This window comes from Mus musculus, chromosome 10 (assembly GCF_000001635.26).
Source record: "Mus musculus strain C57BL/6J chromosome 10, GRCm38.p6 C57BL/6J".
Taxonomy (NCBI): domain Eukaryota; kingdom Metazoa; phylum Chordata; class Mammalia; order Rodentia; family Muridae; genus Mus; species Mus musculus.
This window is the reverse complement of record NC_000076.6, coordinates 21,283,809-21,427,987: the sequence shown is the minus strand read 5'-3', so window position 1 is coordinate 21,427,987 and position 144,179 is coordinate 21,283,809. Positions and strand designations below refer to the sequence as shown.

General features: G+C 43.3%; 2 protein-coding genes, 2 long non-coding RNA genes and 2 pseudogenes across 12 annotated transcripts; 3 read left to right on the top strand and 3 right to left on the bottom strand.

Annotated features, from left to right (window-relative positions):
* Window positions 17,298-18,836, top strand: Fkbp1a-ps2 (FK506 binding protein 1a, pseudogene 2; annotated as a pseudogene).
* Window positions 31,410-50,688, bottom strand: Aldh8a1 (aldehyde dehydrogenase 8 family, member A1). Its single transcript, NM_178713.4, has 7 exons — window positions 50,510-50,688; window positions 47,011-47,158; window positions 45,541-45,696; window positions 43,203-43,352; window positions 38,664-38,920; window positions 36,260-36,421; window positions 31,410-32,600 (listed from the first exon to the last, which is right to left on the bottom strand). The coding sequence occupies exons 1-7, from the start codon at window positions 50,645-50,647 to the stop codon at window positions 32,148-32,150; spliced, it is 1,464 nt and encodes a 487-aa protein (NP_848828.1). The 5' UTR covers window positions 50,648-50,688; the 3' UTR covers window positions 31,410-32,147.
* A 2,541-nt stretch (window positions 50,689-53,229) lies between these two features.
* On the top strand, window positions 53,230-60,042 carry Gm33803. Its single transcript, XR_380156.3, has 3 exons — window positions 53,230-53,425; window positions 54,062-54,160; window positions 59,866-60,042. It is a non-coding gene; the product is annotated as a predicted gene, 33803 (long non-coding RNA).
* Hbs1l (Hbs1-like (S. cerevisiae)) lies at window positions 59,099-132,009 on the bottom strand. 9 transcript variants are annotated; one of them, NM_019702.2, is made up of 18 exons: window positions 131,812-132,009; window positions 128,745-128,810; window positions 123,345-123,458; window positions 120,209-120,403; window positions 90,913-91,021; window positions 86,009-86,274; window positions 85,424-85,589; window positions 82,794-82,911; window positions 80,580-80,726; window positions 78,602-78,676; window positions 75,944-76,061; window positions 75,378-75,446; window positions 73,245-73,349; window positions 69,585-69,675; window positions 69,148-69,256; window positions 63,213-63,313; window positions 60,202-60,346; window positions 59,099-59,699 (listed from the first exon to the last, which is right to left on the bottom strand). In NM_019702.2, exons 1-18 carry the CDS (start codon window positions 131,852-131,854, stop codon window positions 59,688-59,690), a joined length of 2,049 nt encoding a protein of 682 aa, NP_062676.2. In that variant the 5' UTR covers window positions 131,855-132,009; the 3' UTR covers window positions 59,099-59,687. The 9 variants fall into 9 exon arrangements, 8 of the variants coding, with proteins under 8 accessions (NP_062676.2, NP_001036058.1, XP_006512866.1 ...); NM_001042593.1 differs by having other exon boundaries at window positions 90,913-91,012; XM_006512803.4 differs by having other exon boundaries at window positions 60,157-60,346; window positions 131,812-132,004.
* 4930455C13Rik (RIKEN cDNA 4930455C13 gene) lies at window positions 85,933-108,900 on the top strand. The gene is made up of 4 exons (NR_045352.1): window positions 85,933-86,512; window positions 103,401-103,564; window positions 104,166-104,250; window positions 108,714-108,900. It is a non-coding gene; the product is annotated as an RIKEN cDNA 4930455C13 gene (long non-coding RNA).
* Window positions 137,555-138,787, bottom strand: Gm2467 (predicted gene 2467; annotated as a pseudogene).

Here is a 144,179-nt window from a genome sequence, read left to right as displayed (position 1 = left end):
TTAGGTAAATTGTAACTTTTGAGCTGTTGAAAACAAAATAATTGACTGGGGTGTGTGTGTGTGTGTGTGTTAGGTTAGGTTATATGGTTAGGTCATATGATCATGTGTGTACGTATGCGTGTGGGCATCTATGGGGAGGTCAGAGGTCAATGTTACATATTTTCTTCAATTGCTCTCTACCTTGTCTTTTTGAGACAGGATCTCTTTCTGAACCTAGAGCTTATGAATTCAATTGGGCTGGAGGGATCCAACTACCTCTACCTCACTAACACTGGGACTGCAGATGTGCACGACCCTGCACAGCACTGGGATTGTAGCTGTGCACCACCCTGCACAGCACTTAGGTTACAGATGTGCACCACCCTGCACAGCACTGAGGTTACAGATGTGCACCACCCTGCACAGCACTGAGGTTACAGATGTGCACCACCCTGCACAGCACTGAGGTTACAGATGTGCACCACCCTGCACAGCACTGAGGTTACAGATGTGTACCACCCTGCACAGCACTGAGGTTACAGATGTGCACCACCCTGCACAGCACTGAGGTTACAGATGTGCACCACCCTGCACAGCACTGAGGTTACAGATGTGCACGACCCTGCACAGCACTGAGGTTACAGATGTGCACCACCCTGCACAGCACTGAGGTTACAGATGTGCACCACCCTGCACAGCACTGAGGTTACAGATGTGCACCACCCTGCACAGCACTGAGGTTACAGATGTGCACCACCCTGAACAGCTTTTACTTGGATGCTGAGGATCCAATCTCAGGGCTCATGCTGGTCCACCCAGCTTCACCAACTAAATCGTCCTTCCAGCCCCAACTAACTTAAAAAAATCCATAACATATTTTCTTAATTTGATGTTTAAAAGTGATTGTCTATTGAGTAAATCTTGGAAATTATAAGAGATTGGAAAGCAGAAGAGAAAATTTAAATAACAACTATAGAAAATTCATCAATGCCCATGAGAGAGAGCAATAAGAAAGTATGCTAGTGTGTAGAGTTGGCCTCGAACAAGGGCCTCCTGAGAATGCTGACCTTGAACACGGGCCTCCTGAGAATTGCCCTCTTTAAAGCGGAGAGAAAGAGCTCAGCAGGCTTCTAGAATTTACTAGAACCTTCACTTTGGACTTTCTGGCCTCAAGAACCAGGAACAATAACTTCTGTCATGTATAAATTGTCTCAGCTAAGATCTTTTGTTAGAACAGCCCAAATAGACTAAGACACACAGCAATGGAATGGTGGGCATTTCCTCTCTAGGGCTCCTCTCTCTCCGGGGTGACCTGAGTGTTCTGAAATGGGTTGGATGGCCTGGAGGTCATTCAGAACTTTAGCAAAACAGTTTGTGTTTCACAAGCAGAGCTATGTGGAGAACGCATTCACTCTGTACACAGGATGTAGCCAGCAGCTGAACTGTTTTTTTTTCCTTTATTAGATATTTTCTTTATTTACATTTCAAATGTTATCCCCTTTCCTAGTTTCCCCTCCAAAAATTCCCTGTCCCCTCCCCCCTCCCCCTGCTCCCCAACTCACCCACTCCCATTCCTGGTCCTGGCATTCCCCTGTACTGGGGCATTCACAGGGCCAAGGGCCTCTCCTCCCATGGATGACCGACTAGGCCATCCTCTGCTACATATGCAGCTAGAGCCACAAGTTCCACCGTGTGTTTTCTTTAATTGGTGGTTTAGTTCCAAGGAGCTCGGGGGTACTGGTCAGTTCATATTGATGTTCCTGCTATGGGGCTGCAAATCCCTTCAGCTCCCTGGGTGTTCCTCTGGCTCCTTCCCTGGGGACCCTGTGCTCCATCCAATGGATGACTGTGAGCATCCAGCTGAACTGTTGCTCTCTTTATTTCTTCTTGAGGAATAGTTTTGGGTTTTTGTTTTGTTTTGTTTTGTTTTTTCAGGGAAGGACTTTGTCTTAAACAGGAAAGGAAACTCAAAATCATGAGAATATTCCAAAACTTAGTTCAAGTATAAATACTCACTATTACTTCAAGTTCCTTCTTAATCTTTCATTTGTTGTCAAAAGACAGGAACTATACAAAAGGGGCGGGGCCATAGGGTATTTTATTGCAGTTTCTTTCCCCAGGAAGACTTTCAAGGGCCATCACGTCACTCTGACCTGTTTTATACAGTGGAGACCAGGGTGTTATAGACTAACTGAAAACCATTTGCCATTCCTGCCATTAGCCCAGTGCAAGAGACAAAGCCACTGGGAGAGACAGAGAATTCAGTTTCCCTGCTGCTTGTATTTACTGGTTTTCATTTTTTATTAAAGCACAATGCTCGTGGACTGATGGGAAGTCCACAGCTCTGAGATGCTCTGTTCAGGAAAAGTTGAGGTCCGTCAGATGGAATGTTTCAACTGTACTTCCAGGCATCATCAAATGTCTATTCATCCCCAGGAATGGCTGGGACTGGAGTGAACGCCACAGAGCCTGTTGTTCAAAACTTGTCTGCACAAAAATGTAGATGGCAAAGCAAAAGAGGTGAGGCTTGGTCTTCAGCTCCAGAGAGCCGTGAGTGACTGACAGGGGCACCACTTGGCCTGTTTGTGTTTGCAACCCACAGGGAGATGGATGTTCAGGGACGAAGATGGTGGAGAGAGGCTCCTTGGAGTGTCTCCATGCTAGCATCCATCCTGTGTGTGTTCGGTTGTCCAAAAGCTCTGGACCTGTTCAGTTTTTCAAAAAAAAAGTTAAAAGAGCCTGAAGGGCAAGACTTGAATACATTTTAATAATAGAATTTTGACTATATTATGGAGTGCTTGTGTATTACATTCTTGATTAGTAGCAGTGAGGTCTCTCAAGATTTACCTGTCTCTAGGCTCAAAGTCATTAGTCTACCAGACTTGGTGCCATACCTGTCACCTACACACTGACATCTTTGTATATGTGTATATATAGCACACATATACAAAATGCACTTCTATTTAACTCTGGTTTCCTTCCGGGACACTTTTAATAAACCAAACTAGTTTCCATAGTGACTCTGGGGGTTATCATGGTTCATTCTTGTGCCTTGCTATCGGCAGTGAGCCACCAAAGTTCAACCTCTTTAAGAACTTTGACATTCACCCTTTCCTCTCTGTACCCATTGCTGTTCCCAAACTCTCTTTCTTTCCTAAAGGGACAGCTCTAGCCTCGCATGGTCTTCGGGCCGTGGCTCACACAGTGTTTGGTACCTAGTGGAACCCCTATGCTGTGTATTTTAGCACAAATTCTTGTTTAATTTAGAAGAACTTATGGCTGCCCGGGCATAACGTGAATAGCAGTGGAATGCAAAAGTGATTGAGCCATGCATCCCTCCTAGCAGGATTACCTGCCAGGAATCACCGCTGCAGAATAAGTTCAACTGAGCTAAGATATTCCATCTCCAGGTGACCTGTGATAAACAGTAATATAGTATCCGCGGTAAGAACTCTCACTCCTGTTCATATCAACGTGCTTTGCCAACTCTTGAGATTGGGAGAATATAGAACAGAGCTGAGTCCCACAGGTGACCAGATCCACGGAGATGTGTCACATAAGGCTCTTGCCGTGAGAAGGCCAAGGGAGAAAGCACAGCGACAAATGCAGCTCAGGCTGTGCCTCTAACACCAGACACACCATGAGAAACAAAAAACGATCATTCACATGTGAGTGAGAAATAAGAGAGTCTTTGCCTCCTCTCTGGGCTCTGCTTCCTCACGCTGCTTACCTTATGAGCAGTGGCTCTTATTCTAGGTGATAATCTAATAAATCTCTGGTTAGATTTCCTGAACTTTTTAAACTGTGGATATGAATGCATTCCCAAAACCTTCCATGTTCCTCTTGAAAGGACATTTTCCATGACGTTGGGAGAGGGGATGAAGGCCACTGTCAGGCATCTGAGGGTGGCTGCCACACTTGACCAGGAGGCAAGGAAGACTTATTCTCCCTGAGATAAAGGAGCTGCTGAACTCATCCTGTGATTTATCACCTGCACCAAAGCAGGATAAAACAGGAGCTAATAAAACAGTCCGCTTGGCCAGGGACCTCTCTGCTTCTGATTTCAGAGATTGCTCAAAACCTAGCGAGCCATCTCAGCTTCCGGAAAAGGCCACTGGTTATTAAGCATTGCTACAAATAAGGGTCTTTCTCCCCACCACACCCCCTCTCTCCTTCTCTCTGTCCCGCATTCTTTTCTCTTTCTTTCTCATCTTTTGTATCTCCGTTCTGCCTCCCTTCCTTCACTTCCGTTCCTCTTTATTTCCTTTCTTCTCACCTAAGCTAATCTTGGAGATTAGCCAAGCCTGGAGAACATGAAGTGGTGTCCGCGGGTTCCTGCACGAGAGGCTTGCTTCTGTGCCACTAGCTGTTTTGCGGGTCGTAGATCCTTTAACTGAGGTCTGGTTCCATGATGTAAATTACTAGGTTGAAGACTGGGAAGTTCAAACCTTTCCCTTAGCTCTTTTCAGTCCCTAGGCCGCAAGCATACTGTATTTCCCTCTGCTGCACATCCCTGCCATCCTGGACTGAACCATATCCAGCATGTTTCACACACACACACACATACACACACACAGAGGTGTGGGGGGAGAGAGAGAGGGAGAGGGAGAGAGAGAGAGAGAGAGAGAGAGAGAGAGAGAGAGAGAGGACTGAAATTTCTGAAACCCTGAGCCAAGCATTTGTCTCCTTTAAATGTTTCTGTCAATAAGCTGTCACAGCCAAGAAAAGAGTGATATAGAAAGCTGGTGTTGGCCGGGCGGTGGTGTCACACACCTTTAATCCCAGCACTTGGGAGGGAGAGGCAGGCAGATTTCTGAGTTCGAGGCCAGCCTGGTCTACAAAGTGAGTTCCAGGACAGCCAGGGCTATACAGAGAAACCCTGTGTCAAAAAAAAAAAAAAAAAAAAAAAAAAAAAAGCAAGCAAGCTGGTGTTGGAGAAGTGGTGTCACCACTGTCATTGGCCTTGGGGACCTCTCTGAATTTGGAAGACTTCAGAGCTAGCAGTACCCTCGAATGATGTGAGTCCCCACTTCATGGGCAGTTCTGATTAGAGTTATGAGACCAGCAAGTTAAGAGAAATGTAAACAGTCAAGATTGCACTCCTGAGGCTTCAGGTGGGGACTGAGCTGGAGGTCATTCAGCTTATATCCTGGCAAAGACTTTGCCTAGGTTTTTCCCATGTCTTAAAAGTCTAAGTGAAGATGCTTCAATATGAATGCCCTAATCCGTTTGACGGTATTCCGGTGGCAGGGTTACTGCTCGCCGTTTGCAGTCAGATTTATAGTGAGCCCAGAAGGCAAATGGCAAAGCCTAAGAACATGAAAAACTCCTGGTCTGGCAAGAAGATGAGTGTGAACTCAGAGTGGCACGTGAGGCAGTTGTGTTAATAAAGGCGTTGCCACGAAAGAGTCTGCACTTCACAGTGGGACAATGGGAGGAGTCCCTTGGGAGTCAGACTCTACTCAGCAAAAGCTGTAGGTTATAAAAATACTTATTCTCTCGGGCTCCCCAGGCCTGCTCTTCGGCTCACAGATGGTTTTCTTTCTCTGCATTCACTTCCAGTGTGCCCTGGCATCTGTGTAGGTTCATCTCCTTATGGGGTACCTCAGTAAGGTTGCATTAAGGTCATTCTAAAAGCTTCATTTTTAGCTTCATCATCGTGCTGAGATCCATCACATTTTGAGACAATATAAATTGTAATTAACGTATTGGGAAGAGGTGAAGACACAGCTCAGTCTGTAAAGCGCCTCCTGCTTCCTGTCCTTCATCTCTTCCTTTCTTTCATTCCAGGTTTTACTTTCTCAATAAATACTTACTGAGGACTTAGCAGGGGCCAGATACTACAAAGAAAAATGAGACAAAATCCTCTACAAAATCCTTTTTGTATAGACTTACACACTCATACACACTCTCATACACATACACACACTCACATACACCACAGACACACTCATACTCACACATACATTCACACACCACACACATACACAGTCACACAACACACACTCACACATACAACATACATCTCATACATATAACACACAAACAACACACACACAACACATACAACATACATCTTATACATATAACACACAAGCAACACACACACACACACACACACACACGCACACAACACATACTCATACACACCACACAAACATACCACACAAATTTTTATGCACACACTCACACATACAACACATACTCACACAACACACACTCATACACACACACACCATACACATTCACATACCACACCACATACCATACACGCACATTCATGTTTACACTTACACATACACACACTCATGCACACATACATTACACCACACATACACCATACACACACACTTATACACACTCACATACACACACCTACAAAAGTCTGTTCTGTGACTCCTCTGGCATCTTCTAACATTGAGACTGAGACTGGTTCTTGTCACATCGCAATTAGTGGCAGAGACCTTACTAACTGGCAGGGTCAACGCCAAGACAGTATGGGATAATGGCCGCACCGATTATACTCGCCAGGAGGTAGATTTGTGATAATAAATGAAAACCAGTGCCCAGCATGAGAGATGTTAAACTCAAAGTGGAAAACAAATCGCAATCTGGTTATTTAAAATGCTTGCCCATGGAGTGGGGGAAGAAAGCAAGAGAGGGAGTAAAGGGAAGGGAGAAGAGATGACACAAGAAGAGAGGCAGGGGAGGAAAGGGGAGGGGAAGAGAGAGGAGGGGCGAGAACAAAATGTTACAGAGAACCAGCGCCACCTGTTGGGGAGAAGTGGTGCTACATCTGGTAAGTAAAAAAAAATGTGTGCCACTCTTGTCTGCTATCTCGTGTTCTCCCTGAGCTAGCCTCAATGATGTGTACCACGAGAGCTCACTTAGTCAGACTGCACACAGCCAGGCTTACAGGTTCCATGCCATTTAACTCAGATCCTATTAATCAACCTGCCCCTGACCTGACCAAGTCTCCTTTGAGAGCGAGAGACTTCAACCCTTGGGGGAAGGCTTCTGGCATTTCTGAGTTTTGTTAAACTCAAGGTACTGTATAGACAGGTTTGCGCACGCGCTGTGCCACGCCCTCCTTTTCTCGAAACTCAGACACTTGGGACGAAAAACAGACCAATCAAGTAGCAATTTTAAAAAGTGCCAGTCAACAAACAAAATGTGACCCCCAAATGGTGTGGACAGGACTAGAGAACGTTGTGTGGAAGTACATATGGCAAAATGATGACGTTTGGATGGCGTTCAGTGCTGAGAGAAATCTCAGCAAACACACAACACTCGTGGTAAGGAAAAAAAAAATGTGCTCTTGCTTTTGGTAAGGAAGAAATGGCCCGTGCTTGAAGGGCCACCCGGAAGAGCGATTTAACCTGAGTAGGGCTTTTTCAGAGAATAGCTTGAGATAAGGGAGGAAAGGGAAGTTGAAACGCAGGCCGACCATTGAATAAAGGCAAAGATAAGGTTACTCGGTTTAAAGGCGTTGAAGATTCTGGGAAAGAAAACAAAGCACCATAAACCGTATCCTAGGCTAACTTAGCTGCCAGTTATAAGCAGAAGAAAGTGGCTGTAAGGTAGGAAAATATACCCCAAAGCAAAAGAGAGGTTTAAGACCACAGGTATGTAATTGAAATCAGAAAAGAAATCTGGCTCTTTGATACATTTTCGTGTTGATGAGTATACTAATAAGACATTTCTAAATATTAAGCCAAGGGAGCGCCTTCAATGAGGAATTGAAGAGGATGAAGAGAAAACGCCAGAAAAGGATTCAGACGCAAAGCCCAGGAAAAACAAAGCAGGGGGTTAAAGATGGCAGTGAACAAGGCTTCAGAAATGACTTGGTTAAATTTCATAATATCTTACAAATAATTCATAATAAATAAATAAACTAATGGATTATTTAACTTTCTGGCATAGCAAAGGGTGGGCAGCTCCCCCTCTCAGGACACTAAGAATATGTGTGGCGACCTTATAAAAAGCCTGCTTGCTTCAGGGCCTTATCCAGTGCGCAAGACTGGTCAGGGGTTTGCAAGCGCTCTGATGTACATCTCAGAGCTCACTCATTGTCCCCAACACATTTTTTATTCTAAGGTTAAATCACTACGCTCATTTTACACCAATGTTTTTCTGTAAGTGAGGGTGCAAACTCTAAATTGCTAAAACTGCCCCAGGAATCAAAGCTCCAAACCGGATGATAATCCCTCCCTCCGAGTGCTTGGTTCATGGAGCACACAAAGCCTGGAGAAGTGCAGTCTTGTTCTGTGCTGGACTTGAGTAAAGCAAGGATTTGTTTGTTTGTTTGTTTGTTTTTATTGGAAGCTCAAGTAAACAAGGTCTCCTTGGTCCTGTATTTGTTCGCTTTGATTGTACTGATACCAAATGGGGCCTATATTTTATCTTATTTCCTATAACTACAGTTCTCAGTGTTCTGATAAAATGCCTGACAGAAATGTCTCAAGGAACGACAAAGTTATTTTGACTCACAGTTTGAAGATGCAATCCACCCTGGCAGGGAACACACAGGTCAGGAGCGTGAAGCGGAAGTTCACAGTGTGCCTGCGGCGTGAAGCGGAAGTTCACAGTGTGCCTGCAGCGTGAAGCGGAAGTTCACAGTGTGCCTGCAGCAAAGGTCGAGAGCCGTGAATGCGGGTGCTGATTGTTTTGTGCTTTACTCAGCTCAGGATGGCAGCCTCTGATGTGGTTCAACCTCCACTCGGGGTGGGACTTCCGTCCTCCGTTAACCTCTCTGGAAACAGCCTGACTGATACAGTCAGTGGGCTCTTTCTGGGTATTTCTCAATCCAGCCAATACAATGACAGAGATTACAGATCACACCTGCGTTTAGAATCTCCTCTTCTTGTTCTTATTCCACACTGGTTCTGATACCTGATGTTCATCAGGAAGTATTTGGTAGGTAAATAATGAGTTTCCAATGTTCAATTATGTCAACGGGTATATTAAACCTGACCAGTGCACCATATCAGTTAGGGATGCTTCAGCCAGTGAGTAACAGAAGACTTCTCACACAAAAGTCTGAACATGGAAGCAGAAGGCCCTGGGCTCGCCTTGCTGCTCAATGACATCCCGGGAGACCATAGCTCACACCATCTTTTCATACCCATAATACTTAGCAGACGCTTTCATCCTGGTTCTTTGCTCTTGGTCACAGTGTGCCTGTTTCGCCTGCAATATCAGGGTATGCTCCAGGGGGGAGCAAGGGATGCCAGCAAGGCTTGTCTCTCCTCTATAAGGAAAGAAAGAACTTTTCCAGAAGCATCCCTAAGCATTCTCTGTGTTGTCTCATTGGCTAAAACTGGACCCCACAACCATTCCTAAACCAGTTGCCAACTTTTGAACATCATATAACTCACCCTAGTTGAAATTGGTAAATTAGTTTAGGATAATCATTTGTCAATCACAGAATCCAAGGGTATATTCTACACCCCTGAAACCAAAGAAGCCAAGCAAATGGGATTCCATTGGCTTGGAAACAAGGATAGATGTAGGCTAATAACAGAAAATGCCTTTTATTATGTATTTTTGGGTGAGCAAGTATTTGTATATCTCTAGTCAAGGTCACTAAGCCATATGTAGACTTTACTAGTAGACCCTAAACATGACCTGTTTTCCTGTCCAACAGCATTGCTTAATTTCCACCATGAACCTAGAAAGGGAATTTAGAGCTGGAGATATAGCTCAGTGAAATAACATTAATAACATTAAAATTTCAGCATCACACACACACACACACACACACACACTTACATACATACACTCAAACACATACTCACACACATATACATACACACACTCAGACACACATACACACACTCATACACATATATACATTCACATGCACACATACACACTTGCACACACATTAATATGCACATGTACACTCACTTTTACACTCACACATGCACACAAAGTCCGGAGGGGTGGAGATGGCATAGATGCCTGGCTGATTTGATTAATTCACTGGTATCTGGCAGTTTCGTGTCTTCCCCTTATGTTCTGTGCTTGGCTTTCCACAGAAATGTGAATGTTTAGGGCTTTGCTCATGCCTTATCCACACCCACATCAAAAAACCTAGCACAGCAATTGGTATGAACTCAATAAATATGTTTTTAAATAAGTTCAAGCTATGGATGGATTAAACAGAATGTTACAAATGTAATTACTCTGGCTCAGAGAGAAAAACTTCCTGGAGACTTTTATGGTTATGACTGACACTGAGAAGTTTGGTTGTTTATTATCTGAAGAACTATAGAGTGTCGATACATATTTTTTAAGTATTCAACATCCTCAGCTATCAAGGAAGTACAAATGAAAACTCTCGTGATTCCATTTTACCCTAGTCAGACTGGCTATTATCATCAAGAATTACAAACGCTGGTGAGGGTCTGGGGGAAGGGGAATCCGTATTCACTGTTGCTAGGAGGGTAACCGGATGCAGTCGCTGTGGAAATCAGTGTGGACGCTTCTCTAAAGACAAAAGTTAGAACCACCATATGACCGAGCTCTATCACTCTGAGACATATAGGACTATATACCTGTCTTAATCAAGACTGCATTGCTGCAACAAAATGACCATGAGCAAAAAGCAGGTTGGGGAGGGAAGGGTTAATTCAGTTTATAAGTCCACATTGCTGTTTATCACTGAAGGAATTCAGGTCAAGAACTCAAGCAGGGTGGGAACTTGGAGGCAGGAGCTGATGCAGAGGCCATGGAGGGGTGCTGCTTGCTGGCTTGCTCCTCCTGGCTTGCTCAGCCTGCTTTGTTATAGACCCCAGGACCACCAGCCCAGGGATGGCACCACCCACAATGTCCTGGACCCTCCCTCACTGATCACTAATTGGGAAAATGCCTTACAGCTGGATCTCATGGAAGCGTTTCCTCAACTGAGGCTCCTTCCTCTCTGATGACTCCAGCATGTGTTAAGTTCACACTAAACCAGCCAGTACAATACCCTATCGTACTGCAGGGATGTCTACATGTGCATGCTTATTACTGCTGTATCCATAACAGCAAGGGAGTGAAATCAGCCTATCTGGTCATCAGCAGATGAAGGGGTAAAGAAAATGTGATACATATACACAGTGGAATTTGTTCCTCAATAAAAAATTAAATTAAAAAAAATGGCAGAAAATTTGATAGAACTGTAAAATACTATATTATATAAAGTAACTCAAGGCTCAGTAAAACAAACACCACATTGTGTCTCTCACATACAGACCTTAGCTTCTCATTTGTATTTGTGTGTGTTTTTGTGGGAGTGAGCATGTATACAGGCCAGGAGACTCAAAAGTCACCTGCTAACTTGTTGGTCGGGAAAGCCTGAGGCTCCCAGAACAACACAGGACACTGCCACTGCACTTGGCTGCTCAGCAGATAAGATCATAAGACCCTACTGCCAAAGACACTGTCGCCTTTGGTTGCAGGACATTCTAAGTCAAGCTGGGACTGAGCTGGAAACTTCTTTCCCTGCTGGATGGCTTCATAGTGCCAAAGGTGCCAAGAGGACTCTGGGAAAGGACTGTCCTCCCCAGATCTTCTCAGCTGTGGGCCTTGCATGATACACTCCACACTTGCCAGGCCAGATGGTCTCACCAGTGCACTGGTGGCGTAACTGCGATGGGCGTGGACAGCAGCTTTCTAGTTGAAGTTCAAGCCCATGGAGTAGGAGATAATCCGGGCCTGGTACAGCCTGGTCAAAAGCCCATGGCTGGCAAAATTACAAGCCATGGTGTAGAAACTATGCTAAATTGAACTTTTATATCCACCAGCCTGCCTTCTAAATATTTCTTCTTAGGCCCACAGATAAGTGGTGTTTCTAGCTGGTTTTGAAGGTTTGTTTGTTTGTTTGTTTGTTGAGGAGAGGGCTTTGCAGGTGGTGAGTTTTTTATTTCTGTTTACTCGCTTTTTTTTGCATCACTACAGAGACCATGACTGGTCAAAGTGCGTCTTAAAAGTGAATAGTGGATGCTCAGTCCTAAATGAGACATCTCTTCCCTGTCCCCTCGATGGCTTAGGGGACATTGTGAAAGAGGGAGCAAGCATTAAGAACACAAGAGCAGGAAACAGGAAGAGAAGTTTATGTGGAATTGCGGAGCCTTGTGCTTTGGACAGGACATGAACAATTGAGCTGACAGCAGTTATAATTGCCAGACAAGAGCTGCACAAGATCCAGTTTGTCAACATTCCCTCGTGGATGAAGGGCAGGCTCAAGAGGCTTCACCCCTTCCTGATAATTTGGGCAGTTGGGGATCACTAGCGGAGAGAGGCTCCACAGCTCCCTGAAAACTATTGGCAGTTAATGGCCACAGGGGGGAGGAGAAACATTTTCTTCAGTGCCATAGCCCCTGGTACGTTGCCTGTGTTACAGTAAATAACCCCTTAGGCTTAAGCATGCATAAACCTTAGTTAAATTCCATTCGTCACCACAAAAAGATGGAAGGGAAACACAGAAGTAGAAAGGGGTTCCTTAGGAAGCAGTGGTGGGGAGACAAGATGGGAAAATGGGGAGATGAACAGTATCACAGCGTATTACATACATGTATGCAAACATAATGAAGTTCACGGTTACATATAGTTAATATATGCCCATAAAAATGTAAAGAAATGGGTAGATTATATAGTGTGCAAAGTGTCCATGAATAATAGTTGTCTTCGTTTTATGTTGTTGTGACTGGTTCCTGAAAAATCCACTTCGAGAATAAGCTGTGTTGGCTCATGGCTTTAGAAGCCACAGCTCATGGTCAGCTGTTTTCATTATTTCTGGGCCTGTAGTGAGTCAGAACATCGTGGGATAAGGTGTTGAAGGGCACAGGCATTTGTCATGTGGAACCTGGGAAATGGAAAGGGATAAAAGAAAGGACCAAAGACAAAGTGTCACTTCCTTGACCCCAAGGACCCACCTCCTCCAACCAGACCAGGTTCCTAATTCCACTGCCTCACTTTATGCTGTCACACTTTATGCTGTCACACTTTATGCTGTCACACTATAAACCCAGGAGCAGGGCAAGGGTAAGTTTCCATTTAGGAAGTTTTCCCCATACTGTGTAGCACCAATCTGCATGAAGTTCCAAGAAGACCTGAGACTCTAGCTTTTAAAAAGTCTATCACCTGCCAAGTGTGCCCTTTTAAGTCACCCTCTTCTGCTGGCTAGTCTTAGGTCAACTTTACACAAGCTAGAGTTATCTGAAAGGAGGGAGCCTCAATTAAGGAAATGCCTCTATAAGATCCTGCTGTAGTGAATTTTCTTAATTAGTGATATATGGGAAGGGCCCAGTCCATTGTGGGTGGTGCCATCCCTGGGCTGGCAGTCTTGGGTACTATAAAAAAGCAGGCTGAGCAAGCCAGAGAGCAGCACTCCTCCATGGTCTGTGCACTAACTCCTCCTGAGAACCATTCCCTGCTTGAGTTCCTGTCCTGACTTCCTTCAGTGTTGAACTTGAGGTGGAAGTGTGAGTCAACTAAATACTTTCCTCCCCAGCTTGTTTGTTGGTCATTTCATCACCTCTCATCATAGCAACCTAAGTCACCTATGTTCTACCTAGATTGAAAATTTTTTTTATCATTCAAGTTTCAACAAAACTCATTTCCATATGTCCCACATAAAATCTTCTCCCTTTGTATCTTTCCCTCTCCCATGGATCTTCATGGAAGCACATCAAAAAAAAAAAAAATCTGTGGACCATTTTGGTTAGATAATGTACCCTCAAAGGAACGGAAAAACATTTTGGAGGGTAGGAAACTAGGGATGGAACCCAGGGCCTCTTGCAACAGTGCCCAACTGCTTGCCTCCTCCACTGTGGAATCTCATAAAGACCCTCGATGGGTGTCCTAGTATCAGAGCACCCAAGGACAGCACACATGGAGGTATTCAGGCTGCCTAAGGGAGGAGAGGAACAAAAGCCAGCAGCAAGATGGGTGAAAGGCCACTTTACACACTACACTGCTGTGAGTTCAGAGTCCCAAGAGACTGGCAATAAACAAAGGCGACACTGAAGTACCATACTTTGAAAGATCAATACTTACAGATGGGTAAGCCTTGTGTTGCCAAGTATAAACAGATAAGGACATGTGTGCACAATATAAGATTGTGGATCTAAATATCTCTCTCCACAACACTTGGCTATAGCTATCAAAAACTTTTAGAATTGACTCTTCAGCTAATAATTCTACGTTTAATGTTACTTTATGTTTTCAAGATGTATTTGCTTTATTTTATGTGTTATTAGTGTTTCCCCATCTAATGTCAACATGTGTCACAACAGAGGATGGGAGGCCCAACCATCGGAAGTAGTGGCCACTAGAGGAGGCCTGTATATATATATAGATGCATGAACTTAAGCAAATGCAAAAGGAAGGAATAGCCCCTCAAAGCCTTCCAGAATGTGCCCAGCTGTGAGACAGCACTGAGCTCAGGTGGGCCGCAGACATGTTGAAAAGAAATACATATGTCTGGGACTCAGGGGCTAGCCTCGGAACCCCAAGCTACTCCTGCTGAGCAGGTCATAGAACTAGGCTCCTTCCTGAAGACAAGCTGAAACAACCCAAAGACAACCACTGAGAACAGAGCAGCAAACTCTCCCCAAGAAGTCCCAACACTGCCAACAGTCCTTCTAAAAGTGCCAAGCAGATCATACCATAAACTAACGATGGACCCTGTAGCGTGAGATAATAAAAAGGCAAATCACGCTATCACTGGCAAGGTACCAGCGGGCCATGTTCTCATCTCTGGAGGACTCTCTAACCCAGAGCTCTGAAATTTTGCCACCCAACAGGCTAAGTTCCCACTGGCAGGTCACTACCACACCAGCCCCACTCTTCCAAATTCCCACAGCCTCTTGGGGTGCACTTCTTGCAAACCCATGCGTTGCAGCCGTACTTTTCTCTCTGGAACCCGGTTGAGCTGCCGCTTGAAGGAAAACACCACACAAACGTAGTTCAGACTCAACAGGTAACTCAATTGCTGGGCTCAACAACTAGCATCCTAAGCATGTAAGCCATATTAAATATAAATCCTCCGGTGGCAAATCCTGGTGGATTCACCATCTAAACTGGGTGCCACTTGTAGCTACATCTTGTCCTCCCCATTGTTCCCGTCCAAAAGCCCGTATCTCTCTCCTGCCTCTTCTCTTCCTTTCTCCCACCTGGAAGTCCTGCCTACTCGCCCAGTGATTGTTTCTTTATTCGTTAGAAGGATCATATGAAGTCCTGAGTATGTGATTCACTCCTCATCACAGGCAGCCCCTCTTGGGGAATCTGAATTAGCATCAAAATACAAACAGCACAAGGGCTACCCATAACACTCCCCCTTTCTGTCCAATTAAAAGACTCTTTTACCTCAGCCATAAATTGAGCACAACTATCACCATTCTGTAATGTATAAAGTACAAAATACACCGAACACCCAGTCCATCAATTTTGTCAATTAAATAGAACACTGTTGTCTATCCTAACTTAAAATAGGCTTATAAAGCCATGTTATAATCTGGTTTAGCCTGTATACTACCTGAAAACCATCTTCTCAAATATATTTTCTCAATGTTAATTGCCTAGGTTGGCTATGAGAATATAACTAGTCTTTCAACCCTGTCAGAAATCTGAGAGTGGCCCACATTATCTGAAAATATAGGAAGCCTAACACTGCTTCCAGAACTGAGACAAGTTGTAGAGGCAGCTGCCTACGTATACAGCCCCAGTAAGACAGGAAGTTGGAGAATCAGGACCCCTCTGAAGGGTTTAATCTAAGCAGCAGACAGAACCACAGGGTCTTGCAATGAGATCTGTTTTAACCTGTTGTTTGCACCTCAAGTTAGTATATTACCACTTAGGGTAGGAGCAGAAGGTTGTCTTCTCAAGCTTAAACTTTGCCATTATTTTTCTTGATCAAATTTTATACCCGACAAAGGCTATTTGTGTCCAGTGACACTGAGCTGGAAGTGCCAGCTGCTACACCAGAGTCATGGGTGTGTCTAAGCCCCACCCCACCTCAGCTACAAAACCTTAATGGTGTAACTAGTGGCAGATTAGAGCGGTCCGGGCCCATTTCCATTCTGTAGGCGGCATGAATGGCTATTCCCTGTCTCCTTCTGGTGTTTACCCTTTAGCCACGTGGCCTGCAGCCTGAACAATGTGGTAGTCTCCACCTAGCAAGTCAGCCACCCAAAACTGAGTGGTCCAAGTTTGTCATCCTTCCAGCAGTGATTCCTTTCATGGCTATAACACTCTCTGGTTTTACCACAAGCCTTCTCAGGATAACTTGGTCCCTGTGAAGTGAGTCACAGGGTTAGAATGACTCTCCTCCAAACAGGAAGGGGTTTGGGGGAGGCTGGGGACTCGTCCAACAGTGCACAGAAGAACTGGAGAATAACAGTTTCCAGGTCACTGTACTGGGTGCCCACCTGGCCTTTTCTTCTCATGACCATAAAGACCCATGCTTCCTATATTGATAATGGTTGACTCTGGCCACTCTGGATTTTAAACTTTTACTGAAGTAAAATATATTTGATACAAAACTTACCATCTTAAGTACACAGTTCTGTAACATTCATGTTGTATGACTATTGCAGCATTTTCCCAAAACACTGTCCTCATGCCCACTAAGACGCTGTTTCTCATAACACTATCTCCTCTCCTCTTCCTCCTTCCCTGCCTCATATTCTCCCTTCTCCTCTTCTTCTACCCACTCTAGGGATCCCCACTTCTATCTCCATGAACTGAGTGCTCTGCAAATTTCAGATACAACCCTGTGTTTTTGCACCTAGACCTTGGCGTTCTTTCAAGGCTTGCTGTGCTGTAGTGTGTGTCTGGACTCCAGTCCTGTTTACCAGGCTTAATAGGAAGTGCCCCCATTGTATCCGTAAAACTATTCTGCTCAGACATTTGCACTACACTCCTAACTCCCTCCGGGAGTCACCGCTTATACTGTCGTTTAAGGAACTGGCTCTCCTCTTTTCATAAAGTCTGGCAGCTTCTCTTCGCTGGAGTGAAAAACAATATGACAACAGAATAAAAATGAGACAGGATTTTTCAAACGCACACATGTGCACACATGGCTTGCCTGGGTCAAGTTGAGCAATAGTTTTGGCTACACTGGGATATTCTGTGTCTGATTCTTTCCCAAACCTGGTTTCCTAGCTTTCTCATGACCATGAGACTTTGGTGGTGTGACCATGAGACAATATTAGAATTGGAAACCCAAGAGTTCTATCATCCATCAAAGCTAAAGAGATGCCCTCTTTTATGACATCCATTTTTTTTTATGGATATGATGTTTTTCCTTTATAGAATGTGTGCTATGACAAGAGAGGGATGAAGCCGAACCTTTGAACCACCGCCAGGTCTGCTTCGGCTCCACCCATTGCATGCTGCCACCCGCATCCTTCTCCTCCTCTATTCTGCTCAGACATTTGTGCCGTGGGAGTGCAGGTGGAGACCATCTCTCCTGGAGACCTGCGCATCTTTCTGAAGCATAGCCAGAGGTGCACTACATGGGGATACTTGAAGATGGAAAGAACTTTGACTCCTCTCGGGACAGAAGCAACCTTTTAAGTTTACACTAGGTAAGCAGGAGGTGATCTGAAGTGGAAGAAGGGGTAGCCAGATGAGTGTGGGTCAGAAAGCCAAACGGATAGTGTCCTCAGACTATGACAATGAAGCCACCGGGCCCCCAGGCATCATCCTACCACATGCCATTCTTGGTTTTGATGTGGAGCTTCTAAAACTGGAATGACCGAAGTAGCCTCCTCCCTTAGCTCTGCATGCGGATCTGCCATGGAGGAATCTGGTACCTCCAGATGGGTGCACATGAATCTGTTGGGAGCTTTGCCTGACGTCACCACCCTTTATAGACACCTACCCGACTGAATGTGTTCTGTCACTTAAGCTTTGCTTAAGATACCTCCATGTCCTCTTCCCCCTTCTGTATGTGTGTTGTCCTAACCTATATGCCATAAACCTCAAGTTACTTTATTTGGGAGTGAAGACTCAGTTTCTGTCTTTCAGATCTAAGTTTCCAATGAAGTATATTGTCGTGTTAACAGCACAAGTGATGGGTTAATTTTAGAATATGAATTGGTGTTCTGGGGGGGGGTTTGCAAGAATTTTTATTTTATTTTAATTTTTTGGATGAAAATGTTATCTATTATATATTAAGACATTCTGTTACTGCGCTGCAAAGCCATAGCAGATTCAAGATGCTGTTGAGGGCTGGATTTTTCTCCCGTGAGGGAGGTCCTGTTAAACTGAAAGCCCTACCCAAACTGAGGTGGGAAGGGAGGGAGGGAGAGAGCCTTTGCTTCTGACAGTCCTCCCATCTTCTGAGACTAGCTGCCTTTTAAAGCAGGTCCCTTCACTGCTGTGTTGGACACTACAATATCTGTCCCTGGGACAGCAGGGACCTCTGAAGCCTTCTTTGTGACCTGGGTTACTTTGTTTTTCTTCCAATGGTTTTTCTAATAGATTTTCTGGACTTTTGTAATCATGTATCTATCCACGCTCCACTCCCTAAATTTAAGAATTTTGGTGGACAGTTTGAATTGAACGTGCTGTTTGTAGACTTACCACCCAACAGATGCCCAGCCACCATGACAAATCCTTGAGTGTTCTCTAAGAAAATGATGCTGGTCATCACAGCTTCAGCATCTCCTGGGTTTTGATGCTTGGGTCTTTGTTGATCTTGGCTTCCTGGCTTTTCCTCCTTCAGTTCCTTCTCATCCTCTGCTGTCCTTGTGTAGTGATTTGGTGAGAGAAAGCTTTTGTCCCCTGCCCTCTGTACTACATATGCGGTTCAAGTAATACTACATATTACAATAAAAGTGCTTTACGCTGGCTTTTCTCAATAAGAAAAGAAGGAGGAGGAGAAGAAGAAGAAGAAGAAGAAGAAGAAGAAGAAGAAGAAGAAGAAGAAGAAGAAGAAGAAGAAGAAGAAGAAGAAGAAGAGGAGGAGGAGGAGGAAGAGGAGGAGGAGGAGGGAGAGGAGGAGGAGGAAGGTGTGCTGTGCCTGGCTATGATTATAATAATAATTATTATTATTATTAATATTATTTATTTAAATCAATTTGAGGGAGGGATGCAGAGTATAGGGGATCGAAAATGGGTAATTAGGATGGAAGTATTTGCCATGTATTTGTTCTATCGGTGAACCAGGATTTCTTTTGAGAATGTGTGTGTATTCACTTTATTTTCTATTAAATCTGAGCCATGGTATAAAGATTTTCTAGTCAGTATTACTAGGTAGTATAACTGTCAATTCTGGTCTCCCAAAATTCATTGAGAAAGTTGAAATATGTTTCCAGAATAGGCTACATTTCCTAAGTGCTCTCTAGTTCTAAATACCAAGTCTCTCTCCTGTTTTCTTCTGTAGAAAAGTAAAGTTCCATATTCCTCATTTATTAAACAATTACTGAACACCTAAAATATATAATGCATTAGACAGAGATCCAGGGGCCCATCAACAGATAGGACGCTCAAGTTGTCCACCCTCACAAGAAGCACTTGCCGGTATGGAAGACCAACTGGACTTAACAAGCAAGCAAGCACATGAGGTTTAGCCCGAGCCCTGGAAGCTCTGAAGGTGGATGCCCCCAGTCCAGGATGCAGAAAGAGCTTCCTTGAGCACAGATGAGTTAAAGCTAACAGTAGGCTAACTAGGACTTTCCTGGGTAGACCAGAGGGGAGGTGGAGTCGGGCAATCCAGAGCAGACACCCTAACAATAGTTCCATGATTGAAGATGGCCAACATCTCTGGCTCCCGAAAATTCAATATTTCTGTTCTAGTTTCACTTCATGCTTTTCCCATGGATTTCTCTTCTTGAAATTTTTTGGTATACCATATGTGATGTTGTTACAGCCTATGATTCTCTGAAGAATGATATCCCAGACTTACATCGTATGCAAAAGCAAAGAGGGTTTATTCAGCTGAATTTCCTGCATGCAGGTGTCTCCCCATTTGTGAATGTGACCCCTTGTTTTATTGTTAATTGGGGGAACTCTAGAGAGGGGTATGTGATTTTTTAACCTTGACTGATTAACTCTGTCTCTGATGTCTGACTGATTCTACAATTGGTTAGGCTCTGGAAACTTCCCAGGGGGTGGCTTACTCATTCTAGCTACCTATTCTTACTTCAGGCCAGATGACAAGGTGTCCTCAGACTGGCTGCCTGTGACTGTGGTTGGCTGACCACAGTGTCGTGGATCTGGGTTTTCATTTCTGGGAAACAGAAATGTAGGCCTAGTCTCCCAAACTGCCAGTTTGCAGCCTGTCATGGAGTCAGCCTGGCTCTGACTAAGTCAGTCCTCTCAATGTTGAATTCCCAACAGCTCTTTAAAGTAAGAGCTATGGGGCTTGAAAGAGGGCCCTCGTCTACAGTTCATGGCTGTGCTGGATAATCTGTGTCAACTTGACACAAGTTACAATCATCTCAAAGGAGGGAACCCCAATTAAGAAAATACCTTCGTCAAATCCAGCTGTAGGCAAGTCTGTAGAGCATTTTCTTAATTAGTTGTTGATGTGGGAGGACCTACCCTTTGTATGTGGTGCAATCCCTGGTCTGGTGATCCTGGGTTCTATAAGAAAGCAGGCTGAACAAGCCATGGGGAGCAAGCCAATAGGCAGCATCCCTCCATGGCTTATGCATCCATCAGCTCCTGCCTCCAGATTGCGGTCCTGTTTGAGTTCCTTTCCTGAGTTGCTTCAGAGTGGACGTAAGCCCTTTCCTCCCCAAGTTGCTTTTGGTCATGGTATATCATTGCAGCTATAGTGACACTAAGACAATGTCACCCCCACCTCCTTCCCTTCTATACACACACCGCACACTTAGCATTGCTGTATAATTCTCCTGATAAGGAAAGGGGGTGCTGCAGAATGGCCTTCCCGATGCCGTCTGTCATCAGGGCTGCACTCTGTCTGGCACTGGTTTCTTCATATCTCCCTGCAGGGATTCAGAGCCCCATCCTGGATTCTAGCAGGGCCCAGCTGTCTTCACCAGACTTCTAGAGCCCATGTTGCTTACCAGAATTTAAGACTCTCTTGTGCTCATTTCCATTTTATCATTTTACACCTGGTAGATAGTTCAGGAAGTGCCCCTAAGCCCCTGGCTACCCTGGTAGCAGCCTCCAGTGGATCTGGCGAGCCCATCATCAAGGTGGCACTTCCTGTTTCTTTTCTGTTGGGTGGCTATCCCTTAAGGAGCCACCTGCCTTAGTCCTTTCAGAGTCTCCACTGCAGAGTTCTGGCTGTTACCAGTTCGCCACAGGTAAGCAGGCCCAGTCATTCATGACTCTAGGCAGTAGAACCACCCACTCTAGCCCCCAGCCCAGGGCTCAGAAAACTCTCTCCAGGCCTTGCAACTAGTAAATAACACAGCACTAATAACTGGGATTTGTAGACATCGTTTAGATGAAAATATGTAATTCATGATGATTTTACTTTCATTATTTGAGAAGCTTTGTCGTCCACAGAGTGACATATCCCTGCCTGGTCAAGACACTTGTGTAATAAGGACGTTTGACCGTGGTGAAACTCACCCCGTCTTCAGACTGCCAGAGCTGTAAGCCAAGTGACTGAAAGTCACAGTGATTAGATCAGCATCTACAAGTGAATCTGACCAGATCTCACCTGCTTCCCTCCCCTCAGAGGGAACAGGCTGTACATGGCTGCAGGCTTTCCATGTCCTACACTCTCAGCAGCCTGGGCCTGACTGCTCAGCGTGCTGCAGGCACTAGGACAGTGGAAAGCACTGACAGTTCCTTCTAAAGCCGAGAAACTCCGAGGAGGGAGACATTAGAACCCAGGCATCCCATGCCCTCACAGGTCAGGGCACCAGCCAGCCACACTGGACTTGTCTTTCTCTCTGTTTCTGATCTCTGGTCCAATTTACAATGGTGGGGGTGGGTCCCCTAACCTATCCCCACTCCCTGCCACCTAACTAGAACAAAACCACTCGACCATTTCCTTAAGAAGCAAGGTTGCAGAAAGGCCACCCTAGGAAGAGATGCCAGGGAACATTAGCTGTCACGCTTTCTCACATGGTGTCACAGAAAGGTAACCTGATATGAATTCATAATCTTAACGCCCCATCTTACTTAGTCTTACTCAGTGACACAGGAGCATGAACACAGCGCTGAGCACAGGCTGTTCCTACCATATCTGAGAAATACCTAAGGGCAGGGGAGGGAGGAGGGGGAGGGAGGAGGGAGGAGGATGATCAGTGATGCAAATATTTTAAAACTCCACGGATCTGCACCCTAATAAAACTGCTACATAAAACACACTGGGAAATGTGAAAGAGGGCCAAATGCACGAGGAAAAGGAGAAGAAAGAAGAGGGAAAGAAAAGCAATCGTTTCCTAATGTTGTGATACACAGCACAAGGGAAAGACACCTAGGAGGAAAGGGGCTTACTTGGCTCACAGGCCCAATCACATCTGAAGGGAGCAGAGGCAGACCCCGTGATGGAAGTCTCTCACTGGCTCCCTCAGCAAGCTTTCATAGACAGCCCGAGCTCACCCTACTCAGAGATGATAGGGGATGATAATGCCCATGGTGGGCTGGCCCTCCTTCATTAGTTACAAACCACGGGGTCTGGAGACATGGCTCAGCAGTTAAGAGTACTGCTTGCTCTTCCAGAGGACTCAGGTTTGATTCCCAGCACCCACATGGCAACTCACAACCATCTGCCACTCCAGTTCCAGGAGATCCAGTACCCTCTTCTGTTTTCTGTGAGCACAGATACACATAGTACACAGACATGCAGACAAAATTACATCCACCACATAAAATTAGAAACAATTTTAAAAGAAGAAAATGTTCCACAGGCCTACAGGCAGTCTGACCTAGACAATTGCTCAGTTGAGGTTTGTTCTTCCCAAGAGACTCTGATTTGTATAAAACTCACAAAAAGGAAGGACCACACAAGGCCTCCTGTATCCCTCCATCCTGTGTGCCCAACAGCTAAGGCACCTCATGGAAAACACTCATCACCAGGGGCCTCCCACTACGGTCTACAGAGAGAGCTATGTACGCAACTATTTCCTCAATCTTGTGGGTAGGTACGAGCAGCCAGAGTAACAAAAATTTATCTCAGGTCAACACAAAAAAGCTCTGAATGCAAATGAAAGTGGGAGCTGAGTCCACCCGCCCCACAATTCCTGAACAGTGTTAAATGGAGTTTGTTGGGCTCATTCTGGAAGAGAAGAACTTGAGCTGGTACCAGTGGATTCTCATGTTGTTTGTATATTTGTCTGTTTGCTTGTTTTCTCCTATCTTTGAGGTGAAGTCTCTCGTAGTTCCTGCAGGCTCTGAATTCATAAGCAGCTAAGAATGACCCTGAACTTTTGATGTGCTTGCTACCTCCAGTTTTCAGGTGCTGGGGTGACGTGTGTGCATTATCACATCTAATTGACGATGTGCTAAGATGGAATCTGGGGATTCGTGCGTGCGTACTAGGCAAGCACGTTTCCCAACTGACATACATCTTCAGCCCAGGGTTCTGTCTTCTCGTTGGCTTTTATTAGTTTCCTGCCTCAGGTTTTAGCACTGTTCAAACCTTTGTAAAGAAATTGCAGGATGGCCAACGCTGCCAGACAGCCCTCAGCATTAACATTTTCTGTGCAGCAGACCCGCAGAGAGAGCACTAAAGACAAAGTAGGTCTGAGTGTTGAGCAGCCATGAGTGTTTGAGCTACGGATGTGTATGGCTGCACAGCCATCTCTTCAGCTGTGGCCATCGTTTCCACGCTGAGTAAACAGTCATGGTGCAGAATGTGCACTTTAAGCCTCGTCCCGCCATATTTAAGGTAGCCCCGATCCACAAACAAAGCAATTTATAAACACAGCCTGCAAAAGACCTTAAGAAGCCGGGCGTGGTGTCGCATGCCTTTAATCCCAGCACTCGGGAGGCAGAGGCAGGCGGATTTCTGAGTTCGAGTCCAGCCTGGTCTACAAAGTGAGTTCCAGGACAGCCAGGGCTATACAGAGAAACTCTGTCTCAAAAAAAACAAGAAAACAAAAAACAACAACAACAACAAAAAAGACCTTAAGGAGAAGTAAAAGGAGTGTTGTTCAGAACAACACACGTGCCCTTGGATATGTGATTACTCAACCCAGGAAAGCCAGGCTTAGCTAAAAAATCAGAGAATTAAAATAGGTGGAGCAGTGCATCAATTCCAAGCTAAAAGAATGAATATCCAGCAGGCCATGGCCAGGTTAATAGGAGATCAAAATCCCAGAAGGAAAGGAATGAGAAGGTAGTGCTCATTGTAAACCAGATAGCTCCATCGAATGTGTAGGTCTCCAAATTAATCATAGGATGAGCTGGGGGGGGAGGGGTTCTATGGCTCACAGGTCCCAATCATAGTCCCTCGCTGAGGGCAAGCCATGGCGGGAACCCAAGTAGCAGCGGAGGCAGGAGCCATGCACAGCAGTCTACATGCTTGCATTCCTGAAAGATGTGCCTGGCTAGGGATTAAGGGTCTACCCTGCATCAGAGGACTTGGCCTTTTTCTAAGGATGCATATAGGAGACACAATAAAAAATAACTGTTATTTTTAAAGACATCTTTTGTCAGGTGGTAATTCCTGAAGCGTAGACTCGGCCTTCAGAAAAGACTTGAAAACATTCTCGAACACATCTGTCTTCCCAGTGTTCCTGAGTGCTTCCTTCCAGTAGTCAACTAAGCCTCGGGAGGGTTTCAGACCTCTCGAATATTTCTTCAGAAGGCAAATGCCAGTTTACAGTAACTAGCAGCCTGTTTTATATTTTATCTTTCAGTGGTCTTTCATTCTCCCTCATATAAAAAGTTCTGTGAAGTGAGCGGTCATCGAATCTACATCCCTTCCGGTCTCCATTGATGAATCCTCTAAGTATGCAACGGGCACCCAGAACAGTCCAGTGGAATCTTGACACCACAATGCAGTAAAAAAAAATTAAAACCTGGATAAAATCTCTGCCCTGAGACATTACTGAAAAGATTTCTCCCAGATATAATTGTGACTAGAAGCACCTGGTTCTACAGAGGAGAGAATACGTCCACTTCCACGGTACGCCACACAGAACTTCCCTGCCACTGTCTCGATATGTGGACACAGCTTAGTGTGTTAGCTCACCCTATCCAGGGGCACTCTTTGTTCGTTTCAGTTCTAGGCTAAGCTTGGAATCAGGAATGGGAGGTTCAGACTACGATTGTGCTTCATTGTGTTCATGAGGTGTCCTCGACTGTAGAAGCTGAGAAGGCCTTCTTGCTTACCCAGAGCACCCACGTCACTGGCTCCCTAACCAGGCCTGTTTGGTCCTCAGAATATATTACCTTAGTACTCCAAATGTTTCTTCATAGACTTTGTTGTCTGTGTGCTTTATTCTTTATGAAGAGATATACTCAGAATATGCTTCTCTAAAATGTATTACTTTGGCGTAAGAATTACTTCGAGTGCAAGCCAGCAGAAGAGGGCCCCTCTGCCTTCCCCTGTGGACTTCAAAGAAAGACCTTAGCTATCTTGTGAAGAGTCACCTCGCCTCCCATACCAGGAAGAGGAGGGTAGCTATCAACAGACAGGGAAGTCCAGTGTGTCTGCATAAACAGACCTCATGGAATAAATTGCTACCACTCATTCCTCATAAATACCTCCCATATTTACTGCCAACCATCTCTCCTTCCCTTGGCCATTTCTCCACAATTTATCACCAGTTGTTAAAATGGTTAGCTCAGAAGTTTAAATACTCCTTTAGTCCTTCCTTCCTTCCTTCCTTCCTTCCTTCCTTCCTTCCTTCCTTCCTTCCTTCCTTCCTTTCTTCCTCCCTCCCTCCCTCCCTCCCTCCCTCCCTCCCTCCTTCTTTCCCTCCTCCCCCACCTATTCCCTTCTCTCTATCTTTTTGTAGAATCCCCATGCATATAAAATTAAATTTCAAAATGCCTTTTGTTCTTAATCTATCCTCACTAGGTTTCATTTGCCAGGCTCAGCTGAAGATATTAAGAAGACACAACGAAAGCTTTCCCTCCCTGCCCCCAAACAAATACAGTGAAAACCAAGTTTACATTCCTGTAGATCATGCACAACAAGTCACCACTGCATCCTTTTGGGACTAGAGAATAACAAACTTGCTGGCCCAGGCTCTTATCTCCTTTCTCTGTGACCAGATCATCTTACTAGAAGACTTCATTTTATGGAAGGAATTCATTGTTTTAATGAATTTAATCCCAAGACACGCAAGTCCCTTTTTGGTTTTGAAATTCCTCCAAAATGCTAATCTGGCTTTAATAGTCTCTATAGCCTTTCCCTTACTGCACTGACTTACAGTACCTACTCCCTCTCTTCTGTCTGAAACTATAGAGTGTTTGCTTCTTCTCTTACTCCCATCACGTGACCATTACACACTTACAAGGACTTATATTGCAGTAGTGATGGAGATCATAGCCTCTGAGCCACGCCTTGAAGAAGGGCCCCCCCCGAGGGGGTACAGTAGAGGGTCACACTTAATTAACTCCTGTATACAGTGCACTTATGCAGAGGGTGAGGCCAGGCCACACCTCCCTGAGAACTTCCATCCCCCAGGATTCAGACCTCTGTCTTCTGCCAAGCAGCTGGCCTCTGGCATCCATTGTGCAGTCTGATGAGCCGGGACCCTGGCTGAATTATTCTCTCTAGCTGGATGTCTGGGATGTCCTTGGAAATCAGTGAGAAGCTTGCTCTCAGCTTTATAGTCAAGTGTGTGCTTTCTCCAGGACAATGAATGACACTTCATACAGTGAATCTGATTTTTTTATGCAATTCAGTACAGCAAATATATATATATGTCAAAGACAATGAGCTCAGACCTATAGCTATAAAAGCAATCTTGACAAAGATCCAATATGAACCCCCCCTTTTCAGGGAAGGTGCACTCTGTGGAGAACAGAGTGGTGGAACCCATTTTTAGGACACCATTTCAGAAGCTCAAAAATTATGCTTTAGCATATTTCAAATTATATAAACCGAAGAAAGAAAAGAAAAGAGATAAAAGGCAGGAGACACTGTAAAAACTTTTGAAATATGGCAAAGAAATGTTGCTTTCTCTATGGCTGGGTCTCAAGCAGTCAGCACAGGATATAAAAAGCTTTGCATTACTGCCAGTATTAAACCAGTCTCCAAACTGTATGTGCAGAGACAAAAAGATGCATTTTCTGCAGCAAATGGGGGTAAAGGAATGTACAGTCCCTTCATTGCTGCATGCACTTGGGAGTCTGAAGCTCAGGCCTTGGCTTCTTACAGAAATTCTTAGTGAACAGTATATACAAAGGCAGAAAGAGCCACACTTGCCTTATCACGCCATGGGGGATGTCATAGTCTGTCTTGAAACAATACAGGCCAAAGGTTCAGAGGGAGTGGGGAGTCTGACCCCAAGCAGTTTCCTCTCCTTGTCATTTCAACAGTCACATGAACTCCAGAGAAGGGGTTTTCTTGTCTAATTATTTCTAACTTTAACATTCAGGGAGTTGGTCTTGCTGGAGATTAGGATGCACTAAATATATCCAGAGGACCCTTGCTCCAAACTAAGTCCAGGAGACGCAGACTTTCTCCTTTATATGGGACAGCAGAGGACGATGCCAGGTCGGGCAGCAGAGGGAAGGAAGGTCAGTCGTCTCAGAGTAAAATCCCAGCAAGCATTTTAGTGTCACTTCCACGGAGGCAGCAGCCTCAGAGACCTTATCATATCGTCACTGATGACAGAACTTGGCCTGAACACAAACCATTCACTGAGCCCAAGTCAGAGCCAGTGGCCCCAGAAACCCAGAGCTATAAATAACCCCCCAGCACTGATATTTAGTGCTTATCACTAATAAGCAGGAGACCGCATCCCCCCAATGCAAAGAGGACTTCCAAAGGATGTAGCTTACTGAGCTTTTAGGATTAGAAAAAAAGTCCAAAAATATCCCTCCAAAGAAGTAACTGCGTTGATCAACATTCTGGCCTATCTCTGTGATTCTTGCACACTTTGATTTCTTAAGGATGATACATGAAAAGCAAATACTCCCTGCTTGGAAATTCATGAGCTCCTGCTCTTGCTTCCAGAGGCAGTCAATGTGACCCCACATGTAAACTCATAACGGGATGATGAATCTAGAGAGCCGTGTGTCCCTCCCAGGACCTGCTCCCCCACACACGCAGCAGGCGCCTGGACCTGCCGAGCCCACAGCTCACCGGCTACCCTAACAATTACAGACTGTCTGCTTTCCACCCAGAGGCCCAACTGCCCCAACACAGAGACCACCAGCCGAGGAGTCCTCCACAAACAGGTTTCTGCTCTCTCCTGTCATTCACTTCTCTGAACTGCAAGCATTAGAGAGAAGTTGTTCTTGTTTTAGACGTAAATTCAATTCCAGAAGCTATGATTAAGAATAAATTTTGCCTTCATAACTCATCTTCCGTGGGGACAGAGGCCAGCTGCTTAGGATATGGGCTGAGAACTCAAATACTTCTCAGAATTCGAGATGACTTTTTTGTTGTCCTCAGAAAGCCTTTAACACCTCTATGTGTGTGTATTTCTGGGCGTCCTGTGCATTCTATACCAAGCACTACCTACAAACCCCTTTTGCTGTTAAGATTCTTAGCAAGCAGGTAACTTCGTTGGCATCTCATTGTTCATCTAAGGGAGGGGAAAGGGGCCTCAAGATCTCTGGCAATCTGATTTGTTATGATTCATTCTCTTTATTTAGCCAGTCCTTAATATTCCAGTGAGTAATTTCCAAAGCTCTGGGGGAGATTGTTGAGTCACGCTGGAATGAAATGCAATTATGAGATTGGAGAATAATGGCTTCTTCATGGATAAGAGTGGACTGAGCCGTGTGGAGGAGGGATGGGAGGAGGTGTGGGATGAGAAACCCGTCATCACATTCATAGAGATGGCTCATCTTCCGACAACAGGCAAGGTTAGGCAAATCATTGTCACATGACGCATGGCCAGCTGCAATCAGAAATATGCTTCTTCTTTCTTTCTTCTTCTTCTTCTTCTTCTTCTTCTTCTTCTTCTTCTTCTTCTTCTTCTTCTTCTTCTTCTTCTTCTTCTCCTTCTCCTTCTCCTTCTCCTTCTCCTTCTCCTTCTCCTTCTCCTTCTCCTTCTCCTTCTCCTTCTCCTTCTCCTTCTCCTCCTTCTCCTCCTCCTCCTTCTCCTTCTCTTCTCCTTCTCCTTTCCTTCTCCTCCTCCCCCTCCTCTTCCTCCTCCTCCACCTCCTCCTCCTTATTATTATTATTATTATTATTATTAGATATTTTCTTTATTTACATTTCAAATGTTATCTACTTTTCTAGTTTCCCCTCCGAAAAGCCTTCCCCCCTCTCCCTGCTCCCCAACCCACCCACTCTGGCTTCCTGGCCCTGGCATTCCCCTATACTGGGGCATAGAACCTTCACAGACCTAGGACCTCTCCTCCCATTGATGACCGACTAGGCCATTCTCTGTTACATATGCAGCTAGGGCCATGAGTCCCACCATGTGTTTTTTTTTTTTTGGTGGTTTAGTCCCAGGAGCTCTGGGGTTACTGGTTAGTTCATATTGTTGTTCCTCCTATGGGGCTGCAAACCCCTTCAGCTCCTTGGGTATTGTACTGGCTAGTTTTGTGTCAATTTGACACAGCTGGAGTTATCACAGAGAAAGGAGCTTTGTTGAGGAAATGCCTCCATGAGATCCAACTGTAAGGCATTTTCTCAATTAGTGATCAAGGGGGAAAGGCCCCTTGTGGGTGGGACCATCTCTGGGCTGGTAATCTTGGTTCTATAAGAGAGCAGGCTGAGCAAGCCAGGGGAGCAAGCCAGTAAGGAACATCCCTCCATGGCCTCTGCATCAGCTCCTGCTTCCTGCCCTGCTTGAGTTCCAGTCCTGACTTCCTTGGTGATGAACAGCACTATGGAAGTGTAAGCTGAATAAACCCTTTCCTCCCCAACTTGCTTCTTGGTCATGATGTTTGTGCAGGAATAGAAACCCTGACTAAAACAGGTACTTTCTCTAGCTCCTTCATTGGGGACCCTGTGCTCAGTCCAAAGGATGGATGTGAGCATCCACTTCTGTATTTGTCAGGCACTGGCAGAGCCTGTCAGGAGACAGCTTTATCAGGCTCCTGTCAGCAAGCTCTTGTTGGCATCCGCAATAGTGTCTGGGTTTGGTGGTTGTTTATGGGATAGATCCCCAGGTGGAGCAGCCTCTGGATGGTCATGCCTTCAGTCTCTGCTCCGAACTTTGTCTCTGTAACTCCTTCCATGGGTGTTGATTGATCACTTACAGGTGTACGTCTGACTGTATGAACTTCAAGTAAGGGTCTGTACCCTAGCATACTTTCCCGAGCCTGCTACGTCTATGTTTTACCTCCATTTTTTTCTAGGTTACATTACTATATTAAGGGTTTTGCTAGTTAAAGGTATAACTTTTTTAAATGTGCATTAAATGTTCCTTTCTTGACTCCTCTGTGGTTGTCATTAGCGACCCATTTCTTGTCAGTAAGACAAGGAAGAATCCAGAGCTATGAACCTCTGGTCTCTCCCCAGTCCAACTAGCCAGCTGATCAATATCTACCACACAGATAGCAATTGCCAAAGACTAGGGCTACTGAAGTCTTTTCTGCTAATACTCAAGAATTGGTCTTGGACTGAGCTAACACAGGTTGTGGGTGGCAGACAGACAAGAAATTAACAAGGGAGGAGAAAGGAGAGGATGTAAAAGCTAGGAACCAATAGAGCCCAAAGCCATCGCTAGCTCTTCAAAAGGGCAGTTGGAATTTCTCAGCATTTGTACATGAGAAAATTTACCAAAGAAAACTCAAGAAGTTCAATCTTGATATCCCCGCAAAGCCTGCCTCACACTATGCAACCAAAGCGTTGCATTCTCTTCTGCAAGCTCATTCTGGGCCCCTTCGGTGGTGCCAGGCATCGTGGAATATATTCAGAGTTCAGGAGGGACTAATTGATCTTGGGGCCTTCAGGAACCAGCCAACCAGGAATCAGACGGCAAATCAATAGTTTGAATCTGTGGGAAGCGGCGAGAGCTGGAGGGGGCTCCTAGCTGCACAGCCGTTGTACATCTCCCTCACTCAAGTGCGATGGGACCAATGAGAGAGGAAAGGCAAGGTGGGAGACCAGAAAGGGAAAAGAGACCCGGAACAATGTGTGCTGGGATCACAGTGCCTCTCCCCTTCTGGAGCGGAGCCCATGGCAGCAGTGAGGCTGTCAGAAATCCTGAGCTGTGGAATCTGAGGTTCTAATCCCACCTGTGCCCCATACCTTCTGTGTAGCCCTGAAGCTGCCATGGGACTTCTGTAAACTTCAACATTTTCCACACTGTATTCAGAGGATATGGGCAATGGGGCATTAGATGTACTTTTATTAGTAAAAAGTGTACTTTTAAGAGAATGAGGGTAAGGCGAGTAATGGACTGCTCAAGGCATATGCCATACTGCTGAACAATTTATTGCTTCTTTGAAGAATCAGAGTTGACTAGACTTGACAATGAAAATGGACCAGACTATGTTTTGTGTTCTGAGTTAACCTCTAAAAAATAATAACTACCTTGTTTTCCCTTACTTGTATCAGACATATTTAGTAAGATCTATCGTGTGTGACGCTCACAAGCTCTTCGGACAACCATCACTTCCCGATATGAAGGGCTCAGGCAATTAGCAGTCAAAGTTGGGTAGTGGCTATGGGGCTGAGAGGCTCATCTTCAAAGCTTTGTCAAGGGAGAAATTGATGGTGCGTTGTTTCTCTTCAGGCTTGTTGTTGTTGTTGTTGTTGTTGTTGTTGTTGTCGCTGCTGGTGGTGGTGGTGGTGGTGTGTGTGTGTGTGTTGTGTTATATACCACCAGGTCAGTCTTTTGCACTGATGCTGGGATCTGAGCTCAGGGTCTTGTGCTCATACAGCAAGCACGCTACCCACTGAGTCATCTCCCAGGCCTTTGTTTTGTTTTTGCTGTGTATTTGCAAATAAAAACACCTGATTTGGGCAGATTTTCAAAAATTCATAAAAACTGCCTTTTTTTTTTCCTTCACAAGCTGGTAAAAATACCATCAGTGGTCATTGAGAGCCAGTCTCCTGGCAAGCAGCGGCATGACTGAACATGTCCTAGGATCTCTGTTGACTGCACTGACAAGCGATTCTCTGCTGGCAGGCGTCAACCACAGCAGCTGTAGGATGATCAGTATTTAATGGTAATGGTTTTTATTTCAGTAAAGAAGTCATATGAGTCCTTGGCTCCTTCTCTTCCTATTCCAGAGCTCTTCATCCCTCCAAAGGGCAGGTTCAGCTCCCTGATGAGCCAGCAGTTGGTCCAGACCAGCCCCGACTGAAGCTTCTTAGCTACCCTGTGGATGCGCCCCACATCCTTGGACCACACTGTGGCTGCCAGCCCGTATCTAACACTGTTAGCTCTCGTAATCACTTCCTCTTCACTATCAAACGGAACAACACACGTCACTGGACCAAAGATCTCTTCCGTCATGCAGCGGGACTCATCCTTAATGTCTGTTATCACCGTGGGAAGCATGAAGTAGCCTGCCTGGTTCCTGAGTGGAAGGCTCAGCTGGTCCACACCCTCACCACAGAGAATCCGGGCACCCTCAGTCTGAGCTTTCAAGACATAACTTCTGACCTGGGGGAGTGAAAACCATAATTATAAACCTCTTACCGTTGGGTGTTTCACACACATCAGCAGGAAAATCAATATTTTCCAATGATCAAAAGGCAATGTAAGGTCAATGCTAAGGGATTTGGGGTTATCTTACCACGAGAGCAAAGCTTGAGGCAGACCAGTTTCCACCAGAGTTTGCATATTCAGCCCTCCTGGGAAAGGTTGCAGATTATTTCATGCCTCAGTACCAGGCACTAATGTAAGTGATTTTATGTATGTCACTTGTAACTCTACGGGTTTTTTTCATCCCCAAGTTGTTCACCTTATCAATGTGCCTCCAAAAGTATAATAGGATCCATGCAACTAGTAAACAACAAAGCTTAATTCACATTCAGGCATATCCTGTAGTTAGGTGCAAAACTCTGTGCATGTGTGTGTGTGCGTGCACCCGTGTGTGAGTTGTGCATGTGTATATCTGTGTGTGTGTGTGTGTGTGTGTGCGCAAGCGTTTTGCAAGGGACAGAAGTGTTTTCATTGTAAGAAGTTGGAATATGCCCTATAATAGGGTGGCAATGCCCTTATTAGACACCCCAGGCTAACAAGTAAAACATCCAGTGCCAGGAATGGATTACACCTATTAGAGCTATTAGCCAGCGAGTTCTCATATTACAGACTATTGCCTTTGCTCTTGCTTACCCTCTAGAACATGATGTTACTGAAAACATCACATACTTGAATCACAGAACATGGAGGAATGAAGCTGTCATTGATGTGCAAATATCATCCCTACTGACTAGCTTTCATAGTCATGGAAGGTACTATGCACATTTCAAGAGGAAAAAGATAGTTATCACAATTATCTGGATGTGAACCCTGCAAGCTACAATAATGGTGTACACAGACAGATATGTCCATTGGTGCAGTATTAGCATAAATATCATGGGATCCATAAATTGGATGGATTTAAGGTCTTCTGGTTGGATTTAAGGTCTGCTCCACAAAAAAAAAAAAAAAAAAAAAAAAAAAAGGAATCCTTATCTGGTACCATTATCAGGCGTCAAGAATCTGTGACTCAACAGGCCATGGGCCCTAGAGGACAATCTACAACTATTATTTTGTTAAGGAGACATAACACAATATTAAACTGACTCTTAATGATTTATTGTTATACCATAGATTAGTAGATTTCTCAACCCTCATCAGAAAAGCTTTTTACCCCCTAAGATGATGATAATTAACACATAGATCCACAACTCGTCAAGGTGCAGAGAATAAGAAACTGAAGAGTGAGTACAAGGCTGTCATCTGCTACATATGCAGCTGGAGCCATGGGTCCTTCCATGTGTACTCTTTGGTTGGACATCAATGGGAGGAGAGACCCTTGGTCCTGAGAAGGCTCAATGCCCCAGTGTAGGGGAATGCCAGGACAGGGAAGGGGGAGTGGGTGGGATGGTGAGAGGGGAAGGGGGGATGGGATAGGGGTTGTCAGAAGGGAAACCAGGAAAGGGAATAACATTTGAAATATGGATAAAGAAAATATCTAATAAAAAGAGAAGAAAAGAAACTGAAGAGTACTAAGCCATAAATGGGACATCTCTATCACACCATCTCCTTGGGGATCTTTGCAAAAGAAGGGAGCAGAAAGACTATGAAAGGCAGAACCAGTGGATGGCCACACAGAAATAGTGTTTTCTGGATGGCATAAGGCAACTGCACATATGAACTCACAGCAACTGTGACAGCATACAAAAGACCTGCACAAGCTCAAGACAGATAAAATGTCAGCATTGAGAGAGAAGTAGGCATGAGGTCCCTCCCTTAGCGGAGTAGCTGTAGGTAGCTGATAGCTGCTTGGAGAGATTGGCCACATTCCAGTGGACATCCATACACCCAAGAATACACAGGCGATACACAGGACTTGATGTGGTAAAACCTGAAACAAATTTGGGTGGGTATGGAATGGGGATGGAACTTGGAGGAATTGGGGGCATGGTGAATCTGATCAAAATACATTATGTGAATTCCTCAAAGACTTAATAAGGGAAGAAGAAGAGGAGGAGGAAGAAGGAGGAGGAGGAGGGGAGAAGGAGGAGTAGGAAGAGGAAGAAGAAGAGGAAGAAGAAGGAGGAGGAGGAGAAGGAGAAAGGAAGGGGAGAAGGAAGGAGGAGAAAGAGAGGGAGAAGGAGAAGGAAGAGGAGAAGGAGGAGGAGGAGGAGAAGAAAAGAAGAAGAAGAAATAGAAATCTCTAATTTTCAGTCTTATTACTGATTATACTCTAAAAACAAATGTAGGTAATGTAGTGTAGCTGATTATAATGTAAAATAAATTATGCCATAAGCTAACCCAGTGACTCAGAGTCAATGACGCAAGTACTTTTCTGAACAGAGACTGGGTAATGGAGTTTGTTTTCCATTTGGAGTCTATGCTGATTCATGCCAGCAAGGGAGATGTCCAGAACCTATATGTTTAGACCCAGTTCCAAGTACTTTCAGCCAAGCACCAAAGAGAATTTTTTTAAAGAAACTAGGTACCTTGAGTTTAATGTTCTGAACACAGTTCTGAAACCCAGAATATAGTGTCACCATGATTCTTCCAATGAATACTGACAACTGCTGTATTTATGGTGATTTTCTAAAGTCTCAGGATACAACAGTACATAAACCTGACTACTTTCTGCTCAGGGGGAGATGGTCAGTAAGAGAAGAAGTGCACACTATGCATTAGGCAGTGTTAAGAATCATGGAGTGAGCTAGAGAGACGGCTCGGTGGTCAGGAGCATGTGACCCTGGCCAAGGATCTGGACAAGGACCTGGAGTCAGTTCCCAGCACCCACGTAATGGCTCACTACCATGTCTACTATCCAGTGCCTTCTTCTGACCTCCTTGGGCTACATGCATATCCACAGCATACAGGCCCACCTGCAGGCAAAACTCTCACACATTCAAACAAATGTCAAACAAGAAAGGTGAGAAAAAGTAGGCACTGGAGACTTGGGGGAGCTCCGGGCAGTGTAGTTAGGCTAGGCTGGCAAGCTCTCTTTCAAGAGGAACCATTTGCTTATGGATGGGGAGAATAGGATCAAGCACACGAGAAAGTTTCCCACACCCGATAATTTCTCAAAAGTAATAATATCTCAAGGTCTGATACATAGTATTCTGCTTACACTGAGTTTCTCTTTAAGAATTGACTTATTCTATTTACTTGTGCATGTGTACACGTGTGTGTGTGCAGGTGAGTGTGCCCATGGATGTCAGGAGCAGGTGTTGATCCCTAGGAGCTAGAGTTACAAGCATTTGGAGCTTCTCAACGTGGGTCCTAGAATCCAAATTCAGACCTAATCCCTCTGAGTGACTTTTCCAAGACCTGAGTTCCACCCCCACCCCATTTCTGCTTCTCTCCCTCTTTCCTTCTCTGTCTCTCTCTACATATCTCTCTTGTTTTTGTTTGTTTGTTTTGTTTTTTGTTTGTTTGTTTGTTTTGTTTTTGAGACAGGGTCTCACTATGTAGCTCTGGCTATTCTAAAACTCACTATGTAGACCAGGCTAGCCTTGAACTCACAGAGCTCCACCTGCCTCTGCCTCCTGAATGCTGGGGTCAAAGGTGTGAGCCACCACACAAAGCCTCTACGTTTCTCTTTAATTAAGAACTTTCCGGAGTGTAGATGGCAGAGATCCACTTACTTTCTCCAAATGTGCTTTGCTTATCAGAGCACCCATGTTGGCTGATGGGTCAGAAGGAACACCAACTTTCCACTTTCTGGTAGCTTCCACAAACCTCTTCAGAAATTCACTGTAGATGCTTCTCTGGACAAAGATTCTACTGGTACAAAGGCAAATCTCCCCCTGTCAAAAGTGAAGAAAATGATGACGTTGGGGACATTCTTCACGGATAGATGCCTGCATGGTTTTGATCACCTGCCGTGTACCAGGCACTGGTCCAGGCAATGAGATCCAGCTGTCAACAGAACTAGTCCCTACCACACAGAACACATAATCTCACAGGAAGACAGACAAAAAACAAATAAACGTTCACTACACCATATGACTTCACAGAGTTATCAAAACAATAGAAGAACATTAGGCAAATGATAAAATTAAGAATTTCAATGAAAAAAATTCATGGGGAATATTTACAGAGTGCCTATTTGAAGGGACTTGTGGTTAACATGAGGGAAAAGAGAAAGACATAACAGGGTTGATCCCAGCTTTGGGCCCTGTTCCACTTTGGATGGAATACTTTTCTGTGGGAAAGGAAAAGGGGACAAAGAGAAGAGACACTTTTCCAGTGGGTGGAGAGAGAGGGCGGATCAAGACTTCATGCTGTGTATGTTCAATCCTGATGCCCACTAGGCATATAAACATATGCTGAATGCCCGGGGGAAAGGTCCTGCTAGGTTTTGGAGAGAAAAATAATCCTAACTGCCATTTAAATATAACATTAAGTAGTTTATGAACCACATCTAAACATTTCAAAGCAAACTGCAAATGTGTATGGATGCACAGATATTGATAACATTTCATCACATCTATATTTAATGTTCACAGTAATCCTAGGCAACAGAACGATTCTAATTATCTTGGTATTTATACAAAGGCTTAATGTCCAAAACAAGCAGTTAATGTTCTGAGATAATGAATTCTTTCTCCAACAGGACAACTATGAGAACCATCTGCCTGTGTGACTTGGAAGATGGGCAAACACCTGCTGGATTCATTTGCATAAGTTCCTTTCGCAAAAGAAGGATGTGGTGGAGAGAATAGTTCTAACCAATTTCATCATTTAGTGCTAGGAAAATGTAGGTCACACTGAGCTCAGAAACGATGACTCCCAAGAAAGCCTCATGCACCGAATCTCCATGCCATTGCAGGCCCTGATTTGGATATTTTCTCCATGAAAGCTTTGTGGTGTGTGAGTATTCTCAGTCCATGATTAGAAAATGGAGTTTTGAATTAATATACGCTCAAGGCCACGCTGGGAGTTCACCCCTACCTCGCTCGAAACCAATTATCTTCAATTAAGAAAAATATGTTCTGTCTGGAACTCATCAATCAGCTAAGCAAACAAAGCAAGATTGATAGTTTGCTTAAAATCCATCTTGGCTTGAACATCCCTTTTATTTCATTTATACCTTAAAACATCATCCCCCAAAGAAAGGTCTGATGGGCCAACCCAAATCCTAAAAGAATCCTGGTAGATGAACATCTCCTTGCTTAGCATATGGCTACCTTACACAATGTGTCAGCTGAGTTTCGTTCACTTCAGTTCTCAGAGTTTGTCCCTCTCGCTGTCCTGAAGCCCTGGTACAGTTAGTAGTGGTTTACTGATATCTGCTCAGTTTGATGATTAAATCATTTGTGTTATAACACGGACTTGTCTATCAATACCCAAACAATACATTTCTCGCCCTCTTCTTTGGGAATTATGGTAAAGGAAATGACCGTCATTTCAATTTTCATGAAAATATTAATTAAAAGCCACGTTTCTTACTAATCATTCACAGAAGCCCTTTGGAACGTGGCATTGTTCAATTGATTATAAAGGTAAAGAAATAGAGGCCTTGTTCCCATCTGTGGGAAGCTGCTGTTCAGTTAATCTGGTCTAGTGTTCTTAATCCTCGAAGAGGCTGTGCCTTTGAAGAACCACAGAAACACCTCTGATGTGATAATAATAGGAGATGCAAAGATGTCCTGAAGTTCTCTGTCACTCCAAGCTCAGAATGTGACAGGGAATGGGAACTTGTGCAGGCATCAGGAATAGTTCTGGGAGAGAAGAAAATCTACTGTCAGTCTAATGCTTGACGGCAGGGAAGAGCAGGCAGCTGCGTGAATAAATAAACGCAGCGGCCGGCCGGGAGTAACGAAGTCGATGGTTCCACCATGCTGGCACTGAATAAAAGTTGTGTGACTTAAGATGAGGAACTTGACGGGAAGGCTCCATGACCATACCAGGCGCTCCCCCCTGCCAGAGTAGCTCTGTCATTGATTCCACTTTTAGAAAAATAACAGACCACGGCCAACCCCCTGGGCTTTGCACTGTGATAAAATAGATCCAACCGGACAGGGCCGTAGTAAGCGGGACTCATACCTGGTTAGCAAAGCTGGACCTAACGGTTGCCGGGATACACTCCTCCAGGTTGGCATCCTCAAAGATGATAGCAGGATTCTTGCCTCCCAGCTCCAGGGAAAGCTTCTTGCAGTGGGGGGCACTGAGCTGGGTAATCCGTTCAGCTGTGGGCTGGCTCCCAGTGAACGAGATCAAGGGTACCTCGGGGTGAGACACAAGGGCTTCACCAACCCTCGGCCCTGTTCCAAACACAATGTTGATCACACCTGGTGGGACACCTGGATGGGAAATGAAACCAGTGGTAGGAATTCTTCCAGGGTTACCAGGATACCGGAAGTGGCGTGCAGACTCTCCTCCGGGAGTCCAAAAGCTGGTACGTGGGGGTGGGGTGGGCTTGTGTGACTGCATCTGGAGGTTTTATGACAAGCTCAAGTTAATAACAAAGCCAATCTACAAAGTCACCTCTGCTTATAGAATCCACCTGCTGGGGTTTTCTGGGTGCTTTGGCCTGGAAAGATGCAGAGTGGGGACATTCTAAGAAACTCTGACACTGACTAAGCCTTTGGGGCTGATGTAGAAGTACCATTGGGCAGATCAAACCTCATGTAGAGCGGGGACTGGCTCCAACTTGATACCCAGAAGTTGTAGACCAAGGTGACCATGTTAAGTAAGTAGATATTTGAATCTGCAGAAATGTGAAGAGATCAACTCTCCTAGCTGAGAGAAGCAAGAGTAGGCTTCCCAGAGGGGGTGATTTTGACTCAAGATCCTGTGCCCTTGGTTATATACAGCATTGCTGCAACCAAGATCAAGTGACAAATACCAAGACCATACAAAAAACAGTGCCTCAATCTATTCTACTGCAAGACCCTTTAGACCCAAATTTACATGAATACCTGTTTTCAGGATTAAATTCTTTAGGGTATGTGCATATGTGTTATTTCCATGTGTCTATGTATTCATGTGACTGCACATGTGTGTGTACATGTGTCTGAGTGTGTATTTATGTGAATGCATGTGTGTACATATGTGTATGCATGTGTCTAAATGTGTATTCATGTAATGCATGTGGATACACATGTGTGTGCACATATGTCTGAGTATGTATTCATGTGAATGCATGTGGATACCTATGTGTGTGCAAATGTGTCTGAGTGTGTATTCATGTGAATGCACATGTATCGAGAGGCTCAGTGCATACCTCAGAAGACATCCTTTTGGAGACAGAGCCTCTCATTAGCCTGAGCTTCTGCAGTGAGCTACACTGGCTGCCTCTAAGCATGAGATCAACAGGCATGCACACATGCACACATGCACGCATGCACGCACACACTGATCCCCTGTTCCCGGCACCCGGATTTCTCCTGTGTGTGTACCTCCACACCTGGCTCTGTCCCCTGGGCTGTACAGACTGAATTCAGATCCTCTTGCTCTGAGATAAGCACGTAACTTACTAAGATAGCTCCCCAACCATGAATTTACTCCTCTACACTTGGGCACCACGTGCAGATGAACTATCTGAATTTTCTTCCCCGTGGTATGCCGTGAGCCATCAGTAAATGCTGACACACAGTGGCTGCTTTGTGAGCATAGCTATTGCTACAAGCAATGTGTGGTCATCCTCTGTTTTCTATGGTTTCCATTACCCAAAGTCACTTATCATCTGAAATATTTGTCTTTTCATTTGAAGAAAATGGCCACTTGCACATCATGTTTTATTATAGTACATTGTTAGGCCTTTTCTATTCTATTATTAATTTTTCATAATGCCCAATTTATAAATTAAACTTTACCATAGGTATATATGCATATATTAAAAAAAGGCACACAGAGAGACCAAAGCCATCCACAGTTTCAGGTGTCTACTCACAATCTGGAAACACATCCCTCCCTTATAAGGGGAGATTACAAATGGGTTTCTGGCCTCACAACCCTGTAAGGTACTTACTATTGATTATTATTACTTACTACTTATTATTGATTATATTGAGAAATGTGGCAAAGTAAAGCTAAATGACAATCAGCAGTCTGGTCAGAGCAAGTTAACAAATGTTAGGGGCTGAGTGCACCGACCTGTGCTTAGCAGTCAGCATCCACATAGACCTGTGCTTAGCGGTCAGCATCCACACAGAAACAAGTTTAGAAATGGAGAAGCCTGACATGGTCACGTTGTGTTTGCATCTAGGAGGTCCCTCTGTTTCCTCAGGCGACTAGAGCAGGTGCAGAAATCCTGTGTGAGAAGCTTTTGGAACAGCCTGGCAGCTCCTGTCTCCTCCCCGTTCCCCAGTTAGGCATCTCTCTTCAAATCAAACCAAATCTTCAAGAATGTGACCTTAAAGTATAAATGGTGCTTTCACATTAACAACCCAGTATTATCCAGAACTCACTTCTACTGAGCCGCACCATAAGCCTGGTCACCTTGAGGGGATGGTGAAGACCCCTGAGCCCCATGCCACCACCACCAAGCAGCTCCTTAAAGGAGGAGACAGACAGGTGGGATGTCAATGTTGTGATGAATCTGTCAGTGTCACACCTAAGCCCTCAGCCTCTATATTCACTGTATGAGTTTATTGAGTCTAGTTTAGGTTAATATTGGTTCATATTTACAGACAGAAGAGCTCTATGTACCATGTAGAAGAACTCGGTCCTCAGAACAAAGAGGATTCTAGAAGGACAGCCACTGGCAGGGCAAAAGCAAGGCCATGCTTCCCACAATCCCTTGAGGCCCTGAGCTCCAGCGGCAAGCCATATCATTGGGTAGACAGGAGAGTAAAGTTATAAGGGGGGTCGGGTAATATTAATAAATTCTGAATGGTAAAATGAACTGAGTTGTGTCTAATGCTTACTGTGATGTTCTAACAGAAGCTGAGAGAAAACACGGGAACACTGTGTATGTGTCAGCACAGAGCAGCGAGCTCATTCCACAGAGCATCTGATTCCCACATGCGTTATCATCCTGACTCCTTGAGTTCTGATGACAGCGTGCTAAGAGGCAGCAGAAACAAAATGTTTGCACAGGTATCTGCCCTCTAAGCTTGTAAGAGATTCTGGTTACAAGAGAAGAACAGTTTAGTTGGCACGCAGAAATTACAAAATAAAACCAGGTTAAGTGGCTAGCAGATAATACAGGAATACATGAACCCACCAGAATGAAGCCTTTTAAGAACTAAGGCTTAATGAAAAGGTGAAAGAATTTTAAACTTAATGGAGCAGGTTAAAAACTCATGGGAAAGGCTGTAAAATCTCTCCAGGAGTAAGATGTGGTGCCTTAAGAAAACAAGGAGATTTGGAATTCCCAGAGAGATATTTGCTGCCTGCTTCTTCATGGCTTTGTTCTGCAGGACGATTGATCACGTTTGTAGAAACGCTCAAGGCTACACGAGTAAACACCCAGGATGTACTGCCACTTTGATTTACCCTTCACACTCACGCCCTTCAAGGTTTCTCCTGCGGTGTAGAAAAGTAGAATTTCATATGTATGACTCACACATCAATCCAATCCCAATGTATAACCAAGGGCAGTTTGAGCAGCAGTGTGGTGTTCATTAGGGGAAAAACTGGGTGCTGCCAGCCCAGGGAGAAGAGGAGGTTGCCTTGTAGTGATGACTAGGAAATGAAAGCAATGGTAAGCAAACCACAGAAAATGGAAAATCCTTATGATGAGGGAGGGAGACACACACACACACACACACACACACACAGAGAGAGAGAGAGAGAGAGAGAGAGAGAGAGAGAGAGAGAGAGAGAGAGAGAGGGAGGGAGAAAGAGAGAGAAAGAGTTATCCTTGCTGCACATTCCATTCTGTGGAGGCAGAAGCACCCAGCAGTGCCTCCCCTGTGTCAAAAGGCAGTAGGCACACCACACGCTGACACAGACAGAAGGCTGATAAGTCCTTCCCCACTACCAAGGCATCTTTTCCATCCTAGCTGTATGGGTTCATAAGCTGAAGATGCTGACAGAAGCATCACTTGCTGGGGTTTAAATACCAGGGCAACATCAGGCTTCTCAATGAAGAGTTATATCCCACCTGAAACCAGGAAGTCCACCTAGGTGTGGACATTAGACCGTTAGCTGAGAGCGGATGGGGAGCAAATGGTGGGTACTGATAAGAAGTTCTGTCCCATCCACTTCTGTGTGGTTCCAAAACAGGAAGAAACTGGGGATGGATATTTAAACCTCTTGAAAATGGCTGAATCTATTAAGCATAGTTCCACTACACTAACTCTAGGAATACCCAACTTCCAAGGCTGACTGGTAGCTCAAACTTAAATTTCAAGTGACTTGATGATACTATCTTGAACTAGTCGGTGCCTTTGATGTGACCTCTAAGCCTGCAATATTTACTACAATGCTCTCAGCCTATGGGGTGATGCTGTTCCATGGTGACACCCCTATGGGGTTAATAGAAGAGAACCCTGCTGTGGATGAAGGCATACCTAGGAAGTATCAGGCTTACAAAATGGCAAGACAGCACTGGAGTCAATTTAGCTTTGGGTGAAGATTGCTTCTAACAAGTGTGCCCTCGCTCTGAGTCTTCTCCCTGTCCCCACATCCTGTTACCTGCTTTATCCAAGAGTTTACAAAACATCCAGGCAGTCACAGAAGTCATCTCACTGGGCTTGGCTATCACGGTATTCCCAGCAGCGATGGCCGGAGCTATCTTCCAGGTCAGCAGGTAGAGTGGTAAATTCCAAGGGCTGATCAAACCAGCTACAGGGTAAGAAGAAAAGCACAGTTCTCATCTGCCTCAGAGACAGACAGCTGGGTGGCATTCCTCACACAATTCTGTCCTGCTCAGAAAACCCAAACTTCACTTTAAGCCAACCTGGCAAGTTATTCTCAAACACCTTGCAAGCAATTCACCCCATACAACAGCAAAGTCGATACATTTTCTATCCTCTTCATAAGCTACAGTTATAATTAGGAGCCAAGACAATATGAACTGCAGGGCTGAAGGCTGCCAGTAGCTTGCCAATGTGTTCGGAATAGAATGCATATTGAAACCTGTAGCCTGATCTTTCCTTTTTAAAGAAAGCCTTCTCACAGGGCAGAATTAAGCTGTTTAGCTGCTGTTTTCTGCTGGGCTCCCCCACCTCTGTCTCTAGCCTCCTGACACTAAGACATTAAAGCTCAGACATTGCTGAATTATGCATTCAACAGGCACAAAATAATTGTGACTATTCGACTAGGGACTGGCCAATGGTTACGTTGATGGACTCTGACATACAGACTAGAAAATCCTCCCTGGCAATTGAGGAGGTCGAAAATAAAATCCAATATAGCAATCTTTGGACTTTGTGACACAAAATTATGATCTACCAAGTTTATACTCAAGAACCAGGCAATCAGTTTACTTTAAAATGACCCAAAGGGGCCAGGCAGTGGTGGCACACGCCTTTAATCTCAGCACTTGGGAGGCAGAGGCAAGTGGATTTCTGAGTTCGAGGCTAGCCTGGTCTACAGGACAGCCGGAGCTATACAAAGAAACCCTGTCTTGAGCCCCCTCCCCCAAATGACCCAAAGGATCTCATGATGTTATAAATAACTTACAATTTTGTATATTATGCCCATTCACAGCTATCTTGAACCACAAGTTGGAAATGGCTGAATGTATCTCACTGAAGTATTTTTAAAAAGATTTATTTATTTATTTAATGTATATGAGTGCTGTATCTGCATGTACACTTGTGTACCAGAAGGGGCATCGGATCCCATTACAGATGGTTGTGAGCTGCCATGTGGTTACTGGGTATTGAATTCAGCACCTCTAGAAGAACAGCCAGCACTCTTAATCACTGAGTTATCTCTCAGCCCCCTCTATGAAATATTCTCAAAGTGTCCAGTTTCTATCCTTAGCCTACACAAATATGAGGTCTCCCTTATGATTTGAAAAATAGATTTATTCTATTTTATATTTTTGCCCTGTGGAAATAAGTATATTTTATTATACTAGATTTCCCAAAGAAAAATCTGGTCTTTCAGAGTAACAAAATATATTCACAACAAAACATGTTCAGATGCTTCTTAGTAAATTAAAACTTCCCATGATGCCTTGGGAAATAATTTCTAGCAGGTTCAGAGAATCAAGAGAGTGAAATGTTTCATTTGCTTTCTTTTTGTAATCTGAATATTTGAGAAGAAAGGTGGTGTTTCTTCCCAGGGGAAATAGCGACATCTGCTGATTATAGTTATTTCGGACACTTAAAAGACAACAGCAATATCTACTGATTAGATTTAGCCATTTCGGGCGCTTAAAGGACACCAGCGACATCTACTGATTATACTTAGTCATTTCAGACACTTAAAGGATGAGGCAAATAAAATAATAACTTGGTTAACGCTTATTTACTAGACAACTGACCTTACTTGAAGGGCCACATACTTATTTATTGGGTTCTTTTTTTTTTTTTTTTTTAAGACAGGGTCTTGTGTCGTCCAGGCTGACTCCAGACTCACTATGCAGCCAAGGATAGATAACCTGGTACTTCTGATCTTCCTGCCTCCCCTAGCTTACTAATTTACTCAAATTTCTTATCTTAATGAATCATATAAATATGAAAGAGAACGAACGTCCCAGTTTTCAGAGTTCTGAAGTGTGCAGAGAATGCAACCCTGACGCCTAAACAGTGGCACTGTCTGGATTTGATGTTTTCTTATTCTGTTTACAAGCAAGAAAGCACTCCCGACATGCCCTCCTGCTATGATCTCCCAGGATGAAGTTTCTGCAAAAGGGAGACTTTGACACATTGAGAATGAACTAGATTCATTTTTAAAGCCAACGAATTTTCAGCAAAAGTAGAAAAACCGACCCCTTGTGTTTCCTTAGTCTGGCCCCTAGTAGTCAGTGCCTAGAATTTTCCGAACTTTCTGATACAGGTTCTCTTTGGATGCCACCTACCAATTCCCACCGGGGTGCGAACGGTGTAATGCATACAGCCCAGGTGGCTCATCTGTGTGCACTCCGATACGTGGTGCAGGTTGGAGGAAGCGAAGAACCGGAAGTTCAGAACAGACCGAGGAATGTCCATGGTCCTTGCCAGCGTGAGGGTTTTCCCTGTGGAAAATGAACAACATAAAATGCTGCCTGTGTGTTTCACGTGGAGTCGTCTGACCCTACGCTCAATACCAGCCCGCCCGAGGCACTTCTTCACCGCACTTGCATGGATCGAGTGATGAAATATTTGGGCGTGAGGTTGAGGTGGAGGTGGGTTTAAAATAGAGCTAGATCGTCTCTGTGAACACCTCAAGCTTTCATCATGAATGTACCAGATGCCACCGTTCCACACACACGGGCGTTAGCAGCTTTGAAACGACGGGGTTGGAAAATGACTGTGTGTGTCCTTAAACAGCCTCCAAACACACAGAAGCCATCAAAAGGCCCGGTTGAGAACACAGCACAGGATGCTGGGTTCCGCATGGAGTAGGAGGGTCCTTTCTTGAGCTTCTCCCAGGTGACCCTCAGTGATGAAATACAACCACCCACACAAGAACACGAAAAAAAGAAAAATTGACCTTTCCTTTCCTTTCCTTTCCTTTCCTTTCCTTTTTTCTTCTTTCCTTTGTGTGGGTCAGGTGTGGGGAGAGTGGGAAGGGGAGTCAGGCTATCACTGTAAGCCTGGCTGCCAGGATTTACAATCCTCCTGCCTCAGCAACCTGAGCAATGTGATGTCAGGCAAGCATCACCACACGGACTTTGAAGAAATCTGCTCTAAGGGCCTGTCACCGGATTCCTAACTTTAGGTTGGCTAATGGCAGGCATATTTCAATACTGCATGACTTTTCCTAAAGACATTATGAAATTAATGGGTATCCACGCTATCCCTCTGTCCTTTGGGAGGGAGAGAAAATGTGGGCTGAAATGCTGAAACACAACAGAAGCCAAGCTGCTCTTCACACTGTCTGTACTCGGGAACCTCTGACTAGAGCAGTGGATTGCATGGCCACCCCTAGGTCCTCCTGTCTCCCCAGTCCATACTTTGCTGTAGACTCTTGTAGCTCCTTCCACCAAATAGGCAGAGTGTATTCTCCCACCATGTCGCTTTGGGATCAGCCCCTGACTTATTGCAGTGGGGCAGAGCATATCAGCCACAAGACTTGGCCTTCTTCTCATGCTTTCGCCTCCATCTCTGCTATTGCCTTGAGAAGCAAGCGTGTAAGCTGCCTGGGCACCTCAGACAGGATGACATGACCAACTTGCCTCAAGTGCGATCCATTTCAGTAAAAGGCAGAGATTATTTGACAAACTGGAATGGGGGTTCAGGGAGCCAGCTTTCATAAGCATCTGGTAAGACACACCTGTGCTCAAACCCAACCCCTGTTGGTGAAAGATCTTGGAGGGCAGACAGACCCTGCCAGAGATGCCCGTCACCTTGGTCTTTAGATTCTGCCTGAGCTAACTCCTCCAGAGACTGCTCCAGTACATCAGCCAGCCTGTTCAGGACGAGAGAACGTTCCTGGGGACTCCGGGATGACCAGGCAGGGAAGGCCTCTCTGGCAGCCTCCACGGCAGCTTCAATCTTTGAGGAGCAAAACAGAGATGGTCACGTTAGCACTGTGGTTTCTGAGGGACTAGCAGCATTCAAAGTCCGTGGCTCACTTCAAACCTGATGACCATTCTGCTCAATTTCAAGGATTCAACATGTTCTAGTGCTAAAACTACATACAAAATAGACGACACGGCAGTGCTCGTGGAACCAACAAATAGGATTAAAAACAAAGGAAGGGGTGTTTGTTGTCTGCCTCCCACTGTCCTCAGGCAAATCCAGCCATCTGAGTTCTGAGTCACAGCCACCATGGGCTCTAAGTGATGGGCAGCTGACCAGGGGAAAGCATATGCCAAACCTTTCTTCCTTTCCACGGATTCTCTTAGGGATGTCGTCTCAGAGCCAGTAGCAGGCTGGCGCACACGCCACTGTACCGAGAGACTGGACCAAACTCTAGCATGAACTTCTAGCAGTACAACGACAAGCCAGAGAATGACCCCAGCTCCTGTGAGCAAGCCAGCCTGGGTGCCAGGGATGGAATGGAGGATCTTAAGGGTAGCAGAACAACTGTTCACATGGCTCCGCTGACTGTGCATAGGCAGGATGACTGTTTCAAGGGGTAGCCTGTGGTCCTAGGGAAAAATACCTGTACATCAGAGAGCTGACACGTGATTCTGAGTGGCCGCATTCAGTGCACAACAGCAGAGGCACCAGCAATTTAATTGGGGAACAGACAAAAGGTATTTCACAAAATGATGATGTATGAGCATGGTGAATACGAACAGGAGACGATGTCCAGTCTTAGCCGCCACTGTGTTCTGGGCTGCTAGTGCGGTTCAGTGGCATTTTCCTAGCATGCCCAATGCCTTCGGTTTGATTCCCCAGAACCACAAAAAGAAGTGGGGGGGGGGGGAACAAAACAAAAACCTGGCAATCTCAAATACTGGGAAGGATGCTAAGAAAGGAGACCTCCCATCCATTACTGGTGGGAATGAGAAAGGTGGGGCCCTCTGGCAGAGCAGGACAGTGCCAAACCTCTTAGGCAGCCACACACACACACACACACACACACACACACACACACACACACCCTCCCCCCACCCACTGCCCTGCTAGTCAGTAACACCCTCCCCAGAATTTATCCCAGAGAAATGAACATTTTATTTTCATGCCATTAAAATAAAAGGTGTCTGTAGCAGTGATAGTGCAAGTGACCAGCTCTCCTTTGCTGGGTGAAGGGTAGCCAGCCAGCTGTGGCAGACACATGCTAGCTGCATCCTTCTTTGCACTAAATGGAGCAAGCTACAGCTGCTCCACCACCGAGAGAGCTGCAGAGCTGACAAAAGTGCAGCCCGCTGCCTTCACCCGGGCAGCTTTTCCTTTTACAGAGAAAGCAACTATGGCCTGAGCCAGTTGGGCTGAATGGGGATCTAGGAGGGGCTGAGGCTACATCTCAAAGGGATTGATTGAGAGGCAGCCACTACACACACACACACACACACACACACACACACACACACACACTGCCACACCAGCAGCATGTAGTTCTAAGGTAGGTCAGATGCTCAACTTGCAAACTCAGAGTCAAATCCATAGACAGGAGCTGGGGGTCAGGAAGAGGAGCACGCACAATCTTTACCAAGGCATCTAAAATGCAGCCTTCAAGTAATTTGGAAAGAGTGATTTTAATTTTAAAAGAGGAGAATTCTCAATCATTTCCCAAAGAACATATTGTTTTTTTATCTAGTGTGGGATAGGAAAGTTGTCTAGATGTGTCAAACTTCCAAAGCTCTTAATTAAGAGCTGACAGTTTATAAAGTCAAGTCTTCACTGTGTGATCACGTCCTACGGCTGTCCCTGGCACTTGAAGTGACTAGCTCATCTCCTAACTCTACACCCCAAGTGCTGAACCCCTGTGAAAAGATCTTTTTGACCTCCATCAGAGTCTTGACCCACAGGCTGAGAACCACTGTTATAGCATAAGTTTCCTCGCCCTACCCATGATAGAGGCTTCTGTTGGAACGGGAGTGTGGGGCTCCCAGGGTAAATAAGCAGATGCCCTCTTGTGGCCAAAACGTGATGCACTCAGAATGCATCTGAGTGCTTTTCTGCCCTCCTGTATGGTTCAGATTAAGTCTACAGGTTGTACTATCTCAGTTTGCACTGCATGCAAGCAAGCGCGCTCGAGCAAGCACGCACACACACACACACACACACACTCACACAGGCCCAAAATTCGGCACATATCTTGTAAAATCAACAAAGACACAGCTTTTGTGGAACCCAAAATATTTGCAAACTGGATTGCTGAGAAAATAAAACATACATATTACTGGAAAAGCAAAAGCAAATATGTTTTATTCTATTTCCTGAAGAAGTGCCAGCCGGTACCACACTCCACCTGCATCTCCTCACTTTGGAAACACCAGGAGATGGAGAAGAGAAGCCTTGGTCTCATGCAGTTTGGGTCATTGGAAGCAAGCAAAATTGCTGGTTACAATGTAACTAACAAGTTACCCAATATTCTTAAACTTTAGTACAGAGTCTAAAGTTGTTTTTTTCCTCTAGAAGACAGATTTAAAATTTACCAGTGAAGAAAAAAAGTTGAATTTTTGAAGAAAAAACTTGGCATATAAGATATATTTATATAGGAAGATTGGAATTATATTATAATCGAGTTGTTTGTGCCTTGAAAAGAATAAACAATGGGCGGTTTGCATTTGGTAACCACACACACATCAGTCACTCAGCACACCAAACATTTTTTATTCTCAGTGCAATAATTCATAACATTAAATATATCTCAAGCATTTTACAAAATTCCCCAAGTGACTTAATTCTTCATAACTAGAAAAGAAAGAAAAAGGAAAGAGAAAGGGACATGAACCCTCATTTTTTAAGTTGTTAAGTTTAATGAAATGACATGAGAGTTTAATTTTCAGCTTCATTACTCAAATAACTGGCTTTATTAGACTGGGTATTCTCAGAGATATGAGGAACTATCAGATGATGGTCTAAAATAAAGTACTGGGCTTTTGTTTTGTTCCCAATTTAAGTTTTCAAGATTTATTTTTATAAACCCATGGAGCCAGTGGGCACTTTGTAGAGAGAAGGATGCATTTCATATCGTAAGAGTTCTCTATAACTATTACAATCTGTCTGAGAATTACAAACATTAAAACCACTGTTCCCACAGCTAACAACTTTCTCTTGAACATAGTAAACTCAGAGCCATTCCAGCTCAGACCAGTCCATTCATATGATAAACTACCTTATAAAATGCTACATTTTCCTTCATCCTCTCCCCTTTAGTTTTAGAAAATGGTTGTCTACAATTTGTCAACACAGTAAATACGTTTTAGTTTCCCAAGTGAATAGACTTACCTCTTCTTTCCCACTGTTTGGAACTTTGCAATAAACTTCCCCTGTTGATGGATCGTAAGAATCTATATATGAGTTACAGGGTAAAAACTTCCCACCTATAAAGTTCTCCAACATCAAAAGTTCCCTTTTTCCAGCCATGTTAGGAAAGTGCCCTCTGTGTACAGCAGCCCTCTGTGACTGCCCTCAGGACTTTGGACACCCTCATCTCACCCCCAGGCCCAGTGTCCTCATTTGCATATCCGAACCTGGGAGGAGGAGACCCGCTGCGCTTCAGAACTTTCCTGATTCCAAACTCGGATGGTTCTTGAAGGCAACTCATGGTCCATTCTGAGAAATGGGCACTGCATTAAACTAACATCAAGTTACATATGTACAATGTCTTCAGATTGTCCTTTCATATCAACTGTGTGTGTGTGTGTGTGTGTGTGTGTGTGTGAGATGATTTTATCGGCACTGCACCATAAGTGCCCACTGTTTAAACACGAAGTGCAAAGCATAAAGAAAATTGGCTCCACAGAATATTGTCCCATGCAGCAATCCTTACTTCCTCCTTTCTAGGGAAGGCATTGAGCCTCTGGAAGGTTACACAATGTGGCCAAGGTCACACATGAACACTCAAGTACTGACAGGAAATGAGAAGAAACTTTAGCTACATTTACACCTAACAGCCTGTGAGTCCATCTCAGGAGGATGCATCCATGTCCCTGTAGGGACTGGCCACAGGAGCAAGGGAGCCGTCTTCACTACCCGGCAATGCCGTGGTTTGAACGCTCAGAATTCGGGCACGTTTAACCCTCCAGTGGCAGTGTTTAAGTGGGCACTCCTGGAGTTAAGGTGCTGCTCACGGCCTCGGTGGTGCCTTCGAAACAGGCTATGGGTCATTTGTGCCTTCTGCCGCAGGAGCACAGCTGCCCTGCCTGGTGAGGAAGTGGCAGAGGCAGGGGATATTTACCATACACAATCTCCTCACACCAACATCATGGGCTTCCCAGTCTCCAGAACAACAAGAATTCAGGTTCTCTCAAGTGATCGATTTTCAGTTATTCTGTCACAGCTGAACAGACCAGCACATGGCCTCTGAGAGGACAGGACACACCACCGTTCACTCTGCTGAGGCTCCATGGATAACCAAACTCTCTTGTGCATCATAGCGCTTGTTTTGTATTTTGCAAGTAACCCTCTGAAGGTCTTGTTCCTTCTGTTCTCCATGTTGCTATCTCCCCATCCTTCCTGTACTTCACGTCTCCACCTACTGACGGCTGTCTGTCGTCTTTGGCGTCCCATTTTCACCACAGTGCATTTGGTGAGAATTTGTTCTTAACCGTGACTGGAAGAGGCTGCTTTTCTACCACTGGCTTTGTCTTTCACCAGTTGTGGAAATGTTTTGGCTGCTGTATTGCTGTGTTTCCATTCTCTGTATTTCTACCTTGTAGAATGTTTAAAATGTAAAGAGAGCATCTTCAATTTCTTACTGACCATGAATCTCCTCCCTCCCTGTCTCTGTCTTTCCCTCCCTCCCTCTCTCCCTCCCTCCTGGCCAGCTTCTTCCCCCTCCTCCTTTGACTCTGAGCTACACTCTCCAAATCTTGCCTCTACTCTCTGTCCGTCCCCCAGCCCCACAACAGGGCTCCTATGGAGCTGACTCCTCCAATGGCAGCACCTGCCCTGAACTCTGTTTCCTCGGCCTGCCAGCCAACACGCCATTCCCTAAGGTCCCTGCAGGCCAAAAGGCAGAATTCACCCTCTCACACTGGCCAGCAGGCTACCACTGCTTCCGGCTAGAAACAGAACAGAACTACGGGGGCTGCCTCCCACTCCCTCTGTCCCTTACGGCCCTATGAAACTTCTGTGCTTGTTCCTTTGAGCTTTTCTTTAAGATTGGAATTTCATCTCCTTCTGCTTTCCAAGAAAAAACAAATGGGGAAAACAGGAACCCATCTGCCAGAGCACACAACCACCTCATGGCAGAGCAGGCCCCTCGCCCCTCCACCTAAGCCCACCAAAGAAAAAACACACCTGAAGCCAAAGGTTTTCAGGGTTTGTTTAAATGCTTAGAAGTTCTCCTAACAGGAACACCTGTAACAATGTTTGTGCTTTTCAACCCACAATTTTCTCTCTTCTTTATTTAAATGTTTGTTTTTCTCCCTAGCATTCATGTGTTACCAAAAAATTATTCAACTCACTTTACATTTCCTTTAAGGTTCAAAAGTCATCTAATCTACGTCCACAGGTCAAATCAACTATGCTGATTACCATCCTTCAGTCCTTAATTGACAACCAGTTTCCTTTTATAGACAAACTGTTACTGCCTATCCTGGATGCATAATTAACATGATATTTTCTCCCTCCGCCATCCAAAGCAGACTTAAAGGATGCCTTCCGGGACTAAATTCCTCAAACACCGGTGCTTTTCTAGGATCATAACAGTCTCCCACAGCCCCCTGCAGACAGGTGTGTGGCATCATAGGCAATACCCCAGGCTCCTGGTTCTTGTCTGGACTCCACCCCACAGTTACCTGGCAGCCAGGTATGCTCCTCCCCACAGTTACCTGGCAACAGCCAGCGTGGCCCAGCTTACTATAAAAGGAGCTGCTTGCCCCCTCCTCGTTCTTTTACCTCTTACTCTCTTGCTCTTACTCTTTCTCCCCTGTTCCCCCTCTCTCTGCCTTCCCTTGTCCCCTCTCTCCACGTGTTCATGGCTGGCCTCTGCTTCCCTACTCTTTCCCTCTCTCTGCCTTTGTACAATAAAGGCCTTAAAACCATGGACTGACTCTTCTCATCGGGATCCACCATGCTGGAGCAATGGAGCAGGCCTTCCCCTAAAGAGCCTCTCACGGGAGGCCTCCCTGTGCTCCAGCCGCGGCTTCGGCCAACCCAAACCACTGACTGAGCAAGCCTAGGACTCTCATCCCCACGGTAACCTCTCAGAGCTCTTTCCTCCCTGCCCTTTTCCCTTTGGTCCCCCTCCCGGGTCCGCCCGAGGGTCCCCACCCATTCTCAGCTCTTCTTGACTTGAGAACCTGACATCCCTGGCTTCTGTGTGGCCCAGGGACCCCAGAACCGGCTCTTCCATGGCGCCCAGTGGCGTTTATGGTGCCGGAAAATCTGAGCCTAACTCTGGCAGGTCCGAGGGGACCCCAGACTGCACCTTTTCCCAACCCCAGAGCCGGGTCCTGCGGTTTCTCACGGCCCGACGCCCACCCAGTAGTTCTGTGTGGGTGCGCACAGTGAAACTTCCTGTGTCCAGCCTCGCCTAGTAGCCCTAGCCCCGAGCCAGCGGCCCCCAGCAGATGAAGAACCCCATTTTTGACCCACAGAACTGTATTAAAGGATAGTAGCATTAGGAAGGTGGAGAGCCGCTGCTCCAGAAAATAACTTTGTAAATCATGCCTGGCATTATTTTAATAGCTTCTTGCTTGTAGCTCTACCTTGTAAATAAATACGGGCATATGACATTTTGACCAGCTTTTTAATTCTTCAGCCAACACTCCACTCCAAGGAAGGAGGCTTAAAACCTATTTGAGCCATTTCAAAGCACAGGCTTCCTTGCAGGGCTACTGGGCCAGAGCTGACTCTGCAGCACTTAACTCCTTGCTACTGATGGTGCTGACTCGCCAGGTTTTTGCGTTTAACAATGTGCTATCTACTTGGGTAAGAGATTCCTCTACACATTTTGTTTAGATGATCTCTAAGGCAGTATGAAAATTCAAACAGCTTTAATTATATTATTTAATAATTTTTCATTATGTATTTTTTGAGGGGGGTTGTGAGTGCTGGGCTACATAATTTAAGCCAGGTTTGAATTCATGATCTTTGGTGAGTCTCATTAAATTTGTTTGCTTTTTGATTAATTCAATTAGAGATTTACCCAAAATTATCTTCAAGCTTGTTATGGTTGTGAGAATAAACTTATTCATGTAGTCACAATGTCTCCATACCTGGAATCAGTTCACTTATTTTAGCTATGCCATCTTAAGTTGTATTTTACAACTATAATTACACCACTAATCACATCTTAAAGTAGCCTCACTGAGGAGACCATGAAGCATCTTCAGGCAAGAGCTGGCCTGCTGCTCACCTCAGGACACCTGAGTTTTGATGAACACTTACAATTCTCAAGAAAGGAAAGTCATTAAGCCCCTTCATGTTGCTATCCATTTATGCTAAATTCTTAATTTAAAATGTTAATTTTACCATATTTCTAAGTATATCAAACCACTGTTTAGTAGAACCCCAAATTTCAGCACCCTACAATTCTCAGCTGTCTTATGTTCACTTCACACTGCTGTGAACATGTCCCAGGGAAAACCCCAACCATGGCCAGTGAGTGGATGGGTTTAGGGATTCCCCCGTACAGCCTTTTCCAGCCTGTCCCTGCTGTAGATAGAGGGTGTGAGGACACAGTGTACAGCCACCATGCTCTGTCTATAGCCTATCACTACAGAAGAGTCTATAGATCTCAGAGGCAAATGACAACCAGGGCAGGGCAAGCAAGAAAAGCAAGGCAGGCAGTGTAGGGATAATCTCTTATGCACTGTGTGGAAGCATCACCTGTCAATAAAAAACTGATGGCCAATGAGCTCAAGCAGAATTAGAAGGTGGGACATCCGGTAGAGAGATTGGAACTCTTCGAGTAAAAGGTGGGAAGATTTCCTTGGGACTCCGAGGAGACAAACATATGAAGTTGAAGAGGTAACCAGCCACGTGGCACAAATAGAACAATTATGTAAGTTACAACAGGTTAGTCAGAGCACAAGTCTCAGAGGGAACTGGGATGAGGGTAGAAAAGACCTTAGTTACAAATGGCTCACGGAACATTGGGCTACAAATCCAAGCTTAGAGCCTGAGAACTCCCAGGTGGGAGACACTGAGAGGCATCGCAAAAGGTGGCTGTTTGCCAAAAGACCCCGCTGAATAGAAAAGCTGGTTCTACCAGGGCCTCAAGCCATGGCTTCTCCTAAGCACAGCATGGTCCTGAAAAAGGTTGGAAAGTGAGCTAGAGAGCGCTAGGTGGCCCATGGGAAACTGCAGCCCAATTTGGGTCCACCCAGAGAAAGGGACCAAACCAAGAGGGGCACAGCCAGGGCAACATGCTGGCCTGAGGAACCTGCAGAAGCCCAGAAGAGCAGAAGGAACATTTTCCCCGGAGCTGTCGTATGACTGAGGAACCCAGATTTCTAAACTGGTAATGTGTGAGTTTGAAAACAATAAAAGAGAAACAAATTAGTTTGAAATTAATAAAATGATGTCCATAAAAACAACTAAATAATGTTTAAAAATACCCAGAGAAAAGGATGTAAAGGAAATATGGAAAAAGATAATAAATTTAGAAAACATTAAGAGAAATAAAGTCTCTGAGTCGGGTTCCATGTGTGAAGACACCATGACCAAGGCAACTTATAATGGACAACACTTAACTGGAGCTGCCTTACAGGCTCAGTCCATTATCATGGTGGGAAACATGGCAGCGTCCAGACAGGCATGGTGCTGGAGGAGCTGAGAGTTCTACATCTTCATCTTAGGCAGCCAAGAGAAGGCTCTCTCTTCCACACTGGGTGGAACTTGGGCTCTAGGAGACCTCAAAGCATGTCTACACAGTGACACACTTACTCCAACAAGGCCATGCCTCCTAAAAATGCCACTTCCCATGGGCCAAGCATATTCAAACCACCACAGCCTCCAAAGGGAGATAGGAAAATAAGTCTCCAAAGGAAAGACAGAGCACTCAAGCAAAAATGGAAAACACTGTAGAAGGCGTTTGGAGCCCATGGAGTTTTGTTTTGACTGTCAATATAAAAATAATTATATGTTCAGTAATGATTACAATTCTATATATCCTCTCTAAGATCAGAATAAACAGACTGCAATAAGGACAGGACTAAAAGACAGATACCAGGTTATAGGTCGAAGAGCTTAGAGGATTATTTTAATCAGAATGAATAATCTTCAGAAGAAGCCAATCTGGAACCAAAAGGTAGACGAGAAAATCCAGAGAGGCTTGAGGCATTAGAAGGGCACTCCACAGAGATGGTGCATCCCGAGTTATGAATCCAGATTCTGCATAATGCTACCTTAGAGCGATGTCACACAATAGCTTGCGTTTCATTTTATAGTTTGGAGAATTAAGATATGTACATGTGTTAACACATCATGCAACTGCTACTCAAGATTTCAATGTTTCCACCATGCTTCCTGAAAAGGCTGATTCTGAGACTGTACATTAGAGGTGACAGCTATCTTAGAAATGTCATCAGAGATTAAAACTGGCAATGCTCCAGCAGATGTCTAACAAAATGAAATTTTTTGCATATTACAATATAAAGCATATTACAGGTATACCACACAACCCTACAGGACAAACAGTTGTAGCGAGATCTAATCATACTTTAAAGGAGATGCTTAACAAACAAAACGGGTAACAACGACCCCTAGAAATGGACTACATAGTGCTTTATGAACTTTGAAATTTTTGAATGCTAATAACAAAAGCCAACAGCTGCTGAGAAACACTGGATTATGGGAAAAAAACCCTCTGAACTAAAAATCAACTTGACTACATTAAGAATGTCTTAACCTCAGAATGGAAGGCAGGGGATGAGTTGTGTTGGGGACGAGAATATTCTTTTGTATCAATCAACAGGAGAAGAAAAACTATGGATTCATCAAAATTAATAAAAACCAGATTTGACTGGGGAGACCTCCTGAAGATCCTGACTAGACAGGAAGAATGAAATCAAGACCATCAACAAAATAGGTAACTTATGTTGCTGATCCCTCTACATGGGAACAGTTCTAGGCCTGGCGGGGACATGAAAATGTCTCAGCCAGGGCTTCAGCTGTGCACAACCAATACATCTTGTTGGCTCCAGAATCTTCAGGATACACACCATCCTTTCAAATGGCATGAATGGAAACCTGTATTACAGTTTGGTCATATAGTCCAAACTAACTTATAAATTGGTAGATGCCCATTTCCTGTTCGAACATAGATCAAAAAGTAATCTTTAACTGAGTTGTGCACACTGCACACCCATGACCTCTGAAAGCTTATACATTTGAAAAATAAAGGCCATCAAAGGAGACAAGTAGCCCAGGTGATTCAAACTCACAGACTGCCTCAATTGCTGTTTCCCTGCACAAAACAACTCTAAGGTTAGCTAGATCATCCACCATCACAGATCCAGTCAGGACTTCAGGGAAGCCCTGCTCCTGGCCACCCCCATTCCACTTCAAAGATGATGAGCATTGAAGAACCTCCACATGGTGTTTGCTTCTATGTGGCAAACTTCCCCTGCTTCAACTGCAGACAGTATGGTGTCCACTGGTCACATTGGACAAATAGGACACAGGGAAGTAGACTGCCAAACTTTGCAAGGACAAGGTAGGCAAGTCCTTCATAGTTCCTGCGTCACAGAAAAGTGTGTCAGATATTCTGGGCCTGAAGGCTGAAGATGATGCTCCAATGACTCGGAGAAATTTCAGGTGACTCTGGGTGACAAAGGCAGGAAGCATTTGCCTCATACTGAGAAGATGGATGTCACTGAGGAGAGGTAACCAGCCATGCTGGACAGAGAGAACAGGATAAACAGGTGATTTAAGCTATGAGCTAGCTGGGGAGAGGGCCCAAGCTTAGGGCGGAGGCATTCATTCATAAACAATGAAGTCTCAGAGTCATTTGAGAACTGGGTCATGGGTAGAAAAGACTGCAGTTATAAGAAGGGCAAAGGTCAAGAAAGTTGTCCCTTCCAGACTAACTCAAAGGTAGGATTAACTCCGCTTCAACTAAGTGAGCCAAATTGTTTTGAAGTCAACTTAAGGTTGTTTTCTATCAGAAGTATCTAGAAAGTTTCTCAACAACATAGGAATAGAATGTTCTTAGTAAGTTTCAACTCAACTGACAGTCACACAATGCTGTTTATTAAAGGATCACGGTATGAGAGCAATCACAGGGCTGTGGACCCAGCAGAACATTTAGGGTCTGTATTCAGACCATGTGGCTGGGACTTCAGCTGCCCAGCAGTTAAGGTGGCATACACCTGCAATCCCAGGGCCTGGAGGACTGAGCTACACTGCAAGTTCAAGGCCAATCTAGGCTATACAGCAAAACCCTAAAAAAGAAAAAAGAAAAAGAGCCAGAAAAGAGCACCTATTAAATGTGGGAATCCATGCCTTTTCTAATTTCTAAATGTCTACAATAAAGTCCTTCAGTCCCAGGCTCGGCTAAGGACATCAGATAACCTCAATTTCTTTGACTTGAGAAATGGCCCAACAAATCACCATTAAATCAATAACCCTTCAAGTTTGTTGCTGATACTTTGAAGAAAATCAGAGTCTTATTCATAAAGGAGCACAGCCTTTCGATATAGACATGACCGAGACATGGTCAATAACCAATTCCAAAGGAATAGAACCCCAAGATCTGGTTAGAAGAGGCTGACTAAGCTTGGTTCACCATTAGCATAGAAAGCAAAAGCAGCGCATCAGTCAGTAACTCGTGGTGAAGAGACCCCACCCGGCGCCTGAGTCTCAGCTGCTGAGGGGGGAGAGACTCCCTCAGAGATGTCTAAGAAATAAAACACATTTTTGCAATACATTCAAACTAAGGCATTTTATTAGCTGGCTTCTCAACTTAAGTAGCATCTTTGTTACTTAAGAACAGATTTCTGTCACTTCGCATTACACTCCAGAAGGCAGGCTTGATGGACGGTTTTATTTTCAGCACAAAACAGCTTCACTGTTACCTTCAGTAAATCTTTTCTTAGTGTTAACTAAAAAAAGCACCAGGTCAAAGACGGACTCTCCAAGCCCCACTAAGGTTCAAGGCTTCCTTAGAACACACACAGCAGGAGAATGGAAACAGAACAGCGTTTGGATTTGGTTTGGCTGGAAGTCGAGTCCACTGAGTTAAGTGTCTTGTGATACCTCCCACAAGTCTCAGCACAACAAACATATTTACTGCCACCCCGAAAGGGAAGAAATGGCAGTTCAGTGCTGGCCTCTGGCAGCTGGCAACTGGGAAGTTTTGCAGAGTAATCCTTAATACTTGTTGGCAGCTAACTGTACTTTAGTGTCTCTCATCTAACAATCATGACTGCATGCTGTTTCCTTAGCTGCACCACTGAGTGCCCCAGGGGCTGACTCGCTCCTCTGGAAGCATGGTGAGATGAGGACCGGACCGTCACTCTTTTATCTGTAAAATAAAGAAGAAGATGAGACACTTTACAACTGCAGTGACAGTGCATGGGTGGTTCTCCCACCCCTGTCCTGATACCTAGCTTTTTAATCTTAAGATAAAATATTCATATTACTTATGAGAATGTAGAAGAAATCTGAACTACTGAGATTTCCTGCTTCAGTTCTAGGTATCCCCTTCAAATGCCATTGTATTTTGTCACATACAGAAGATATGTTTCAGAAAATGTTTGCAACTACATTCATTCAAGTTTTTGGATGAATTATTTAAAGTCACTGAAAGCCAGTAAGTTAAAGAAATATGGCTTCTTCTACTACATAAAGTCAGGACTCCCATTCATGTGACTGTAAGTACATGACACCTTTCTCCTCTTATTTAAAAACTACTTAGTATAAATTTTAATTCCTGTTCCAACACCGTGCATTCCCTTCAGCCACAGAACCTCCGCAATCACCTTTGGAAGGTGAAACAGACAAAGTCAAGAGGACACAGCAGATACCTCAGTGACAACACCGGCAGCTACTGTGGAGCCACCATAACGCAGCATAAACCGCCCCAGCTCCTTGAAGTCTTTGTAGAGCTCAAGAGCCACTGGTCTTTGTGTCTGCAGCTCTACCAAGGCGTTCTGGCCCTTGGTCAGCAACCTGTTAGGAGTGCGGGGAGAAAGGAGGAACAGATGAGCACAGGCAAGGTGAGCGCTCACACCCAGTCAGCAAATCCACTCAGCCTTCCAAACCCAGGAGAAAAAATTGCATGTGTGTACGCTTTAAACACAAGCACAGACCTTTGAATTTTTCTGGGCTAAAAGGAATTTAAGTAATTCTAGATTTAAGAACTATTAAGAAGATCTGTGTGTGTGTGTGTGTGTGTGTGTGTGTGTGTGTGTGTGTATGTGTATGTAGGCCAGTCTTAAAATAAACCTCTATCCACGCCCTTCAGGCCCACTATATCCTATCCCCCATAATGCTCTAAAATCCATCTCAATCCACGCCACCTCACCATTCTTTGGGGAAATCAAGAAGTTTAGCTATCTAATAAAGTAAATGATACTAAAGTTTAACATTATCAGGATACTAACACTTAATCCTCTTTTTAAATGTATTTATTTATTTTTGCAGTTCAAGAATTCAACCATGGACCTCACACATGCTAAGTATGTTATACTACATCTTGTAGCAGGTACAGGGAGAAAAACTCTAAAGTAGGTATGATAAGCCAGTATCAACTGAAGAGGTCCCCGCACAGTTGTCCGAATCATCTAGCCAGACAAAGAGCCCCACATACAACCCTGTCCTCTAAGAGGCTCCACGCAGCAGCTGACTCAGAGGGATGCCACACCACAGCCAACAGTGGATGGAGCTTGGGGACTCTATGGAAGAGCTGGGGAAGGATGGCAGGCCCCAGAGGGGACAGGAACTCCACAGGAAGACCAACAGAGTCAACTAACCTGGGCCCTTGGGGCTCTCAGAGACTGAGCCTCCAACCAAAGAGCATACATGGGCTGGACCTAGGCCCCCTGCACATGTGTAGCAGATGTGCAGCTTGAACTTCATGAGAGTCTTGAACAGCTAGAGCAGGGGCTGTCCCTACAGCTATCGCCTGTCTGTGGGATATGTTCCTATAGCTGGGCTGCCTTGTCTGGACTCAGTGGGAGAGGAAATGCCTAACCCTGCAGACTTGATGTGCCGGTGTTGGGGCGGGGATGGGGGCAGGGGGGAGGAGGAAACTCAGGGGAGGCCTCCACCCTCAGAGGACAGGGAAGGGAAGAAGGACTGTTGGAGGGGATGACTGGGAGGAGGGGCACTGAGCAGGATGTAAAGTGAATAAATAAAAATAAAATGAAAAAAGAGAAAGAAATACAGAAAATATGGCACACTTGCATCAAAAGAAAAAAGAAAAGAAAAAGGAAAAAAACAAATCCTGTCTCTGTTGCTTGTAAGTTGTGTTGCTTATCTGCTTCATGTGATTGCTGGGGACGTAACTCACAGGAAAATACTCCTGACAGCCTAGAAAACATGGATCTTGAGTAACGCCATTCTTCCTGTGTGGTGCTTCCCCGAGCATCGCAGTTCACACTGATGTGATGTGAGAAGCTAAGGACTCCTTCAAGAGAGAGGCAGAGCAGCCCTTCCCTCCTGAGAGCAGACTGCCTTCAGTGTGGAGACTCTCTTCAGGGGCGGTCAGCACATTACCCAGTAGGAACCCAGGCCCTAACACAGGTGCAGAAGGTGAGAAAAGAAGGGGATTTTGGGTGGGATTCCCCATAGGCTCAAGATGAGGGAAACTCCAAGTTGCAGGCAGCCAAGCAAACTGGGATGGCCTTAACCTGTACCAAATAAGAATCTGTATTCTGCAGTATGTACTTGCATTACTTTATTTTTATCACAGGCCGCTTGTTTCTCAGAAAGTACTTACTGTGTGAGAGGACTGTGCTACTCAGCCTAGAGACTAAGCAGTAATCAGAAAATCAAGGCAGCGGTGATCACTGCAGCAGAAGGGCATGTGCACAGGAGCAAACTTACATCACAGGCTGGAAAAGGAAGGCACTAGGACCATGCACAGACCCTTTTCTTAGACTAGGGGACAGGCTCACAGCACAGATGACAGAGGCAAGGCAAGCACAAGACTGAAATCTAAAACAAGTGGCAACAAATTAAAATTCAACTTTAAGATCAGAGGACTTGGGGCTGGAGAGATGGCTCAGTGGTTAAGGGCACTGACTGCTCTTCCAGGGACCTGTGTTCAAATCCTAGCTCCCACATGGCAGCTCACAACTGTCTATAATTCTAAAATCTGACACTCTCACATAGACATACATCCAGGCAAAACATCAATGCACATAAAATAAAGGCAAATAAATTTAAATTTAGAAAAAATAATATAGGACTAGCATTTGTAATGTCTTTGCTCCATCAATATCTGTGGCTTGGGGCATACACATACATTTATACCTTTATTTATAATTCCCATCACTACCATACACAACCTGAATCATATCTAACACTCCTAAACGAAAGCTTTCCTGTTTGTGCAGTGTTTGTATGTTTGCATATGTATGTGCAGGTGACTGCACATGGGTGTTCATACATGCAGAGCCGTGTATGAAAGTCAACCTTGGACGCCATTCCTCAGCACTGCCCACCTTGCTCTTTGACTGGGTCTCTCAGAGCCTGGTGAGTGAGCTCGGCTGGTCGGCCAGTGAGCCTCAGGGATCTGCGCGGCTCTGCTTCCTGCATGCTGCCATTACAAGTGGGTACACAACACCTAGCTTTCTTCTGGGTTCTGAGGACAAGACTCTAGTCCCCATCCTTGCACAGCAAGCACACAATTTATCAGCTGAGCTATCTCCCCATCCCTTAAATGTTTATCTATGCACATTAGTAGTCAGTAAGAAGCGGCGAGTAGAAAAGTCCTCTGGATCCCACTTACCCAGCACACGCACACTCGAGCTTATCACTAAGGAACTGCTTACACTGTTAGTGTCTACGGTTTCTGCATTAAAACACTCACTTGGGCTTCTTCTTTGTGACTTCACCAGTACTTTTGTTTAGGACACTAATCAATCGCTTAATAACAGCAGGCTCACTGACGGTTTGGTAGTGTAACAGCACCTAAAACAGACAGACAGACAAATGGGAACACCGAGAACTACTTGCTACGGCAGTTCCAGCCTTTGCTTTTGGCACATGAGAAATCAGTCATCAGTCACCACAGCTCCATCACTTCCTAATAACTCTACGTCCCGGGCTAGTGAGAGGCTCCTTCAAACTTCTAGCCTGCCCCCTGTGTGAACTTCAGTAGGCTATATAGCCTTCCTGTCCCCTGTCCCTCTGGATAGGTGAAGATGACGGTACCTTGGAATCACTGAAGAGGTTAAAAGCAGCTACTGTTTACAGCACTTACCACCACGGTGACATCATAAGGAGCCTTAGGGAATGACTCTAAGAAGCTAAGCCTTTTACTTCCATCTGTCTGCAGGCCAGTTCCCATGGCCTATGCTTTTACAGCATTGAGGCAGGATGAGGTAACGGGCCCAGAAGCACAGATAGATGTTCAGCAAGTGAACTGCTTCATCACCAGTAATGAGGGAGGGAGGGAGGGAGGGAGGGAGGGAGGGAGGGAGGGAGGGAGATCCATCATATCCAGCAGTAATCACTAATCCATTCTTGGGCCACAAGAATAAAATATTCCATATGCAGAAATAATGAAGGAAAGCAACATTTATAAGCATCCCTGAGTACCATGTACTGCATGACAGAATTTAGAGGCAATAGTTTTATCTATATAGGAGACTAAAGTGTAACTCACAAGGGTTCAAATCACTTCCACCTGGGTCAACTTTTGCAACCTATCCACCCACTTAAGGTCCATTCGCTAAAATGAGGATGCTCAGACATCATCTGATATCAATGGCAGCCAGCACAGGGGAAGGTCCACATACATCAGACCATCTATGGCCATCCCACCCTGAATACCCCTGCTCTCAGCTGGCCTAGATGATTATGTCATACACTGACTACTGCAGACTGAGTGTACATGAGGGGACAGCAGAAAGTTGTCATTTAATGTAGCTATGGAACTTCTGTCAGCTTTAATTTCACACCTGAGACAGCTGAAACTACAAATCCTGGCTCTTCCCATGTTGGCTTCCTAAGAGTCCTGTAGAAATAACATGGGCACAATTTTCTGTTTTAGAAAAGAAGCTTTTATGAAGAAAAAAAGAGGAAGCTCTGACAGATCCCAATCAAAGTCGAAACACAGATAACCACCTTCCTGAAATCATCTGCTGAGGGCGTGCTGCCGGCATGCTGACATCTGAGAAGAGGGCAAGACTACATTCTCAGGAAGCAGGAAGCCACCACACTTTGGTGCTCTGTAAGCATCATTTTGGGCCATTTGTAGAAACAGACATGTTATATCTGGAACCTCTAACCACAATAGTTTGCACTGTGGGAAAGAGAAGCCACCCGGGGATACAGGTGGAGGATTTGCACATCACGCACTAGGTAGTGGGTCCTTACCCTCCCCCCCACCCCCACCCCCGCCATCCTGGAAGAAGAGCTAATAAAGGAAATAAAAATTGTGCAGGGGGCTGTGGATGTGCAAGCCTAGATTTTGGGAACCTTTGTATCAAAAGCAATAATGGCGCACTGAAACTCTAGTACTCCAAAAAAAGGTAACCCGATTTTCTTTCTCAGTGGTACTTGATGATGTGAAGTACAAAGACTCCAAAGTAAGGAGACCCTGAGCAGGCAGAGCCGCCACATGCTACAGAGAGGAGACCAGGTCCAAGTACTCAATGGCTACAGACCTTAAAGTGCTACCCACTGAGAGAGAAATAAGATGAGAATCTAAGAGACGTCTCTTCAGGACCAAAGATTCCCTACTAACCTCACACATGACTAGGTCTTCATGGCGTCCCAAATACCAAAGAAAAGACACACGTGACCCTCATGAGCCTCCCTGAGGTCTTCCCACCATTTGCTGAGCTGTATGTAGACCCTAGAATAACACCAGGACTAACAACTGGGCTGTGAACGAACACACGGGCTTAGATTTCATTTTTGTTCTCTCTCTACAGCATCCTGTATAAAAAGTAGCTAAAAAGAAAACAAAAACAAAAACAAACAAACAAAAGTGCTGTTGGACATAAGTGAGACATCCATTTGAAAACAAGCGAATTGAGAGACCGAGTCCTGGCCTGACTATTCCTAGTCACCTAGTGACACCTGAACAAGAGTCTACTTCGTCTGTAAGCTGGGCAATGCCAACACGGGAGCAGAGTCTCTACTCACAATTCTCAACCCCCGCCCCCCATCTGAAAACTCAGAGTGCTTCTCCTAAATCTGCTGTAAACTATGCAAGCAATTACGTCTGTTGTCTTTCATGTGCTCCTGACCTTAACAAGTTACAGCAGAAGCAATGTGTTTCCAACTGGTGTTGGGTTTGCCTCTTCCTATGACGAGTTTTAAACAGCATGTGTGCATTTAGTGTTCTGATAAAATTCTTTGCATTTCTGAATTCTATAAGAGACCGGCCTAAGGGCATCAGGGACTGACTTTGCTTCACTGGTGATGAGAACAAAATCATCTAGTGTTTTGCTAAGCTTTCATGTTAGGTAACTAATAAACAGCCTCCCTTAAGTAGCCTTTTAAAACTCAGCAAATAGATGGCCATCTGATAGTCAACAAAGGTGCCAAGACCGTTCCCTGGGGAGGAAGCCGACGAGCAAATGTACAGGACAGGATGGCCGTGAGGCTCTCTCTGCCCAGCACCACACGACCAACTACACACAAGACAAACCACAAAGCTCTTAAAGAAAACCCATGGACTTGCCACCAAAGGCACAGATAAGGAAAAGGAACTGGATTTCTTCAAAATTAAGACTGTTACCCACACTGCAGGACACCGAGAGTGAGAAGACAGTTGCTGACTAGACTATCCTCTTAAATCATACTTAGAACAAGCACTGCAAGGCTTTAGTCCCGAGATAAAGTTCTTGTTCTTAAACAGCTGTAATGGTTATATAATTGCAGCTGTATACCGAAATTATACAGAGTATACCAAATCGTGTTCTTAACAATGCAAAGTTTCTTAGATATAATAACTACAAAAATAAAATAGAAATTAAATTTAATATATCTTATAAATTCCTCTGTAGCTTACCATAACAACTAAGGGAAATTTACACATACCTGTATACGTATTTATTGCAGAATTAAGTGCTAACTAAAAAAAGTTTAATTGTTTAGGAAGCATTATTTTAATTTCCTTCTACAACAGCAAGTAGGTATAACCACTTTTCCCATTCCAACTTTATTGTGATAAGCAGTAGAGTAATGGTTCTCAACCTGTGGGGAGTGACTCCTCTGGAGTGGACTGTAGCTCCTTTGACTGGGTGATTCATGATAGCAGCAAAATTACAGGTGTGAAGTAGCAACAACAATAATTCTATGGTGGGGCTCAACACAGCACGAGGAACTGTATTAAAGGGTCGCAGTGTTAGGGAGGTGAGAACCACTGCTGTAGTCTGTTAAAACAGAGGAAAAGCCTCAGCTGATGCTGGCTTTTAAGAAACTATAGACAGGAAGACAGTGTTACTCTTCAAAGTAACTGCCGCCTTGCCCTCCCTCCATTGCTAAATACTAATTACTCCGTGAGTAATCACACCTCCAATAACCTCCTTTTCCAGGAATCTGCTTCATTCATTCCAAAGCAATTAACTGTGACCTATTTGCTGATTGATGCAGGAGTCCTAAATGGCTAGCAATGAAATATTCAATTATAACAACTCTTTTGGTGAAACACTTTTTAAAACATGAATTAAAAATACAATATGCTTATTAAAGTACTTAAATGCCTAATGAACACAATGAGTCCATTTATTCAGAAATAAGAATCATACATAAGGTGAATATGAGTGTCCTATGTAAGTTTCTTCCTGGCTCCATCAAAGCTTTAGCAAGCTGAAAGATCAATTTCTGTTCCTGATGGACTTTACGTCTTCCCTTGGAAGAGTTCCCAGGCTCAAGATCGAAATAAACAGTAAAATCAGTATAGTTAGTAAATCCAGGCTGCACATCTTCCTAGATTACAATAAGGTGTCAGTAATAATACTGCATACTTATGTAAGTAACAGCTTTTCTGAATTTATAAAAACAAGGGTGGTGATGGGGACTTTAAGGCTGAGTACTTAAACTCACTGAGAAACACTCACTCTCTGCTGTCAAGGAGCATCTGCACACTGATCTGATGGGGAAGGAATTGCCTGACTCTTAAGTTACAAATGCAGAGAACTACACGGAGTGTGTGGTCTTAAGTCCACAAGAAGAAAACGACACCCGACATAGAAATCCACAAGTAACATCTTTCTAGGATAGGAAACACTGTAAGAAATTCCCCATCCCACAGAGAAAGTGCTCAAGTGCAGTTACGTCATGCAGGGTCTGAATGAGCCGCTTTAGCACAGCAATTGTGTCCTAAAGCAAGCTGAAAAGAAACAAACTCTGTGTGTGTGTGTGTGTGTGTGTGTGTGTGTGTGTGTGTGTGTTATCCACAGATTAAAGGGAAACTGGGAGGGGCTGGTGGCGAGGCTGGTCCTGGAGCAAAGGCAGTAGAGTAAAACTACATGCAACACATAGATGCTGGGAAGATAGCATGTGAGCATGAACCAGGCTATCTACACACTAACAGAAGGTATCTATAGATTACCCAATCACATAATATTCCTATTTTCTGTATTCTTATTTCTGTGGCTTTCTAACCTTTAAAGCTAATCTATCAATTTTGTAATCAAAAATACTGAAAATATATTACACAAAATAGAAGCACCAAATTAAAAAGTACTAGTAAGTCTTACTATTCAGTGAAGTCTACCATCTCTCCCAGAAAAACCATAGTATCAGCAGTGTGAATCGACATATTATGAAAACTACCTTCTCTTGAAAAGGTCTCAAACTCAAGAATCAAATAATGACTGGAGCAGTGTCTCAAGGGTTAAAAGCCCTGCTGCACTCTCGAAGGACCTGGGTTCTATTAGGGGTTGGCCTGTTGCTATGTATACAAAATCTGAACCCCAAATCTGGTTGCCATCCACACCAATCCATGCTCATGTACACTGGTCTTTGTTGTGTAAACCTTGCTCCCCAATTTAAATTGATAAAAGGCCTGTGATTGGGCAGAGAGAGAAATGTAGGACCTGAGAACCAACTGAGGGGTCTTGAGAGAGACCACAGGGGAGAAGGAGAGAGAAGATGGAGAGGGAGGAGGCCACGTGATCAGGAGAAGGGCATCCTGAGGACAGGCTGATGGAGCAAAAGCAGCCCAGATGAGGCTCACACAGAAGGTAGCAAGGGGCTATGATCTGGATATGGGTGAGAACAGTGTAGAACCTGCCCAATCTAGGCTCACAGTGTGTAAATAAAATGCTACGTTTATTTGGGCTAGCTAGAATAAATATTTCATTAACAGGATTTGATTCCCACAGCTGCGTGTAACTCCAGTGCCAGGGGACCTCATGCCCTTTGTGCCTCTGTGGGCACGCACATAAAGTACCGACATACATGAGGACAAGCACCCACACACAGGAAATAAATAATAGAATAGATATAGACAATAATATACAGATAGATGTGTAGAATATATCTATAGAACTACACTTTATATAATATATACCATATATAAAATTGATAGAAAATAGCATGCATATAATATATATACATATATACATACACATATATATACATACACACACACACACACACACACACACACACACACACACACATATATATATGAATCAAAAAAAGAAACCAAAAAATTACTTTCAAATCCTAACTTATTTTCCTAATTAGCAAAGACGTTCCTGTGAAACAGCAGCATGTTTCAGGGAGAGGTAGTACTTCCTCGAGTTCCCAGAAGCAAGGACAGAGCACTGGAAACTTACAGGAAACCCTTTAGTGATCGGAACTTCAATATTGAAGACGAGGATTCGGGCTCTGAAGCGGGTGCAAGCCTTAATGGGTTCTTTGGGGCCACAAAATATGCAGCCGACACTGTAACAACAGAGAGAGAGAGGAGAGAGGAGAGAGATGAGTGAACCAATGTGGAAAGTCTACCTGTAAAGGAAGTACAATTACGCAAATAAGAATGTTCTCTTAAGAACCCTCTGCCCCAGCTACAGCTTCATGCATTACAGCTTTCATCCCAAGTACACACAAAGTCTGTGTGCCAACATGAATTAACTCCACTTTAGATGGGATTTACTAAAATTATATTTGGTTAAATAAAATTCTGGCTAAAACTAAACTACTGGATTGCTAACTCATGCACCCTGAAACTGTTGATCTGACACAAAGCCTGTTTAAACCTGTTCTTACTCACTTGATTTTGATGATGTCCATCCCAACCAAGGTAAGATTTACGTGATCGCCTGCTGCTGCCCAATCGACAGGCTCATCGTGCAGAGTGATTCCTGGAAATGAGGAAAACCAAAGCCCACATGAAACATCTCTGCAGAGCCACACAACCATAGCGTACCTCACTGAGCCCATCGCTTTCAATCTGAATGGCTCAGTGGTGACAAGTGGAACCTAGCATGGAGGAAGCAGCGTTTCTCCAGACTTGAAGCTCTATAGCTCCTCCCTAAACATGATGGAAGCTCACAGGAAGCCAGGTGCTCCCCATGTGACCAAATATTTAAACTCATTTACACAATGAAGCCAGTCTCTCAGCAGGCTGTGTTCAAACACCGCTATTAACAAGCACAGGCAGTTAAGGCATATAGTTCCAGTGATTAATATTATTAAATTATTCCTAATGGCATAAAGACAGGACTGGCAAAGGTGACACCAGTGCCTTATTCCCTTAAGCCTTCCTACCCTTCCTTCCATCCTTCCAAATAATGCATAGCCTAGGCTGGCCTTGAACTGATTCTCCTGCCTTGCAGTCCTGGGATCTGGGATCCTAGGAGTGCCCTTAGAGTGGACAACCTGTTTTCAGCTAGAGAATGACCTAACGGAAGCCGTGTGCTTGGAGGTGGGTGGGGTCAGCATCCGAGAGCCCACTCAGCAAGCCCTTAACTATTCTTGCTCAAAGACGCCTTCCTCCTAGAGTCTGCATACCACCACTCATTACAGGAGGGAGAATTTAGGAAACAGCAATAAAACTTAACTTAAAAATAGTGCAGGACACCATATCTATAACCCTATAAACCTATACACTTGCTCATTCCAAAACAGTCCCAAAGAACAGCTCCTCATGGCAGTGTTTAGCTTCCTTATTCAATGGCTTTGAAATGAATTTCACATGGCTTCATGTGATGGGAAATATTTACGGGTTAAATTACCTTTCCCTGGATGTCGGGCTTGTGATGGGGACGGTGTGCAGACCAGCCATAGGACTGCTCTGGACTGACATGTTTTTAATACATCATAAAACTCTCATTTCCTTATAAAACTATACTTTCCTCCTCATATGACATGTTTTTTTAGGACAATATTCTTAACTTTAAAAACTTTAAATATAAAATTGACTAATTTAAATGTTAGTCAAATATCAACTAGTTAAATTTAATTTTTAAATGTAACAGAAAATGGCCATATCTGTATTTCCTGGGAAACAGGGATGTGAAAAATACAAGGTAGTTAATTTAATAAAGTAAAAATTGTCTTTGGACTATCTTTTTTACTGACAAATTTCCTAAAGTAGTTATCTTGGTTTTTCTCTCAAGTGTCTTCCTATCTCATATCCAGCCTCTATGGGCTTTTCTCCTGGTCAGTCAGGACTCTCCAGACACTTGAGTCAAGTTTTGTCAGACATCCCACGTGAGCCATCATATAAGCCATGATGTTCCAGAAGTAACAGCATTCCTCCTGCCTCAGCTTCCCCAATGCTGGGATTGAGGACGAGCCACCACTCTATAAAGTCTGACGTCACTAATGTGCGACTTGGAGTTGCTACTTGATGGCCATCAAGCCTCCATTCTTGTGGTCCATCAAACACATACTTCACGTATTCAGACAAAGAGCACACGGACCAACAAGGTGAACCCAGTGAAAACAGCAGTCAGAGTCATGGGCTGGGACCACTGGGCGCCTCAGCAAGCCCCTCAGAGAGGGCACTTCTCTGAACAAGTGCCAATAAAAGGAAACACTTAGTCCTCATCTGGAGAAGATAGCAGTGAGCACCGCAGGCTTCCAGAGCTCACCAAAGGCACTCAGGATTAAGAGCTAAAAGGTCCAAAATGGTAATTTACTATCATGTTCCTAATTAACAGCTGCTGATTGATTAAGAATACGATTTTTTAAAATCTTATTCTTAAAAAAGCTCATCATCATAGACAGCAATTAGTGTTTCCAAGTGTTTCAGTCTCTGTGTGTGTGTGTGTGTGTGTACGCACATGCACACACATGAGCACACACATGCGAGGACAGAGGTCAGTGGTCCTCAGTCATCTCACTCTGCCCTGCTGCTTGCTCTGAGGCAGGACTTTGCCAAGCAGGGCTAGTCTGGCTGCTATCGAAGCCCAGAGCTGCCTGCCTGCTTCTCCGGTTCTAGGCTTACAAGCACCCATGCCAACGGTTGCCATGTGGGTTCTAGGGACTGAACTGAGCTCCTCTTGCTGGCATGGTAGCACTTGACCAGCTGAGCCACCTCCGCACCCAGGGTCTTGGGTCTTCATCACTTTAAAAACAGAAGCAGAGAGCTGCACTTGCAAACAACAGGGTGATAGAAAGTGGTCTTTTAAAAATACTTATTATTCTTCATCTAAATAGAACCACCATGGTCTCTGTCAGGCAAGAAGAAAGAGGTCAAATGGAAACAGAATTTCTTTCCATTACCATATTATCTTTAAATACGGCTTGAGTATATTACCTAAACAGATATTTACTAATTTCTTAAGATGCCCATGGTGGCTCACACATGAATCTCAGCACTGAAGCAGCCATGGCATACTTAAGGCTAGCCTGGGCTACAGACTGAGTTCAAAGCCACCCGGAGGTAAATGGCAAACCGTAAATCCAAATACCAAGCACTGGGGATGTGGCTCAGTGGTATTTCTACCTAACAGGTACAGAGACTCAGTGTCCAACACCTAAGTGGAGTTAGGAAGACAAGAGCAAGCAGGAAAGACTTAAAATTCAAACTTTTTAAAAAGTACATTCAAATGTATAAACCTGCCAGGAAAACTATGAACACAAACTAAATTAAGAGAAGAGTGTAGTAAAATGTTAACATTTCTTACAGCTTATACTTCAGCTTATACTTGTTAGCAATATTATTATTCTATCCTAAAACATCTTCCACTTTACTCTTGAAGTCACACAATTAGCAAGAAGTCAGATTAAGGCTAAGTAGGCCTGAGAACTTTCAAGCCAAATGTAGCCAAGAGCCTATACACAGGAAAGGCTAGATCTAAGGTGGGAATAGGTATGAACCATCATCAGTGTGCCTCTGGAAATACAGTGGGGGAGGCAACTCAAACCAGCTTCAGTAGTAAGCCTTTCGTGTTGGTCTCTTACTTAGGTCTTCCTCTATCTACCTTACACACACACACACACACACACACACACACACACACACACGCGCGCGCGCGCAATCAAAGGTATTACGTATAGGTATAAACATCACCAAAGCTGTTAACTGATTGTGAACTACAGATTCTATGGTGACAAGCTGCCTGCTACTGACTAGCTATTATTGGGTTGGATTCTTTAATTTCTTCTACAAATTGTAATTTTACAAGAACTTGTCTGGTATGTATGTGGCTGGTTCAGTTTTACACCAGATTTCATGACTCAGTGCCCAAAAGAGAGTGTTGCCAGGCTTAGAATGTTATGTGTACGCATAGACATATGCCACAACAGGAAAACAATAGTTTAATGTTTTTACACTTTAGCGTTCAACAGTTAGTATCATTTTGACAGTTAGTTACAATTTCAGTAAGAGGATATTTACTCTGGAGTTGTAACTAGACTACTGAAGCAGAAATCTGCTGTCTCAAGGCCTCTTAGCAGAAGCATGCTGCAGACGCGTCAGTACCTTTAGCAGTACAGGTTTCATTGGGTGGCATGGCTAACAGTCGGTCACCAGTCTGGATATAACCAGCTTCAATTTTACCAGTCACACAAAAGCCAGATCCTTGATCTGTAAAACATACCAACAGCACGTGAAGCACACAGTAACGTTACCAGGTAGTTAATACATGTGTTTCCCACATAGTTATAAAAGGCCAGAAGTCAAATGAACAGCAAGCAATCGTCAGGTCAGCTTTAACACCTCTGCTAAATAGAGCACCCACATACCCCAGTTTTCCTTGCAAATAAAAGTATTCAGATTACAGAAACTGAAGGCTCATTCCGTTGCAGATATTCCCTGAGTAGTAAAGGCCAGGAGCTCTTTAACCTCAGGTAAGGGAAGGAAACAGAGCTGTTCACTGTAAGCAGCATGGGCCAGTAAAGAGAAAGACAAAGGCAAGTGCACTCCAGGGCCTCAACTGTGGCTTAACACACACACTGTGCACCCAAGAATCCACAGCAGCACGCTGGGGTGCAGGCTCTGGGCGAGGGACAGGGGAGACAGAGAACTAAGGAGGGATGCTAACAGCCTCAGTTAGGGGAACTCACAGACAGTAGTTCGTGAAAAGCAGGCGGAGGGAGAGAAAGGAGGCATGAGAACACTATTTCAGGACCTGAAAATGAAGCCCACACACCCTGGGACAGGCCACAAAAATGAGGTGGCAGGAGAAAGTGGGTCACAGAAAACCAGGGAGAAAAGTGTCACGATGGATATGACAACCACCACCATCAAAAGAATGCAAATATAAGCACAGCAGGAGTCAGAACCATGGTGTGTCACCTCAGCAGGACAGCTGAGGGAGGAAGCAGGAAGCTGCCCAGAGAGAGAGCAGGAGGTCAGAAGCCCAGTTAAACGCAGATAACCGGCATCTCAGAAGCACCGCTTTACCCCTGGACCTCCACCGCTCTGGAAGCCAGTCACGATGGTGACAGATCTCAAGGCCGTCACCTCCTTTTCCACTCACAATCATTTCCTACTCTGTATTTAATGTATACTGTGCCAGGTATTGGACTAGAGTCTGCAGATCCCACAGACTCTGCCAGCCCTCAAGGGCTCACGATAGAGGGCAAAGAAAGCACTGTAACACAGGGAAATAGCGCAGGGAGGGGTGCAGCGGGCGCTGAGTGGCGAGCACAGCGGCCATCAGTGTAGACTGCACAGCCCAAATGCACTGCTTATCCTCTGAGGTAGCCGAGACTTAGGAGAGCACCCACGCTTTATAGCATCAGTCATTCCGAGGTGTCAATACGCTTTAGTTTATATCTTCTATCCTAGGCCCTTCAATAGTTTTCTGGGTAGGGCCTTCTACACAATTTTAAGTTAGACGCATTCTCGGGTATTTGGTACAACACCTTCTCCATCACAGTTGGAACCTTTGCCTTCCTCAGGCGGAAGGTACAGGGCTTCCTGGTATCTCAGTCACAGGTCTGTTATCATAGTTAACGGTTCTGATGTTCACATTTCCCATGTAAGCCTACGTGGTACCATGTCCTACCCAGCCTGACACGGATGGGCGGAAACAGGCAAGGACAGGAAGGAAGAATGGAAACACAGGTGATCACAGTGCCAATCAGGATCTTAAACGGTGTGTGCATGTATGTACATATACATACATACTTCATTACTTTTAAGAGTACATTTATTTAGCTTCTCTGTGTGCAGTCAATCACCAGAGTGCAAAGGTGTGAACACCAGGAGAAAACCTTCAGGGATTGATTCTCTCCTCTGCCATGTGGGACCAGAGACCAAACTCAGGCTGTTAAGGCTTGGTGGCAAATGCCTTTACCCAGTGAGCCATCTTGCCGGCCCATTACTCTGGATGTTAAGAATGGCGAATTATCCAATGTGTTCAAGGTCAGAAAGATGAAGCTTCGAGCTCTTTGCCCCTGACAGGTGAATATATAGTGGGAAGTGGTTGTAAACTGAAGGGTGTTCAGGAGCCTAGGACTGGGCGTGTGATGTAAAAGTGCCTGCTGTCCATCCTTACATTCAGGCAAAGAGAATCAACCAGATATAATGTAACAATATAACAGTCCGAGAAAACAAGATACAGAGTAGACAGCCCCACCCACCCCACCCCGGCAGAACAGCACTCACCTTTGAAGACATCAGACACACATAATCTAAAAGGTTTGTCAATCGAGCGCTGAGGGGGCTTGAAGGAATCTGGTAGAAAAACACGGCAAAAAGCAAGGTGTGGTTTAAGTTATAGGCTGTGAGCACTGCTCAGCAGAAGGTCACGAGCAGAGCTCGGCCAGGGCCTGGTATCCATTCCTAGCACCCTCAAACCTGAAAGGGACTTTTTTTCCTATCTCCACCATGCCCATTACTCTCTCTTCTTTCTAGAAAAAGAATTTATTTTGTACATACTAATAATAAATGACTACCATTCATATCATTCATTTATAAACCATATTTCCCACATTGCTTCATTTAATTTCAAGTAGTCAATAAGACAGGTAGGGCAAGTTCTAAACTCACTAATCTGTCTTCAAAACATTGAGTATTACTTTAAATGTCCACATGATTTCAAACCTGAGAACCTAGTTTCTCTGACTACAAATCCTATGCGTTTTCATATACACTCTGCCTCGCATGAAGAACTCTAAATAACACATATCGCGTCTACAGCACATAACACCGAGTGGCCACAGCATACATACCAATCTGCTCCAATAAGCACATCCCTTTGTACCACGTCGTGAGGTCACTGGACTGTGACCTTGCGGTTAAATTCTCACCACTCAGACCGCTCGTCGGGATAAAAGCTACATCACTCTCCTGTGAGAAGGCAGAGAGGACAGACATAATAACACGACAACATAAGCCAACACTGCAGAGACTCAGCAGCACAGTGCTTAACCAAGTCTGCAAAATGAACCACAGACTTTTCAAAAAGGCAGGACTCAGGGCAGTTCAACTTGCTGTTATCTGGACCAACATTTTGTTATTTTCGGGAGAATTTGGAAATTTCTTTGAAACCATTAAAGCAAATCACTTGCTCATGGAGGCATACTGCAGATATTTTGCAGGATAAATTCTTCTCTACTAACATTCTTCCATGAATTTTTTTTAAACTTGACCATCTAAAGTGGTAGGGAAATTTCTTATGTACATAAAACTCAGGTCAAATACTCAATATACATAATTTTAAAAGTCAGGTATATACACATACCTGAAGGAAATAAAAAGAAAAATGGAATTAAATATACTGAGCAAAATAATATCATGACAGAAGGAAGAGGGATAAATAGCACTAAGGATTTCTGAACAGATGTAAGGAATCATTTTATATTTCTCTAAAATCACATGTAATACATGTAAGTACATGTAGATACATATAGTTTCAATGAAGTTATGCCACTTGGGGTGATAACACTATCTCAAGAGACACACACTGTCTAACAAAAACACCAGTGCCAGATATGAGAAACCTCCTCCTTTCAAATTCCTGGTGAGGGAAAGTCCAAGAACTTCCTGAAACGATCCTCAGTACTTGTGTTGTCTTGGTTGTCTTCCAGAAGGTGCAAATAAGACCCTGCTACTGAAGACACCACACTTTAAACCCAGGGCTCAGGAGAAGTGACCTGTACTGTCCTGAATGCCTCGTCTCTGATGATTAGCAAGCTACCGAGGGAGGGGAGCCATCAACAATAGTCCTACCCGGGTGAGACACCTCTGAGCCACAGCAAAGAGCAGCATAGGAAGAGAGCCCCAAAGGTGCAATAGCGGCTCGTGTAACCAGGAGCTGTACGGCCTCGCCAGCCAGCTTAACCAGAGAGAAACCATGCCTTGCACTAGAAAACCATCCATCCAACCACCATTGCTGGTGGAATCACAGATCTCAGAGGAGAAAGGACTTGTATTTCCTAAGAGCAGTCTAAATATTTATGCTTTGATTTAGAGCTCAGTGTAGCTTCTCAACCTTCATCCTAGAAGCTTCTCACTAATGCAAATAGAGCCCAGGACAAAATCCCAACTGATCAAAGTACAGAGGACAGTCAATTATGGGTTGCCTACCTCCAAAAGACCCACCTACAAAATAGTTCCTACACCTAAGACTGAAGGGGCACGATGGAAGAGAGGTACAAAGACTAAGTCAGAGCCAGACGCCACCTGCAACAGGCAGGACAGATGGCCAACCTTCCCACTCCACCCCACTCCGGGTCATGAGAACAGGAGAGCTGGCTGGCCCTGTCCCCTTGCCAGTTCTAGCCCTCTGGAGAGCCCACACCTCACCTAGGCAGCACAGTAGACTGGCCCTGGTGGCATGGGTGTGGGTGAGCCAGCCTCACGGGCTCAAGAGCAACAGACCTGGCCCTGCCCCTCGCTGGCTGTAGCACTGGGTGAGAACGCAACGGCAGCCAACTCCAGCAGCCACCCAAGCCAAGATCCAACACCAACATCCACTGCATCCATAGATGAACTACTAGAGTGTGTGCAGGGCAGTCCTACAGATCCAAAGCTGCACGATCCCCATGGCACAGGCAACAACAGCATATCCAAGAGGAGTCCCTGTGAGGAGCCAGTATTTATACAGTAGCAGAAACCAGAGGCCTTGAACCCAGCCAATGGTCCACTGCAAGCAAACGTGTGGACTAAAGGGTGTACTGTGGGACACTCTGTGACACACCACAGCTTCCATGATAACATTTTTTGTTTGCTTTTACTTAGGTACTTGTTTGTTTGGTTTTTTCTATTTCTATTTATTATTTTCTTTCTGGGGGCAGGTTGCAAGTATGGAGGGAGTAGATGGAGAGACAGAGATGAGTGGGACTGGGGTGCATGGCGTGAAATTCACAAAGAATCAATAAAAAGTTTTTTTTAAAAGAAATAATCATAAAGAAAATTATATGAATAAGAAATACAATAAAAAATAAAAAAGGAAGAGCCTGAGGACCAGGAAGTCTGCTGCAAGACCGTCAAGGGCTACCCTAGACAAGAGCATGCAGCGGAGGCCTGCTGAAGGGAGGCCTGCTCTTCTTCACGGGCAAGCAAGCCTCCAAGTTGATTAACCAATACCAAAATGGTAGGCCCTGAGATCCCACACTAAAGGGACTCGAGGGCTGGACTCAGATATCTATGCACACAGTTATCAAAGTAACAGCAGTCCAAGAAAAGAGGCCACAAATGTGAGAGTGAGCAAGAGGAGTGGCTATAGGGGAGCTGGACAGACAGACAATGAAGCCATGATACAAGTGTGGTGTAACCGTAAAGACTGAATGAAACAAAAAAGGAATTGCAATATATTAGCTTTTTTCTTCTATAAGTAAAATGATGTGGAGAAAAAAACAAACTAATTTCATTTAAAATTATCATACCTTAAAACCTGCTTGCTTAAGAAAGTGCCCGAGTTTTCCAGTAATCTCTTGAAATCTTTCTTGTTGCCAATTTACCTGATAAAGATCCAATTTATACACAAAATTATACTTGAGAATATAGAACATAAAATCAGAATTTCCACAGTAAAATGTACATAGCCAAAATTATATCAAATATAAATTAACATGAAAACTCAAGAAATGACCTAATGTGACCTAAAATGATCTGTTCTTAGAACAGGAAGCCAACAAAGAATATCTAATAGAGTCTACTAGCTATGCTGAAAGTGACTTCAAACACAGAGAGGAGAGAGTAACTTGTTCCATCACACTTTGATCAAACATTAGGTTGCAATAAAAGTACTAACCCCTGCCCTAGCCAATCACAGGAACAAAGTGTGTAATACTGGCTCTAGGTATCGGGCAGCTAGGCCTATGAACAGCAGTGTCTACACGTATGTGCAGATGCACACGGAAAAGAGAGGAAATGTGAGGACAATGAAGTCTACACAGTCTTGGGCAATGACTCCAATATGAGCCAAAAAGTTTTCCCATTTTCTCTACACTTGAAATTTTTCATGCAAAACTGCTAGAGAAAAACTAAAGCCCCATATAATAATAAACTATAAAAGAGCCAACAGGGAATATTGGTTAATATTTATCAAATGCTAAGGTGAAAAAGATATGTATAATAAAAATAAGCACAAAATATATTTGTATATGAACAAATAACCAAAATGGATAAAGAGTAACTATACAAAGAATTTCCAGGAAAATATACTTAAATATTATAAATATTCATAAAACAATAAAGTTAACAAATTGTGTTCTGTAAATAAATTAAAAAATGATTTTTTTCATAATAGCTGATTTGCCAGTTTTAGATCATAAATGCAGTGCGCACACCAAGAGTCAGTAACCCACACAGCTCGTCAATGGCCTGGGATCCAGAGACTTCCAAACCATTTCAAAATATGCACCTACGCATACCCAGACACACAGACACAACAAACCCTACAAATCTTTAAAATTCGACTGTTTGAATACATTATCTTAGTAACATAGCCTCATATAAAGCCATTACATTTTCTTTACCCAAGTAAACATGCATAAGAGTACTGTCAACTTCTTAGGAAAGTGAGAATCATAATGAGTAACATAAGCCAACGGCTATGATGGAGAGAAAAACAAAACAAGTCATTTCTACAAAAATTAAACTGGTGGAGGTACAATGAAATGCCTTATACTTCCATTTTACAGTGGTGCATATTATTTTATAATTGAAAAGTTTAAGTTCTAAAAAGGTCATTTTCAAAATAAGATATTCTTGCTTAAAAGTTACTATAATCAGCTGGGCAATGGTGACACACACCTTTAATCCCAGCACATGGGAGGCAGAGGCAGGTGGATTTCTGAGTTTGAGGCCAGCCTGGTCTACTGAGCTGAGTTCCAGGACAGCCAGGACTACATAGAGAAACCCTGCCTCAAAAAAAAAAAACAAAAAACAAAAAACAAAAAAAAAAACAAAACAAAAAAAAAAACAAAACAAAACAAAAAAACAAAACCAAAACCAAAAAACAAAAAAAAAAATTCACTATTATCATGTTCAGTTAATTAAAAGACAGCAAATTTATTTTTCTTGATATGGCAACTAGACTAACAAAATATATAGTAGTTCCATCTGTGGGCCTCTATATGGGCTGAATAGACTCTACTTTAAAATGACTTACTTTGTTTATTTTGTGTGCATGAATATTTTGCCTCATGCATGTATGTGCACCACATGAGTGTCTGGTGCTTGCAGAAGCCAGGACACAGTGTGGGATCGCTGCAACTGGAGTGGCAGATGGTTGTGAGCCACTGTGTGTGCGTGTGCTGGCAAACCCAGATCCTCTGAAAGAGCAACAAGTGCTGTAGCCCTGAGCCACCTCTCCTGCCCACAGAATTCATCTTTATTGACATTTAACCCTTCAGCTACCTGATCCATCTTATTGACAGCCACAGCAAGCTGTGTCACTCCAAGAGATCGGACCAAAAGGCCATGCTCTCGGGTCTGTCCTCCCGTCTCAAATCCAGCTTCAAACTCTCCTCTGCTGGCATCAACGACCAGGACAGCGACATCGGCCTGAGGAAGAAGGGAGAATCACAGCTAGAAGTAAGGCCACGCCTCTTTCACTCAAAGGACAGCTCACTCAACTCACCACTTGGTCAGATTTAAGGCAGGCCATAGCATGGCCGCACAGCAGAGCACGTGGGTTATAAATGTCAATAATGGTTCTATACTTCTGTGACACCAACCAACAGTGACATAAAGAACAGGGGACGGTCAGCAATGGCTCAGCAGGTCAAGCTACTTCCTGCACAGCCTGACGAGACCGATTCAGCTTTCTGGACCACATGGGGCCAGGAGAGAACTGACTGCCATGAGTGGTCCCAGATGAGTGGCGTGGCTCAAGCACGGCCACACTGCTACACACACAAATAAATAAGCATAATAAGAAAGCCTGTACTCAACTACATAAAAAAGTAAAACGCCTACCTAAAGAGGGGGAAGATAAAATTAAAACAAAGATGGCAAATATGCTCAAGTGTCATCTTTCCCAAAACACAATATTAGTTAAGATATAATCCAGGGGCTTTTCTCAAGGAATGCAATTAGCCAAAGTTTAAATTTATTAATGACCCCCATTTTTAAAGAAAGTCAAAACTACATATTCCCAGATCCTACTTTAGACGTCCTAGTGATTCCAGAGACACTGATTTCTCAGAGGCAGCACGGGTGCATCTTGTGCACACTGTTATTGGAGGGCAGAACCTCCCGAAGAGCATTTTGAAAGTAACTATAAGGAATCCTAAATTATGCACATCTTACTTCCTATCAATTCCACATTTTAGAATTTACCTTAAAAAACAATTAAACTACAAAACTATTGGTATGTTATCTATAGTGAGAAAACCTGTGACACAAATTACCAAAGGTCACACATTTGTCTGCTGCAGCTACTAACAGAGACCCTGGTAACACAAGCTGCTCGCATTTCCCCTTTCCTACTCAAACCCACAAAACACACGAAGAAGCTAGCTGTGGCTGGACAGATGTCTGAAGACCTCAGGTTCCCGGGACACTCAGGCTGACCATTCTTTATGGGATTCTACTTCCATCATGAGGAAATAATTTACAAAATTTTGCAAAACCCGCTGCAGCACAGCTGTTTTTCCAAGTCCATTTTTATCAATTATATTTCTGCCAATGCCCTGTCTGGATATTGCCAAAGGATGTCGTTCATTTTCCCGTACACCGTCTTCTTAGCATTCGTCCTCAGAGATACCCAGGCTAATGTGACTGACGAAACCACTGGAGACTGCTGACTCTGTCCCTCAGGGGCTGCTGATGCACCACTCATGGCTTTACCTGCTATGGGCTTGATACTCAGTCCACAAAATCGTTTTAGTTGTTTGACAGGTTTTGATTGTAATCTGGTTTACAGAGGATTTTTATCATGTAATCCTTACCACACATAATGGGGGATAAAATGGTCATAAAGAAGGTCTAGCATCTATACATCACAGAACATTCTTTACAGAACCTCATCGTGTAAATTGCAGTTAGCATCCGTCTATAAACTTGGTACGGTAGTAGCATACACCTGCACTCGCAGCATCTGAAGGTAAAATGAAGACTGAGTTTGAGGCCCCACAGTGAGTCTCGACTTCTTAGAAACTGTAGGTTACTCTGAGCTCACTGCAAGTTGCAGTCTTAAAAACCCAAAACAACAAAAATGGTCTTCAGGTACCGAGGGGCACTCACACTTTCTTCTTGTACTCTTACTCAAATACTCTTTCCAGCTTACTTTCCAGTGTTTCTACTTCAAAGTGTTTGTTATCATGCCAGACTTTAATTTTAGCAGGAAGGAGGGGAAGGGAGTGGGGGAGAAATTTATACTTTCGTACTGTCATTTTTAACACCAAACACACTCCTGCCTGATGTGTCCACAGTTGTCCCATCAGGAAGCTTAGACAAGTAATTAGGGCATGGAAAATACAATGTACTCCATCCTTTTCTAACTACTCAAAAGTAAAACTTTCCATTTAAAAACATTTCATGAGTTAAAACCCTAGACTTGCAAGCTGGGTGGGTATCAAGAACTAAAGCCACAGTCAGCATGAGGCAGTCAGCTAAAATAGCAGGTACCTGGGCTGCTCCTGTGATCATGTTTGGAATGAAATCCTTATGGCCTGGAGCATCCATTAAGGTAATAACTTTGGTTGTGGTTTCAAACTTCGTCATTCCGACGTCCATTGTTACTCCCCTTAAACAAAACACAAAATGGTTAAATAGTAGCTGATGTGGGCTAAAATTCTTAGTAATAGGCAAAATGGCAAACCAAATCCTTCATCATAATGAAGCAAAGGATTGGGACTCAAATATCAGCAATAACTCATTATCCCTGTATGCTTTGAAAACAAGGTTGCATAGATAATAAACTATCAAAAATGATAAGTATTTCCCATTTCCTTAATGTTTTATAAGAAACTATAATTTATGAATAAAGAAAGCTATATACACACATTTCTAGGTAAGAGAAAGATAAATACTACACATGAAGAAAGATAACATGACAAATGATTACTTTCAAGAACTGGCTTTTCTAATGTTCTGTTGTGCTTCACTAACTATAGAAATAAACTCATAAAACTTTCCCTTACAAAGCTGGTCAATAGTTATAATTTGGAGAAAAAAAAAAGAGGTACGAGAGATAACCAATTTTTAACAAAAATTAAGACAGTTTGCCTCAGATTTCACTTCATCCTTCTTGGAGACCAAGCCTGGGGCTCTTTTCAGCCAAAACAAAGATTCCAATGATAAGAAATCCCTAGGAATAGCTACTAGAGCCTTGAGTCATGTGACCTTGAAAACGTAAAAGAAGAAATCAGGTAGACAACAGGTTTGCTCTAATGGTTCTCAACCTGTGGGTGGTGATCCCCACAGGGGTAAATATCAGATATTGACATTAAGATTAACTAACAGTAGCAAAATTACAGTTATGAAGTAGCAACAAAATATCTTCATGGCTGGGGGTCAGCACAGCATGAGGAGCTGTAGTGAACGGTCACAGCGTTGGAAGGCTGAGAACTCCTACTCTAGACCATTCAAGTGAAGAAATTCAGCCTGCATTTAACAGCAACAGTACTAACACCACAACAATCAACTCCAGTTTGCCGAGGCAGTCAGGAAAGTGGTTTCCTTAGTCAAGCCATTTGAGCTTGTCTAAGTGATGTCTAATCCTGGTTACTGTTCTTAATAGCTAATGCCCAGAGGCCACTTTAGAAAACTTAGGAAGGAGTCAAGACGCAGCTCCTCCCTCAAGTGTTTGACCCACTGCAGTCTTGACTCAGCCTTGTCTATGTCTGAACCTTTCGTATCCTTCCGCAAGGATACAAAAATGCTACCCGGCTATTAGTATCTGTTCTTCAACATAGATTTGCAAATATTTAACATTTCAAATATATTTAAAGAACATAGCAGTTTTAAAAATGCCATTCTACAATATATTGTGGAGTGAGCTAAAATCTTGTAATATGTACTCCGAAGCTGTCGACAGAACAGTCTAAATTATACCATGGTGAGAAAGGCAAAGCTAGTGGCCACAATAGCACCACAGTAAGTAGATAGTATAGCTGGAAAACTAAAAAAGAAAAAAACTGGTCATTTTAGGAGCAAGTGCAATTAGCTCACTTGCAGCTCAACCCACATAATTAAGTAAATTTTACTAAGCCCTTCCCCTTAAATTACACTCTTCTCAGTCTACTAATCTACAGGATCAGGTTACACAAAGGAAATAAAAGCTGTATACTTTGATAGTCTGTTTGTTAGACCGGTGGGAATTACTTGGGCTTCACTGTTTCTCAGTGAATTGACAGGTTAAGCTTTTGTGTAAGGGTAGGAAGCAGGGTCATAATAATATACAGAGAAAAAGCTATATAAGGGAGAAATACCATGAGGATACAAACACCCAGCTATGAGAAGCACTAGACTCATGCAACCTGGGTTAGCGAACTGCCTTACACATAATGGAGACAGGGACTGCAGGAAAATGAACTCATGCAGAGAAAAGTCTGCAAACGCACATATACTCTCTAATCATAATCAGATTAAAGACTTGAGAGATGTTTCGACCGTTAACTTAGGATTCTGACACCCTGTGCGTGTTGGTCATTATTTTAACTTAGTTGTTCTGTATCTTACATAGACAGAGTTTGCTTCTCCGCGTCTGATAGCCTTAAATGTGATATACGTCTATGCTTTAAATTACCTCAGAAGAGGTAACTGGCCAGAGATACGCGAGTATCTTCATCCTTCTGCTAGAATCCACCTAAACTAGCACTAAGCCCCGAGAGACACTGAAAGAATAACTGACAAGATAGATTCAATTGTTTCTTTCTGGACTGTGAGTGTGTGTCTCATGAGAATGGAATTGTGAGCCTGTAGTCTGGACCTGCTGGGCAGTTCCTTTAAAACCTGGTGCAAGACTGAGTCAGATCCGACTTTAACAACCGGATATGCCGAGGGAGCAACAACTGCCAACTCCACTGGCTCACAGCAAGACCCACTCAGGGAGCCTCACCGTCCAGCACTGCTGTCTGCCGGTGCTCCTCCTTGTTGGGTTTGGGATAAATATTCTCTTAACCTTCTTCTCACAGAATAAAGTATGACAAACAAAAGGAATTCTGAACGTCTCGCTGATGCATTTATGTGTTACACATTCAACTTCCAGTGCCCACTTATTTTAAAGACTAAAAGCGTTGAAACATAGCGGCTACCTTTCCCTTTCTTCTCCAGTTTCATCCAAGACCCACGCATATGCAAATGAAGCCTTGCCAGCCTTTTTAGATTCTTGCTCATACTTATGCATAGTTCTTTTGTTTACATTACCCAGAAGATAAAGCATATGGCCCATCAGAGTACTTTTCCCAGCATCAACATGACCTAAGGAAAATTGATTCAGGGTTAATACTAGGTACATTTCAGATGCTCACATTGAGGCATTGCAACACTAATTCAACAGCGTGCGTCAGTATTTAGTATAACAAACACCAATTTCTATCAAGGTTAAAACACCTAAATGGGGGAGGGGGTGAGGACTGCACACACAGTTTTAGAGAGGGCAAAGTTTCCCTTTTTTGGGGGGGGAGATGCATCCCATTTTCAAAATGTTCACTACATAAAACTGCCACAAGCTAAGTCCGATGATGCCCTCCTTGGTAACGCGGCCCCATTGCACCCTGGGTGACCAGAATGCATTATGATGCAATGCCTCTTTGCTTTATTTAAGCCTACACTGCTCCAAGAGGCTGGGCGCCTCCTGCCGCGGTCCTGCTAACCCGGCGGGCAGAACAAGGGCATACCAATGACCACTAAGTTGAGGAGCTGCTTCCCGCCCTGCCGCTTTTCCAATTCCGCTTTCACGTCTATCTGCTGCCTCAGCTTGCCAGACTTTCTCACTGGTGTCGGAGTGGAGCCCAGCTCTTCTGATGTTTGAAGGGAAGGAGGTGGGAGGGCAGATTTTGGAGTGCCGGTCTCAGGAATGTTAGGAGAAGCTACGCTCACATCATCACCAGGAGGCCCTTTGTGAGGAGCGCGCACACTGAGTCCATTTTCCTCAGAAGTTAAGCTGCAGAAAGATGAGAAAAACTGTGAGAAAGTCATTTCAGACACTGCCCAACTGAGTCAGGGGGCAGGGGTATCTCTTGGCAACCCCTGATATTCTGGGTCTCAGGTCTGTCAAGCTGGAAAAGAGAAGTGACCAGAGCCAATCCACACAAACGAACACTGGGAACCCTAGGTGTCTACTAAACATGAAGACTCCGCCCTGGCAGACAGCAGGCAGCAACGCTGCTGCATCCTAAGAGGTAAACACAGCTTTAAACTTTCAAATGTCTCTAAGATCTAAAAATGCCCATTCTGGGCCCAGGCCTACACCCACTGCTAGAACGGCAAGAATAAATTGGTAACAATGTTTCAGACACTTTGTCATATAATTTTATGATCTTAATTAACTTGATTTCTTATTTCTAAACGACCTTTCCAAAAGTGGAACCATCTGTTTATAAATCTAAAGGAGTAATCTCCTTGACTTGGACACTAAGACTTACCAGACTGTGTACTGACTATCTGTCCTGCACTTGATGTCTCAATCAGTTCTACTTACATGTCTAGAGGTAGAGTTACAATTCTCAGTATTAGTAAAGCAGACTGTGCTCTAAGCAATGAGTTACCTCTTACACATGTACATGGAGAGAAATGAATTGCCAGCGTGTATTTTACATTCTCTCATCCAAGTTCTAGCTTAGTTTAGCTTCCACAGTCAGTCAGAATCAGGAATGTGTATTTGTGATGTTATGGCCAGGACTGGGTGTATATGCAATGGTATAGCCAAAAATGAATTTTTGGATCAAATGGGCTTTCAAGAAAACTCAACACATTATAAATGTGATTTCTTGAACTCTTGGTAGCTTTTGTTTTCACATGTGTGTGTAGGTCGAAGAACAGCTAAAGGGTGTTGGTGGTTCTCTTCTTCCACCAGGTGGTTACTGGGAATCACAGGCAGCAAGGCTTCTAGCAAACACGGCTACCGTCTCCCTGGGCCATCCGCATGGTCATTGTTTAGGGTCTATCATTCTGAGAAAGCATGGCTGTTATATGCTTTTCTGTTATATATGTCTGGACTCTTTCTGAGACAGAATGTAGTGAGTCACTGGCTGACCTGACACTCAGGACATAGTCAGCCTAGAACGCATGGTGACCTGCCTGCCTCAGCCTCTAGAGCACTGGTGTGGCGGGGGTGTGCCTGCTAGGTCTGCCCTTCATACTTGACTTAATCCGAAAAGTAATTTGCTCATTTAAAAGTCAGAAAAAGGGCAGGGTGTGGTGGTTCATGCCTTTAATCCCAGCACTTGGGAGGCAGAGGCAGAGGCAGAGGCAGGCGGATTTCTAAGTTCAAGACCAGCCTGGTCTACAAAGTGAGTTCCAGAACAGCCAGGGCTACACAGAGAAACCCTGTCTCAGAAAACAAACAAACAAACAAACAAACAAAAACCAAAAACAAAACAAAAAGTCAGAAAAAAGTTGAACTCAGGTTAAACAACCTATACATTTTAGTTTTTCATGTTCCATTATTCAAGAAATATTTGTCCAGTGTTATTCGTGTGTCCATGTCTGTCTGCTTATGTTTTTAAGGCAGTTTCATTATGTAGCCAAAGCTGGTCTAAAACTTAGGCTCCCCTGCCACAACCTCTAGAGTATTAGGATCGCAACTGTGTAGAATGCCCAACTTCAGTATTATATATTGTGTGCTGTCAGACTACCAGAAACCTCTAATAAATTATCTGTATGTTAAATGATATTTCAAATCATTTGATCTGAGAGGATCCTGTTAATCGGAAACACTGTGACTAAAAGCCTGAAATTAAAAAAAAAAAAAAAGAACTAGAATACATTGTAATATATCTGACACACTATATATTATGATTAACTTGTATACATATAGCAAATGTTCAAACACTCCCAAAGGCTGGGGCTCCTGTGTCTAGACATAGTGCTGAGACATGAAATCTGAAAATTCGAGTCTACTAGAATAGTCTAAGAAAGACAGCTAGGACATGGTAGCCCATGCTCGGACATGGTGGCACATGCTGTCTCAAGCACCAAAAAGAAACAAGTCATTGATGGTAAGCTATGGACTGTGCGAAGGTGAACAGAGAGCTTAGCACAGTTGCAGAACTATTTACTCTGTGCTTTCCTTATAGATACCGCTCACCGCACAACACTGAAATCAATGGCAGGGCCTTTCCTCGTTTCTATGGTGTTTCTGACTTATCCAGATTATGACTCCTACAATGTATCCAATCCATCCCAATCTTTTCTTGGACATTTCATTTCTATATGAATTTTCCCACTGGGCCCTGTCAAAATGTTGACTCAAGAGACTTAAAAAAACAAAAAAAAAAGAAAAGCTTTACTACTTCGCAAATGTATGTTAAAATACTCTATATTTCCAAGGCTTTTGATTGGTAAGTATTTAACTGATGTCCTGTGATGAGCACTGTCTTCATGATGCATCTAGCACTGTGTGATCTCCTGGCCAGTGTTTGGGTTTTATGAAAGCTGTCCTTGGAAATGATCTTCTGTGGTTACTGTGTGTCCAGGTGCTGTTAGAAGCTCTGTGTAGATTTCCAATACAATGTATTACTTAAAGCTTATCTGCAAGCTGCTAAGACTTCGGAGACTCTCCAGATTGTGGCTGTGGCACCCTTAAAATAAGGGTTGTGTGTTTCAGTTATTTGCTCAATAAATGTCTCCCTAGCTGGACATACTGCTGCACACCTTTAATCCTGGCACTCAGGGAAGAGGCAGGTGGATCTTTGTGAATTCATGGCCAGTTTTGTATATGTAGTGAGTTCCACACCCTGTCTCAAACAAAACAAGAGACTTCCATAAAAGAATTAAATACAACTGAACACATTAAGGCTAAAAAGGGTATTTGTATTAATTCGACTCTATTTACAAGAGAAAAGGAAAACTTTTAAAATTGAACCAGAACTTAAAATTATCTGACTAGGTTAAAGTCGCAAAACAAAGATTATTTCACCCATTACCTAATTTGTACTAGAGGAATTCTGTCTCCTAGACCTGACTTATCACCACACTCAATTTGAAATCAAGTGAATAAAGTCTTACTTTTAAGTCCAAACACTGAACATTAAACAAGGGGACATATATTCCCATCTCCACAGATTTTTATAAAAGGAGCCAACAGTAAGGTAAATTCCTGAGACTGAATTTCACACGGCTAAAAATAAGTCATCCCTGCTAGTGTTTGCTGACGTCTGTTCCTTTTATGCTCTGGCAAATGAAGGATACATACCTTACAAAAAACCCTCTTTATTTGTTTTCTTTTTTATAAGACAGACCTCTGTCTGAGACCTCTAAGTAGCTGAGGATGGCCCTGAAGTCCTGGTCCTCCAGCTTCCACCTCCCAAGTGCTATCACAGCAGGTCCATGCCACAGGCCCAGCGAAAGTGGTATTTAGAGAATAGAAATGCTGACCAACTTTAAAGAGGCTAAATATTACATTGAGATGCATGTAACTCACTTCCCTTCTCCATTAAAGACTACTAGAAAAATTCTAAAGATTGATTTAAAAATACCAAGTATTATCAGTGTTGACAGTCGTTTTTTTCTAGATATCCCAAACTCTAGGAGTTTTTAATTGCATGTGTGATTGATACAGGGAACCATTTTATTCAGCATAAAAATTAAAAGAGGGGCAGGAGACATAGCTTACAGTGTACAAAGCGCTTGCTGTACAAACGTGAGGCTCTGTGTTCAGACCACCAGCACCCATAGGAAGGCTGGGCACGGTGGCTGCTGGGATTGCAAGCACACAGACCCCAAGGCTCCCTCCCTAGCAGCCGCCTTCTGTCTCCACAGTGAGACAATGACTGAGAGCATGCACAGCTCTTCAGAGGACCTAAGTTCATTTCCCAGCATCAACCTGGGGCAGATTCCTCCAGCTTCCTCTTCTGAACCCACAAGTACCTGTATTCACGTGCACATAACACACACAGGCACATTTACACAAAGTTAAAAAAAATCTTTAAAAATAGGTGAAGAGCAAGAAAGGAAAGCATCCATTAATCTCTGGCCATATGTTTAGATTGGTGAGTGCATATACACAAACTTTATGCATACACACACACAAATACACATACTTCATCCACACACACACAAATTTGTAAGCACACGCATTCTTACACTTATTACATCTACACACACAAATATGCAAACATACAAACACATAGTTGCAAAAAACTTCAAGACAGTATTTTTATTCTCTTTTTAATTTTTTTCCTTTAATGTATTTGCACATTTATGAGCTCCAAGTGTGTGTAATGCCTGCAAAGACCAGAAGGTGGCGCCAGATCTCCTAGAACTAGAGTTCCATAAGGTTGTGAGCCTCCATGTAGGTGCTGGGATTTGAACCTTAGTACTCTGCAAAAGCAGCCAGTGAGTGTGACTAACCACTGAGTCATCTCTCCATCCACAAAGCAGTATTGTAGCTATTGAGTCATTCAAAGACAAGGCTAAAATCAAAACCAACTTCTCAGCCCTGTCTGTCCTTTACTCTACACAAAGTCCATGAGATAGCTGAATTCCAGTGCTTTATTATGTAGAATTGAACAGGCTGCTCTAATCAACCCATAGGAGGCCATGGAGATTTTAAAAAGGGGTAGGGGCTTGCAAGTCTTACCCAGGCACTTCAAATCCCATGGTCTGCTTCTTCCCGGATACAGTCATTTTAGCAACTTTTGGCACAATTTCAGATTCACTCTGGGATGACCGAGATATAACTGATTTTCCTAATTAAGGAATAAAATATAAAAGGACAATTAATTTCCAGAAACATATGGCATATTATAAATTAGAGACTGTGATTGATTGACACAGACTTCACGCAGTGAGATAGAGTGAGGCCCATGCTGGGAAACCCCCGCCCTCTGGACACCCATGTTCAACCCACCAGATCGCTTTCAAATTTTGAGCTGACTGTTAAGTTTCAGTATTAAGAAACAAGGTGGTTTCTGCTCTGAGCCTTATTCCGACATTCTACCTAGATCCTCTACCTACCTCTGTGACCACACCCTTTCACAATACTAAAACTGTCTGGTCAGTTAGCAGATGGCTAAACTATTTTTGATTCATCAACTGATGAACAAGATGAAAATCTGCTGAAATTCTCTGGAACATTTCCTGTGTTTTACCTGCATAGAGCATTAGATACTGTGAGGTCTATGATACCCATAAATACAGGAGATGAGGACAATATAGAAAAATTAAAAGCATGAAGATAAGCTATGAGCTAGAGTATGAGTGTGCACATTTGACTCTTCATACATAACTCTCTAGTTTTAAAAATTAATTTTCAAGGAGTACCAACAGGAATGGATTCACAAAAACCTGGAAGCTACATGTTACACTACTAGTAAACACACCTATAGAGAGGACCATGTCAATCAGGAAAGATAAACTAATGCACAGACTCATGAAAACGCTTACTCTGTGCTCACTGTAGGCCAGGATTGCTGGAGATGCAAAGGTGAACAAGATGATGTGCTCAGAGAGTTCAGTCAGGGAACAGAAAACACATTTTAAAATATAAAGTTAAACTGTTGTCACCACTAGGAGGAGTTCATATATGTATAAGATGCGATGGCGGCACACATGAATTAGAGAGAGCCTCCCTAGACACGTGGGAGTTAGAGCTCCATGACAATCAATCAATCAATCAATCAATCAATCAATCAATCCACCAGTCAATCAAGAATAGGAGCATAACCAAAGCACAGTCCAGAAGGCAGTCTGGTCACTGAGCCGGCTGTAGGAGAAAGCTGTTCCGAGTGCCGAAGAGGTCAAACACACAGGACCACTGGGCCGGACAGCAGCCCCTCCTCCTGTCCTAGAGCCATGGCCAGCACGGGAAATGAGAGAAGATACAGTGACCACATGTGAAGACAACCATCTGAAGGTCAGGAAAACCATGACATCATACATCCAGAATCCTGACCACGCACCCAACAGCTTCACCCAAGTCAGGCAAGGCATGAACTGTAGCCTGCCTGCCTGCCTGCCTCTGTGGTTCATGAGCACATGACTGTAGGAGTGTTGGGGTAACCCATCCCCCTAGGCACACACAGTGACTCAAATGACTACATAGGTGTGCCTTTGTCTTTTCAATTGTTAGGTGCTGTGCTGGCAGGATATTTGGTATTGTCATTTCTTAGGCCCATTACCTGCTTTCTATATGAAAATGCGTGTCCTTCCTCACCTGCCCAATAGAAGATTCTCTGAGATTAGTATGTTAAAATGCAAGTAGCCAATTCGGGCCAAAAGGCAAGACATGGAGCTGGACCAGGCACTGCCCTGCTGCTGACTGGCTCAGACTGGATGAATAAGGATGAGGCTCTGTAGAATAAAGAGCTGGTGGATGAGGCTGGGTTAGGACCGGCAGTACCAGCAGTGCCATCAACTGGGGCAGGGAGGCCAGAAGCAAGAGCATGAGAAAGGCAGGGAGTGCCGTGTGGAGAGACACGGGTGGAGACTTAAGCAGCTCTCTCTAGTCAGGTGGGCTAGTAGAGAGACTGCCCAGCAAACAGGCCAACAGCCTTATACCATACAGACGGCTCCACATCTTTATTATTAGAACCCAAGTGGGGGCTCTAAAGCCCTGCGACAGAAGAGCATTAGAAATCTGGAGAGAGACAAGGGAACAAACCAGGGTGGTCCCATTACAAAGTCCTGAAAGTACTTTCCATTTAAGTGCACAGAAGCTGGGGGAGCCAGGGAGAGGTGACACCAAGAAAGGGAACAGAGGGCCTACAGCACCCCAGGACTCAAGGCTGCTGCTGATCAGGTGATAAGAGGCTGAAAACTCAGAACAACGTGGCTTTAGATAAAGGTCACTAGTCGATTACAAGAACATTTTAAAACAAAGGAAGTAAAAGCCAGAATAAGCCAAACAGCAGAAGGCATGTAAGAAAGCAGAGACATACACCCTATCTTTTCATCTGTGACTGTAAGTCACCATTCCTGACATCTTTCAAGTCTTAGTAATTCAACTGGAAGCAAAATCTGGCATGAACTAACATGAGGCTATGGGCAGCCTTTATTTCAGACACTCCAGGGTGGGAGGAGCAATGAGCTTGAGTAGAATCTGTTACTCAACCAGCAGGCTGGCAGACCCACGCTATGTGCATGCACTGCTTCTGTGAACCCGCGTGTTTCTGATATTCTGATGAGGACTACAGGTACACAGTGACTAACACTGCACAGCAGGAAGGGGAAGTGTCCAGGACCCCACTGGAAAGGAAACTGGAAAGGCTTGCTGTGCATGCTGCCAACACTCACACAGTTAAGAACACAGGAAGAGCAGGGTCCAAAGCACAGCCGACACCAAGGTGGGGCTGAAAGGGAAGGCAGAAGGCAGACATGGATGTCTGGGAACTAAATGATGAGACTTTCTCATGGATAACTTCCTTGTTTGTTTTGTTTTGTTTTAATATAATAGCTACTTTCCTGGTAAGACTGGAAAAAATGAGATTTAGGAAGAATTTTTAATAACAGAAGAATAGTGTTACACATAAACAGAAATGTAGCTGGGCATGGTGGCACACAATTTTAATCACAGCAGAGGCAGGAGGAGCTCTGAATTTGATGCTAGTGTGGTCTACGCAGTGAGCTCCAGAACAGCCAAGCTATGCAGAGACCCTGTTCAAAAAACAAAAGAAACACACACCAGGTGCTCAGAACCACGATGAGGGAACGTGCAGCATCTGCCTTTCTGCGACTGCCTTACCTCACTCAGTAGAATCTTTCTAGATCCATCCATTTACCTGCAAATGCCATGACTTTTTTAACAGCCATATAGTATTCCATTGTGAGTAAGTTAGACATTTTCACTGTCTGCCTGTTGAAGGACATGCAGCTGTCTCTATTTCCTGGCTCCTGTGGAGAGGGCAGCTCTGAGCCCTGCTGAGCAAGGGTCTGAGGAGTGCATGCTGAGCCCTTTGGGTGTGTGCCAAGAGTGGTGCAGCTGGATCACCTGGCTGAAGGTTCTCCAGATTGATTCATAGAGCGCCTGCACCAATCTGCATCCCCAATAATGAAGAGCAAGGGTCCTCTTTCTCCACAACCTCCCAGCAGGTGCTGTCCAGCCGCCTGTTCATCTTAGCTATTCTGACTGGGAGGAGGCGGAGCCTCACAACTGTTTTAATCTGCATTTACATGCTTTAGGTAATTACTAGTCATTTTTATTTTCTCTATCAAGATCTCTGTTTAGATTCTGAGCCCATTTTTAAATTGGATCATTTGTTTCCTTTAAATCTTTTTTTAATTCTTTGTACATTCTATTAATCCTCTTTCAGAGTCCGGTGAAGACTTTTTCCTCATTCGATTGTTTCGTTAGCTGTACAGAAGACTTTTAGCTCCATATCCTCAAATGCCAGTATATAGCATGGAGTATATAAGAATCCTAAAAACCAATCAAGTCTAAAGGACCACAGAGGTGGGGGCAGGGGCAGCAGGCACAGGTGACAAGAGGTAGGAAACAGTAGCAGGGAGAAGATGCGAGGTCAGTAAGAGAGAAGAGGAATAGTCAAACACAAAGCCATAAGGAGTAACTTTTATGTCTACCTAACATTATACTTGTACATGTAAGTGCATGCACACACACAGTTAACCCACTTAAACTATGCTTCCCTTAAAAACCATAGACTAACAAAAGCACTAGTACCAAGCATAAACTAGCTCCTTTGAAAGGGTTGGTCAGGGTAATCCAAATGACTCCCAGATAATATAGATTATAGATGTAGCTCTTGGTTGTTTCTCAGGGATTTGGGGTGGCTCTCTTGCTGAAGACAACACACACTATGGACACAGGCTCAGTTGACAGGAGCTGGATCTGACCCGAAAGCCTCTATCCTGTGACCTGGCTTCCATGGTTCCAGGAGATCATATGCAAGCTGCCAAAGGGCAGAGAGAGCAACTACACAGTCCTACCCAGCTTCAATCCCTGTGGACAACTACCAGCATTAAAGCCCATTCAACAAGAGAGAAATCATGTCTGGACCTAGTCAGCTCCCCAGGGCTCATGAGGTCATGAACCCTAACCCTAAAGAAGTAACTGTTAGCACCATTTTCCTACACTAGCTCAATTCCTTCCTTACTACACTCTGAATGTTATCACAGGGTAATGTGGCTACCATCCCTCAACACAGAAGCATCTTTTTACAGAATATGGAGACATGACCGGAAACCACTACTGGACACAAAGCAGAGATCAATAGATCATGGGGAGTCCGGCAGCAGCAGATACATGGACATCACAGCTCCTGCATCTTACGGTGCATAGTGCATCCTACGGCACAGGGAACACTGTGGAGGAGGACAGGAAAGACTAAGATCCAAGTACCAGGAAATCTACTGTGAAACAGCCTCTCCTAAGAAGGCCGCACGAACAGCACATTAACAATGGCAGTATCAACTGGTATGTTAATGTGAAAGGATGGAAATCACTCAGGGTCCAACACCTAAGCACCTCTCTACAAGCACCCAAGCCTGCAGAGAGAAGAGTTAGCCTCTCCCAGGATGAACCTCCTTTTGGCTGTTCAGTACAAAGTAGCTGGCCTAGAAACTACATACACACAACAGCAAAGAGAAAGGAGCTTTCATGCAGGGGCACATGAAAATAGTTCAAGGGAGAGGCTGGAGCAAGGGGCATGGGGAAGCTGATGTGATTCTATTCCAATTAAAAACTTTTAAAAACAACAAAAAATTAGGGGGTATTAGACCCTTTTTACACTTTGTGGTTATTAATGAGACATTAGCAGAAAAGGCACTGACTGCTGCATGCAAGGTCAAGGTTCTACCCAGCAAGTGCCAGGACAAAGTAAAACCTTAAGATATTACCCTCTAAAAAACTGAACTGTTTATAGACCAGGACCTCTAAGCTGGACACATGAGAAATGGAGAATACCAAATGAAGAGAACGGTCCTCGGGTCAAGAAAAGGCCATGGAGGCAATGGGAGTCAAAATGGATGTGAACTAGTTATGAGGGGAAGGAAATTCGACTGAGTGACTAAGTGGGTATCACTGCAAATGAAGCCAGATGAAAATCCTGGATTGCTGTGCACCATCGTACGGCATGATCATCAGGACCTCAGGAGGCAGGAGATAGCTGATAGCCAATGGCCAGAGTCTTTAATGAGCAAGAAAAGGAGCTGTGAGGTTGTAAAGCAGACGACTGCACAAGAATCAGCAGAGGCCTGACACAAGCCAAAGGAAACCAGCACGGAGCAGACACAGGGGAGTTCCAGCAACAATGAGGCTGGGCGAGCAGGAAAGGAAGGGCTGGTTTCCTAGGTCCTGAGGCTGAGAGTGAAGGGGATACATCTCAGGAAAGACTGGGGCAGCGCTATGGAGGGGTTGGCTTTTATGAGAAAAGCAAGGTCTAGAGTTCCCAGAGTGAAGAGGGAGGGAAGGCGAGAGATGCTTGGTGCACCATGACGGTGATGATGATAGTGACTGTGGTGGTACTGATGCTGCTCCTGCTGGTGATGAGGGTGACGGTGGTGAGGGTGATGGTGGTGGTGGTGATGCTACTGCAGCTGTTGATGGTGACTGTGGTAGTGATGATGGTGATGATACATAAAGAGGGCGGAGACGCCTGACTGGGTAAAACCAAAGGAGACAAGGTGGACTTGGACTTCTAAGAACAAGGAAAAGTACAGGATGAAAGTCCCACTCTGGGGCCCACAAGACTAACTCTAACTTCCCTTTAAGTTCATTTTTAGTACCTTCCAGTTTCATGAAAAACATCGATTCTTACATATTTACTACATTGAAATAATGTAATTTTTACTTGTAAGCATAGAGAAGTCAATGTGATGATCTTGCACTATTTTTAGGGATGCAGCAAATATTACTATGGTTTGTGTTTTCTATAAGACTCAAGATGCAACGTTTCAATTTTTTGATTAATCGAAAATAAACACAAGGATGCCAGTATTGTAGGTAAAACTACCACTGAAAGCACAGCACTAGCCTTCCTGTCTTCTAAGACAGATGATCCTTAAGAACACTAACAAAACCACAGGTCACTCCTAACTTCAAAATACAAATACACACACGACTTTGCTACTTCCAAGAGTTCACACTGTGTAAAGTCATTCTCATCATCAGCACCAGGCTGGATGGCAAACAAACCCTACCCAGGTCAGAAATACACCAACAACTCAGTCACAGATACATATAAGCATTCAAATAAGCAAACACACACACACACACACACACAGGGGGAGAGGGAGAGAATATCATATCCTTCCCAAGTAAGTGGAAATCCATTCACTGTGTGCAATAGATGTATTTGCAGTACATCTCACAGTGCAGCAGCAAAGGAGTAGAGAACAGGCCTCGGTGCCCCAGTCCCGCCCTTCTGTTAACCAGCTGATACCTTGCCCCTTTATAACTCTCCTCTCAAAGTCTTCTTGGCAGTCACAGGTTTGCACCAGTGGGGAATTAACCCTTCCTGTGACATAGCTTCCAGCTGGCCCTTCTCCTTAGCAATCTGGTAAATGAAGTGTGTCAAGTTTCCACTCACACATGAGGTGAAATAAATGGTTCCCAGCTCAGTGGATCTATGTATACACTGCTTTCGACAGACCACTATGAGGCCAAATTCAAACATGCCATTCATTCTAAGAGTATCAAGAGCCATGGTCATCCAGCCTCCAATCCAGGGCCATCCGAGGTGTGCATTCTAAAGATGCATAGTTAATGATTCGCCCTGAGTCCCCAGTACAATGGGAAGAACTGCATACGTGGTCCATCCTTCATTAAAACTAAGTTATTCACTTCATCAAACCTGGCTTTTCCATTTTATAGATACATAGGACATACAAGTTAAATGATTTCACTGTGATAACAGGGTCTACAGCCTAAGCCAATCACCTGCATGCCTACCCAGTTCACCTTCTTCATGCTACAGTTCCATCTGCAATAAAGCATTCTTAGAAAACGGCCCCTCCTGTCCCTCGTAGTCGCCCTTCGACTGATGCTTCCCCCAGAACTGCCTGCTTCCTTGTTAGCTTCAATGCTGGACTTAACCAAAGACTCTCTCACTGTGTACTTTTGTAAAGGATGCAAAGAGAGCATTGTGGTGTCATGTGTTACATACAGACTCTTGTTGGATTTAATGGTGATTCTTCTCAAAAACATCTAAGCCACTCTGAGACACAACTATAAGAATGTGAGACGTCTGGGCCTGAGTACACAAGGCTTCACTTTTAATCTGGCCCCAAACAGAACTAACAGAACTAAAACTCTAACAAACCAATAAACTTTTCAAAAAAGATTATATATACAGAATTGGCCTGGATGTGTGTCTGACTGCTAGAAGGATACCAGATCTCATTGTAGATGGTTGTGAGCCACCATGTGGTTGCTGGGAAGTGAGCTCAGGACTTCTGGAAGAGCAGACAGTGCTCCTAACCTCTGACCCTTCTCTCCAGCCCACATGAATCAATAAACTTTTAAGAAATATGTTTATGCATCTGGTCTTTGTCTCCCTCCCTCATAACACATACACACTCACACTCACAGAGAGCTTTGGAAGGACTTTTCCATTTACTAAAGATACAGTAAAATAGGTAACATTAAATATTCTTAGAAATTACTAAAAACTGTGTAGAAATGGGACGGTCAAATTAAGACAAGGTAAGAGAAAAGCAAAAGAAACCACAAGTGATAATTGTGAATTACCCATGAAAACCTGTGTGTCAACATTGTCTAATTCCTATACTTTCTCTACACCATTATAAAGGAATTGTCAAGTTTCTGCCTCAGGATCTCTCTGTCCTCCATAGATACATAGTTTCCTCACTGTGGCTATCAATTTAAACAAGTCTCATGTGAAAAGAAATCTAAGAATATACTACCAGGAACTGTATTGGGCACAGCCCTTGTCACATCCACAAAATGAGTATCTGCTTGGGGATGAAGCTGAAATGCACGTATTTGCAAGAACACAAAAAGCAAAATCCCAAACGAAGCTAAGAAATCAACTTTCATTATAAAGACAGATTATCATTGAGTAGTATTTTAGAATAACTGTAATTTGAAAATAATCACTGAAGTTTGTACTCAATCAAGATCATCAATTATAGTATTTAATTGGACACTTCTATGTCCATTTAGCTTCCTGAGTTCTTACATAACTACAATGATAGGATCAAGAGTATTAGAACAAACATGAACCGAGCCACACGATAGGAACTCAAAGTGCATTTACCTTCTCTAGAACCCAGTTCTATTTGCTTAAGAATTATGGTCAGTCTGAGAGAATGAGCAGTAACACGTGTAAATCAGAAACGACAGGAAACCTGAACTTACAGCTACCAATCGAGACTTTCTATACAATACCCAGAGAATATTTAAATCAGGGAATGTCATTAGAATAGCTCAATAAATTAGAGAATCAGAACTACTCCAGCCAGGAGGGATGAATTTATGTCTGTTACACATTTAAATAAGCCAATAAGAAGTGAGCACATAGAAATAGAAATGTACAGCCAGTCGGTCATTTCCTGACAGCTCTTTCAGTGTTCTGATATTCTGCTAAAGGAATGAAGGCAGAGGAAGTGCAAGGGTGATTCCGTTAAGCATGTTTCCGCTTACAGAGAAGTATTTCAGCGTAAAATCTATTCTGGATTCATCAAATTCTCAAAAAGTAGGCTTCCTCAGTGTTGCTGACATTCTGAATGTGATCATTTGCTGCTGTGAAGAGACTGTCCTCAGCATTATCAGATATTTGGCAACACTGCCCAGACCTCTCCAGAGAGTGGAACAGAATTCCTGCAGTAGAGAGCCCCAGCTGTTGAGAGCATTAGCCGAGGAATTAAGTGCACAGCACAGATATTATATAAAGCCACTTCCGTCAAGCCAGCGACTCTAACACTTTCCCTACCTGTCAGCCAGGAAACTTCATTTACTGCTGATTCCTTTCTTCAAAGTTTTTTCTACCCAACTAACACCACTTCCTTTACTTTTCTTCTCATGACCACCATTCAGATTTGTTTCTTCCTCTCTCAACTACTGAGGACCCGATGTCTGCAGAGTCTGATAGTGTCCTATCTTCTATCCCTTTTCAATAAACCATCTCTTTCCTTTGTCACCAGAGTCCTTTCCCCCATGTTCACACTAAAATATATTCAGTGTCTCCGTACAAGGAAAAAATAAAACAAACAAAACCCAAAACCCACTATTACTATACACAGGCCTTTGCAACATGGCCCCAGTGTATGGTTAAAACCCCATCTCTATCTTGTTACTCCTGTCTGCAGACTGGGGTCCTTTGGCATCAACAATTTGATTCCTCAACTATGGAGCAATAGCAATACCATGTCTATGTTCTATACAAATGTCCTAACCTTCATGAAAACTATAGATTTATTATTATTATTTCAAGATTCATGAATAGGAAGCCAACTTCTACACTCAATTGAGATTTGCTATTCCTGTGAAGTAAAAACTACAAAACTGTCTCCCCTAGGTAACAAAGAATAGAACCCAGTACATACAAATCTCCGTGCACCTTTGCACCCTGTCGGAATACCAATAGCACACCCCATGTCAAGGACTCCAACCAGTCTCTCGGAGGTTACCTCTGTGCCTAGTTTTCTTCTCAGTAAAATTATTTTTTTTATTGTAGTCTATATAGTGGGCATTTCTGATGAACTGAAAGAATCCAGATACATGCAGTGCCTTAACAAGTGACTACCAACAGAAAGGACACAGAGTCTGTGGAGTTCTAATCACACCAGAATTATAGACACTCTGGCAATAAGTCGCTCATGATAGAAAGAAGAAAAGCTCCAACTGTGTGACACTGTGGTAGGAACTGGATAAAAATAGACCAAATAGACCCTGATTATAACGTAAAAGGAAGTCAGTATAGGAGGAAAACAGTAATAATGACAGCACTCCACGAAGGAACCCCACCTAAACGACGACACCACCAAGAGCTTCGCTCACGAGACTCTACTTGCACACTGGCTGTTTCAGAGCTTTGCACGTCAAATTATGACATCACCCTGAACACAAGCAGGGGCGGTAGTTTGGAGATTCATTCTGAGGGATATGTTTGACACTAAGATAAGATGGAAAGAAGTAGCATGGTTAAGAGAGTTCTGAGAGATGGGGAGCACTGTGGCATGCAGGAAAACAGGAACTTAGTGGCCGCTCAGACTAACCAGATGCACTATGAGAACATGGGGTGAGATGATCATGTGGTCAATCAAATAAATTGAGAAATGGGGTACAGAGCTAAACAAAGAATTCTCAACTGAGGAAAAGCAAATGGTCGAAAAGCACCTAAAGAAATGTTCAACATCCTTAGTCATCAGGGAAATGCAAATCAAAACAACCCTGAGATTCCACCTCACTCCAGTCAGAATAGCCAAGATCAAAAATTCAGGTGACAGCAGATGCTGGCAAGGATGTAGAGAAAGAGGAACACTCCTCCACTGCTGGTGGAATTGCAAGCTGGTACAATCACTCTGAAAATCAGTCAGTTCATCAGAAAACTAGACATAGTACTACCTGAGGACCCAGCTATACGACTCCTGGGAATATAGCCAAAAGATGCTGCAACATATAACAAGGATACATGCTCCACTATGTTCATAGCAGCCTTATTTATAATAGCCAGAAGCTAGAAACACCCCAGATGTCCTTCAACAGAGAAATGGATACAGAAAATGTGGTCATTTATACAATGGAGTACTGCTCAGCTATTAAAAATGATGAATTCATGAAATTCTTAGGCAAATGGATGGAACTAGAAAATATCATCCTGAGTGAAGTAGCCTAACCACAAAAGAACATACATGGTATGCACTCACTGATAACTGGATATTAGCCCAGAAGTTCGGAATACCCAAGATACAATTCACAGATCACATGAAGCTCAAGAAGGAAGACCAAAGTGTGGGTGCTTCAGTCTTTCTTAGAAGGGGTAACAAAATATTCATGGGAACAAATATGGAGACAAAGGTGGAGCGAGACTGAAGGAAAGGCCATCCAGAAACTGCCCCTCCTGGGGAATCTATCCCATATACAGTCACCAAACCCAGACACTATAGTGAATGCCAATAAGTGCATGCTAGACAGGAGCCTGATAGAGCTGTCACCTGAGAGGCTCTGCCAGTGCCTGAAAAATACAGAGGTGGATGCTCACAGTCATCCATTGAACTGATCACGGGGTCCCCAATGGTGGAGTTAGAAAAAGGACTGCAGGCGCTGAAGGGGCTTGCAACCCTTAGGAAGAACAACAATATCAACCAACCAGATCCCCCGGAACTCCCAGGGACTAAACCACCAACTAAAGAGTACACATGGAGGGACCCAAGGCTCTAGCTGTATATATGGCAGAGGATGGTCTTGCCAGGAATCAGTGGGGGAAGAGGCCCTTGGTCCTGTGAAGGCTCGATGCTCCAGTGTGTAGGGAATTCGAGGGTTGGGAGGCGGCAGTGGGTGGGTGGGGGCACACCCTCATAGTAGCAGGAGGAGGGGGAATGCAATAGAGGGTGAGGGGGTAATTGGGAAAGGGGATAACATTTGAAATGTAAATAAATAAAATATCCAATAAAAAAAAGTTAATCATGGCACCAGGTTCTCCAAGAATTAAAGGGAGGAAAATAAATGTCAGATGAACTCAAGAAAAGAAAAATAATAAGGAATGAACTGAGTGCTGCGAAGGGAAAACCATGAAAACAGGAACCTGTGACTGCTGAAACTGATCAGATACAGTAATCAACAGACTATGGTGACGACCAGTCACCATGCAGGTAATGAAGACAGCTGCGTGGGGTGATGGGCTGAGACTCCATATGAAACACCCGACTATAAGGCTACGGAGCACAATATGTACACAAGCCATTAATCAACTGAAGTCACTAAGACCCATACAGCTAATACAAGGTGAAGTGCAAGGAAGCAGCCAAGTTAAGAATGCTCAGTAGAATACGAACCCACTCCCCTTGCAGATCAAATGAGGTTAAAATGGAACCAAGCTCCACATATTATGAACTTTGACGTGGTCAAACCCAACGTTTTATAGACAAATATTAGATAACTACTCAAGATCGTGCAGGTGACTAAGGCTGGCCTTTGCTCATTTTCTCCAGGATTTCCCAAGGCATCTTCTCTTTGGTCCCACTGTGTCCTGATTGCACCTCCTCAAAATGACAGACATGTTTTCCCAAGAAAACTGAATCAGGGTCATTCTAAACTAAAAACCCTGAGTCATGCACCTCTAGGAAATGCAAACGTGTTGCCCACATCTGATGCGGTGAGTCTAGTGAGGCAGATCATGGATTACTGTCTGAGATACTTCTCAAAAGGCAATGCTCAAGTCAATCCTGCCAGGCAGGGGGTGCCAGGCAGGGGGGTGCCAGGCAGGGGGGTGCCAGGCAGGGGGGTGCCAGGCAGGGGGGTGCCAGGCAGGGGGGTGCGTGCCTTTAAATCCAGCACTGCGGAGGCAGGCGTAGTGAGCTCCAGGCTAGCCTGCTCTACAAAGCAAGTTCAAGGACCTGCAGGGCTAATACCTGGGCATTCTTCTGCTCATGCCGATTTTTAGGAGGTTGGAAAGGCATCAGATCCAAGCTATACATTCCAGTGAGATCTGTCAATTTTAGATCACGGGTAAAAGCAAAAGCTATCTAACTTATGAGTTAGCTATATGTACTATAGTACAAATATTAAAATATAGAGTGTGTCTTATTTTTCAAACTGGTCTATTCTAGTTCCAGTTATTTTTGTAACAAAAATACCCTACACAATATACAGTCCAGTGAATGAAATATCCTAGGCATTCAAGTGTTTACAGCATAACTGTATAATTTTGTATATGGAATGAAGCACACACTCTAACCTAGTGGTTCTTGCATTAGGAGATGCAGATGGACTGGATAACACAGACACAACTGCAAGCATGAGAACCCAAGTCCGGATCCTAAGCACCCATGTAAAAGCCAGGTATGGATAACCGTGGTTTTAACCCCAGGGAAGCACTGACCAGCCAGTGAAGAGCAACCCTTGGCTCATCGAGAGATCCCTCTCAAAAGACAAGGAGGAAAAGCAATTGAGGAAGGCAACTTGGACATCAACCTCCACATGTGCCCACACAAAGAGGACAACCGGCACACACACATGCATATACACCATGTACACAGATCAAGCACACACACAGACACATGCATGTAAATATCACATACATATACATTCTCACACAGACACATGCACATGGATATCACACACTCACAGATACACACCCCTCACACAGACACACGCACATTTCACAGACACACCTTACACAGACATACACACATACCCATTTCACATAGACACACTTGGGCATACACACAAATCTCACACACAGATATTCACACACAAACACACAGATAGAGACATTCACACTTCACAGATACACTCAAAGAGACATACACACCTCACAGACACAGGTACACACACACACACACACATATATACACATATATACACACACCTCATATAAGACACCCAGACATACACACCCCTCATACACACTTTACACACGTGCACATATATCCTTGCATCTCATACACACAAACACCTCACACAGACACACATGCACACACACACTTCACACACAAACCCATACACAGAAGACAGACAGACAGAAGGAAAACACTGCACCCCCGCTCCGCCCCCCTCTGAAGACTGTTCTCACCAGGAGAAACTGATTCTGACCGGCGCCTTTCTCTAAGGAAAGAAAATAATAATTGAGAACCACTGCAGCTGTCACCTGGGGTAAATCTCCCTCCACACACAGAGAAGTGGGGCTCAGAGAAGCTAATGCATGGGCTGGCCTAACAGCCTTTGCCAGTCTAAGCACCTACCACTCAGTGCGCGCTTTCAGGCTCATTACAGGTGTAAGCAAACGCACCCAAGAAAGAAACCCACTCAGATGACGGTTTAAGGTTTGTTCCCCTAGAGTTTAATTTTAAAAATAACTACTTAGCCTACTCAATAGGACTCTCTTTCCCTGCCACAGACATTAATCTTCAACATGATTGCAAAATACCTGAACATACACTATCACTACAAAGTACTAAACAAATAAAAACTGTTATCTATGGGAAAATCTTACTAAACTGAACTGAAAAACCAGGGAGCCCATAACCCACAATTGCAAGAAACACAGGGACAGCTTTTAAATACAAGCCTGTAGTATCAGAGGGATTTTAACCTAGACCTGTTGTCAAGCATGGGTGAGAACCCTGGATTTGCTACCAGCATTGGGGGCTTGAGGGGGCGGTGTGGAGACAGACAGAGAAGGGGTAGATAGAGTAGGGAGGAGAAGACACTATAAACAACATTTTTGTTTTAAATTAAAAATGACTTGCCATAAAAGGCACCTGTTGCTAAGCATGGGGGCCTGAGTTCCACCCCGAGACCCTTGCTGGAATGTGGACTAGGTTTTCCAGGACAGTCCACGTTCTGTCACCAATCCTGTTCCTGTAAGTGTATTCAATATACCATAAAGTCCAAATACATCCACATACGTTAACATGTTCAAAATTTCAAGAAATGATGTTGACTTTCAAAAGAAAAACTTCAAATAAATCACTTCACTGAATCTAACCGAACATTAAAATTCTAGTTATCAGATGTACACTGAGACTTTGAGACTAGAGACTGGACCACTTCCTTCAACAGTCCAGCTGCACTCTGGTCTGAACGATCCCTCAAATCCATCATTCAGCACCCACTAATGAAGGGGACAGACAAGACAGAATCGCTGGGGCCAGATTTCAAGTCTTTGGAAGTAACACCAAATCCATTAACTTGAGAAAACAAAAACTTCAAGACCTGGGGAAGGAGCTCAGAGGCTGATTTGCTTGCTGAAAAAGCCTGAGGACCAGTGTTCAGATCCCCAGAAACTCGTCAAAATGTCAGGCTTAATGTCAAAGTTGCATATGACAGCCCACATGTAATTATAGTGCCAGAAAGAGAACATGGCATTCCTAGAACAAGCTGGCTAACAAGACCACCAATATGGGGTAGTTCTGGTTTGACCGAGCTCCTGCCTCAATGAGGAAAGCAGAAGAATCAACCCTGGGCAGCCACATGCAGAGTACCTACTTGTATACACACACACACATGCACAAACATGTATACACACAAGCACACTGTACATACATTCATTTATGCATGCAGTAAGTAGATTTCAATGTATGCTTGAGTTCTCATAAACCTTGATACAAAGTAAAAGTTGTAGCCATCAGAGCAGTAACAACTTTTCTTGGTCACTTGGGAAAGAGCTGATACAGTGCTTGAGAAATTATTCCTTACATCACTGTATTTGGGCTTGGGGAGACAGAAGCTGGTACCGTGTTTACTGTAAGGCAGGGCGACCGACCTGGTTTTAATCCTCAGGATCCACATAAGAAGCCAAGCCAGGGAGGGGGAAGGCAGACCCTAGCTCAGCGGTCAGGCAGCCCCTGCATCTGAGTGAGACCATGTTCCAAAACACAAGGTGGGCGAGTAACTCCTGAGATGACACCAAAGACTGACCTTTGGCCTCCATATGTGCATATGCACAGAAAAAAAAAAAAAAAACCAAACTCACATATCTGAACAAAACCACATTTTATTTATTAATACTATTATTGATCTGACCAAAAAGTTTGCTTGTTAGGCCAAAATTATAATAGCCTGAAAACTAAAGCCTTTCCTACATTACAGGAAGAAGTTTAAATCCTCACCCACATCCACCCAGGAAAGCCATCTATACAAGTACACTGCTGCTCTTCAGCACTCTATCGTGGGCGTTTATCTCATTTTCACTCCAGATTTCTCTAAGATCCCCATGAATTTCCTACTTTGAGTACCTAACACTTGACACTCATCTAACATCACGACTACTCTAAGAATTGTGTGTGAGCAGACTGCTTTCAAAACTAAAGCGAGCTTGGGGCTGACAGCACGGAGCTGCAGGATCTGAGGTCTCTGCCAAGCACCTACCACCCACCCGGTAGCTCACAACCATTTCCCTGAGGGGGTAAAAAAAAAATCTCTGTATATGTTTTGAGTATATTAAAGAACATACTTTAGAGTGCTAAAAAATGGGCAAGTAGTGGAAAGTTAGCAGATAATTCATCTAAACTACAAATCTCTGAGTTAGTCAGTTGGGCAAAGCGAGTGCCTCAGTTCACTAAAGGGGATTCTGAGAACCAAGAGCGGTTGCCTCAGCTTGGGCATTTTCCACCTGTGAGATGCTGTGCTCGCAAGATCACAGGGGAGCTTGCTTCTCCCAGAAGCCTGTGAGGCAGATTCCGACCTCTCCAGTAAATGGTACAGAAGCAATGCTAACGCACAGCAAACCGCTCCAGGTACCACCGTTTTCAGGCACTCTGACAGCTGGTGTCATGACTGCCCAAGAAGTGCCACATATCTGTCCCCGCACCTGGCAGCTCACTCACAGGTACAACTTCCATACAAATTAACACTCATCAGTGTGAAATGAAACCCTTTACTAAAGAGCCTCAGCAATGCTATTAGGACTCAAAATTCTATGTAAAATCAGTTTAATAAACATCTTACAACAGCCACCCCTTTCATCTCTCAGCGTCACAACAGAATCATACCTGTCACGAAATAACTGAGACTGCACAACAAACAACTTAAATTCAGGTGTATTTGGTTAAATAAAATCACCAGACACCGCCTCAGTGGGCTACTACAAAGCTCTTCAAGGGGGCTAGAGACATGGGCTCAGGGGTAAAGCACACATACAGCCCTCTCAGGTCTGAGTTCAGGTCCCGGCAGCCTCTTCAGGAAGGTAGCTCACACCTGCCTATAACTCCAATCAGAGGATATGATGTTCTTTCTGGCCTCTATAAGTTGCATTCACACATGTGTGTGCATGCAAGCACACATACATAATTAAAAATACAATCTTAGAAATAAGGTTTTAAGGAAGCTAGCTAGAGTGGCACATGGCTGCAACTGCAGCATTTGTGAGGCAGACGCAGGAGGAGTGAGCAAACATCCCAGGCTTCCCACCCTTTGGGTTTTGAGAGCCCGAGCTCTGACTTTCTCTGTAACCCTGACGCTGGCATACTTCTCTCTGAAGTCTTTCTAGAAAGGAATAGAAGTAGTGAAACCTGGTTTCACTGAATTGATCTCTCCTCTCCCTCCACTGTGTTCCTCACTAAAATATTCAGTAGTAAGTAGCATGTATTCAAAGACTGAAAGACTTATCATTGCCATAGAATGAAATAATTGTATGTAAATATATCTAATTTTAATCCTGATAATTTTAAAAACAAAGTTACTAGGATTAAAAGGAAGTTCTATGTAATATTCAAGTAACTTATATGCTTTAAATAAAAAAGCTTTAAGAATCTAAAGTAAATTATTTTTAAATTAAGCAATTCATGCTTCAATTTTTCCAGTGTAGGTGTATATATGAAGAGACTCTGAGAACATTACGGAGTACTTAAGCTTCTTCACTGAATTCAACCACTTCCTCTGAAAAAACTCCCACATAACAGTAAGCACAAAGCCAATTCATTCTCAGTTATCTTTACAAGATGTATACATTCTTCTTATTGTTTGAATAAAAATACTCAGTAAAGGATCAATTAGTGAAAACTTTCCAAGAAAATACATTTATAATGGAAAATTAGAGAAGTTACTTACTTATGCCTATTTTAACAGCCTAGAAAACCAGAACTGACTGCAGTAAAATGAAATCTATTTTAGTGCATTACTACTGCAAGGTCACATAAACTGAGTAGCAGTCAGACTCTCATCTTAACCCTTCATTGTAAAGTCTTCAGACCAATCACAGGACACTTCCAGGATGCCATGAGAGAGGAGAGAGGCTGCAGCTCCTACCAGCAGCCCATCCCCACCACTCCCTCGCTTCCACTCTGAAGCCTGAGGGATCGAAGCACAAGGAGGAGCAAGGGATCTTAGACAGGAGCTTGGCACTCGTAGGAAATAACTCAGCCATGGTCTAAGGATACTTTTAAACAACACCATCTCCGCAGTCACACCTGGTACAGATACACAACACGGGGTCTGCATGATAAAGCCACTATTGAGACATGATTTTTTGGGGGGAGGGAGGGGGGGACGAGGTCCCTCTCTGTATAGTCCTGGCTTGTCCTGGATGGAACTCACTATAGACCAGGCTAGCTTAGAATTCAGAGATGAGCCTGCCTCTGCTCTCCAGAGTGCTGTGATTAAAGGTGTGAGCCACCCCAGAGGTGACAAGGTGAGCACATCAGAGAACTGACGGGTTGTGCTGACTTAAATCTTCTCTCATACACTCATTTAACAACTCACTCATACGAACTGTATGGGTGACCCATTCTTAGGCTATGTGCATTTTCTACCAGCATGTTTTAACATATATGTTAACAGAGTTATCAAAATTAAGAAAGATAACATTTAATACACTATTTTAGAAATAACACGAATTACTATTAAAGGTAAGAGGTTTAAGCTATGTCTCAAAGAAAGAAAATGAAGTATTTATAAAACTGTGCTGAGCCTGAATCCAGAGTAGAATATAGCAAGGTCAAGAATACAAGACGGCCTGAGTTTGGCCTTGCACACTCCCCGTTACTCTTCAGTGATGCTGTAGAGTATGAACTTCCAGCAGCTGGACGGATGGTTCAGCAGTTAAGTGTGTCTCCTGCTCCTGCATGGACGTGAGTTCTGTTCTGAGGACACACACTGGATAAACCACCTGTAACTTCAGCTCCAGGGGATTTTGATGCCATCTGCTGGCTCCCGTGGAAGCTGTGTTCATGTGTACATACAACCCCACACACATACAGAATTTTTTTTTTTTTTTTTTTTTTTGTTTTTTTTTTTTGGTTTTTTTGAGATAGGGTTTCTCTGTGTAGCCCTGGCTGTCCTGGAACTCACTCTGTAGACCAGGCTGGCCTCGAACTCAGAAATCCGCCTGCCTCTGCCTCCCGAGTGTTGGTATTAAAGGCGTCCACCACCACGCCCGGCTTCAGAATTTAAAATATGAACTAAATATATTTTTTTAAACTAAATGATTTCCCTCTTCCTCAAATAAAAAATATTCAAACGGGGCTGAGACATGGAGATACTCTAAGAAAAATAAAGAAAACTTAACAGCAGACAAAGAATGCAGAATATGAATGAGAAAATACTTTTTGATCTAATTTATTTTCACTTTATGTACATTGGTGATCTGACTGCATGTATTTCTGTGCAAGGGTGTCACATCCCCTGGAACAGGAGTTACAGACAGTTGTGAGCTGACATGTGGGTGCTGGGAATTGAGCCCAAGTCCTCTGGAAGAGCAGCCAGTGCTCTTAATCGCTGAGCTCTCTCTCCAACCACCAGAAAATAATTTTATATTTTAGCATGAACAATAGTAAAGATACTATAGCTAAGAAGAACTTAAAGGATAAAAGATTTTTAGAACTAGAGTAAGGGGGCTGGAGAAATGTCTCAGCAGCTAAAGAACACTTTTTGTTCCTCTAGAGGACCTAGATCTGGTTCCCAGCATCCACATGGTGGCTTGTTCGAGATCTGATGGTTCCCCGACCTCAGCAAGGAACCAGGCACCCCACACATATACAGCCAACGTATTCAAGCATGCAGAAGAAGACAAAATCAACAAGATGGAGAAGGAGGATCAGGAAGAAAGCTCCTGCACAGAGAGGAAGGGTAGAAATAAAATGAAAGTTACAAGAGATACGAATCAGACTGGCTAGCTGTGTTAACTTGAGATACTCCCAGACTCCTCTATTTAACAGACAGGGGGAAAAAAAAAGCCCAGCTAGTGACAGGGCTTTGGAAGGATTTGAAACTTTCACAAGGTACAGCCTCAGTGAAGAAATGCGTCACAGGCTTTTAGAACCTGACCCTTATGCTTTTGGCCTCGTGGATTTTACCCCCACACCATAAGCCCAAATATTCCCCAAGTTGCTTGGAAGGCTCATCACAGCAACAAAGACAGTAACCAATATACTAGTCACACAAGAACAGAAAATAAGAAAGGTACTACAGCAAACAAGGGACTCAATCTGCTATTTGTCATGAAAATATAAAGCACAAAATCATAATCATGTCCTAATAACTCAAAAACTATTTTGTGATATTCTGAGAGGAGAAGAAGATAAAGGACTCATTAAAAAAACAACGATGGGTATGGTGGTACAGACCTGTAAACTCAGCACTGAGAGGGCTCAGGCAGGAGGACCCTGAGTTTGAACCAGTCTTGGATACACAGCAAGCTCTAAACCAACAATATAAACTAATTTTATGTGTGTATGTCATAAAATGATGGCCAACAGAATCTAGCATGGTGGAGAGGATTCAAGGGGCTGTACATCACAGTAGACTGATACTGACACCCAAGAGAACACTAATACTTAGCAACACTAGCAAAGCCTCTGTATCCATGGAAACAGTGTTGCCTTGACTCGGAGATGCTTTATGATCACTAAACATCCATTCTCTAAACTTAAATAGGGGAAGAAAGCTACTTGAAAATAAATCAGAAAAACAAAATCTACAAAAATATTAAAACCTAAAAGAAATTCAAAAGTATTAGTAGCACCCCAAGATAGAGAAAAATTTTGTATAAAAAAATTTTTGTATGTAACAGGGCTAATAGTAAACCTACTTTTCTATAAAAGGTAAAAATGTTGGTGGGGAAACCAAATTTAGTATGTTAGCCCTTAGTATCACCGAATTAAAGACACAAAGCTAAAAAATAAGACTCTGTCAAAGGTATTAGAATAAATTATTTCATATTCATTAACATGAATCAGAACTTTCAAACAAAATATCTTGAGAAGACTGACAAACTTGTTTTAAAAACTGAAAAAAATATATATATCTTCTAAAATATAACCCAAGAGCTGAGAGCAGTGGTACACACCTTGTCAACCAGCTCAACAACGAGGCAGCTGAAGAGGAACGGTATAAGCTGCAGTCAGCATGGGCTGGCTACACAGTGAACTGTGGGCCACCATGGGTGACAGAAGAAATACTGTCCAAACTAAGCCAAAATTTAAGAAATGGCAAAATAGGAATCAAGAGTAACAATGATTATAAGGACTACTTTCTGTAGTCTATAAATAAATACATATAATTCTGCTTTTAGATAAATATATATACATATGTTGTTAAAACTTACTGAAGTTAAAACAGAAAAAAGTAAACAAAAATTAAAAACGAAAAGTTCTAAGAATAGAGATAATTTAAAAATATGGAAAGGCAAGAGAAAAAGTCTGCAGGGGTAGTAACAATTGCTATGAGGTGAAAATAAAAAGTATACGTATGTCTGCAGGTGTACTAACACCACCTATGTGGTGGGACTAAGAATACAGCGAGCCTCAGACACATATGAAGACACAATGACTCCAATCTGAAGAGAACGGAGGCAGGCACAGGAGGCGAGGGGAGGGAGAAGAGGAAGCTCAGGGAATGTACTGGGAGACTGCATGGTGGATGAACTAAACACATCAGGTGCAGGGGCTTAGGGTAGAACAATTAGGCAAACAAGAGGAAATGACCTGAACATCTCAGAGGAACTACACTGGGTCTGGTGCATGAAATACTTGAAGAGGTAATGCGGTCAATGAACAAACTCCTTAGCTGTTTCTGCAGTCCCTCCGAAAGCTAACAGCTAACGACGGGAACCAGTGGGCGATGATGTATGTCAGATGCCCTTCATTCATGGACCAAAAACTGGGTATACCAATGTTCTCCAACATGTAGTTCTAACTCCCAAGTCACACTCAAGGAACTGTGGCCATCCATCACTTACAGGCCTGCACAGAGCACTGGACAGTTTGAGTCCTCAACAGATAAGCTCCCAAGTGAGGCCAAACAGCAACACTATTTCTTATTTCAAGCTCTCATGGTAAAAACACGGGCTTCTCATGGATTTGGTGTCATGGTTTTCTATTTTTGTCTTCTTTTGTTGTTGTTTGTTTTTTGTTTTGTTTTTTTGTTGTTTGTTTTTTTTTTTTCTTTTTTGGTTTTTTGAGACAGGGTTTCTCTGTGTAGCCCTGGCTGTCCTGGAACTCACTTTGTAGACCAGGCTGGCCTCGAACTCAGAAATCCGCCTGCCTCTGCCTCCCGAGTGCTGGGATTAAAGGCATGCACCACCAACGCCCGGCTTATTTTTTGTCTTCTTAGAAGCAGAATACTGACATGTCTACAATTCCTAAGCACCAGAAAACTATGAAATGTGTTGCAAAAACAGTGCACAATAGATGAGATATTCTGTTAAACAGTCACCTGTGAGCTCACTGTAATGCAGTAATGAGATGCAATAATACATATTAATAGAGGCACATGGAGGACCAAGTTACATATTGACTGGTTAGTGTGCATGCAACCCATGGCTCATCAGTTACAGGGCACATATAGTAATACATGTCTTATACGAAGAATGTCTCAGTCGCCTTGTAGAATAGAATTAACCCAAACAATAAGAACGAGTTATCTACATGTATGTGTGTCTAAATAAACACTTACTCCTGAGTCAGACATAAGAGTGACAGTCAATTATAAGTTAGCAGGTCAGGAAGAAAGGCATCAAAGATTATACTGGGTCAACAGAGGACAATGCTAATGAAAAATCAAGAAGTAGCAGTTCAGATGAGGAGACAAAAAGAGAGAGATCTCTTTCGAAGTTACAAGTGTTGCAACTTGTAAGTAGAAGCCTACATCCACCCCCCTCTTTGAAGTAAGACTCCTCAGGCTGTTCACTTTGGCATAAGGCCTGCATCTAAACCAGCCTGCTTTAGTAAGTCAGGCGTGACAAGACAGGAAGTGTGCTCTCAATCCTTGCCCCTCCCACCATCACCTCAGAAATTAATATTCAGGACCCTGTATGAATGCTTATGTTTCTATATGAGGCATAAAATATCAAATTATAAACACACACGCACGCAGGCAATCACAATCCCATGGGGAAAAAGAACTATAAATGATGAATACATTGGAAAAAATTCTTCACACCCAGTGGATTGGTTTTTGTCTATAGTAAGATGAAAAGCAGTACTTTCTGGATAAATTATCAAAATGCCGTTCAGAAATACCAAACTCCTATAGAAACTTCTAATGGGTAAACAATGTTTTTATACTTGATTTAAGAAAACCTCAGAATTGTAATTTCTTTCAATGTAGCTTTTATAAAAATGTATATATACACTCAAAATGTGACAAGTTTCCATAGCATGAAAATTAGTTGCACAATTACAGAGTCTTATGCAGTTATAGGTACAAATATAAAAACTATCATAGAAATCCCTACTAATTCTTCCCTTTCTATCCAATATTATCTTTGCTTACACACTCATTTTATAAACAAATACATGTATATACACATACACATATACATTTGTGAACATAAGAGAAAGCTGATGATACATAACTCATTTTCAATATATAATGATCCAAACACAAGCTGTTCGAGGCCAATCTAGAAGACAGCAGACATTTTACAAACATGTTCTTTTTCTCTGCACTGTATTCTCTGAAGTGCTTCCTTTTCTAGTCACAACCCTTCCGTGGTGTCATCACTGGGGTGACAGCCAGATGCACGACAGCCCCATAGCAATATCAACTCTAACAGCTATTGCTATTTCTGAGGAAGGGTAGAAGAAAGGAAGGTCCAAAGCAGAGGGCGCACAGGTGAAAATGCAGGGGGAGCAGAACAGGAAAGGCCGGGCACAGCCAGAGCCTGAGCAGAAAGGATGCGTGGTTCTAGACAATTCCAAGAACCACGAACTTTACAGTGAAAAGGACAAAATGCCCACGAACACAACAGAGCTTTAAAGATCGAAGAGAACAAAGAGCAACAGGCATCATTCTGAACATCTTTTCCATCATTTAGAAGTAGTTTACTGTATTCCTATGTAAATGGAGGCATCTGATCATAGCACAAAGATGCCTCTGCGTGTCAACGTGGATGTTTGAAGTAGGAAACAAAGGTAACCCTAACACATTCAACATCCCTGTGTTCCCAGACAGCAGCAGCTGTACACACAGCTGTAAGCATAGTCACAATGCCTATTACCAATGAGCACACCCTGCTCTGTGCCAGGGACCATGGCAAGGGGGACAGACAGCAGGGAGACTCTCAGCTTCACTCTGAGTCTCAGAAACTGTGACATTCCCAGTCAGAAGGGCAAGACCTTGTTAAGCACAGGCCAGACAGGTTAGGAGCCAAGTGTAAAGAAAGAGGAAGGCTAGGAAGTTATTTTTTAGAAGAAATTATATATATGTAAAATATATATCATGTAAATGTAATATATATATATCTTTTCTGCACGTGAAAAAAACTCTAAGTGGTAGTTTCAATCCTAATCAGCTAACAAGTACACACAGCCCACCTAAGTACAGTTTACAACATATTGTTTCTCTTCTTAAAAACTACTCTATCATAAAAAGTAAAATAATACTATTATACTCTTTAGTATGGATCAAGTGGAAATTGAATATGAATATTTGAATATTTGACTTTGTGTGAAAAGAGAATCACTTACATAGGGCTTAATCTATGAGGAGTACTACGCATTACAAACTCTCAGAATACATTCAACTCTAAACTGGACACTACCTGCACATAAATCTAGTTGGTAAGTCATCTAAATAGTTGGGCTACTAAACCACTAGAGGTAGAAGAGTAGAAAACCAAAGACAGTGGCTAAGGGTAACCCAAATTTTAATGCTAATCCTAAAATGCATGCTGTGGTTTTTATAATCTCCTAAACATTAGAAATAATGAAATAATAGTTACAAGCACATTGTGGGACTTGTATTGTGGCTCAGTAAAATACTGAATGTGGCAGTATCATGTACAACTGAAACTACTGGAAAAATCAATCTGAATATAAACACATACACAGAGACACACACACACATATGCACGCACACACACACACAAGTAGTGAAGTAGCTGCCAGGAAAAAAAAATGTTTAGTGGGCAGCTACTCAATATTTACGAAGAAATAACATTATGCATGGAATATTAACACTATTGTTTATCATTCTAGGCAAAAGACAACTATCCCTGATTAGTAACTTGTCCTTGATATTTCTGATTATTAGAAATTAACTTGGTCTGATATATCTGACATCAAAATTGTTTACTGCACAATTCTCCAGGAGAAGCAGACATATGTGTCACTTGATACATTAAGTATCATCTAGAAATACATTCCCAAGGGCCTCCCTCAGAAACCTAGTCAGCCAGTCTGAAAAGCAGCAACAGTTAACTACGTTTAGAAAATATTCTCTGGTGACTCCTAACTCTAGCTGAGGACCCACAGTGTAGAAGTGTCCTTATTCTACTGAGCACAGCACTCTCACGGCTCGGCCGCTGGGGAGCTTGGGGAGTGCTGGGCACACAGCCACCAGGAACAAGAAGAAAGGATCCATGTCTCATTATTCACTCTACAGCAACTGTCAGAGATCTGGTAAAACTATTTAAATAACATGCAAACATACTTCCAAATACATTCTATATGTTTATTTTAAAGAGGATACCTTAAAGCCTAAAAAATATATAATGTATAAAAATAATGTATGTATTAATCCAATTCCAATATATACATGGTCCCTTAAAAGATTTTCATCATCAAAAAAATCACCTTAACCATATTTCATAGTGCTTGCAAAAGTCAAGAATTTTAAGTTTTTCTAATAGGAAAGTTTCAGTAGTCACCTAAGTAAAATAATAAAACAGGAATGATACAAATAATAGCTGAAAGTACAAGCATGTCTCAGCTGTGCTCTATATCCTGAGAACAATCTTCATACTATGACAATCCTAAGTAGTTGCACTTTCATTTAAGAAAAAAAAGGACAAAAAATATTTCATAGAAAAAAACTTCAGAAAGTTGGATATCAAATGAAGTATCTGAGGTCCAAGTCACAATATCATGTTTCTATCTGCACACTGTAAACATACACTCTTATGAGCTAGCAATTTAAATGAAACCAGTCATTACTCCAAGACATCAGGAAAAAATTCTCAGTGCAAAAAAATCCTTGACTTAAGTTGTTATACTGGACGGACTTAAGACAATTTTAATAAAAAATCACAATTAGAATTCCATAATATAAAATGATCCTACAAAACCTTTACATTGCGATTAAAAAGCTTACAACAGTAGCCAAGTTTCCCTTCTGTCCCTATTCTCTAGTAAACGCCTTCTTTTGATTAGCTTTTACAACGTCATCAGGAGATGCTGATTTGAAGTCAAATGGCGTTATTGCTGCAAGAGGACTTATTTCTTTGTCCGATACATCTTGAACTTGTCTGCTATAAAGGAAAGTCTTGTAGAGTTCAAGAGTGCGCCTCTTGCAGCTTTTCAGTGGGTAACGAAGACACAGCGTTGACGCGAAAGCTGAAGGCCTAGCAGCAAGGGCCTTGGTCCACGGCAGAGACAGAGGAGCTTTCCTAGCAAGGGAGGCTCTTTTGGGTTTCATACTATCCTTAGTAGAATTGGAAGGTTTCCCTAACTTTGAACTCAGAACTTTAGTGTCTGGTGTTACAGCAACTGATGGGTCAACTACAGGCTTTGGGACAAACTCTGGAGTTTTTATCAAGACACTAAGATCAATATTTGAATCAACTTCAGGGCTCCTCATAGTTTCAGATAAACTAAACTCAAAGGAATCTCTGTTAATCTGAGAATTGTCTAGTTCAATCGTTTTTGCAATCAAATCAGAAAGGGATAAATTCTCCAGGTCTCTCGTGGGGGCAGCTTTACAAAATGCCAAAGATGACAGAGATCCTGTTAACTCTGATACTCCGTTAGCAGACTGCGAGCGGTTTGCCAGTTGTGACAGGGGAAGGGAACCCAAGCTGGCAGGTGACTGGTTACACAGGTCAGACAAAGTAAAGCACTGGCCAGAGCTGCTTCCTCTGTGTTCCTCAAACAGCTCAGCTAGGGATGGACTTTCACGCTGGGAAAATGGTAAACTGTTAGTTTTTACAATATTATTCTTGGCACTTTGTTCAACTTCAGTGTTTATACTGGAATTATTTTCCACTGGGCTAGATAACAGCAGTGGATTACTTAAGCTTGCTGAGACGTTCTGCACGGGAGTACTTTGAAAATCAGGTAGTGAGCTGCTCCGAATTCCCAAAGAACCACTAGTTACTACGTCCTCCCTCACTAGGGACTCTAAGTCTCGTATCCCTTTGAAAGTAAAATCCTCTTCAGGAGCACACGCAGATGCAGGAGGTCTTACCACATCAGCACCTAGGCTCTTAAGAAGCTCACTCTGCCCGCTGTCTGAGGGTGGCAGTCTGGCTGACAGCTGGCGTGCACAAGAATCTCTTGGCGTATCATGAATCAGGTGAGCTAGAGCCAGCTCTTTTGTTAACTTACATGATTCTAGTTCCTTTTCACTTTGGGGTCTGTCATGTTTCTCTTTTCTATGAAGTAAATAGTGACGTGGCTCAAGTGAAGAACTATGGGATCCATATTCTGCTATTGAGCTACAACAATCAAAAGGTTTGCTACTGCTATCCAAATGATTTTCTGATTGAAGATAAGAATGGTGAACATTTTGGGGTGAAACTCCAAAGGAAGAAAATAAGACTCCTTACCTTACAAGAGCCATCAATGTTCAGATGCATGAGTTGACATTTGCAGGAGACAGTCACAGCAACCAAAAGGAGACATGAAACGAGGCATTTAATTACTAAGTGCATCTCTTGATCATGATATAAATGATACTTGTTTATTACTTAGCAATAGGGACCATGAGGAAAATAAAAAAGGAGTATTACCTCTAACAACCTAAGTTACCTTCATGCTATGCTCACTGCGTATGTAACGGTAAGTACCAATGTTCTAGTTGTCATGAATTTATTGAATCATACAGTTCGTGACTGTAAAGGTCTATCATAGTAAAATTATCATGATTACCTCATTAAAACTTTTTAAAAAAATGAAAAAAACTGGGTTCATTTTATTCTGTATTTAAAGACATTAAAAGCAGCAAGCAAACAACACCTGTGTTTTTTCTTTCTGTGTTTTAAGGACACATTATTAATACAAAAGACATCCAGATCAATTAAAAGTACATGTTTCAGCCCTCTCCCCACAAAGAAAAGGACTGATTTCAAAGTAGTAGGCTAGCAATTCTGCAGAAGTCTAATCCAAAGACTAAAGGACATATCAATCCAGGTAACAAATGATCAACTCCCACTAGCAGAACTCATAACAATTAGTACATGTGCACCACACTTCTTCATGTCCATAACATTCTATACCCCAACCCTATAATTTTAACATTAAAGATCTATTGTTTTCTTACACGTTAGCTAAAAATGAAAATGTGATGAGTATAGTTTCAGTATTTAACATTTAATGATATTTTTAAATAACATGAAATTATAATCATCCACAATATAAACAGAGGAATTTTTAACATTAATAGCTAGGTTCTCATTTCTATCTCATCTCATTGGGATTTTTAAAAGACAATAGCTCAGTAAGAAAGTAACAGGAAGGAAAGTGATTTCTTTCATCTGACTTGACTTTCTTTGTGCTACTGGTATGCATACACTTTAACAGAAAGGGAACATAACGCTCAGGTTGAAAATTGCCAACTCAGGGGCTAGAGTTGGTTCCGTGGCTAAGAGCCTTAATCCCTCTTCTCTTGCAGAATACCAAGGCTTGGTCCCCAGCACTCACGAAGTAGCTCACAACCATCCTGAACTCCAGCTCCAGGGACTGCACACCCTCTTCCGACCTCCTACAGCATTACACGTGTGGGGCACAGATATAAATGCAGACAAAACACTCATGCACATAAAACAAAATAAAAACTCTTAACAAAAGTGCAAACTAGAAGGCAAACGACACGTAAGAGAGCTAAGTGCAGCATCCGGGCAGAGCAGGTGAAGGCGCTGTACCTTTTGAAGGCTGTCCTGCACACACTGCTCGCTCACTCTTCTCCTTCCAAGGCTGCACACCATCTTGTTCCAGAACCACGGACAAAGCCTTCTGCACATCAAATTTGTGTTTCAGAATTGCCTCAGTCAGTATGTCATCAGGCACAGCGTCCCCCAGTACCTCTCTCATGTGATCAAGGCATGAATACAGGCGAGCTGGAACACAACAGATTAGAAAGCTGAACTATACAGTACCTTCAAAGAGTCAGTGTCACAGTCGAGAACTGTAAACTACACTAGGATACTCAAATGTCCCTTTTCTTTGGTAGAAGTTACAACAGTTAATTTTTCTACTATACACCTGCCTTCTCACATCTCATTAGTGAAGAAATCAATGTAATCAATGTTTCTGAATAACACCTGGAAAATACATATAAAGTGTATACAATATAAAAAAAAAGCCGGGCGTAGTGGCGCATGCCTTTAATCCCAGCACTTGGGAGGCAGAGGCAGGCGGATTTCTGAGTTCGAGGCCAGCCTGGTCTACAAAGTGAGTTCCAGGACAGCCAGGGCTACACAGAGAAACCCTGTCTCAAAAAAAAACAAACAAACAAAAAACAAAACAAAACAAAACAAAACAAAAGTGTATACAATAATGCCCGTTCTCAATACAGGATGATGTTACATGTCTCCAGAACAATACTGCCTTTTGCTTTAAAAATACAAATGGATGGAGCTGGAGAAATGGTTCAGAAGGTAAGAGCAGGCACTATTCCTACAGAGAATAGTTTGTTCTCAAGCCCCTATGCGGGGCAGATCAGATCAGTCTCTGACTCCAGCTCCAGGAGCCGACACCCTCTTTGAAGGTCTATAGGCACCTTTACTCCCATGCACAAGCCAACCACAGACATACACACACACATACTTAAAAATAAAAATAAAAAGCTTTATAAAATTACAAATGGCACACTCTGATAGACTGTGACAGTGGAATTTATCCTCATCACTTTTAGCATGCTCAAAAAGGAAAGGGACTGTGAACTACTTTGAACTTGGTGAACCCAGTTCATCACTAACTCTATTTCTTATGTGATTCAAACTGATAAGCTCTCCACAAAGCCAACAAAAATTATCTTTTAAAGTTATCAAAATAATTTAGCACAAAAAAAATCAAGTCCGTAAAACTAAGATAGAAGTGAACATTCATTTTTAAAACCATATTTAAACCTGAGATTGTAATGTTTAGAGATTTTCATTATTGTTATAACTAACATAAAAAGTCAGTCTTACACTCATCAGAAGCTAAGGAATAAAAAAGGCACACATTTGCACACTGTAGCACTTGGCTATTTTCACACTGATCATATCTGGTCCTCACCGGAACGCTGTATGCCAGACATGCCTCGGAACACAGTCCTCATGTACCCCACAGGCTGCTGTGAGAAGATCTACTGTGAGGCATCTCTGGTCAAGACTCCTTTGTAAACGCTGCAGTACACGCTTAACTGCACTTTTAATTATTAAAAACAATTTCCTTTAACTACCAGGACATTTCTGCTTTATATCTGCGTAAGGTTTACTTTAAAAGGTTGATAGGCTTTCCCTGTGAATAGGGAAGAATAAGAATTAATCCATGAATCATTGAAATTGGAAGTCAGTAGTTACCAGAGATAGCATCCAAACCCCTAATAACTACCTATAGGATCTATTCCCTACACATTCCTCAAGTGGAAGTGTCATCCGGGGTGAAAAGTGGAGCCTGTGCAGGTAGACTGACCTAACTGACTCACATCCTACTTGTGTCCCTATAAAATAAGGCTCACCGCTAGGCCAGTCAGACTCGGGGCCTCAGTGCAGTGCCAGCAAAGCACCTCGTGCGATGCATGACAATTATGCCTGTCGTGTGTGTAAACAGCTGCATGGCAGGCCTGAAAGCTAGCCTTCTTTCTCAAATATAACTTGGACTTTTGTAAGTCCTTAATTACTAACCATGGAAGCACACGTAGCTGAAAAAGGACTTCTAGCCTACTCCTACCTTCTTATCCCTCAAGACTATGCTAAGAATACAAAGAAAACTCCAGAGTGCATATTCTAGTTCTGCCATGCACCAGATGCTCATGTGAATCTACAGAGTTCCTAAGGAAAGTTTAATTTCTTCTATCTTTATTGTTTCTAACCTCTAATTTTATATATGTATGTCTTCTTTCCATTTATCCAAGTTTTGTTAGCACTTGGCATCAAAAAAATATTAATTTATTTATAAACTTCATATGTATGAGTGTTTTGCCTGTACTATGTGTGCACCAAGTCCAGGCCTGGTGGCACAGAGGTCAGACGAGAGAAGGGATGGATGCTTGTGAGCCACCACGTGAGTGCTGGGAACTGGACCAGGTCTCCTGGAAGAGCAGCGAGTGCTCTAATGCACTGAGCCATCTCTCCAGCCTCAGGAGTTGCTGTTTTATTAACATTCAAAGATCAGCTTTCAGACTCACCATTGCTTCCTGTTTCCAGATTAATTATAAACTTACAAGTTAAAAACACATACAGAAAAAAAAAATCTACTGTAAGGGAAATTGTAGCATCTCAGCCTCCTTCCTTCTCACAGACGGCATCCATCACTCATGCCCTGGCTCATGTTTCAGAGCTGAAAACAAGCAGTTAGCTGCTGCGGCTGTGACTAATCTTTCCTGACTCCTGGAAACTTCCCTGTCAGGCACGGCAGCAGAGCAGCGAAGTCTGCTACTCTGCTCTTTGGTGCTTTCATCTCTAGATTTCCTGGAAGCCATGTTCTTGTCAATAAAACAACTCCTGTCACTTAATCATCTGCTCTACGAAAGCTCACGAGCGAAGATTCTCTCCATGTTCTTATTACCAATCACTGGACTTTCTGCCCTATGTAAAGGATAAGAGAAGAAAACTCCCAGTCCAAAGTCCTGTGACTGAGCAGCTGCTGTGCTCAATGCAGTCATTTTTTCCACACACAACTAAACTCTCACAAGACACATCAAATAAAATGGAAATTTTCCTTCAAAGATGTGCTTGTACCGTTAATGTCCATAAGCATTACTATGAATGACTTCCATGAAATTTACAAATTCTTACTTGGTGATTAATCATTTTCAGCCAAAGAAGACATGCTATTTTTAAAAAGCCATACCTTGGTCAATTTCACTTAATTGGTGATTCAAAAGAGAATTAGAAGACTCTCTCAGATCTTCATAGCCATATTCTTCTTCAGGGTTGTCACGGCGTGAGTAAATGAACTGAGCGGCTAGGATATAAAAGGAAAAACACAGTAGTACAGCCGATCCCCAGTAGGCTCTCATGTGTCTCTAACACGAGTGAGGATAAAGGAGAAACGGCTAGAGCCCACTGGTAAACTGCTTCCCTAGTACATGGGAGGCCCTAGGTATGACTCTCAGTACTAAAGACAAAAAAGCTAAAAATTAAAAATCCGGGAGTTCAGAGGCTGGCTTAGGGCTTAGAGTGCTTGTTCTGCAAGCAACGGTAAGCGGTGACTACCCAACACCCACAGAAAAAACCAGCAGGGCGGCACGTGCTTGTATCCCCTGTGCTGCCGAAAGAGACAAAACCCAACAGCGAGCTGGCCAGCTAGCCTCGCCTAAACAGCAAGTGTCCAGCTCACTGAGAAAGCATGTCTGAAGGCACTAAAACAGAGCAACAGAGGAAACTATCAGGCTGGTCTACTCTGGCCTCTGTATGCTCATACATAGGCAGCAGGCATCTGCATACTCACATGCGTGCATCACACACACACACACAGGAACATGCACATAGACTGACATGCATAAATCCACACACAGATCTCCTCACCATTCACAGCCAGTTTTCCATGTCTGACAAGAATGATGACTTAGCAATGTCCCAGGATGATATAAATCCACCCAAGTTCTACCTAAGTCCTAAGCCTAAGGATTTACTACTTTCTCACTGTTGTTCTTTCCCCTACTTTCCAAGACCATTCCATGCATCTAGTTTCATCCTTGCCCACAATTATGCTCCTTTATATTCTTGGTACTAAGATCCTGAAGCACACATCAAACTCATTTACTTAGGAAAGCACCCCAAGTGTATTTTCATAGAGAAGCAAACACTAGACTAAATTTATTATCTAAGAAACACTAATTTTGACAGAATCCAAAAAGATCCTGAAAGCATAAGCATTAAATTAAGTATGTATACGTGTATGCATGCATTTTAATCTATTTATCTAATGTGTATATGAATATGGTGCTCCAGTATGCATCTGTGCACCACACAGAAGAGGCACTGGACCCTCTGAAACTGAGGTGATGTATGGCCCCCACAGCAGTGTGCTTAACCGCTGAGCCATCGGCTCTCCAGCACTCAACAGACCTTACATTTTGAGCAACTCATTTTTCAATCATACAATGGCACAGTAAACCAGTCAGTCACTTACACACACACACACACACACACACACACACACACACACACACCGCCACTGGCTTAGGCATATATTTGTTAAGGACAGAAACACAAAGGCAGCACTGCAAAGCAGGGCCTTTACAGTATTCCACTTTCCCTAAGAACATACTAAGCCCAATGAACGCAATTCCTACACTGGACTTCTGTGCATGGCTCCAGGGAGGTATAAATGCTGAAGGAGAAACTACCTCCAAAACTTACAGATAATGCAGAAAATATGAAGTTACAGCCCATGTGTAATATTTATATTCAGAAATCAGAAGGCCACAAGTCAATGACCATATATAGATTAGCAAGGAAGACAAAAAAAAATTGTACTGTCATGTTTTAAAATCCAAATGAGTAACATATTTAACAGTACTGGAGAAAGAGATCAATCCCTGGAGACTGAGCAGTTACAATAAAGAACATAGAAAACTTGAAGATTGACAAGAAGTCAATCCACACAAGGAGACAGAGAACTAAAAGCATCTGTAGTAAAGAAGGGCGTGAAGGGGGTGCCACAGGAAAGATGCTTTAGCCTAGACAAGGCCACCAACACTTCAGTGTTCTTTGCAAGTCTGATCTCTACTGCACCTGTAGATACACTGTGACCAACACATTCTTCCTCAGTTTAGCTACAGCCTTGTTCCAGGAATGTTTAATATGAGTGTAATATTAATACAATGCTGCCTTTGCAACATCAGTCACAATCCTTACACCTCTTTAAATCAAGCTTTTGCCTTTTTAAGGAAAAAGTCCTGAGCCCATGTTCTTTACTAGAGAGCTAATCTATGTCTCCAAATGTGCAAGTACTTTCATTAAGATGGTTATTGGTTTTGTTAGTGATCTACAGGTTAAAAGACATGTCCTAACACCACAAAGTATTTCAACAATGCACATGTTATTTACATATATGCATATTCTTCCCTACATTCTGCAAGATAAAATTAGCATTACAGGAGAACACTGAAGAAACACACAGATTCTCTAAGAATACATTTTCCACAGTTTAAATCACAGACCAGAGCTAAGTCTTATAACCATCAGGTAACACTTACATTGACAGTCTTTTATTTCTAGTGATGTGTAAAGTAGAGCTTTGAAATCCTGGCATTTTAGATTTATTCTGTTTGCTACCTAGAGATTCACAGTTGTTTTCCAGGCTTTCATCAACTGTTTTTTGCTTAGCTCAGTGTTAACTGTGCACATTCTCCACTGCCACCCACGAAACCTGCGAGCAGCCAGTGCTGACTGAGGTAACAATCAGACGCTTTCCTCAACAAGTTTCACTAGCGACTGCAAAGCGGAAGTTAGAGCCTATCAGCACCTGCGCCATCTGCTAGAAGCTTCTGTTTCTGGGGAGGTTCCCTACGTCCCAAACCAAAACAAGGAAAGGCAACTAGGACAAATCAAAAGAAACCTGCACTGAACAACTCCTCTCTGCTGCTTCACCCCCACAGGGGAAGCTTAAGAAACACTGCCTGTCCTGCTGGGAGTGGCACAGCTAATGCCAGCTTCTGAGGGGCAGAGGAGAGCACAACTCTGTAAGTTCAAGGCCAGCCTGGTCTACACAGTGAGTTCCAGGACAGCGAGTTTAGTCTATACAACCTCTCCCTACTGACACACACACAATTGACAAAGACCTTTCACAACTGGTTCCCATGTCCCACCTGTCCTTTCATGCTGTGACTTGTATGAATTCTGTAAGGCTCCCAAAACCAATGTCACTCAGTGGCCATCACTCTACCTACATCCTCCCTAACATAGCAGCTTACTCACCCTTCCCGTCAGCGTGCTCAGACTCAAGTCAGGATTCTTCCCTACCCATCAGACTACAGCTGCACACTATCTGAACAGGACCTGACACAGCTGCTTTACAGTAAAAAGAAAAAATAGGGCAGACAGGTTCAGAACAAATATATCAAGGACTACTGCCCAACTTCTATCAAGAAATAAAAAAATACATGCATCCATGGCTAAAGTTTAGAAGTTTCTATTAATTGGTAAAGCAACTCAATTACAGGCTTCATTAGACCATGAGTCGAGTATGTTCGCCTCCTGAATAAATAAAAGAATGGAGATTGTTATTCCCTGAGCTTCTCAAGACATCATGTGTTCACTAATCCCCAAAGAAGAACTCTTCTGCAGGTTATGCGGACAGTGATCCTGATCCTGGTGTGTGAAGATGAAACCACAACAGAGGGACTGTCACAGAGCAGCCAACAAGGCCAGGGAATAATCCTGCTGTTCTGCCACGGGAGGCTACTGCTCCAAGAAACAGAACTAGTCCCAACTCACTTGTCAGGTCATGCCAGGGCACACAGGCCAGTGTTCCCGACATCAGGGAGGCTGCAGCAGGGAACCCAGACTGTAGGTTACCTGTGATGCATGCATGTGAAGTGCAAGCCAGCACAGGCTAGGTTCCAGTCTGATGAGATTGCTACACCACACATTTTTCTTTTCTAGCCTGCTTTGGTGGTAGCGCTGTCACTGCTGTCAGGGTGATGATGGTGATCACAACCTGGATCTCTCGCAGCATGCCTACTAAGCAACAAGCATGCCTACTAAGTACCCTGAAAATGTTCTAGAAAATAAAAAATTCAAATTTACATGTTTTTGTGAAAAGTAAGTTTTTTATCAAGCAAAAGCATTTAACTACCTCCTGTGTGGTGATGTCAACAGACTTTCACAAAGTTCAACAGTAACACAGAGCTAGGGTGTCAGGAATGTGAGACACACGGAAGTCTGTGATCAACCACCATGTAAGCCAGGCCACACGTCTAACTCTCAGAGCAACAACTTCTGAAAGAATAGCTTTTGTGCTGTTAGCACACTAGGTAAACGCTGCCTATCTAGAGAGAAACTTTGAATTTGCACTATTTGTGAGCAAACTCTGCTGTATGAACAATCCACTCTACTTCATACAAACTATATTCAACAAGCCCTGAAGATCTCAACACACACACACGCACACCACACACGCACACGCACACACGCTCATTCGCAAGTGTGCATGCGCACTTATATATAGTTTGAGACAGGGTTTCTGTAGCTCTGGCTGGCCTGACTTGCTATATACACTATACACGAGGCTGGCCTCAAACTCACAGAGATTAGCCTGCTTCAGACTTCTGAGTCCTGGGATTAAAGGCATATGCCAACATATCTAGAAGACCAACCCTTGTAAGCCTCCTTAATCTGTCTAAATACTACTATTCTTTTCCTAATTAAATGGTTCCCAAATGCCAGTCTAATATTCAAAATATTCCTGATATAAAATTTATTACTACCTACCTTCAGAGCTTTAAGAACTTCACCAATGATCAAGTATTTTAGTGAATTTATATTAACTACACGTTACAGAGAATATTAGAAAAAAAAAGGCACCAAAGCTTTTCTTAAGCTGCTGAATGTTTCCTTGAAACGTCTCAGCTCTTACTGCACAAGCATGAGGGCCTGAATTCAATCCCTAATACCATCAATCAGGTGTAGTCATGTGTGTGTCTGTAACCACAGTGCTTTGGGTGGCAGAGACACAGGGTCTCTGAGTTGCTGGTCACCAGCCTAGCCCCACAGTTCAGTGAGAAATCCTGACATAAAGAACTAAGGGGAGAATGGGACAAGGCACCTGAGGTCTCTCTGCACTCTATGCACGTGCAGAAGCAGCATGCACCTAAACAAAGACAAACAAGACACACTTGCGCGCGCGCGCGCGCGCGCACACACACACACACACACACACACACACACAGAGAGAGAGAGAGAGAGAGAGAGAGAGAGAGAGAGAGAAAACAAAAATTATTCATGGGTAAAGAAAGAAACTCTTGTAGGTGAACTCGGTGGGGGCATATTTACTTACAAATCCATCCAAATATGACCAAAGCTGGAGGACCACCAGGAGTTCAAGGCCACCCTGGCCTATTTTTGGTTTTCAAATAATCTATTTTAAGTGTTAACATGTGTGTATAAAGACATACACACACATAAGCATCTTTTTCAACATTACATATTATAGTCTCATGAACATTCTGGTCCAGGATGACAATCATGCTTACTTGAATGTTTAGACAGCTAAGTCACAGAAATCCCTTGCTGAACAACGTACCTGTTGATGGTGAGATACAGTAGTCATCCTCCACAGACTGCCCATACAGATCATCATCTTCAAAATCTACAAGACAAACACAGGACTTTACAAGACAATCAGCCTTTTATATCCGTGAGGAAACACCTGGACTAGCTACAAAGCAAGTTAACATATCAATTTTCAAGGGGGTTGAAATGTCTACTTTTCTACAAATTCTAAGAACTTTTCCCACAAAAAAGTTATTCATTAACAATCTATGTTATTGACAATCTATACTTTAAAAACATACATATGTCTTTTGCTTTTAAGTTAATTGGGCTCTATTTAATTTTCTCACATTCCTCCTTCCATCTAACCACACATCTTTACAGAAGTGGTAAGCACAGGGTATACAAGCAACCATACAGACATTGTTTGTGGGGATCGAGGATGGCTAACTTTGGTGACTGCTAACTGGCCTCAAAGAATATGTTTTGTTGAGCTTTTCCTAAGGTTGTTCTTTCTCTAGGTAAGCAAGCTCCCAGAAGTCTTCCCCACCACCTTTACCTTCCAACAGCTGCCTCTCATTTCTTTTCTTCCAAGTACAAGATGTGTTTCAAAGCACGAGAAATCACAGCTCCTTCCTGGCAAACGTTTTTAAGTCCCTGGCATACACGGACCACTAACTTAATGTGTTTATAGGTTAACAAATCAAAGGACTTTAAAACTGCAAGGAACATATATAAATTTATAGCAGAGGCTACTATGGAGACACTTCAGTACTTAAGAGAAGAGCACACACTCCCAGTTCTCTTAATGCCAAAAATCTCACAAACCAGAAAAGGGTGATCACAGACTCCACGAAGATTAGGCATCATGAAATACGGAGCATATGGGAACACACATGAGCAAAATGAGAACTTCCCCAGGAAGAGAACATCCAAACCAACTCTAACGGACAGAGGTAGCCAGTTTTCTAGGGCATGCAGGCAGCAGGAACAACATGCTTAAAGGCCAAGACCAAGGGCTGTGGCAAAGAAAATTTGTGTGACTGCTTTAACTGGATAAAAACATGTAAGATTAAATTAAATCAGAATGTAATCCCAAATTTAAATTTCACTCATAACCCCAAAACATACATCTTTAGATATTATAAATCACTTTTGCTAGTTCGGTGAACCTCAAGCATGACAATATACAAATATGAAGAGAACTCTTCCCGTGGTCTTCCTAAAGTGCTTCACTTCTTCAACAAAACATTGGAGGGATTTACTACACGTAAGGTATCCCACCACGCCTGAAGCAGACATACAATTAAAGGCTGTTAAACTATGGGAGAGAGTCTGCAAACATAGCTCGGCTGCTCTCCCTTTATGCACAGTCCTAGGTTCCAACAGCACTGTATAAACCAGGCCTGCCAGCCCATCATCTGGTACTTGGGAGACAGAATCAGAGGCAGAAAGATTATGTTCATCACCCTTGGCTATACCGCGATGACAAGTCCAACAGGGGCTACATGAAACTGTCTCAAAACAAAAACCTATAGATAGAGGCAGTCCTGAAAAGTACTTGGAATTAAACGGTAAAGTAACGCAGGTGTTACACAGAGGAGCCAACAGGTTTTTTGTCCACAGACTAACTCTAATGAAATTAGAATACTTTTGTGAAGTTTTAATTACTGAAAGCCCAAAAGGAAGCCTAACTGGGAAGAAGAAAATGGAAAATGAACTTTTATGAACAGGAAGGGAGGAACATCCCAAGACAGGCTACGCTTGCTTATGATGTCACTGATTGTTACAAAGGAATCAAACCTGACCTCAGGTAGCCAAGGTAAGAAGGTATTCGGCACTCAGAGGCTACACAGAAATCCCAGCCCTTCCCTTCTAATTTAGACCCTCTCTTTTGCATCGTTTCTATATTACTGTCATCACACTGTGGAATCTCTCATGCTTTAACCAGCTGTTACTGTAAACAGTCCTCATGTGTTAAGCAGTACCCTTAAATAGTCAATTATCACTGGCTGAGGAAATATATTGGTAATAAATGTCCCTTATTTCACAGCTACACAATCTCTTCCAGACTAAAGTCATTTCTTAGTGGTAGTGGTCCACCAGGCCTTTTATACAGACACTATGTATTCTTACAGTGAATGCCTGCCAAGTAAGATATTCCAGGCAGACTGGGTCAAAGTCTCCAGATGCAGCCCAGGTTGTTGGTTGGTCAAACCTGTTGAGGACACTGAAGCTCACAATCCCCCCAAAGGGGGTGTTAATAACAACCGCCTGCGTAAACATTGCATCTTCTCCATTTTAAAAAGCAGCAGGTCTTTAGGATTCTTGCATCACTTTACATTTGTGTTTATTTTTAGCTTCTGTGATGCTAAATGATGCTTATTATCATCCACTCAATGCCAACAAACTGCGAGTCCCTTTTTCATGACCTCCCCGCTGGTGTTATTTTTCCATTTCCTTTTTAAAATCAATCTACATTAAGCACTGTTTGCCAATAACTGAATTTATACACCTGAACATCAGCAAATCGACCCAATTTCTTGAGCCCTTTTAAACAAGAATCTTTTCTGTTTCTCACGTCCCCAGTTTTGAAATCCGTTGGAAAAAAATGGAGCAGTCAAAAACGCAGGGACACGGGGACAACGAAATAAATCTGACGTTTGTAGTAGGCCGGCCGCAGGTAAGCGCTAAGCCAGCCTCTTTTCTAACTACGGCCTCGTGGGCTTGTCTGAAGGAGGGCTTATGAGACAGACGTCAGGAACTCATTGCGGGATCCCCGCAGGAAACAGGGAAAGAAGAGGTGACGCTTGGATACGAACAGCATCGGATCCCGACCTCGCCACACCTATGGGCCCTGGAGATGCTACACCCCTGCCCGGTCGGTGAACTAGCTCAGCTAGGAGGCAGACAACACGCCGGCTTCCTCCCCGGGTGTTCCTCTCAGGTCCTGCTCGCTCTCCGCCCGCTCCCTCTCCGCCGAAGATCCCATTGCGAGCGTGGCTCCGGGGTCCATGCTCGATTCCAGGGAGATGTAAAGCGGCCATGGAGACAGCTGGAAGAGCTAAGGTCACGGCCGGCGCGGCCTTACCACCCACCTTCATCGTAGTTATATCCCCGGACGTTCCGATGCCGGGCCATCGCGCACAGACGGCGCCTGCCGCCGTCCCTTCCAGAAAAACTCGGCTCAGAAACCGACGAGGCGCAGACCGCGGGCGGAACACCTCTGCCGCGCCATCTTGTCTTCCGCCAGGCCTCTGCGCCGAGCGTCCGCGCATGCGCGACGTCATACCTGCGCACTTGGCGACGGCAAGCTCTCGGGGTCACTGCGGGCCTCCCGGGAACGCGTGCGCGCTCGCGAACTGGCGGGGGGGGGGGGGGGGCGAGGTCCCGCCCACAAGCGAATTGACTGACGTGGACTTCAAGGCCAGAAATGAAGCAACCAGAGGGTTGTTGAGCGGGATCCTTCACCTACACCGGTTTTCAGGATTATTTCCCAACTTTGGTTTTTGATCATCTGAAAAGCTGCCTATTTCGCTCAGTAAAAACAAGGACTTTGTTTCAGCTTTTAAGCCTTAGTAAACACTATAGGCAATCAATAAACGTGTAAATTTGGCATAATAATTAGTCCAAGCTGTAGAGGGAACTTTTTGAATGAGTAATTTTAGCTTTGAAATGTAGCCACACTGGGTCAATATGCTTCGCATGTAACTCATGGCTTCAGGTATGGGCTCCATATTAAATTCATTAACAGCTCTGGTAAACAACTGTCTGACCTTAGCTTTGTAAAATATTTCATTAGCACGAATTAATTAAGAAGGAAGCCTTAGACATTGATTGAATACATAAATATGTGAACTTGCTAAGGGTGTTTAGTACAGCTTTTCAGACACAGAACTAGCCTTGGGTGCTTATGATGTAATAATAACACATAAATCTATAACCTGTTATTAAACATCCTTGTTTCATACAACATAAGGCTAATAATGCTGTGTAAAAAACATCAACCTTATTATCACACTGAACAAACCATTTTATTGTAGCTTGTGCTTTCAATGCCAAGACCTGGAATCAAAGGCGAATGTCTAACACCACCTTACTCAGCTTTTCTAATCCACAACAATGAGGATAACACAAATTAAATCCATATTTGTAAAGGGCTCAGATTTGAGTTCTGACTGACTACCCAATGGTGTTCTTAACTCACAATGTTTCATATGGCTCCAAGGCAAAACTTTATAGACAAAAAAAAAAAAAAGTAGATGCTAATTTTATGATTTTTAAGTGTTTTATTTTATACCTTTAAATAATTTCCACATTGCAGCCTATTTCTTTGTAAGTGAAGATATTATCTTATACATTATCAAATTCATAAATAATATTTGCCCATGTAAGAGGACTTAGCACAGGACATTAAGTGCTAAAGAGTACTAAATGTGCTGGACCTGGTGGCTCAATTCCTTTAATCTTGGTACTCTGTAGACAGGGACAGGAGGACCAGGAATTCAAGGTCATCCTTGGCTACACAGGGAGTTCCAGGCCAACCAGCACTGTTGAGACCCTGTCTCAACGTCACGTACATAAAACTTAAAAACCAGGGTCAGCTTCTATCCCACTGTAAACGTGAATGCTGTTAATTACAAGTCACTGATGCGGCTATTGAAGTAAATGAGTTATAAACCGACCACATAACTAGTAGGGTGAATAAGAAAACAATCCTGCCTCAGACATGACACATAACTTGGGTGTGTGGACCAGTCTGTTCTGTATTGATTCCTGAAAATGGTATATTATTTACACTTGTTAGTTTCCCTGGCAAGGTGACATAACTCAGAGTCACCTGGAAATTGCCTCATCAGAATTGTCCTGTGAGGCAATGTCTTGATTGATTGATGCAAAGAGTTTCCAGTCTGCTCTACAGGGCAACCTCCTTAGTAGTGGGGCCTGGGCTGTAAGAGAAAGCAAGCCAAGCATGAGCAGAAGAGCGGGCCTGTAAGCAGTTGCACCTGTAGTTCCTGCTTCAGTCTCTGCTTCAGTTTCTACCTTGATGTCCCTCAGTGATGGATTGTAACTTGAAAGTGTGGGGCTGGTGAGACGACTGATGAGTTAAGAGCACTGACTGTTCTTCCGGAGGTCCTGAGTTCAATTCCCAGCAACCACATGGTGGCTCACTACCATCTCTAATGGGATCTTATGCCCTCTTCTGGTGTGTCTGAAGACAGTGACAGTGTACCCATATACATTAAATAAATAAATCTTAAAACAAAACAAAACAAAAACAAAAACCAACAAACAAACAACCTTGGAAGTGTAAGCCAAATAAACCCTTTCCTCCCATAGTTGTTTTTTTGGTTTTGGTTTTTGTTTTTGTGGGTTTTTTTTGGTCAGAGTCTTTTAACACACTGTACTGGCTGGTTTTGTATCTACTTGACACAATCTAGAGAGAAAGGAGTCTCAGTTGAAGAAATATGTCCATGAGATCCAGCTGTAAGGCAGTGTTAAGTATTAAGCAGGTGAGAGTCTAGCCCACTGTGGGTGGTGCCATCCCTGGGCTGGTGGTCCTGGGTTCTATAAGAAAGCAAGCTGAGCAAGCCAGGGGAAGCAATCCAGTAAGCAGCATCCCTCCATGGCCTCTGCATCAGCTCCTGCCTCTAGGTTCATACCCTGTATGAGTTCCAGTCCTAGCTCTCTTTTGGTGATGATCAGCAATGTGGAAGTGTAAGCTGAATAAACCCTTTTCCCCCAACTTGCTTCTTGGTCCCGGTGTTTTGCTGCAGCAATAAAACCCTAAGACACACAGCAAAAGATAAAACTTGAAAGCTTCCTGTTGATAGTGGTACTGAGTAACTTTGAAAACCATAAACAGGACATATTTTAGGTCTATAATCTGGAATGTTTGCCCATATGTAAATGCCAGTGAAACCTCCAACCCCAATCAAGACAACATATGTAGACTCTCAAGCATTTCTATACAGAATATAAAAATATGAAAATGTCATGGGATCCTTCTGCTCCCACGGCTCCCTAACAAGGCCTTTGGCAACAGCAGATCAGCTTCTGTCACTAAAACTCCATTCGTATTTTTAAGACCTTCATGTAGAAGAAACCTGACAGTACGTGTTCTTTTTTATATCTTCATTTACTCAACTGTTTTGACATTCAGCCACAGAGGTCGGTCCTTGAATCAACAGCTTATTCCTTTTTCTTTCAGAAAGAATTCCACTGTGTAGAAGTGTAGGAGGAAGTGCCGGCATGACCGGACAGCCAGCCTCCTTGGAGTACTGCACTTCTGAGAAGCACGGCACACCACACACCTAAAGTCAGAACACTGGATTCTCAGGAAGCGTGAATAGCTGGTGTCTGTCCTGTGAAGAGTCTGCACTCTCCGTTTCACCTCTGTGTGCATCTTCTGCAGAGAGACCCTGGTGGTATGAGTGTTTACTATCCAGTCAAGGGTAATGTGCCAACCAATCACAGGACACAGCCCCAGCCCCACCCCCACGCCCTATTTAAGTGGTTGCTTGAGTGCACCAAAGCAGACGCTATTCCTTTAAACTGTCTCCACAGTGGTTTATCTCTGTGCCCTTTAGCAACCCATGGCCATTGCTCTCTTGTGAGGGATGCCCCAGTAATGAAAGCATAGAGAAATCACAATTTGTGTGTCTTCCATTAGTCTATTGAAACCCACTTTAGTTGTTTCCAGTGTTGACTACGACAAATAAGACGCTATGAGTATTCATAACAAATATTTGCATGAAAATAACATCTATCTTCCCTGAGTAAATACTCGACCACAGAATGGTTAAACGAGGTGATTATCATTTACCTTCTGGGAAAAGAGTGGCAGTGGGAAGGATAGAGTCCAATGGTTGAACACTTGCCTCACATACAAAAAGCACAGCTACGCGCCTAGCACTGTAAACGGAAGAGAACAGAAAGTACCCAACAGTTTCCAAAAGTGGCTGGACGATTTTACACAACCCTGAGTGACGGAGCTGCATCGGCCTTCCATAGCTTCTCACCGTTTGAAGATAAGCTTGATTTTCTGATGAGCTCTTCAACAAAGTGTCTGTTTGACTCTTTTGCCTTATAATGAGGTGTTTGTTTTCTTATCTCTGAGTCTGGAGAACATTTTTGACATTCATAATACAATTCCTCTGTATAACCCAGATGTACAATTTAACAATATCTCTCCCAGTGTGTGACTCATTGTTGCATTTCTTCTTGATACTTGGGGGGGGGGGGTCTTGAGGTTGCTAGGCAACCACTGTACCCCCCCCCCAGCATCCTCAACCATTTTTATTCTTTTAATGATGTCTTTTTAAATATTTTTTTTGTTTTGATCAATTCGCATTTACTCGTTTTTGGGGTTCCATGGATTGTGCTATTGATTTTCCATCTAAGAAATCTTCACCAGAACAAAAGTCACATTTTCTCCAGGTCTGTGGTTCACAGTTTCTGGCTTCACATTTAGGGTTATTGTATATTTTCATTTGAGTGTTGTGTGTGGTAAAGATTTAGAGCACAGGCCATTTTGAAAAATGGCTGTTTATTGAGATGGAAATCATGAATCACATTCTGAACATGTTTGTTCATTTCTGCATTGGGGAAGGAAAACAGGGTCTTGAACATTTTAGGTAGGTACACTCTCCCATTAAGCTTCATTCCCAGGTTAACAATCAGATTCTGCAACTTAAATCTTGCAATTTAAATGTAATTTCGGGGGCTGGGAAAATGACCCAATAAGTAAAGTATTGGGATCCCCAGAACACACATAAAAATTCAGACAGCAACTGCAGTGTGCAGCTGTACTCTCCGAACTGAGACGACAAAGAGTGGGGGCAGGGGAGGTAATCCTCAGAGCTCACTGGTCAGCCAGCTCAGCAGGCAAGCTCCAACCCCACTGAGAGACCCTGTCACAAAAACTAAGACAGAAAGTCACTAAAGAATACACACGACATAGATCTCAGCCTCAGCCTATACATACACACACACACACACTCACACAAACATGCACACCACACAGAGAAACACATACATACACACAAATATATACAGGCATGTATATCACACAGATATATGTACACACACATAAACACACACATACACACACAAACAAACACTCACACATACATGCACACCACACAGAGACATACACACACATACACGCACACACCCTCAAAGGTATAATTTAGATGTAAAATTCCTGAAATAACCAAGATATTCAGAACAAAGAATGGGACTGGATGAGTTACATCATCTACCTAGACCCTATACATATACAAACAGGGCAACCCTGAACAAGTCTCAGAAACACATCATGAACAAGGACCCAGGCGCTGGATCCCTGCAGAGCCTTGTAGAACAAACCAAGCTGATCTATCTCGACAGAAATCAGAATATTGGAGATATTTGAGATAAATGTTAATAAGGTTGGGGAGAAAGGACGAAACAGAGCTCGGTGAAGCCGAGTATGGCCACACCCTTGTAACCCCAGCCCTCACAGGCTCAAGCAGGAGGATTACAAGGTGGAGGCAAACCGGGGCTACACGGCAATCATGGTCTCAGTAATAAATACATGAACGTAGAGTTATATTGCATTCTGACATGTTCTATACATTGATAGGAGTGAGTTAAAAGGTCTCCCAGGTCTGTAAACTGTATTATGCCAGACACCTAAGGTTTATGAACCTTGTATGCATACATAAGTTATGCATAAGCTAAGTACATAATTGTAAAGTGTAAAAACTAAAAAAAAAGAAAAAAGAAAAAAATCCTAAGTAAAGTTTTCCTGTCCTATGAATATACATACATATGTTTTTTCTTTAATTCTTTTTGTGTTGGGGAGATGCAGTGAACTCTATTGATGGTATTCAAGAGAGTAGGGAGGGCTCCCTAGCCCCTCCTGTTATTATGGGGGCCTGGGGTGGAAATTGTGAGGGAGATGCTCAGTGTTGGGGGCCAAGCTGAGATAGGGACTCCTCAGCAACCGAGGGCCTCTCTCTTGCTCTCAGTATCCTTGCTGGGGTGGGTGGTCCAGGGTTTCTTGCTCCTTGGAGGCCATGTAGGCCATGAGGTCCACCACCCTGATGCTGTAGCCATATTCATTGTCATACCAGGAAATGAGCTTGACAAAGTTGTCATTGAGAGCAATGCCAGCCCCAGCATCAAAGAGTGGGAAGAGTGGGAGTTGCTGTTGAAGTTGGAGGTGACAACCTGGTCCTCAGTGTAGCCCAGGATGCCCTTCAGTGGGCCCTCAGATGCCTGCTTCACCACCTTCTTGATGTCATCATACTTGGCAGGTTTCTCCAGATGGCATGTCAGATCCACAATGGATACATTAGGGGGTAGGAACATGGAAGGCCATGCTAGTGAGCTTCCTGTTCAGCTCTGGGATGACCTTGCCCACACCCTTGACAGCACCAGTGGATGCAGGGATGATGTTCTGGGAAGCCCCACGGCATTCACACCACAGCTTTCCAGAGGGGCCATCCACAGTCTTCTGAGTGGCAGTGATGACATGGACCGTGGTCATGAGCCCTTTCACAATGCCAAAGTTGTCATGGATGACCTTGGCCAGGGGGGCTAAGCAGTTGGTGGTGCGGGATGCATTGATGAAAATCTTGAGTGAGTTGTCATATTTCTCATGGTTCACACCCATCACAAACATGGGGCCATCAGCAGAAGGGGCAGAGATGATGACCCTTTTGGCCCCACCATTCAAGTGGGCCCCAACCTTTTCCATGGTGGTGAAGACACCAGTAGACTCCACGACATACTCAGCACCGGCCTCACCCCATTTGATGTTAGTGGGGTCTTGCTCCTGGAAGATGGTGATGGGCTTCCCATTGATGACAAGCTTCCCATTCTCGGCCTTGACTGTGCCGTTGAATTTGCCATGGGTGGAGTCAGACTGGAACATGTAGACCATGTAGTTGAGGTCAATGAAGGGGTCGTTGATGGCAGCAGTCTCCACTTTGCTTATACAGAGCAGAAGGCAGTCCTAGTAACCAGGCACCCAATACAGTGAAATCTGTTCACACCGACCTTCACCATCTTTTCTACAGGCCGAGGCTGGCCCTGCACAAGAAGATGAGGCTATCTCTGGAACAGGGAGAAGCAGAGAGCAGTTTTTCTCTATTTCAAGTATGTAGTTTATTTTAGATATTTTGCTTATGACCCATAGCATACAATTTTGGATATACAAATAAACTTTAAGTCACTTAACAGCCTATTCATATTATAGTCTTTTTTCTAGTTCTTTTTTTCTACTCTGAGGTGAACAGTATTGGTCCATGGGATTTAAACTAAAATGACTTTATTAGGGCTGAAACAATCCTACTCTTGGCAGGTACTTAAATACCCTTATGCTTTTTCATGAATTACAGTGATTTCTGTTCTCTGTAATTACTGCAGTGAAATGGAGTTGATTTTTATCATTGGAAAGGAAATGGGAAGGGTGATAGTTAGTAATTATGATATTAGACATGCCAGATCCCAAGAGCTCTAGAGATTTATAATTAAACATGTAGGAATGTTTAGCCTGCACTACAAACTATAAAATGTCCTGAGTCTTGGACCTAGGGATATAGCCTAAGGCTGTGAAGTATTTGCTGTGCAGCCAGGGAGACCTGGGTTCGAATGCCCAGCACCTACATTAAGTCTGGTGTGACCAGGTATCTGTAATCCTAGCACTGGGAAATTGGGGAAAGAGGACCCTTGGAGCAGCCTGGCCAGCGGGAATAACTAAACTGGTAAGCTCCAGATTCCTTGAGAGCCCCTTTCTCAGACGGAAAGTGGAAAGCAATTGAAAAAGACACCCAAGTCCAGCCTCTGACGTCCCAGTGTGAACAGACACTCACATGCACCTACACCTGCATTCAGACACCCAGACACACATATGCACATACAACACACACACACACACACACACACACACACACTCACACACTGGCCTACATTCTTCAAGTCTTTTATTGCTCATTATAGATTATTTTAGGACTTGTAATTACACAGTAACTAAAATCCATTCATCTTTACTATGGTTGCCAAGCACCTGTAAAAGCTAGTGATATTTTTATCCTCCCTGGAATTTCTCTCATGGTCCTTAATGCTACTGGTTTTTTCTTTTTCTAACAACATTTCTCTTTTCATTTTCCTTTTAAAAAGTCAGGAATTTTGCTGAGTAAGGGGTGGGGGGCAAGATTCTGTGAATAGGTCTTCCTATCAAGGCACAGTTCTAACCCCAAAGCATCATGCAGAAAATCTGTTTTGACAGAAGCGCTGACCGCACACCTAAACAAACACAGTGGTGTGTGGAGCTCTTCAAAGAAGACTCCGGGGTGCTTTCTCACTTCTTTGTCATATTGTGGAGCGAGCGAATGCAGAATGTATTAAGAGGGTGGAAAGGGGACAGTGTGAGTCATGAACTTATCAAACAGAATGATCTCACAAGAACAAAGCAGAACTCCGCATTCCATACGGAGACATGCGTTTTCAGGGGAATGCCAGCAAAGCAGTTAACACCTGCACACAGCCTTCCCCAGGTTGCTCTTTCAAGCCCCCACCCGTGCTGTCTAGCTGTCAATCATGTTAGCATAACGCATAATAGCAAAGCTACTTCACAAGTTCTTTACAAGACTCACTTTTCAAAAGTTCATGTTGTTCTAAATGCTCTAGTAAGAATTAATCCTTCAGCTTAAAATTTTTCAGTGGAAACATTTTAAGTCCAAACCCCTAGAAAGACAGGATTTCCATGATGATGTCAACACTGCCTGGCTTCTCACCTCACCTGCTGTTACTCTATTACCCAGTCAGAGGCACTGCAGGCCACAGATCCAACTCTAACACTTTCAAGTGTGTTTATGTGCTCTGCCCCAGGGCAGTAGGACATGTTCTTTGTTCAGGCTAGACTTATATCATGTCCTATTTTATTACTCAGTATAGTGTCACCAGGGCCACACATACTGTGACACATGCCTTGAGAATAAGAACATCCCTTCTATGCCCTCCAAATACTCTCTGATGTCTGTACCAGAGTGCATATGAGAGATAGTCTAACTCTGCCTTTGCCCCAGTCAACGTCCTATCTGGACAAGAGTTTCTCAAAGGCAGGGACAGTCATCAGCTCATTGTCCCTCTGGCAGCTATTACAGTGAACGGTACAGAACTGGACAAGAAAAACTAAAATGCCCTGAGTGATTCTTGAATGTATGTGTGACATGTAAATAAGTATGCTTTGTAAAATATAAAAAATTACAACTTAGAAACATTAATATAAATGGGATTCTGGAAGGAGAAACAATTTTCAAGGAAAAAGAAAGTGAAAAGAGGCTATTCCATTGTTGGTGTCTCACAGTGACATGCCCAGATTCCTGGTTGGCACTAGCAAAACACATTCTCGGTGATGCTTTCACATAAATCTGTGGCATGTGAATATTTTCAAATGAAGTGGGCTGAACTTAGCGGGGGAAAGTAATAAAGACTGAAAAGAAATGTTTTATATGTATATATATCCTCAAGAAATGAAAATGTATGTCCACATAAAAGTTTCACACCGATACTAATAGACGCTTTATTCACAGGGATCAAAAAGTAGGTTTAAAACCACCACTAGCTGACAACTAAACACACAAAATGGTGGCTATTCATGCAGTAGAATATAGCATTGGGTAGTGAAAAGGAATAAAGTTATGATGATACATTGTAGTGTGGATAAGCCTCAAAACCAATACATTAAGAGAAGGAAGACAGTTAACAGAGATCACACATTGCTGGGTTCCATTGATACTGAGTATCCAACATGAGCAAAATAGCAGAGATACAAAGTATACCAGCACTGCTCAGGGCTGGAGAAACTAAGCAAGGGTGGTTCTCAACAGTGGGCAGGGAATAGAGACAGCTAACTAGGCAGAGGTTGTGCTGGGGCTGATGGAAACATTCTAAAAGTGTCTGGTGGAGGTTACATAGCCCTGTGCATATAACAAAAACTAAGTTTACAACTGCATACTTCACTACATAACTTGGGTGTGTTGGTTATTTAGTAAGAGTGTTCTTAAATTTTTAAGAAAAAAAATTTAAAAGTCCTTTTCAACAAAGCTTAATGAATACTCAGTCTGTTTGAAGGCAGAGTCTCTGCTACCTGCATAAGGGAAATGAGTAGTTTCTGTAACATGGAGGCAGAGGGGAGCTGTCCTGCACAGTGACCATTGGCTGAAGTGGTTATGGCCATCTAAGTCACACAGTCCATTCTGCCATTTGCCAGCCATAGAGTCTTGTGCTAGTCTCCATCACTTGTCTTCATTATCATCGCTCAGGATGAAAGGGTGGGAACTGAGATGTCTTCCTTAGTAATAATTCATTGGTAATGACGTCATTGGCAATGGAGATTTGGAAGGCTTGATTTATGGAAACAGCTAGACTAGATCCACTCATAAGAGTGTCCCAGTGACACCACCAGAGGAGGCTCCACTCCCAGCACTCTAGCACGTCCAGGATCATAGGATCAGGGGTGAGTAGGACACAACATCTGTTCCAACACCATTGAGAGTAACTGGGACCAGCATGATCCAGGGACACAGAAACCCCACCCAACCAGTGGCTCAGGTTCTTTCCAGTCTGCACAGGTTTACCTTGGGTGCGAACTCTGAAGCCAGTTCCCACAGCACCCAGAGGAGACTCAAATCCCAGACGCTCTGACACACTCAGGATCCCAAGAGTTTGGTCATACTGGGTTCTCAGGGTCACAGAGGCAGTTTGACTCCCAGGAACTCTGACACACGCAGAATCTCAGGACCACAAGATCCCAGAATCACAAGATCACAGAGACACAAACAGGAACACAGGAAGGACAGGTTCCAGACAACTATATTGAGGACAGGTAGCACTAGAGATAATCAGAATATAAGCAACAGAAACCAAGGTTACTTGGCATCATCAGAACCTTATTCTCCCACCATAGCAAGTCCTGGATACACCATCACACGAGAAAAGCAAGACTCAGATCGAAAATCATTCGTCATGACAATGATAGAGGACTTTAAGAAGGACATAAATAACGCCCTTAAATAAATACTGGAGAACACAGGTAAACAGATAGAAGACATTAAAGAGGAAACACAAAAATTCCTTAAAGAATCACAGGAAAACACAATCAAACAGGCAAAGGAAATGAACAAAACCATCCAAAATCTAAAAATGGAAATAGTAACAATAAAGAAATCACAAAAGGAGACAACCCTGGAGTTAGAAAACTTAGGAAAGAGATCAGGAGTCATAGATGCAAGTATTACCAGAATACAAGAGATGGAAGAGAGAATCTCAGATGCAAAAGATACCATGGAAAACATTGACAGAACAGTCAAAGAAAATGCAAAAAGCAAAAAGGTCCTAACCCCAAAACATCCAGGAAATCCAGGACTCAATGAGAAGACCAACCCTAAGGATAATAGGTATTGAAGAGAGAGAAGATTCCCCAACTTAAAGGGCCAGTAAATATCTTCAACAAAATTATATAAGAAAACTTCTCTAACCTAGAGAAAGAGATGCCCATGAGCATACAAGAAGCCTAGAGAACTCCAAATAGACTGAACCAGAAAAGAAATTCCTCCCATCACATAATAATCAAAACACCAAATGCACTAAACAAAGAAAAAATATTAAAAGTAGTAATAGAAAAAGGTCAAGTAACATATAAAGGCAGACCTATCAGAATTACAACAGATTTCTCACCAGAGACTATGAAAGCTAGAATATCTTGGGCAGATGTCATACAGACTCTAAGAGAACATAAATGCCAGCCCAGACTACTATACCCAGCAAAACAATCAATTACCATAGATGGAGAAAACAATATATTCCACGACAAAACCAGATTTATACAATGTCTTTCAACAAATCCATCCCTACAAAGGATAATAGATGGAAAACACCAACACAAGGAGGGAAACTACACCCTGGAAAAAAACAAAGTAATCTTTCTTTTTTTTTTTTTATTTTAATCAGCTCCTGATTTATTCATTTATTTATTTATTTATTTATTTATTCCATTTTTTATTAGGTATTTAGCTCATTTACATTTCCAATGCTATACCAAAAGTCCCCCATAGCCACCCACCCCCACTCCCCTACCCACCCACTCCCCTTTTTTGGCCCTGGCGTTCCCCTGTAATGGGGCATATAAAGTTTGCGTGTCCAATGGGCCTCTCTTTCCAGTGAAGGCCGCCTAGGCCATCTTTTGATACATATGCAGCTAGAGTCAAGGGCTCCGGGGTACTGGTTAGTTCATAATGTTGTTCCACCTATAGGGTTGCAGATCCCTTTAGCTTCTTGGGTACTTTCTCTAGCTCCTTCATTGGGGGGCATGTGATCCATCCAATAGCCGACTGTGAGCATCCACTTCTATGTTTGCTAGGCCCAGGCATACTCTGACAAGAGACAGCTATATCAGGGTCCTTTCAGCATAATC

What these genes read in the sequence shown, in the direction of transcription:
- Aldh8a1 (NM_178713.4), bottom strand. Translation starts at nt 50,647, where the DNA reads ATGGCTGGAAAAAGGGAACTTTTGATGTTGGAGAACTTTATAGGTGGG. An exon ending in GGTCCAGCTTTGCTAACCAG is followed by an intron (nt 36,422 to 38,663) that starts GTATGAGTCCCG and finishes CACTTTTGACAG; the next exon opens with GGGGAGATTTGCCTTTGTAC. An exon ending in GCAAAGCACATTTGGAGAAA is followed by an intron (nt 32,601 to 36,259) that starts GTAAGTGGATCT and finishes TCACTCCCCCAG; the next exon opens with GTCAGAAGTTATGTCTTGAA.
- Hbs1l (XM_006512803.4), bottom strand. Translation starts at nt 131,854, where the DNA reads ATGGCCCGGCATCGGAACGTCCGGGGATATAACTACGATGAAG. An exon ending in TGATCACAGGAGCAGCCCAG is followed by an intron (nt 80,727 to 82,793) that starts GTACCTGCTATT and finishes CTTCTTCCTCAG; the next exon opens with GCCGATGTCGCTGTCCTGGT. An exon ending in GTGCTTATTGGAGCAGATTG is followed by an intron (nt 75,447 to 75,943) that starts GTATGTATGCTG and finishes TTTTTCTACCAG; the next exon opens with ATTCCTTCAAGCCCCCTCAG.